The sequence below is a fragment of the Hippocampus zosterae genome, chromosome 14 (assembly GCF_025434085.1).
Source record: "Hippocampus zosterae strain Florida chromosome 14, ASM2543408v3, whole genome shotgun sequence".
NCBI classification, from domain to species: domain Eukaryota; kingdom Metazoa; phylum Chordata; class Actinopteri; order Syngnathiformes; family Syngnathidae; genus Hippocampus; species Hippocampus zosterae.
Window position 1 is genome coordinate 13,665,945 of NC_067464.1, and position 107,541 is coordinate 13,773,485.

The window sequence follows — 107,541 nt, forward strand, 5'->3', positions numbered from 1 at the left end:
CCTTGAAAAGGACGGTCATATGTCATGCAATGGGAAGTGGACTGTCGGGGGTCTGGGGCCATGTGAGATCTGTCAGCAGTGGCCTGTGTGCGTGTGTGTGTGTGTGTGTGGGGGGGTGCGGGGTGCATGTGTCGGACTCATTGAGGCATTGTTGGCAGAACAACAAAGCTTCAGGATGCACACACTGAGCCTTGATACACACTGTGTTCAATTTGCACAGTCAAAGCATCTCTGTGTATTCTGTGTATGTATCTATTACACATTCAAATACACACACACACACACTAAGTCTGTTCAAAAATGGCCCATGCTGAGTGGGAAGAAAAGACAGGGAATAAAAATCTGATATTAAGCTCCAACATTTTAATAACGATTAAAATAAAACTTTAAAACTTACTCTTATTACTGATGAACGTATTAATCTAAAATGTCTTACCATCCCCTCAAACATCTGAGCAGACTGACGCTAACTTGACTATCGCGCAGCAACAGGAATATTGACGAACGTCACATAAAACACTGAAACAAAATATTCAAAATATTGCGGTGAAAAAAGACGACGGCGAATCCGAATAATGTGTTTGCATGCATGTGAATTAGACTGGCATGTCAAGTGTGGGCTAAATCTTATGGATGAATGCAAGCGCATGTGTGGCAGTTTGCGAATGAGACAACCAAGGAGTTTTTAGTGCTTTACAATACTGCATTGGAGACTCATCATTCCCAGCATGCTTTGTTGCAGTTAGAAGTAACACTCGCCCACTGGGAGTTCTCCACAATGCTCCAGATTAGCCACTCCCTGTATATCATAATTTAGGGGGCATATCCATTAAAAAGCAGAATGCATTTCAGTGGATGTCAAGTGCATTTTACACAAAAAGGAAGCCTGACATTTTTTCTTGGTGTGAGTAATTGAGCAAACGCTAACCGGTACTTACTGTTCCAAAGGCAATCCTGCACAGTAAACACCAAGACCACAATGCAATTCCTGCATTTAATCCTAACCAGTTACCTGAAATATAAAATATGTATTAACCCTTTCATGCACCTGTAATATATTCCATGTAATATTTCATGTAACCTGATAACATGATAGGCTGTCCACTGTAGTAACTGCTGTCCCCGAAAGGATTACAATTGAAGAAACAAAATATCTGGTAGAGTATTATCACCCCCTCCCCCCCCCCCCCCGCCTCCACACACCCCATCTTGACCCAGAGCTGTAGTGTGAAATATTTTATTTTCTGACTCCACAAATGTTGCAGAGAAGTGCCGAGCTTCTACTTTATTATAGACCCCAAAAGCACATGGGTTGATGGACCAAGAACGTAGATGTCATTTTCCTTAACAAAAGCCTATATGGGGTATATGATTTTGAAGCTTTTCACATTTATCATAGGTTACAACATGTTGCTTGTGCTAGATGACTTATGTGCTCTCACTGAAGTTGTCAGGGTAGAATAAGGTTTGGCTGTTTGCGCTTTATTTATGCCCTTGGTGCCAGTGAGTTGACAGTCAAGACATTATATAATCGTGCTTAATTGTGTGTCTCACTAATAGAAAAGAGGAGGCTGACAATGAAAGAGGTTTGCCGGGAATGGTTTCACACGTTATGGAGGTGGAAGCATGCATGCAATGTGTGCAAATAAAGAAGATAAATGCTGTAGAATTAGCGTGCATTAGAATGTGCTGGCATGTAATTGTACCCGATTAACCTTAACCTTAATGATATTTTGGTTTATGCTCCGCCAACGTTATGGTGTCTGTTTTTGCACGAGAAGTCTACCCCCTGTCATCATGTTCAACATTTTTCCTTTAAACACCTTCCTGTGCTCAATTATATGCGGCCTCACAATCCAGACACGGCAGCATCGAGTTTCAATATTTGAGCCATACCTCGATGGTATTGTTTTAAGAGCTAAGAAAATAATATTGAAGAATGTGTCCATTAAAAGACTGATCCAAAAAACGAACTTGGGTGGGATTTCCCTCAAAGTGGGCCGTGACCACTTGTCATAATACTCCCGGACTTTCTTTGTACTATATGTCTATACACATATACAGTATATATATATATGTGTGTGTGTGTACAGTATTTCTGTATACTGTATATGCACTGTATGACACCAATACTGTATAGACTGATATATCTATCTATCTATCTATCTATCTATCTATCTATCTATCTATCTATCTATCTATCTATCTATCTATCTATCTATCTATCTATCTATCTATCTATATATATATATATATATTTATATATATATATATATGTATTGTGCGTGAATTCGATGAAGATGGTCCGAGAATGAAACTGTAACACATTTGTTTTAATTACAATTATTAAAAACTACATTATCTGCAAACTTTACAAGCACTCATATAGAAACATGAATGATATTAATACATAGAGGGATTCTTTAAATTAACATCAGATGTACATGCTTTGAGCATAAAAAGGAAGAAAGGAAGTTAAGGTTTTTTTTTTGGTACATTGAAAGAGAATTGGAATTCTATTGGAAACGAAACAAACAAGTCGGAATCGGTGAATCCGATATACATTAAAATACAATTCACTTGTACAATTTGCTTCCTAGTTTTGCATGAACAATGACAGAACCTTTACCACATATTTTTACACGTGTAAAAGCATCTTTGGTTTCTCTAGATGCATGATTGTTTTTGCGATAATAAAAAGTATTCAACCACATTGAAAAGGGGGAGTGGGGACGGTGCTGTTTGAAGCGCAAGGAGGGAGGAATGAGACACAATAAGGCAACCAATCCAGATGGGATAGTCTTCACCTCATCTGCGACCCTGAGGATGAGCGCTCTACAAATTGGATGGATGGTCGAGGAATTGACACATTTTTGATGAGTGCATAGATTGGAGCAAATGCTTTCCGTTTTTTTGGTCATGACGTATGCTATGGAAGAGCTTCTCTTAGCTAGGTACCCTGATACAAAGAACATGATCCTGTGTGGGCGTATGAATTGGTGCCAGAGTCAAGAATCCCCTGGCTCCGGTGATCTGTAAATTCGTCCAAAAGCAACACCGAGGGCCACAAGGGCTTCGAGGTTTTGACAGATTATCCAGAACAAAGGGCCTGTGACCAGTTAACAGCTTTCTTCTTTGGCGTAATTGCCTATGGTGTTGGTAAGCAGACACCACTGTGAACCCCTCGCCCCCCAGCAGCCATACCTTCTCTCTTCTTCCTCCTTCAGCGACTGAAGGATAAAAGGGTCATGACAGGGGAAGTGTGAACACACTCACACACATCTGTGATATCGGTATGTACATGGATGGTACATTAGGAGCTGTGCATGTGTGCATTCGGCAAATATCTACATGACAATGAACACAACAAACAGGTTTGTAGATGTCTGTGAATACGATGCGGGAGGTGCGGTGAGGGGAAGGGAATTCTAATTGGATAGTGCAAAAAATTAAGCAAATTGCTTATTAAGCGCAGGAAAGACAAATTTGCGCAATTTAAACGAGAAAAAGCTTTGGCTATCCATCTCACTAACAAAGTCTGTCGGGCGTGGTTCATAAAGAATAAAGATTCTTAGTGCATCAAAGCTACATCGGAAGACAAAATAATAAAATTAAAGCTGCGGTTTTTTTTCTCTCTCATAATTTAGTTGCAATATATTACACGAATTCCAGATGTATATTTAAAAACAAAAACATATGCATATACTGTTAAAAAAGTATACAGAGGAACGACGGATAGAAATGCTTTAAGGTTGTGGGGTTATACGCACACATTTCCTCGGAATTTGGCTCAAATAAATATCAAAAAAGTAAATTGTGTCATCCAGTTTCAAAACGCCAGACTTTTTTCTTTCATGGAAAAAAATGCCTGAATAATAGGCAAAGAGTCATGGGGTTATTCCTGCAACGACTTAATCAGAACAAACTCTCCTCTGTACATTTCTCCAAATATTGTCCACCATCTTGCTCCAACTTGATTCACTAGAGTCACAGCAGAGGACGTCCATTATGCTGAAGCCAACCCGCGTAGAGCATCACCAAGGCCGAGGTGTCCATTTGGATAATAAATTAGGACCAGTTGCGCATTTGAAGATGCAACCGGGGTTTTTTTTAGTTTTGTTTTTTTTTCAAGATATATTTGACCTCATATGTTTGTGCATTATTCCAAATGGAAGCTTAGAAAGACTGATTGCGACAGCAGTTCAGCCAAGCCTTGGAGGGATGTTTGAGTCACTCATGGGGCAAACATTCAGTCTGGTTGTTCTCCTCCACCCTCATGAGGGCTGACTCAGTCTGAAGAGTCCGTCCACCGCCTGCTGTTAACTGTATGGCTTCTCTCAGCTCATTTATGGCTTTTTATAGGCTTAAAGGGTACATATCTTAGCACAGTGCAAAAATTCACGCAGTTTATAAAATACGTGGACCTTTCGTCAGCGTCAAATGCGGAAAGTCTTAAGAAGCGAGTGCCATGGAAATAAAAGACAAACATGCATCATGTATCTCTTTTTTTTTTGGTTTCATTTTTTTTTCAGTGTTCAGGATTTTGTTCATCATTCTCTTCACTTTTCCACCCTTCCTGCATCATGGGATTCGAGACGTCTGCCAGTCAGTAGGGCCTCCAGACAGATTCATCCAGACGGCCCGAGGCACTCATGGCCGTGGGGGAGTTGCTGTGGCTGCCATCAGCCTCTACGCCGTCGCTTTGGGTGTTCAGGCCCGGATTCATGAGGCTGTTGGCGCCGCCGGTGCCCGAGGCCCCCGAGCAGGAGAGGAGACGAGTGGGGGAGCGCTCGCCCCCGGCGTTTGCCACCATGGAGAACTGATAGGACCCAGATCCTGTGCCGTAATATAAGTAGGAGTTGGATTGGAAGTTCTGGCTCTGGTTGTTTGAGTAAGGAGGCGGCAGGTAGGTGTGGTATCGAGATGGAGCAGACATGCTCAGGCCGCTGATGCCAGTGCTGGAAGTGTTGGTGGAGTAAGGGAAGGCCCCTGGGTAATGGATGCGGGGGTCTGAGAAGCGCGGGTCAGTCAGTGGAGACGGGAAAGTGGTCCTCTGCTGGAATAGATCAGTTGTCCCTGATGGCAGAAACGAACGTCGGAGGGTCAAAAAGCATTTAGAAAAGAGGGAAATGAGCTGTTTGCACAGCAATTTTACACAGCGGATTTTAAAAATCGATGTTCGCATTTTGTCATCGGTTCACAGAAAAAAGGACATTTTTGCGGAAAACTCTAGCCAGGTTTAAGACTGCACCTTCAGCTTTTGTTTTCATATGTTCTTTTAAACGGTGTGCAACCTTTAGTTCAACAATATATCCGGCAATGGAGGCATTTGGAATTGTAACCAGTTCAGTTTCTTATTCGGGCTTTTGCTCGAGTTAAAAGCACTTGAAAACCACCATAGAGACAGATTTTTTTTTCAACCATCCAAAATGAGTCAAATATATATATTTTTAATAATACGCATGTCCGCAGCCCACGTTTACTACATCTTTAACATCTAAACAGGTTGGGTTTCAGTTCAAAATGTTTTCTTAGCAATAGTCTTAATAGTAATACGTCATCTTCCCAGAGCCTCATAAAGATGACTGAACATACAAGACCCCCCTCACCGCAGCCCACCTATTGCTCTTCTAAAAACACGACAACATAAAAGATTCCGTCTTTGTCAGAGCAAAGAAAAGAAGCTTTGTGAGCCCCGATGGGTGCTTTGTGCAACCACAGACAACTTGCTGAACTGTTGTTGTGTAACTCATCATAAATTGTACTCAAAAGGCAGACATGAAGACAACAAAGACAAAGGAGAAGGGAAAGTCCGAGATCAAAGAAAGCATTTATGGCAATATCATATGAATTAACGTGTGTCACAGTAAAAGACCTGTGAGAAGTGTCCTGACTCAAACTCATGGGTAAATCCTGTGGTCTGACTTGACACATGGTAATATTTATTCAAGCGAAAACATGAAAAACAAGCAGAGCTGCAGGGATTGTTTTAGCTTCCACCGTAATCTCAGCTCCTATAGAGTAAGACCAGATCCACCTTCCGATCTGAGCTCAGGCGAGGTATCCCTCGAATCCAGAATACATACTGAAGCTTTGCCTGACTTGTTGAGTGTGTTTACTTGTCACGCTGCAGAACGTCGACATATTTTGGATGGAGTCAATAAGGCCAGAAGCAATAACCGTAAACGCCCTCAATCTAGTTGACGCTCATAATAGAGTTCCTCATACCTGGTGACACCTGCTGACTACACTCACACACACACACACACATGCACATGCACGCGCACACACACACACACACACACACACACACACAAGTCCATTTGTTTCACTGCTTGTGGCTTTCATGTGTCCAACATGCCCACATGACTGCAAGTGTAAAATATGGATTTGGATGGCAGAAAAAAGGGATCTTGTATCAGTGAAGCATGCAGTTGCATGCTATAGCCCTGAGGGGGGAAAATGCCAAACTTGCGTGCCACAGACTTGTTCAAATGTCTTTTCCCTGTGTCTAGAGAACTGGGCTCCGTTTTCAACGTAAAAAAAAAATATTCCTTTGCACTTTCCATTGGTCCTGCTGCGTGCTTTTTTTTTTGGTCTTCTTTTGGGGGTGACGGAGTCTAGTGGCGGTGGTGATGGTGGGGGCTGTTTCTTTTTCCAGAGTCTACCAGGCGCTGGAGTTCATATCTGATTTCACGCAAGGAAAATTCGAGCCTTCAGCTGCTGTTGATTCGGGTGAAGTGGAGTCGGCACACTAATTCCTGCCGGACTCCCCAAAGAACTCTGTCTGTCTTTCTCTCTCCCCGTCTGTCTCTCTTCTTCTTGTGTCCGTGCTATTTTTAGGTCTCGGGGTGCAGTACCGCCGAGAGGGGAGGGGTCCTGCGGGCTGTGGCGCGGTGTGGCGGCAGCGCGGGCCGCCTCACACATGCTCCCCACTTTATTGGAGTTGGTGGAAGCGTGTTGGCGAAACTGCGGTGGGGATGGACTCCTGCCTTCTTTCAGGGGAAACTCGACTGGACACATATCACAACATCGTAATGGGCTCGTGCAGTCTCAAAGGGCTTGGCCCGAGTCCAAGAAGCTGCTTACCACCCAAAACTCTCAGCGGTACAGTAGCTCCCTCTAGAGGAGAGGGCTACACAAACTGTTCTGTCATGGAGAAGTAAACGTTTGCAGTCTGTTTTCTCTCTCTCCTAACCACGGAGCATACTTTCCTGCCCCCACCCATCATAAGTACAGGCTTCACTGTTGTGGCTGTGGTAACTGTGGTGTATCGTTGGCAGAGAAAAGCTGAGACTAGTAGTAGCTGCTTGTAACCTCTGCATCCCCAAACCACACATGATCTCCATTAGGCTCATCTGAAATGTGTTTGCAAGGACAGGACAGGAGATGGACCCCAGAGGGCTCGCTTGGCACAGTCCAAAGTCTCTGATGTTCACAGGCTACAAAGCGAGTAACGGGGAACCAGAACTTTTTATAAGAACACAGTGTTCCGTTGCTCTCTTTCCTCCTCTCCCTCTGAAGCGTAGCGGCACACACTTATTTAATTCTGGGGTGGAGTCCTTCGCCTCCTTTTGGCTGAGCTCAAAAAGACCACTAGTCCACAGTGAAGCGTGTAACCCAGATTGGATAGGAGGTTTGACTCATTTGCTTATGGGGAAAACGGATTTTGCTTGTTAACAACGCGAGGGCAAGCTTGAAACGACCGTGTCTCCGTGTACGTGTGTACGTGTGTGTTTGACTGTGCATGCATGAGGTGGTTAGTAAAGCGCAGATGCAAATCCAGGTGCTCACCTGTGAAATGTTTACATAGGCTTAATGCAAACTGTGACGGCCAGCACACAGGCACTGTTGCCTCAGGCAAATGAGCAAAGGGAAAGAAAAGGGGTGGACGGCGTATCGTTTTCTGATCTTAACATACAGTGACAAACTGCACTGAGGTTTTATTCAAGTCGGCTAAACCTTAAAGTCGGCTAAACCTCCTGTGTGAGGTTGGCAGGTTCTCATTGAAGAACTGGTTTGGGTAATGAGAAACTTGAATGTCATAACGCATGCAATTAATGCTGATAACTGGGTGTGGACGACATAGTGCCGCCGCCGTCCCAAGTGAACATAGATGATCTTCAGTTGTGGAATCAAGTTGTTATGCTTACGGGACAATGCGTCACATTGAATGCAAATGACATTCAGCTCTCCTGCGTGCTACACGTTACTGCAAATATTTTTGTTTGTGCCCTTTTTTGTCGCATGCAATCAGAGCAAAACACCAAAAGTGGGTATTCATCAACCAGGCTTACAAACCCTTTTGTTGTCCCGGAATCGTAACTCATTCGTTTAGCCCTTTGGCTAATTGCACGCTTCCAACATTGATGGAATAGTTTGGCGACATGATTTTTATTTTTCTCAAACAACCCATGAACATTACACAAGTGTTAGTTAGACCTGAAAATATTCCATGTCTCTGTACTAACTGTTATTCTTTGTTGTCAACCCGTTTGTCAAAAATGGTCCTGTTTGTTCGTTAGAAAGTGATATAAAACAAAGCAACGTTACTGGGTCAATGTAAAAGTCATCGTGATCCTCGCTTTCGCTTTTTCATCATCGTATGCGTCGATGACTCACTGCTTGTTGTGTGGCGTGGTGGTTTGTGGTGGGTCGGGCACAAATAGGAGAATAAGAGAGCTGTTTGACAAGTCAGAGAACCGAAATTGCCGAGAAACAAATGAAAGAAAGAAGGAGTGGGAGGAAAAGATGAAGATGAAGAAAAGTCAAGCAGGGTGGTGGCGTCCTAGGAATGTTCTGGGCTGTTCAAGGGCCCTACGGGCAAAAATGAAACAGGCTCCAAAACTGTCAGAATGGCACACCCTGTGTTGTGCCCGCCTTTCCACAGTCTCTACTCTAATTTAGGATGACTATTTTGCCTCCTTTCAAGTCAGACAGAATACACATTTATTTTAAAATCTCTGCTTTGATAAGCAGTGCTCCTGGGCTGTGCAAACGGATCCGTTTCGAGGCACCTCACACTCAAGTGAACTCACCTTACCAGTTATTAGTTGCCCTTTTACCTTATGAGTAACAAATGAACCGCACGCGCGCACACGCTCAGACACTATTGTGTGTGTACAGTAGACAAAACACACGAGGCTCTTTAAATTCAAGTGAAAGCTTGCAGAGACATCCGTCTTGTGAGGACGATGGAAAAAGGTCTCGTAAAACCAATAGAGATGTCAGGTCTTGGCAAGGTCTTACCGGGCCACGGTCTGAGATCCTCCTCCACCTTGCATGTCTTCAGAGAAGGGGTGTCCATCTGATCTTGCCACAGGGCTGTTGAAAAACACAATTTGCATCCCCATTACACAACGGTAAATTCTACTTCCAGTATTTTGTGGCGAGTAGAGCAATGTGTAGGTGGTGCATGTGCAGGGTCAGGAAGTGCGCAATATAAATAAAGCTCAGTCCCCCCCCCCACAAAAAAAAACCTTCATAGCAGACCCGTCAAACTGTCTTGGCATGTGGAGGTTTGGAGGTGCGTCTTCCTGTCACAAGCTGGCCTCTGCTGACTGAGCAGTGGGCAGTGACGGCTGATTTTCTCACCAGAGTGAGAGCAGCCTTGGAGAAAACAGACCTGATGGGTCGCTTGCAGGCGAGACAATGGTGGGGCAGTGGAGACTTGTGAAAGACAGCTGCAACCCAGCCAGTAAAGCTGTCAAGAAGCAAGCGAAGGTCGCGGACCCGCTGGCCCAGCGCGTGGGACCCTGCTTCGCACTCAACGGCCACACCGCAAAAGGGCTGACACAAACGGGATCTGTTTGCGCTTGGTCTGAAATGATGCACTGGACTCAAGTCAGCTTGCACTGAGTTCGCTGAAAATCTTGACACATGGACGTACACGGGCCACTCAACATGTCCTCGACACCCAACCGATACACGACACGGACAAAAGTGTTAAGTTATTAAACGCCATAGGCAATGGAAAAGGTCAAGTCAAGTCAACAGTATTTATAGAGCACTTTCAAACAGCCATCGCTGCATACAAAGTGCTGTACATGGAGCAATTTAACATACACAATAAACAGTAAGACGAATCGGTAATAAAGGCGGTAGAAAGCACCAAGGAGTAAAATCAAGAACAAATCTAACTTTGACCAGATTTTTGAGCATGCAACTGAATTTTTTTTTTCGTCATTAATCCACAAGAACATTTGTGAGGTCAGAATCCCCTGAGGGTTGACTCAGACATCAACTTTGTTGTAGTCAATTCCCGAGCTGTTTGATGGTGTCGCGAGGAAGGATCCAAGTTTTTCCGCGCTCGGCCAAGCGAGCGTGCCTTTCGGGGATCTTTTATGTGCTGCGGCATGGTCATGCCGCAACGGAAAATGGCCTTTGCCAAACTGATCTACGTAGAATTGTCCGAAACATCTTGCTGAAATTATGCGTCTACTCTACAGAGTCGACTCCCATAGAGTCATGTCCTCTGCAGATCAACTACTGCAAGTGAGTAAACCCGATGTACATTTGGGCAAATGTAGATGCCAAAAGCAAGGAAGGGATGGAACCTGGTGTTCACCCATCGCCACACTGGGCTCAGCATGCGTAAGACCCACGCTTCCCCTTCATTTCCTCTGCAAAGGACCAAATCAGCACTCAGTCCCCGAGAGGTCCTGCACTATGGCTCACAATGGCAAATTCTTACATATAAATGGCCTTATTCAGGCTGACTTGCAAGCAGCTGGTGTGATTTGCTCAAGAAAATAAACATTTCCTTCAAATATTTTGATTGGCCAGCAGACAACATCAATACCAGAAGCACAGATTACCCCTGTTAATAAAAAGGCCCACCCCTGGGTGGAGTTGGGGGAGTGGGTGAGGCTGGGGGGCTGTAAATGGGAAATGCCGCTTTGGAGGCATGGGGGCGGGGGGGCGGGGGGGCGATTGGCTGTGCAGTATTGAGAAGGAAATAACTAAACCCAAGATACTTTTTTAAAAAAAAGTTTATGTGCAGTGGCCAGGAAGACCTTTGAGCCAAAATGGCGTCGGTCCTCGTGACTCCGGGTTCTCCGACGCCTCTCAGATGTGATGCGTTCGGCAAAATGAAGTGTGTCATTGAGAAACAGTCAAAGCGGGCCCTTGTGCCGGCTTCCTGTTTCACTTAGGCCTTAGGCACCGCAACAGGGAGAGAATGCAAGAGCACAAGCCAGCAAGAAAGAAAGACGCCAGCGAGAGGAGAGAGAGAATAGAGAGAGCGTGCGAGAGATGTGAGGAACATGGCCTTGGCTCAGTTATGTTGGACATTTGATATGTCTTTTGAGCCCTCACTTATAATGTGTGCAAAAACAAACACATGGGCTGAAAATTTTGAAGTTCTTTTCGAGGGCTTGTCACCCCCCCGCACTTCCTCTTTACCCCCAGACTCAATAGAGACTGTTCATGGTGCGCATGTAGTTTCTATAATTGCAGAAATGTAAAACTCAGCCGAACGCTGATGTGGAATTATAACGTCCACAAACAATAGAGGATGGTAAAATACAATTTGCTCTCACTTCCTCTTTTCGTTTTCATTTTGTTTGTTTGTTTGTTTTTTGTTTCGCTCAACACATTTTCAATCCAAAGTATTCTTTTCAGTGTCAAAAAGAGAGCGTAACCACAAGAGAAGATTACAGGAACCGTAACAAATAAACTTCATGGCGGCCATTGACACGTTGTATAAATAGTGTCGTGTTTTAAGGCCTAGTTTGGTTGCGTTGGCCTCAGAGGGCCAGCTTCCTTCTGAGGTTTGGCACCAATCTTGTTAGAAGGTGACGGCCACACTTTAACGTACCCCGCCGTAGCTACCTGGCGGTGCAAATTTCCTGTCTCGCTCATGCACCAAATTGGCTGATCATGTCACTCTGGATGTGCGAATTACTCAGATGCTCTTGGCTGTGTCGGTAGCAGAACGCCACCTCGAACTTGGGGGGCCAGTCGGCTTGTTTATGTGGAGTAAACACTGTGGTCACTGTGGACGAGGCGGGAGGGGCCCGGTTATGTTAGGCTGCTTCTCCATCAAACGGGATTTTCTCCAGCCCAGACCAGCGGAAAAGAAGGCACAGCTGCAGCAGATGTGTGCCGTGGAACAAGAGGAAGTTGGGGAAGTCTCGTTAATGGCGACAGTGCAAAAAGGATTTGGAACGTCAAGGTTGAGTACATGATCAGATTGAGCTTGATCATTTCTGCCTCATTTCAATCCTGATTTTATCGACATCATCATCCGGAGTGCTCGCTGAGACAAAAAAAAAAACAAATTTTAAAGTTCTTATCAAAACAAATGGCAGAATGTATCTGATACTCTACTTCAGAGACGAACACACACATACACGCACAGAGGTTGGACGGAAAACATGCAAAGTGATACGGCTGCAAAAGTGCCAGGATTTTCTTTTGGATGTGATATGCTGTAAAAAAAAAAAAGTCTTAAAAACTCCTTTCTGATCGTTTAGGGGCTGTGCCAAAGGTGTGTTGAGTTTTTCCTGGATTTAGCATGAAAGGCAAAACTGGAATCATTTACACCGTGACGAATATCACATTTTATATCTACTGTTTATGTTTATTTAAACATGCAGTAGTAGGGATTTTTGAGGGGGGGGGGGGTTGCACTGGTTAACTAAACAGTGAGAGAGACGCATTTGACGCGTGGCCTTCAAATCACACCTTTGCTCTTTGTGTTTTGTTTTTATTATTCCTATTATTATTGATAATTTTTTTCAAAGACTTCTATGACATTTACTGCTGTTAAAATACCGCTAAAAAAAGCCGGTTCTCCTCATCCGTCTCAGTTCCAAATCTCTAAAAGGCTTTTGAAGCTCAGAGTGAAATTAAATTAAAGTTGCTCTTTACGCGAGGCAAGTCTATATACGAAGGGGGAGGTCACGGTCAGATGGCAAAAGGATGAACACGTTCTATATCACAGGAAGACAGCCAGTTGCCACCCACAGACACATGCAGTGCACACACAGACAATCTAGAATAACAATTTAGAGATCTCGAGCGCCAGATCTGCCTGACTGCACGAGGCAAACCCTGAATTTTAAACCGCGCACACACAAACACTCCCTCCCTCCGCAGTTTGCTGGGAATGAGCTACATGTCTAGCAGGCTTACCTGTAACCGCAAAAGAACAAAAACAAGCAGTGAACGCAGTGTCTGCCAAAGCGCAGGAATCTTGTTAGTGCATGCACCGTAATGAGCTCTTAATTACCCTGTCTGTCTGGGACACTTGTGGTGAATGCGCCTTACTGGCTTGAAGCTGTGTGTGTATGTTTAGTATTTTTTTTTAAGTGTGCGCATGTGCGTGAAACCAGTGTGTTGAGGAGATGTCCACGATACTGTACGAGTCTGTTGGCAACAAAAAAGAGCCACTATTTCACAGCGGAGAAAAACAAAAAAACAACAACAAAACATTTCAGGCGAGGAAATGACACAAGGCGACTAGAGGTGTCTTATTTTGTCGCAAATCTTCAGGTGTTGTAATGGGGAAGTTTTGCCATGTGTCCAAGAGCGAGTAAGGATTCCAAGTACTGGATCTGCAAATTACGACAGTCTCTGGCTGGAGTTAAAGTCTGTTTATATGTAAACGTCTCGTTGAAATGGGTTTGATGAAAACAGCAGTTTTTTGTTTGAACTTGTAAAACCCTTGCCTGTGCACGACTCCTTCATGTCATAGTATGCGGGTGCCGAATGCTCATTTCCACTCCAAAGTTGTAAGCCTCTTTCGCAGTAAGGTTTCCCCATCTTTGTTTGTTTTTTTGCCAGACCACTGTCGCCATGCGGAATAGGTTGTTTATTTTTAATCAGGGCCTTCTGACCTTGTATCAGAGGTGTATCGAAGGAGAAATGCCAGCAGTCGTAAACCAACGTGTGAATTTCAACACCTGAGACCCATTGTCCACATTTCTTTTGATTGATAGCGCAACAGCACTTCTGTCACCACAACTCAAATAATGTTAATAAAGCAACCCACACTTAAGCATAAACATAGTTTCACCACAAACACACAGTGTAAGTGCTTACAGACAAGGTGGGAGGCCGCAGATCTGCAATTTAATTATTTTCGGCACTTTCCCTCTGGTACGCCATCGTGACGCTAATACCGCATATTAAGGTGTGTGGCTTTTGCAGCCGATCCCTTTTTCTGTCTTAATCACACACGCCGCTTGTAAAACGCCTCCGGCCATTGGCAGCGCACAGGCCTTTACCCAGGCTATTAGGTTCTAATGATGATAATGCCTTGGGTCTGCTCTAAGTACGTGTACAGTTGCAACTTCAGAATGGCAACAAGGCTCTTCACAAGACCCTGATGCTCCAATCCCTGAACTAATTCTGAATGAGGCTGATGTCAGGCGCTGTCTATCTCCGGGCCTTCAGTTTCTTAATCAACCTGAAAAATGTTAATGTACTTGCGTCTGATATCTTTACAGACAACGTGCAAATCTCATGCCCAACTGTACACTTAAATTGAGCATCGCATGGCCTCTACAGCACAAGTACATGCACATGTTGGTGATTACTGTCACAACTGTCTCTACCAGACCTTGAGCACTTCCTATGTTGTCACTGATTGTGAAGATTTAGAGAACTGGTTATTATCTTGGATAAGCTGTTGTGTGTGAGTTCTCAGGTCACATTTTGGATGCCTTTCCCCATTAGTGTGTAGAAATTGGGAAAGTTACTCATCAAACTCATGGTCACAATTACATTCATCGATTTGGTTTGAAATGAGGTAGAAAACTAAAACAACACCATTGACATAGAATAAGGTACATTTAAATATCAGTTGCTAAAACATAATTCTGTCTTAGTCCTCCAGGTGTGCGTATGACTTTTGGGGAGATGTGCCAATGAAAAAAAAAAGTCTTGTTTGTTTTCTTCGTAAGTGCCATTTATGTACTTAAGTTAAATGGAATTAATACTCTGGCACTTTGCGAATTGTAGATGTGGATCGATGTTTATTTTTACGGTACTGTAGTAGGTTCCTGTGTGTTTTCATGTTTTCTGTACAGTACAGACTGTGCAAAGGATGTGCATGACTATCAACAGTGAGTTCGAGACATGTGGGAGCTGGATAAAAGCCTTTGTGTGATCCTTAGTCAGCTGGTAGATACGATAGAGCCAACCGTGTAGGTCCATTCTGGTGACTCAGCGCTGGGTAAGCTGAACCCAAGGCCAAACAGTGGTGAATGGTTGTGATACACACTGATAATCCTGCACCCACTGCACCCACACACGATCCAGGGCTCACAAACAAGCACCCCCGAACACAGCAACAGGTTGATATGAAGGTAATGAGATTCATTAGCCATCATGAGAACTAAAGAGTGGGCGGGAAGAAGAGGGGAGCAAACTGTGTGTGTTTAGTCTGCGTGAGTCCAGACATGGAATCTTGTTAAAAAAAATAAAAAAGTCTCTGACATATGACAGCGAGTGAACACTCATCTTCACTCCAGCCATCACCCACGCAGCTGTTCACAGTGTATGCACACATCACACCACCTAAGTCTGAGTCCAAGCCCACTACCCCGCTGCCCCTTATACGCCCCCCCCCCAAGTATTCAGCCAGTCTGAGAGTGACGTGATTGCCAAGGTAGCGGGCAGCTGTTACATTCCTGAGGTTGTCGTGTGTGGAGCGCAGAGGCCAACTTCTGCACCCACGCCAAGTCGGGGGCTGGCAGCATCCGCCGCGGCACCTGGCCGCAGAGCTGCACGCTGTGGGGCCTTGGACCCACTCACGCGGGGCATGCGAGGACAGAGCTGACATGGACTTGCTTTCAGACAAACCGTGCTCGCAAAAGTTGGGTACACCTCAAACCCCTTTCCAATGCTCAGGCGTGGTGTTTTGTGCTAATTGCACCGCATACTGGCTTGACTTAAACTACAGCCCAACACTGCATTAAAAAATAAAATAAAATTACCGGGGCCCCCGAGTGACATGCAGTGCCAGGAAAACGCTTTTTGAAGGGACATTTCTCAGATAAAAGACTAGAACCGATATCAAGAGAAAATGGCATCATGGCTAGAAAATGAATGGGTGGGTAACATAAAATAAAATTCTAGCACTGTTCTGATACAACAAATGCTTGTTGCCGGGCAGAATTACTGGGGCTCAAGCATAAGCCATTCCACACCCACTTGGTTCCTTAAAAGGCAAACTACAACCTTGCCTTTGTCACATGGTGAGTTTGTTTCATGGGTAGATGTAACGGAACATGTCAAAAGTGCTCACCTGGTGTGGTGCTGAGGTGGCTTTGAGGAAGGGGCCGAGGATTATTGTTCACCGGACCGATTCGCATGGTTCGCTGGTAGCGCTCTATTTCTGACAGCCTGTCCGAAAACTGCTTTTGAGAGTCTTCCATTTTCACTCTGTGCCCTGAAAGATAAACAAGAGTGAAAGAACGTTATTGCAACAGCCGCATTTAGAAAAACGACACGGAGAAGATTATTGTCATCTTATGTCACAAAACATCATAAATGTAGAAAATAAATGTGCCTCTCTCAATGATTGGGACTACGAGGACCGTTGTTGCTTCACAGTTTCCCAATCAGTCACACTGGATGACGTTACCCAAGGGGCCAATGTAAGCCTGTTTTCAACCTCCAAGTGCAAAAATATTGTTCAGAATGTTCACAGACCTTGAAATCCATGGGCCAGACTCAAGCGATACCCAAGCTGCACCTGCTGTCGTGTCATCCACTGATAACAGCGGTAAAAGTGCTCAAAATTATTTCCTGAGAAATGTTATTTTCCTTGAATTGTCAGCCCAAGAAATATTGAACCGACCGACGCGGCACTTAGTCATCGGGAAACTCCCTATGGAGCCAGAAGAGCATGCAGTCATCAGAATTTTGTGTTTGTGTGAACATGAGCTCACTTTTAGCAACCTTCATTTCCATGTACACTCTCAGATGACAAACGCAACCCTTTAGCTTAATGTTAACAATTAAAAAAACAAAAACTCTGATCGTGGCTTTTATATGGACACTCACATGTCCGCTAACATGTAGACACATCACGCACTTTACATTTATCTGGACACACCTTAAACGTCCGCGTCCGGTTGAGGTTTATTCCCTCTAATGGGAGGAAGAGATTTTAATGTAACTATCAATGCACCAAAACCGTGCGTGTGAACCGGCATGTATACATTCTGTGGTTTTCTCATTGGCATCTCTGCAGACTACCCTAATGTGAAGTAATGGCTGGATTTGAATATTTTATCACTATATAAAGGGGGCAAGGCAGACGGACCAATATGGATTTTGCCCGTCCTTTCTCTCCCTGACCCATGGGCAATATATCTTCACTTGAAGGTTGACCCATGGGTAAAGTTTGCTCTCGTTTACCGCTCTGTCCATTTGGTTGTGCCCGCCGCCTCCCCTCCATCCCCTCTTTACCAACAATATAGAAATATCAACCTCTGTATCCGCCACCACCTCCAACACACGTATGTAAGATGACACACAAGGTCCAATGATGTGTGTGTGTGTGTGTGTGTGTGTGTGAGTGTGTGCTGACTTAACCCTTTAATGCCTGACCAATCAAGGAATAACCAGAAAAATCTGATTTCTGGGAACTGAGATGTTCTTTAATAACACTTATAATAAAATCCCCCCCAAATATTTTTTCTGTATCATGTTGTTTTAGATATTTGTCGTATCCCATTTATAAGCATTATGTAGATTACATCTGAAAAAGAACATTTGGGGAACATTTGGGGAAATCAAATTTGATACAGATAATTCACTGAAATATAAAGAATGAGTTACATAATGAAAATGCATGTATCAAATACGATACAAATGGCATTATAGGGATAATATTATCTGAAGTGCACGCTGGCAATCTTTTAAACATCACCTCTAGTGCCCAAGCAACAAAGAGTGCGTGTGTGGAAAAAAAAAGACGCTCTAATGACTAATCTGTCTGAGCAGACACAGCAGTTGTGTTTATTTTTTGGGATGTTATTCCGCCCACCAGGGCAGCCTGTGCCGTTCCCTTGGAACATGCTGTGAACACACACTGGGATACACTACATGGACAAAATTAATGGGACAACTGGCCCTTACATGTACCGGAAAGGAAATTTGGTTGTTGTTCTTGTCTTTGCAAGTACAACAGCTTCCATTCTCCTGGAAGTATTTAGCATAATTTCTTGGGCCATTTTTCCAGAAGAACATTGCATACTCAGCGGTCACCAATGTTGGACGAGGGTCAAGTAACTCTGCAGCAAAACACATCCAACCGTGCCTTTACTAGCCTTGCTTTATTCACTGTAGCACAGTCATGCTGGAAAAGAAAAGGGCCTTCTCCAAACAGTGCCAACAAAGCCGGAAGCAAAATGTTGTCAAAAACGGTCTTGGTGTGATGAAGAGATAAGGATTAGGATTCAAAGGAATTTCGGGGAGGACTCCATGACGGAATAATGGTTCGCACATCTGCCTCACAGTCGTAAGGGTTCGGATGTCAGATTGGGCCTCCCTGTGAGGATTTTGCAGTTTCTTCCTGAGCCTGAGTGATGTTTTTTTTAATTTTTTTGGGAGACACTAAATTGACCATTTGTGTGAATGGTTGTTTGGGTGCCGTGCAATTGACTGGCGTCCAAGGTGTGCCACAATCTCACTCACAATGAGCTGAAATAGGCTCCAGCCCACCTGCAACCTGAGTGAGGACAAATATTCTAGAAAATGGATGGATCAATAGATAGATGGACCAATAATAAGTTGGTCATGGGGGAAGGGACCAATGCAACTTTTTCGGTTATTCATTTATTTGTCCATGGAAAAAAATATGAGGCAACCCCCAAAATTGGGTTATTTCATGGTACTTTAACCTTTAGGGTTACATAAATAACCCACAAAGTTGTGATTCCCTTTTTGACTGATTAAGAAGAGCATATGACTGATTAAGAAATACTTTTTTTGACACTATTAGATTCACCTCTGATCTGTTTCTTCTTTAACCACAATGGAAGGAAGGAATGAAAGTCCGCTTCTCTCGCCCCCCCCCCCCACCCCCCCTTTTCCCTCTCACACACATTATGACACACATGCACACAGTCAGTCAGCCACACTGAGGCTACTGTCTGGTCTGGGGGCTGCCAGGGGGAGGAGAGCCTCCAAATATAGCCCCTATATATGTCCTTGTGTAGTTCTTAAGAGATTTACACCACCTCAAAAGGATCAGGTCAGGGAAATGATACATCCCACCGATCTCTGGTTGGAAAGAAAAAAAAGGTCGACAGGCAGGGAAAAAAATGATAATTGGCCAGTTTTTTGAAGGCCGCAAGAGGAATAGTGTGCCTCTTTACAGTGATTATTCAAGCTGGCCACAAGCACGCACACACTCTCTCACACACACACACACTTGAATCCTGCTTCCAGAGGAAGGTTAGAGTCGGGTGAGAAGGTTATTTTGAGGGGCAGCGGGGGGTTCATTAGAATGATGCCTGGAGCTCATGAACACCGGGCGCCGCCAATGCCGTTAACACCTCTAATCAAGCGGGAGGAAGCGTGAAGCGCTCTTCCTCACCTTTTCAAACGTTTGGTTGAAACTCTCTCGCCCAACCTGGATACTTGAGTATCCAGTTGAGTAAAGTTGAGGGCGGAGGACAGCACACTCATTTTCCGAAACACACTTGGCACTAATGATGATCAGTTCTTTTCTTCTCAGGTATAATGGACTTTTGGTTCTTGTGGTTACTTGCAACTAATGTAAGAATAATTGTTTCATCCTCTGTGGCTACCTCTGACGGGTTTCTATTTTCTATACATGTAGGAGGTCCCCAAGTTCCGAACAGATGAGTTGCGAGCATTCGTAAAATGCCGTCTTGTTAACCGTGCACCACATCATACTGATCGGTACTGTCTATTGTGAAATAACTGTTTTATCAGAAAATAATGCCTGCTATTGCTGCAAAAGACAACTTGATTCTCATTGCCGAAGAACCTGTTTAAAGTTCAAATCTACACTTGTACTCAAAGAGGTTGTACTGTTTTCATTGTTGGCTTTGAGTATGACAGCACGTTGTCCGCCCGTATCTCCCAGTTAACCTTCACGTTCATGTTAATCCTGCATCTTTGGCTCGTTGACCTCAGTTGTAGCAGCGCATCTGGAGCGACCGCCATCATTTGACTTCTACTGTGCAGGCCAGAGGGGTGCCGTAGATCCACTGCAGCCCCATTTCAGAGGGGTTTTTGTGGTCGGATGAATATTTTATGTGTCAGGGTGCACTTAGGAGAGAATGCCCTCTTTTTCTTGCTATGATATCATAACCACAAGATCGAGCTGGGAGACAGGGGCCGGTGCACACATGAGGCCTAAACAGCGGCGCTCAATATGCAGGCAAGTGGAAAAGGACGCTGTCGATTTACTAACCTCCTTTCTGAATCATCCGAAAGCATTATGGAAGTCTATGAAGAACAAATAAAATGCTTGATATAAAATGTCTGGTATTAATAATGTACCGAGAGGAATGGGCGTGTGTTGCGAGTGTTGTATTTCCTGACAGTGTTTTATCTTGACTGCAAAACAACTTCCCTTCGAGCGTGCACTTCTGCACTCTCACTGCATTTAGTGGCGTAGCTGTGAAAAGTTGTTTTTCACAAGATCGGCTCGCTGCAGTTTTTTGAAGGCACCTCGTATTCAACAGAAAACCCCAATTGAGTCGTGGCCAACTTTCCCTCCACAAAGCCTGTATCAGCCCGACATTCGCTCGCCGCGACCGCCCGGCCCTCAACGCAGTGAATGATCCGATACGATGACCTATTTCCTTCCTTCATTCTCCACTAGTTCCCTCTACGAGTGTTTGTCTGCCTTGAAAGAAGGAAACGTGTCCCCATCCAACGGGAGACACATTTAACACAAGCTCATTTTAGTAAAGGCCTTGGTGCTTTTTCAGGGGGCAATCTGAAACTCTATCTGGACAGCAAAGGACAATACGTGCTTTGGCCCGAACCCAAGGCTGCACCGAGTATATCTGAAGTGTAAATATTTGTATTTGCGATATAAATGGACTTGATAGGCTCCAGATAAAAGGCTACAATTGAAGTGAATCGCCCATTGAAATGAAAGCTATGTCGGAACCGTAAAGTCGGTGGCTGGCGTGATTAGAGCCTTAATGGGAACGACCTCAGCGCGCCATTTTGAAGAATGAAAGTCGGTGGCGAGCGTAGCACTGAAGCAAAAGCTCAGCTGTGGAACACGATGCAAAGTTTGTTAAATTGTTAAAGTGGAGCAACAGTTGGAGGGTGTGAGCAAACTTCCGTTTCTACAAGGTTTCAACATCTGTTGAGTAAAATCATGCACACCTGTCTTTCTCTTCCTCCTGAGCCACTAACAGCTTTGTTGCCACCCCGCCGTTTTTTTCTTCAGCTTCCCTTTTTCTTTGTTGTTTTTTTAGTTTTTGTTGTTTTGGGTATTTTTTTTTTTTTTAATTTGCACAAACACACCGCTCGGAGCGGGTCACCGCAGCGGTATCCAGCTTGGTGCTCCCAAGGCCGCCGATCACACGTTGAGGTCTCTCAACTGGGGCAAATCAAAGTTCTTGTTTTGAGGCTGACCCTGAAGGATGTGGTTTTTACCCTTGGTTGGTGATTGTGGCTGTCTCGTCTGGCCATAAATGAGTCCGGCGCTCGCCACACGCTGACGTTACACAACTGGAATCTCATTTCCATCAGCGTTTTGTAAGACTTTGAGAATAGAAACACACCTTTTGCACATACTAGAAAAGTAGGGCTGCAGGATATACGCAAGAAGGCCAACTTTTATCATTTCAAACATTGTGCTGTCTATTTTCATCGCTACCTCCTCCTTCCTTGCCGCAGAGCTCCAGTCCCTCGGGCAGATGCGCCATTCGTCTCGGGGGGGATGAGAGCAGTGTGAAAAATCCCCCCCCTCGCATCGACGGAAGTTGCTACACAAGACTGCTTGAGCAGAGAGCGCAGCCTTCCTTTTCTGATAAGATGATAACGCTTCTTGCGTGTGTCTGCTAAACGCGTATGTGTGTGTGTGTGTGTGCGAGGGGGGAGCGAGTGCCGGTGCCACACAAGGGCATGCCTACGAGGAGGCAAGTTGAGGCAAGGCAAAGAGAAGCAAGGGGGGTGCCAAATGCACCCGGATTCCCGCCCAACACAATAGGGCCTGTAGCATGCTTCGGAGCAATCAGCTTGCTTTTGTGCTGCTGCTCTGTTATATGTGTGTGTGAGTGTGTGTGTGTGTGTGCGCGTGGGCACGTTTGTGACACTGACTTCTGGAATACTCTTGAGGCATTTAGGAGGTTATTATAAGATGAGGATTTTTTTTTTGGCTTTCTCACTGGAGCTTGTGAAGCACAGTAGGCCCATTGGACTCGAGTGACACATTTTAGGAAAGCGGTATTACTTTTGGCTGTGGTATTGTATCGCTTTAAAATGTGGATCGTGTTTGTCCGTGCGTATACTGTACGCGGCAGTTCAGGTGTTGGGGCATCGGGCGGAAAGTGGGACCTCGCGGAGCTGCGGGAAAGGGGAAAGAGCTGCTGTTGCTGTCACATAAATGCGATGCTAGTAGACGTGGGAAACAGCTTCACGTTAGTGCATACTATCTCACGCCCAATATCGCGCATTCCCCCCCCCCCCCCCCACCACCACCCCTCTCACCCACCCCCTATGCTCATGACAATTGAGTCAAAGTAAAGTGTGACATTTAAAATGTGTGACTTTTTCCACCGTGCAAGCATTCAAACACACGACGTGTCATTTTCACACTGGCACTAGAGGCGTGGTTACAAAGAATGAGGCTCTCTTCTTCGGTGATATTTCCAGTATGGTTTCACATGCCAAGGCTTCCATGTGTGTTTACCTACAGGATTACAACCTTCTGTTCTCGTGGAATGACAAAAAAAAGACCTTGCTTCACCTATTATTTGCTCACTGTTCCTAACCAATAAAGCCCGAAGAAATAAACATCCAAACCACATGGTAGTGGTACACAAAGTCCTTTCCAGTAACCGGCAGGTGCTTACCCGCACCACACACACATAAACACGCTCGCACACACACACTCCACTTCACCCCTGTGCCTGATGCCTCGATGGGAGAAAATGGTTTATTGTCATAATGCAGCCGAGGAGAAAATATTCCCTCACTCATGGGCCATTTATTTTTGTAAATGCAGATCGGAACTTTTATTGAATTATGCCTGAAAGCTTGTAATGGGTCCCTCCTGTGTGGGTCCGAGTAAATATGGAAGAGCGAGGACACACAGAGCGAGCATTTTACTTCCCCTCGTAGGTAAGTAAACAGGAAAGACGTTTGGCTGGTGCATTTAGCGGCTCGAGGGGAGACGGAGGGAGGCCGGCGGCGGCATTGGCGGCTTGTTTCGGTCATTCTCTCACACTCACAAGCGTCTTCCTTGGCGGCATACTTGCAATGATCGCAATGAATTCATAGTGTTGTCTGGGGCCTCTGTAAATAATTTGGTAATTCATAATGTGTCTGGGTGTTCTATCTGGCGTCAGCAAATATAGGGTGGAAATTTTAGTCTGAGTGGAAAAAGAGAGGGCACTTGAGCCTCAGGCTATTGTGGCTTTCACAGAAATCAGCACAGAGCACATATTACACTCTGACTATCTTTCTTTCCCCCTTCTGGTCCAAAAAAAAAAACGTTGTCTCTGCGTTGCCACTTGCAAGTGCTCTGAACTCATTCACTCCCAAAGACGTTTTTAAACGTCTTTTCAGACTTGGTCCAAAGTTGGCTGGTAATGAATGAGTTAAAAGACAAATTAGTCTGTTTTCTGTTGAGATAACTGCTGCGGTGGAAGCATTTAGGCTGAATTATCCAACGAAAGTGACAACTGCTGTCTGTGCCGGGAAAAGACTCGGTCTCCCAATCGCTATGTGACACAAAAAACATACAAATGTAGGGCTAATAACAATTATTATGATGAATCTGTGGGTTAAGTTGCAGTGAAAATTTATTCCAATCGAACACAGGTGTCAAAGTCAAGGCCCCGGGGCCAGATCTGGCCCGCAACATCATTTTATATGGCCCGCGAAAGCAATTCAAACATGGCACATTCCATGAAGCTTGCTAAAATATGGACCAAAATGTCAAATTCTCATATGTCATAAATGACAGAGATGTCGGAAGCATTTTTTGTTGCCAAACACCCCATTACAATCACTTAAACAATAGTTTCATAAACTATTATTCTTGACTTCTTTATTTGAGTTCAATCATAATGGCCCTCGAAGTAAAATGGTACCTAAAATGTGGTCCGCGATGAAAATGACTTTGATACCCCTGCAATTGAAGGTGCTTTCGCACATGATTGAACAGGAATGAGATTTTGTTAAATTCTGTTGAACATATCCGACGACATTCCACTTGTTTTGCTTTGTTTCTTATTTGTCACTGAGGCCAAATAGTACACCCAACAATTAGAAAGAACTGGCCACCAGCTAAACGAACTGCATGATTGGGTTTCTGGATGAAAATCATCCTTTTATTTTTTTTTCTCCTCTCTGTGCATGAGTGAATGCTCGCTACAACAGACACAGAGAAGCCCGCAGCGTGTGCAGGCCACGATGTCTCCAGGTTATACAGTACATCAGCCAGTCACAGTGCAAGGCATTAGCAGTCGGGAAAACACCCAGCACACGCCCTCCCCTGGCACTAATACACCCGCAGGCCTGTCTTTCAAAGACACCCATCTCCATTTTCAAACATCAAAGTTGCCTTTGAGCGAGCAATTCGCACCGAGGCCGAGCCTTTCATGTGATTTGTGGAGCAGGGGCGTGGCCCACAGCGAGCAAACTTAAAGCGATGGAAGCACCTGGCAGGTGCATGAGTGGCACGCACGCACGCTCACACACATACGCACACACACACACACACACACATACACACACACACACATACGCACGGGGGAGCAACAACAACCATAGACCCTTTTGTGGACTTTATGGAAGGACTGCAATATCGTAGGAAAAAGAAGCAAATATCATTGTGTGTCTATTTGCATACTTTGTACAGTATGTGTGCCAAATGCAAATAGCCACACACACACACACACACACACACACGCGCACACACATTCAGTGGCGTTTTGTTGCCTGTATTTATTCGACTGGGTGTGTGCAGCTACCTACAACTCCAGGAGGCGGACTTGGGGTATGTGTATGTTTGCACGAGTGAGTGTGTATTCATTATGATTTCAAGTGTCACTGCTTGTTATGCCTCAGAAATGTTATCTCTTCAACTCAGTTACGATATAGATTTGTATTGAACAGCTCCAAAAGTTATTTGGATGTTCAGAGGATTGCGAGCTGGTCAGGGGAGCCCAGTCACTAGGAACTGTTTATTTTTCAACACTGACTTCACAGTGAAAGACGATTCACAGACCACTGACATTTTCCACTCACTTTTACGTTTCACGCTGCCTCTGAAGTTGACATACAAAGAAAATATTGCTGGCGCGAGAGAAAAACGGTACCATTACATTTCAATACGTTATTGCGGTTGGAGTTTTAGCGATGAATAATAGCACAGTATCATACTGAGGTGTGTTTGTAGTATTTTACCTCTCAAAGTTGACAATACACACGATTCGAAGTATTAATAAATGCCTCTCTGACACTGCCAAAACCGAACCTTCCATAAATATCTCATATAATATTTAACCGAGTGTCCGCATGCGACATTTGTTCTTATTTTAGGAGGTGATGTCAGTCGAGGGGCCATTTAAAAATCAAACTCAAGCGCGATGACTTCATGAAGGTTCTGATTCATCTGACAGCAAAGAGCGCTGCAGATACAGAAATACAAACAGCACAGCGCAGCGCAACACCAAAATCATGAGTGTATCGGGAGAGGCTGATCTCATGCATAAATAGGATGTTGAGAAGTGCATCCAAAATACAGTTGGAGGATTCATCGGTGAGAGGAAGCACTCTGGGGCGTGTGGTGTGAGGGAACTGATAGCAACGACAACCAACTTCTTGGAGCGTCTGTTGTTTTTTGGTCACAAACTGCTTCTGAGAAGTAGAAGAGGGGGAGCTTTCAGTTGCGACAGTTGAGCTTCCAGTTTGGCCTGGGCAGAAGTTTGATAATAATACGACAGATAGTTCGAGTCGGGTGACGCATGCCGGATGTGTGATGAGGAAATCGGCAGTGAGGGAGACAAAAATACTTGGCTGAACCTAGTCTATGTGAATTCACAGCATGGTAAAAAAAAATAAAAAATTAGCAGCATGCGCCTTACTTTCTACCTCAGAAAATTAAATATGATATTTTTTTTTGTGCATGGTGTGGAATGACTTGCTGAATCATCATTCGAATGAACATTCTCACACAACCCTTCGGTGCCATGCAAGCACGCACATTCAATGCCTGCGAACAGGTTAGCAAAGTCTAGCCGAGGCTGGTTTCCCTGAAGTGCAATGAGGAGCACACACAACACAATGGGCGAAGGCAAGAAAAGTTGGGAGGGAGGCAACCCTGGAAAAACGGTCCCTGGGGATCAGACTTGAAATAACAACATACCGTTTGTTTTATGCGTTGGCAAAAGCGCCTCTCTGTCTTCCTTGCTTGTAAAGGTTGCAGATGATTTCAAGTGGTGCCTTGTGGTTTGGAAAATAATCAGATAATTTTTATGGTTTGAATAATTTGTGAATGGCCGTGTGTATGTCATGTGCTTTGACATGACACGACCGTGATGACAATGTACGCCTTTTTTTTCTTCCCGTTGATAAAATAAAACATAAAACGAGGCCCCTTTATTTGGAATTGTATTTCTTTTTTGCAGTTCCAAGAGGTTCAGCAAGACCGAAGAGGGCATTTACTTGAAGTGATGAATAATTAAATATTCAATGAGTTTTTTTTATTAGAAATCTAATTAAATCCAACACAGGCGTTTTATTAAAACAATATTCATTTTCTCTTTTAATTTTTTTTTTTATTGACATTGTCAGGGAGGTGCGAATATGGTTTTTTTGTGGTTTTGTTTTGCACTGGCAGAAATTCAAAGCCTCATACGGAGAGGCGTTTCAAAAATTGATTCTTGATCTAAATGAAGCATTACTGTTATCTTTATAAACTCAAAGGTAGATGCAACTCCTGTACTGGATGGCATTCGATTGTGCCGTTGAACCTAATCTTTTGGGTGCTATTAACCCGGTCACCTAGCCTCCAAAAACATTTGAACATCTTATACTGTATTACATTGCGTGAGCCCCCGTGCATCAGCTTCGGCAAGGACCTAAATCAGTCCTGCCCTATATTAAACAGCGTCACCTTTTAGAACCGGGCCAGTGTAAAAGAAGCATGGCCATTCTGACGCCTCAGCTGGAGCAGTTACATTTTGACAGACAGACAGGAGACGTCCTCTATGCGCACGGTTATTTCAAGATGAGATGTTTGCAGATGCACATGTGAATGCACTCACACGCATACAAGCACACAATCAGATTGAAACCATCCACACGCATGTATTCACTGTTTATTATTATCTGGTCCCGCCCTACTGGCACTCACTGTTCTCTCATCGCTGCAAATAGCGTGCAACCTTGTCGGGGACTGGCGGGAGGGTTTGGGCAAAGGAGGAGGGGGGGTCGGGGGGGGGGGTATCACTGGGTGCTGAAGTGCCCCTCGGCCCCTCTGCCAGGCATACACCCCCTCATGTGGCACTTGATACCTCTCTCGCCGTGCTCTGTTTTGACTGAACTAAATCCCCCGCTGTCGCAAATATCTTTGTGCACAGACATGAGCACAAGCCTCAGCCATCTACCCGTTTGGACCGCTGGGAAACCCTGAACGCTAGAACGATTAAAAACTGGATCCCTCCGTTGGAATGGTCATGAAATCCTACCTATCGCATCTATCGCACTGTGAGCTCATGAAAAATGGCGCACATTGCATGTGGGGCATAGCTGCAGCCATCTAGGCCTGACTCATCGAACGGCCGCTCTGCTTTATCCATCGCAGCAGCCAGCAGCATTAAAGCACATGAGATTGTGAGATTTAAGTCACAGCTTCCCTACTGGAGATGACAGTCGCTGGGAATCAAGCTGTGTGTTAAGTCACCAATTTCTTGAAAGTGTATGACTCGTCAAATCTGACCCTTGGTCTGACCAAAAGGTAAAGATGGTCAAGGGAAGTTACCTAAAGCCACTTTTTCACCAAGCGGTAGAATTCAGTACAACATATGATAGTATTGTTTAGGCCGTAAAACTCTTAATTACGGAGAAAGAAGAAAATTAGCATTTCGAGGCAAAGCAACCCACGAGCGAATCGCACAAATTAGAGGAATCGCAGAAGAGCAAAAGTCTCAGCAAAAACGACTCAAGTGATTTGCATGAAAACTTGAATCGCGGTGCAAATCTGTGCAATCACTTTTGAGTACTATTGGGGCAAACCTCCTCCTCCGTAGAAACATGAAAACATTAAAACATGAATCAATCTTAAAAAGATCTCAGAATTTTGTGAGATTTTTCTTTTTATGTGGACCAAATTAAATTTTAAAATAAAAAAAATGCATCTAATAGTCTTCATATTCACTGATAAATGAAAACTAAAATATGTAACTCCACTTTTTTCTTATTAACAAGTGCTAAATTAATTTTAGCCTGTGCCTGTTTGATTAGAAAGGCCTTATTTAGTGTGCCCCCCCAACACACACACACACTCACACACACACAATCAAGTGCCACTCGGAAATGCAGATTCTCTGGTGACCAATCAACAGAGTGTGTTGTATCTACTTATAATGATGTCCGGACCACAGTAGGCCATACCCAGGATGTGTGGTGTGTGTGTGTGTGTGTGTGTGTGTACTCACTGCGTGGTTCACGCGGCCCATCCACGGTGACCTTGATGGCACGGTGGTAAGTGGCCACTTGAGGCGGTCCGGTGAAAACAGTGATGGTCAGAGTGAAGCTTTTTCCTGCAAAGCAGCATCGCGTGGCGCTTAGATGTCTGACTTTTATGTCGCTTATTAAAACGTATTCTTTGTTTTTCACAGTTGATTGTTTCCTGAAGCCTCGAAGCGTTGGCAGCTTTTGTGTCACTGAGGCCTTTGGCAATGAAAAATAATAAATAGAAGGGTGGGGAGGGAGAGCATTTGGGACCACCACAGTTGAGGGCCTGACAGCGGTTATATGATTCGGATTATTGAGAGAATGCGCTCCAGATTGCCTAAAAATGCTCACAGTGATCGTTTATTGTTCAACAAGGCGGGATCGTACTCCCATCTGCATCCAAATCATTGGAGGGGAGAAGTGGGGGGTCTCGTCCTATGCAGACACGAGAGAGAGACATCTCGTGTTAAAAAGAGAGTGTCGGATGAAGGGGGGGGGGTGCAGTGTTAATTTACTGCCTAAATCCTATGTATGGGCTACCTTATAATTCAAAGACAATAGACTGCTTCTATTGTTCATGCACATAAAATGCACAATAAAAGGCTCCTATAAAGGCCAGAAATACTTTTAGAGATAAAAAAAAAGATATATAGTAATATAGATGGACACTTCTCTAAAATGCAAACATTAAAACTATTTCAGCCTTTGATATGTTATTACAAAGGCATGGACGCCAGGAATTTAGGGCCACTTGGGGAAAAAAAGGTTCGGCCTCTTTACATAAATATCTACATTACAACATAAAGTATGTATTTATTTTATTTGACTTTTTGGGGCCTAAAGTCAGTGATGAACCTTTATTTAGCTTTAGCCCCTGACGGCGCCCCTCAACATAGAGCCATCCTCGTAAATATTTTCATTTTTTTTTTAAATGGCAAAAGAACAATGCAGCGCAAGCTCACGCATAAATATTGACAAAAAAGGGGGCCCGCGAAAACAAACTTAAAAGATGACGTGCGCCACCCCGACCCATCTCTCAGGATAGCATCATGTGGACAGTAAATTGCTCACCCCACAGATTCTGAAAATCTCTTGACACCCTCTTGCGACACACGCCAAACGCGGGGGCGCTCTGCGCCCCGAACCAAATTATTCCACATGATGAATTTTTCATCTTTAGAAAAAAGCAAGAGACATCGTGGAAAACATAAATAGTTACTTATGAAATTACACTTTTTTTCTCTTTATATTTGATAATATTTCTTCTATCAAATTCATGAGTTGTGACAGTATTCGTGTGCGCGCGCGTGTGTGTGTGTGTTCACCTCGTCCGCTCCTCCCAACGAAGCGCAGGTCGTTGAAGCGGGCCACTTGGTTCTTCATCACGGCAGACGCGTTCCTCAGCTCGGCCGAGTAGTTCTCGTCGTTCCCGGCCATGACGGTGACCAAAGTACCGTCAGGGACATCACCGAGGGCCACAACCTGTGCGGGAAAAAAATAAATAAATAAAAGCGGCTGGACCGTCACCGTGGAGCCCCAAAACCCATCTTCATTTGTAAATATTTTCCCCAGCATCATACATGTTTACACATGAATTATTTTCCTGAAAAGGCAGCTCCAATTCATTGTACTAACCTCAAATATGTGCGCGTCATGATTCTATGATGCTGATTTATGATTCTGGATGCAGATGTATGGCAATTTAATTTCTCTTTTACAGGCGACAATTCTACAAAAGGACATCCCGTTTTGCATCCATTTATTATTGCATCTTGCTTTTTAATATTTAAATGTGTGCCACAGTAGCCTCTGAATTGTTTAACTCTAATCCTTTTATATAAAAAAAAAGTTTTTGCATGCGTTCATTTCTTCAATGGCGCTTTTCGCGTCACGTTAACTCCGATATCACAACAATATCTTGCCTTAAAAGCGACGGGCAGGGTCTTGTTGCACCTCCAGTGAGAGGGTAGGACCGAGCAGAGGAAATTGGGGCTGTCGGTGCGGACCAGCTCGCCGGCGTGGTCCGCCAGGACGTCCACCACATTCCTGGTGTCGGGTCTCGCCCTGAGCGGGCCCGGGGTGGCCATGGCCCCGTTGCCGTCTACGAGTTTACTACAGGTGAAGGACGCGGAGGGCGGCGTGAACCGTCTGGTGGTGGGCGGCTCTACGGGAATATGCATCACAACAACAGCTCGGGTCAGTGTCAAGCTGACGGAGGGGTCGGTGCAGAAGTTTGCACGGCTCTTCAAAGTCTGCTGTCTTCTTTCTTGAGTGCTGAGGATGGAGGCAACGGAGCAACCGATGGGAAAGAGGGGGCTCTCAACCACAGATTATTTTAAAAAAAGGGATTATTGAGAGCTAGATCATCTGGTGTTGAATCACTAAGAATGTCTTGTGACACTCGTTAAATGCGTAATAGCAGTGAATGAAAACAGTTTTGTCAGCGACAAAGAAATCCAGTCGTGGGGGGGAAAACTGAAGAATAAAAAATCCAGCCGACTGACTTTCACGTCTAAATGAGAGCAAAATGTCTAAAATAACACTTAATACAAGTCACTATACAAATTGTCCTCCCGCGCGTAGAACGTGCGTCAAACTTTATCCAGGTCCTCGTCTCCCAAAAACCATAAAAAAAGCAAAACAACCCAATCGAGGGGCTGCCGGGTGCCTGCACGGATGTTTCAGTCCAAGTTATCCACCGCAGAGCAGATTAAGGACGCGCGAAGGCGTCGCGAGACTGAATGGAGAGCTCAAGAGTGCCGCGAATTATTTTACCCGAGTCATTTTAGCCTTTAGTGGTCGGGAGTGTGGAGATGCTTTCCACCAATGAATCTTCTGGGTTGGGCTTTCAGTAGACCAATCAAAGTCTCCGCCGCCGCTGCTTCTTCTGCCCCAAATTCAATTACTGAGCCATCTCTTCCCTTTCTGTAATGACCAGTGCTTATTCTCTTTTTTATGAAGAAAAAATACATAAAGAAAACCATTCCGTTTAAAATTCTATTACTTTGCATTCATACAATGAATTGTGACATCCGCACTTATTTATTTCAAATATAGCATCTGACATCACTTTTATATATGGCATTAGAGAATTTTTATGTTTCAAAGCAAAACATCTGCTGCGATATATTTAATTGTGAGCTAGCAATAATGGATTAAATTTATTCGTCCAATTTTCTCAGTGAGGCGAGTTCATCAATTTATAATCAATGTGTATATATATTGTTCATGAATAATAATGCTGAAAAAAATAAATAAAACAGAACCGTATTCATAAATACTTGATTACACTTGAAGCAATCAAGTGAATTGGACAAACGTGTTTGGTGGAATCAAAGGAAAAGTGGCTTGATTAGAGAGCAGCCGGCAAACCTGCGTGTGGTTCTTCCTGCACACGCTAGTTGGCGCATTTGCCTTTAAATTCAAGCGGCGTTTGCGCGGAGACGACACTTTCATCTCTTCTCTGAAATAGATCAATGGCCCAAGCTAATACCCGGCAATCTAAAGAAATTCAACGAAATGATGATTGGATTCCAAAATCTTTATCCCGCCAAATTGCATGATGTCATCTATTTTAAAATCAACCCACCGTGATATTGACAAGTAAAATGATCTGGAATTCTCTACACGGATTCGTTCAGTCGTTGCACATTACAGACAAAAAAAAAATATGTTTATGTTCACATTGCGACAATGACTATCTTATTAAATAACCACTTTGATCAAAGATTTTTTAAAGTGCACACCAAGCAATATTATATTAAAGCGGTCGTGTCATGACATACTGTACGTTTCCCGTGTTACATATTACAATTATTAATATGTAAAATGAACAACGGAATCTGATTTACCTAATACACAATATGGGACAATAGCTTACGATTTAAATGAACAAAATAGAAAATGCTGTATTTTACAAAATAAATCTGCTTCCGATGAGGCATTTGAAATCGACTCCTTTTATAGCATACAAATTAAACCGTTTTAATTATTTGACCATCTTTAAACTCGTTGATAAATATCGTCAGTGCTGTACGTTGTCCTCTTCACGAACTCGTCACAGCCACGCACCCCCCGCCCCCCTCACCCAAAAGAAATAAGTCTCAGCACATGCCAGTGACTTTTATCAGTGCATTGGAGATCGACATCGAGCAGCAATTGGCAAACTTCATTTTGGGTGTAGAAGCTACAAAAATAGAAACAATTACTGACGTTTATTTCAATGTTTTAATTTACAATTGTAATAGATGTAAATTAAATGCAATAAAATATATGCCAACAAAATATGTCTGCATGACATTTTTAATGCAAGTATCTCTCTACTCTGTATCTTTTTAAATTCATCTCCAGTTTTTGAGAGAACTGCAGTAGCTTGAGAAGAAATACAAATCCATAAACTATTCGATTTTTTGGATAAATTAATATATTTTATTCGATATATTTTTTTGTCCTTTTTTTGGAGTGCTTTGAAGTGTAAATTCAAAAAGGGTGCGTCGATGGAGAATATTACTTCATAAGGACCCTGGGGAAAAAGGTTTAAATGTCAATCTCTTCCCACTCACAACATAATGTTACCCGTTATTTCATTTTCGCTCGCGCGCACACACCCACGCACACACACACACACACACACACACACACACACACACACACACACACACACGCACACGCACACACACACGCACACACACACACACTCATACATGCCCTACGACTGACTGACTATATGTTTAATTCCTCCTGAAGAAATTCAATTGACACACTTCTGTATATTTTTGCTGCACACTGCACTGAGAAGCAGACCACACACACACACACACACACACACACACACACACACACACACACACACACGCACACACACACACACAAATATGCACGTGAAGGTGAACCAGGAGAGATGTCAGGAGGAAATGGACCTGCAAACAGAGCCCTGAGCTGAAACTTGGTTCAGTGCCTTGCTTAAGCGCACCTCGACAACAGTCAGATTGCAGATTCGCGGCTCTCTAACAATCACTGCTATTGTTTGGTTCACAGCAAGACTCAAACCTCTATTTTCAAAGCCCAAGTCCTCACAGACGAGCCAATGATCAACAACGATCCCACCCTACCCTGCCCCACCCCAACATGATATGACCACACAACCTCTATTTTAGTGATGCTCATTGGGGACAATGATGATACTTGTGATATGTTAGTCAATGAGGTGGTTCATTATTAAATCGTGACCACACACTCCAGTTATATGCCCCGGCCCGGATTTAATGTGCACTGTCACATTTAGAGCTCTGCATTTCACCATTCACTTTCTACAGTTTCAGCCAACATAGGATGGAGCTCGTCACGGCCCTGAATGCTTTTTAATGATTTAGGTGGGTCAGGCCTGAAATCAAGACAGAACTGTCGGAGGACATGCAAAACCTCAAACTCACCTCAGATAGACCCCAGCAATACACACACACACACACACACACACACCGAAGTTGGCCACTAGTTTTCCAAATGAAAAGTGAGTCGAAAGTTAAACACACTTAAACACACAATTTCTGAAAATTGTGCTCTTTCAGGACATCACTTATTTTTGGTGTGGGAGTATCCTCGTGAGCTCTAGAGTAGTGTAGACTGCGTGGAAATATGAGGACGCGAAAAATGTCCTCATTTTTCCACAGGTCCTCATTGTGAAGGTGTGTTATCATAAAATTGTCCTGAGATGTCATGAATACAAACGCACACACACACACACACACACACACACACACACACACACACACACACACACACTTGTGTGTTTATATATATATTCACTTTCAAAACACTTTCAAACAGCCATTGCTGCATACAATGTGCTGTACATGGAGCAATTTAACATGCACAATAAACAGTAACACAAATTGGTAATGAAGGCGGTAGAAAGCACCAAACAGTAAAACCAAGAACAAATCTAAGTCATGCTGAGTCAAATGCCAAAGAATATAAGTGGGTTTTGAGGAGGGCTTTGAAGATGGGCAGCGAGGAGGCTTGCCGAATGTTCAGTGGGAGGTCATTCCAGAGAGAGGGACCAGCAACAGAAAAGACTCGATCCCCTCTGAGCCTCAGTTTAGTTCTTGGTACTTCTAATAATGTCTGGTCCACAGACCTGGGGTGCCGGGCAGGTGTGTAGGGTGTAAGGTGGCGCGAGATTATTCAGAGATTTGAAAACAAAGAGGAGGATCTTGAAAATAACTCTAAAATGAATGGGGAGCCAGTGAAGGGATGCCAGAGTAGGTGTGTGCTCCCTCTTACGAGTACCAGTCAAGAGGCGAGCAGCGGCATTCTGGACCAGCTGAAGGCGCTTAATGGAGGACTGGCTGACTCCAAAGTAAAGGGCATTGCAGTAATCGAGCCGGGATGTGACAAAGGCATGAATTACTGTCTCAAAGTGTTCATGTGAGAGGAGAGGTTTTATTTTGGCCAGCTGTCTAAGGTGAAAGAAGCTGGATTTAACAACGGCACCAATTTGCCGACCGAGTTTGAAATCACTGTCCAGTTCAAGGCCCAAGTTTGAGACTGTTGACTTAAGATAAGGAGACGGGGCCCAAGTCTACAGGATGGAATGTACAAGGGCCACCGGGACCAAACAATATCACCTCTGTCTTCTTTTCGTTGAATTTCAAGGAATTTTGTGCCAACCAGGTTTTGATTTCTTCCAGGCAGGATAGGAGTGGCCTTAATGAGAAGGCGTCTTTCTTGCTCAGTGGGACATAGATCTGGCAGTCATCTGCATAGCAGTGGAAGGGAATACCATGTTTCCTTAAGATGGAACCCAATGGGAGCAGATACAGCGATAACAGCAGAGGCCCCAGTTAATCACTTTATAATCAATGTATGTGTATGTATATATATATATATATATACATATATATATTCATTCATTCATTCATCTTCCGAACCGCTTGATCCTCACTCGGGTTGCGGGGGGTGCTGGAGCCGATCCCAGCTGCCCGATCCGGGCAGTAGGCGGGGGACACCCTGAATCGGTTGCCAGCCAATCGCAGGGCACACAGAGACGAACAACCAACCACGCTCACACTCACACAATATATATATATATATATATATATATATATATATATATATATATATAGGGCGGCCCGGTAGTCCAGTGGTTTGCACGTCGGCTTCACAGTGGTACCGGGTTCGATTCCAGCTCCGGCCTCCCTGTGTGGAGTTTGCATGTTCTCCCCGGGCTTGCGTGGGTTTTCTCCGGGTGCTCCGGTTTCCTCCCACATTCCAAAAATATGCATGGCAGGCTGATTGAACACTCTAAATTGTCCCTAGGTGTGAGTGTGAGTGCGAATGGTTGTTCGTCTCTGTGTGCCCTGCGATTGGCTGGCAACCGATTCAGGGTGTCCCCCGCCTACTGCCCGGAGACAGCTGGGATAGGCTCCAGCACCCCCCGCGACCCTAGTGAGGATCAAGCGGTTAGGAAGATGAATATATATATATATATATATATATCTCCCTGAACCGGTTGCCAGCCAATCGCAGGGCACACAGAAACAACCATCCGCTCTGACACTCACACCTAGGGACAAGTTTTGAGTGTCCAATCAGCCTGCCACACATTTTTGGAATGTGGTAGGAAACCGGAGGACCCGTAGAAAATCCACGCAAGCACGGGGAGAACATGCAAACTCCACACAGGAAGGTCGGAGCTGAAATTGAACCCGGTACCTCTGCACTGTGAAGTCGACGTGCTAACCACTCGACTATTCAAACAAATCAGAAGTCAAACAACATCCCGCAATGGACTGTGTTCAACCATAGAGGTCAACTGCACTGTTGTTCTCACTTGGTGCTTAAAACCAAAAACAAACTTCATGTCCTTTGGCTGGGCATACGTCGAAGGTCCAGTCATGATTTACACGACTGAAGCCTGATTAACTTGGAAGACAAATACAGTTTGACGAAGACACTGGAATCATTTGGGTTCATGCATCTTTATATGCCACCCACTCTGCCTCAGAGCCACTTGAAAGTCACTTTGAAGATGGGTGAAACCTCAGCTATGGGAATCCTCTTCCAGTTTCACATTCATTTTTTTCTTTGGTGTGTTTTTTCTAGCTTGATAGAATCTATTCACCTATGTCAAATTTGGGGCTATTTTCAGACTAAGCCCTTGGAAGGGTAGCTATTCATTTGGAAAGGGGGGCTGTGGAGCCAATTAGACCTCGTTTGAGGTTGGGTGATGACCTAAGACAAAGATTCTATCTTTAGAGAAGCTGCGGCCATCACACATTTCTGTACATTCACAAATTACAGGGCAGGCTTTGGCCCTCAACCCACCGAATACATTCCTTCCCCAAAGTGTCCGCTCAAATTTCATCTGGAGGTTTATGCTCAGTGGAAATATGAGTGCTGTGAATGGACAACTATGAAATGGAGTTTTATTCCTCCGGATTAAATTAGGACCACTTCAGGGCTCTGGGTTGTTTTTGTATGAATGATGAATTCTGCGGTGATTTTGCTACATTGAGCTTGTTTACCCGTTCCTCCTCGTTGTGAGCCAGTATGCTATTGTATCAGATTTTTTTTTCTCCACTATGTGTCTGTGCTTAGATGATGGAATCATCTAAGCTAATTGCACCGGTTCTGTCGAAGCCACTTCATACATTTTAGACAGGAATGCCTAAGTTGTTGTTTTGGACTTCTGTTGCTCTGATCACTTCTGTGTTTTGATTCCACAACGGTGATTTTAACTATTGTTTAATAATTGTTTGCTTCTACTTCCTGGTTTAGTTTGAATCACAAGCCTGTTTTTGTTAATTCTATCGAGCAGACCTTGAAAAGCGGATACATTTTTAGTCCCGAACCTGCTTTTAAAAACGTTAGTTTGCCTTGTGTTCCAGACTTTTGACAGTATTTGGACTTGTATTCTTCAAAGTAAGTCCATTCTTGTACTCCTAATTTTCAGGACTCAATGAAAGAAATGGTACCTTCAAAGTAACTTACTGCCATTGTATCCTTGACATTTGGGAACACATGTAACTCTTTACACCCCGGAGGAAGTACAAATGCACCACTTGTGTTGGACTCCAGTGGAGCCCGATGCGGTACATTAATAATGATAATAATAACCTGGATTTATACCACACCATTAGGAGACAGAAATGGACCCTACTGTACATCTATTTCTGCCAAGCTTATTATAATTCCGTAGAGTTGGCAGACACGCAGGCTGGCAAGCAGCATACGCACATCGTCATTCCTGAGAACAGTCTGGCAAGATTGGTTCTGCCTTAAGTTTGGTGGAAGCGGCATTTTGTTTTTCAAAATTGTCATAAATGTGTCAAATACGAGTTGAGGCGACATGCTGCGGTCATGCGATCAAAGTCTGGAAATACAGGACGAAAATTGGACGGGCTGTCCACGCCTTTCTTTCTGAGCTTGTGAGCTCAGTAAATTCAGGTTTGTTCTTGGTTGATTTCAAAAACACTATTTGGATTAGTAATGGTGGGTTGTTACCGAGACAACGCTTTAGTTGCTGCTGCATGAGATGCAGCGCGAAGGAAAAAGAGAATCGAATTATGACCTGCTTCTACAGACGTGTGCAGAAGTTGAAAATAATCATGAAACCAAAAGTCTCGACCCAGAATGGGTGATAGATTATTTCTCAGCTGTGATAATATTTCTTGTCGTAGCATTTGAAAAATCTATTTATTTCCTCACATTTCTCTTTATTTCCACCTCCTCATGCTGGTCACCAGCTGAGTCAGACACTCCGGTGAGATGGTACACCACTTCTTAGCCAAGACATGGTTTAGATCAGGCAGAATGGTTGTGTTGGTCACTTCAGCACGAACATTGCGCACAAGCGGATTTCACAAGTGTGCACTTGGGTTGAGGTCAGGACTGTTGGCAGGCCGCTCTGTTCTTTGGAATCCCAAATTGTGGACAACGACAAGCCTCAGGAGATGCCGCCCTCACTGTCACAATTCCTCCACCGAATGGTGTTACCCAATCGATGCGGCAGACTCAATGGTATTCTCAGGGATTATAAATAAATGTAACAACGCTGTTAAGTTTGCTTTCTCGTGTGGGTGCTGACAGCGCAAACGGGCTTGGCGGGGAAAAGCCCAGTTGCTGTGGCAAGCCTACCGGGAGACCAATGGGAGTCTGTGTGTCCGCAAACCTTGAATAGATCCATCCATCCATCCATTTTCCGATCCGCTTATCCTCACAAGGGTCGCCGGGGGGTGCTGGAGCCTATGCCAGCTGTCTTCGGGCAGTAGGCGGGGGATACCCTGAACCAGTTTCCAGCCAATCGCAGGGCACACACAGACAAACAACCATCCGCGCTCACACTCACACCTAGAGACAATTTAAGTGTTTAATCAGCCTGCCAAGCATGTTTTTGGAATGTGGACGGAAACCGGAGTGCCCCGAGAAAACCCACGCTGGCCCGGGGAGAATATGTAAACTCCACACAGGGAGGCCGGAGCTGGAATTGAACTCTTGAATCTTCTTGAGTACTGGACTTTTTGGATGTCATTTCTGTCTGTTTTGAAGATGCTCCTTTTAATAAGTCTAGGTGAGATGACTCCGGTCCTAGAGAGCCTCATTCCTGCTTGTTTTTATAAGTTTCCATCTTCCAACACACTTGACTGTTTTGAAATTGCCCTGTTCCACAGGCCTTGTCAAGATCAGGTAAACAAGGCATATCGATGGACATATGAACACTTGATGCAAATTAATTTTTTTATTTGTTTCGATGTATATATTTTAGAGCTGTCAAACGATTATAATATTTAATCTAATTAAAAATGCAACTGTCATAATTAACTCTAATGGACTAAAAAATTAATCGTGATTACTCACACATTTTTTATCGTTTCTGAATTTCCTTTTAAATTTTTTGTCCTATTTTTCACCCATTTTAATGCTCTCATCAACATGGAATCATGAATCCGTTTTCTATGTCCCAAATGCAAATATTTACTGAAATAACAAATTTGATTTTCAATTTTACATTAACATTTTTCACTTGGAGCAGTTATTCACACATAATCTCTCACACAATATTACTGTCCATCAACAACAGTGAAAACAATATTTTGTCACACAAAAGCTGCTTTAACAGCTTTTTTTTATAAAATCAAAACAGAGCAATATAACATTATAAAGTGCACATCTAAGGTAAACTAGTACTCAGCCTATAGTAGATTTAAACCATGGTTACATACTTAGTTTTTCTCAAGTTTACTGTGAACACAGCAGTCTGTTTCTGTATGTTTGTTGAAGAATAACGAGACACCGGACACCAGTGTTCATTATGTGCCGCTGTATTCAAAACTGCCCGCCGTACAAAAAAGAGCACACACTTCTCCCGTGCTGCTGGGGCAAACCATTCTGAAAGGGGAGGGGGGGTCACTCCCCCTAACACAGTCAGGCTATGTTGATTGTGTTGGTCCTTCTTGTGCGGAAGTCTTCTCTACAGTTTTTGTGTAGACCTCATTTCGAATGACAACACTGGAGACGTTTTATTTTCGCTAGGTCGCTACCACTGTCAGACAAACACAGAGAAGCTCCACCCGCTCTATTTATATGGACGCAGAACACTGTAACCTTCCACACAAAATAGTTCCAAACAAGTAACATCCGCTTGTGCCGCGTGCCGCGTTAATCTCGCGAGAAAAAATTTAATCCCGTTAGAATTCATTTAAATTAATGCCAATAAAAACGCGCTAAACTGACAGCTCTAATATATTTATGTCTGTATGTCTTTTTATGCAGTTCAATTTTTCTGCGCTTCATTTTAGCTGTGTTCAATGCACTGCATATTTGCACTGTGGTTGAGAGGAAAGAAATTTCATCTGTGCTGTATGTTGCACATCGAGCATATTTGACAATAAAGCTGTCTTCACTTGACTTGATGCTGTACACACATATTCCGTATTCCGAGCTATCAGACATCTATTTGCTAAACACCGGCGCTAATCAGAAGCCAAAACCAGACACAACGGCAGCAACAAAATAAAAGATTTTGCCACATTTTAATGGCACCGTGTCTGTCAATGATGATGCAGTGACTTCTGTGCACGGTGTGGGTTTATTTCCCACTCAGTGTAGCATTCACACTCACATTTATGAGGGGAGATAAACAGGCTTCCGAACAGGGTGAATTTATTGGCAAGAGGCATTACTTAAAACAAATAAATATTCTACCATAGTTGAAATGACACAGGTTTTGTTGTAGAGTTTTAGATGCTATATCGCTGCCTTTACATTTTCCTCAATCACTATTCTTATTTTTTTGTAATTTTTTAAAGACTTAGATAACCTCCATCTCAATTTCACTGTACATTGCCATTGTCTGTTCACTCTGAAAGTGAAAAACTATCATGACACCATATTTGAAGAGTCTATCTGTACATCTAGAAACTATGTTGTTGACATCTCAAAGCCCGTCTGCCCAATGCACTGGAAGCCTGTCGAATTGGGATGAGACAAAACACTGGGGCAGACAATGAGCCCATCGGCCTCATGCATCTTTAATACTCTGCTTACATTCTATAAAAGGTGCAGAGTGGAGCCGAGGGCTTATTAAAGCCTCCTGAATCAATTGAGCAAAATAATGGCTGTTGGGGGACAACTCCACCTATGTTTATATTTCGCTCTTCAACGTAAATTGATTTTTAAGGGCTTAATTTTGAATGTGCAAAACATGCTGCTGCGTGTTGAACATGTTATTGTCTGAATGCTTGACTGCAATTTTGCTGTTATAGGGAGAAGGCCAATAACATTATAGCGAGGTCATTGCTATTTCTCTGAATACATCCCCGCCCCACACACACACCCACACACACATATGCACACACAAAATAAAGCAAAATCCGTTTGTTTAAAAAAAAAAAAAAGATTTTCTTTACCTGTAAAAGACTCGATTTTGAAACCACAGGAGATGTTCACCAATGACCCTGTACGCCTCACTGTGCTAAACTAAAAGACTAAACTTAAATATGTTTGCTGAAATGCTTCCTGTTATCAACAGTGCGAATAATAACTCTGTTATTGTACTGGAAATGTAACCCCAATCCCTCAATCACACACACACACACACACACACACACACACACACACACACACACACACACACACACACACACACGCACACGCACACGCACACGCACACGCACACGCACACACACACACACACACACACACACACAAAACAATAATAAATTGTTACTGTTCATCGAAAACGTCCAAATTTGGTATTTCATGATTCCCCCCCTCCAAAAAAAAATCATGTTTTCGGTCAGTCCCAATATGGGTCAATTAATTTACGAATTATTGACCAATTGAAATTTTCCTGATCTCTTTTTTTAACGTGCAACGTTGATAGCTCAAAAAACATGCTCTCGTTTTTGATTCCATGAAAAGTGAAGCTTTGGGGCATGTGGCGATTCTGTCCAATGCCACTGAAGTTCAAAGAGAATTGTTTTTCGCTGTCGTATGTTCCACAAATAGGCAATGATGCACAAATGATTATCGAGGCAGTTTTCCTAAAAAACTAACAAAACAAGACAAAACAAAAAAAATCCTTAGCATTTACACACAGTATTCAAAACCGGTGTAATTTAGCCATGTCTGAATTGAATCTGCAAAGTGAATGCATAGCTGGTAAATGACTATTTCAGAGAGAACAGTAGCATACTATCCTTCAGTGCAACAGTGATGACAGCATACTAAATCATAAAACAGCGGCAGACAGTGAACAAGGCAGCCCTGGCATGACGGTGCCTCATTTCTAAATGGGCATTTAGCGATGACATCATTGCTGTGTTTAGTGTAATGCGATTTTGTGTTCTCCACTGGTGTAGTGCAAGGACCCAAATTTTCCAAATCATACTTCTGAAAGTAAGAGCAGTTCACAAACATTGGAAAACGGGTTTGGATTACATCCGCACTAATGTTGAATAGTAAAAACAAAACTATTGACTCGGAGTGTCTGTTTCTCTTGAAAAATGACATTTGTCTGAATCCACAACAGATTGAATTTGAATTACAGTCTTTATAATGTAAACATATTCTTATACAGCACCGGATTCATTTACATCGTGCAGGCGTAGTGTTGTTAATCAGTGTTGGATCCAAGGACCGGCAACCCGAGGCCAAGGCCAAGGACTTGGAAAATTTTCCGAGGCAAGGTTGTTTTTGACGCCAAAAAAACGCCTTACTATACATGGTCATTTTTTTCGTCTAAAAATGCCTTACTATACATGGTCATTTTTTTCGTCTAAAAATGCCTTACTATACATGGTCGTTTTTTGGGGGTTAAACGCCTTACTATACATGGTCGTTTTTTTTCGGCTAAAAACGCCTTTCTATACATGGTCGTTTTTTTCCGGTTAAAACGCCTTACTACACACGGTCGTTTTTTGGGGGGCTAAAAACGCCTTACTATACATGGTCGTTTTTTTTGGGCTACAAACGCCTTACTAAACATGGTCATTTTTTTCGGCTAAAATCGGCTTACTATACATGCTAGTTTTTTGGGGTTCAAACGCCTTACTATTCATGGTCGTTTTTTTCGGCTAAAAACGCCTTACTACAAATGGTCATGATTTTTGGCTAAAAACACCTGACTAGGACAAGGACTTGACTCCAGAGGCCAAGGCCGAGGACCAAGGACCGCCCCTCGGTCCTCGAGCCGGTCCTCGAGGCCAAGGACCGGCTCGAGGAACACATCTCTGTTTTTAATACGTACAATGAAACCTGCAAATAAACAGCCATGACGTATGCCGTGAAATGCCCTCAGTTATCGGGTAGCCCTCATTAGCCCAAGCTCGCCTGCCCCCTCTCAAAACGCACTCGCTGTCAAGCCCGGTGTCATGGTGGCTCCACCCTCACATCATCCATCGGGTGCACTCACCCAATGATGACAGCTAGCAGTCTGTGATGTGGTTCCTGGGCCTGTTTATTCTTTGCAAACCCACTAAAAGTAGCACTTGAGTATAAGCTCACCAAAAGGCCCCCATGCTATTATAGGAGCACTTTGGGCAGACTTTTGATCTGGTGAGTTTTGTAAATAAGGCCCCGCCTTATTGCAGCCACTGCTTTTCCATATTGTTTCAAGCGAGGGCAACTATTTGGTATCAACGCTGGTTTGTAACCTGGCGCTAAATATTACAGTAAGTCAAAAAATTTGGAGTTTTGCACATCATAAGAACAAATGTTTGAAAATGAAAACAATCCCATTCCTTTTGGGAAGGACCGAATGTTTTTTTTTTCCTCCAGGATCTTTATTTACACTGTGAGAGTTCATATAGCTTTTACATTCAAATGGCAGACATAAATACATCAAGTCCCCCATTTTTTTCAGCTGTGGTTTTTCATGAAATCTATAATCACTTCTCATTTTTCTTTGTCCCTTTGTCTCTCTGTGTATTTGTGTGTGACAACACACACACACACACACACACACACACACACTAAGTGTTTCTCCTTTGCTGGCGAGAGCTTCTGATGCAAGGACGGCAATCTGTAATCTGTAGTAATTGCATGTTGCAGAAAAACATTTTTCCGCTGTGGTAATCGCTGCAATATGTGCAGTTGCGTTGCCAAAGTGACAGCGCCCCCCACCCCCCTTACACATAAACACACTCACGCCACACAGGATCCTGACTCACTCTGACTTTGCCGAATGTGTCCAATGAAAATTTTGGAGTCCATTTCTCAGGATGGCCGCAAGCCAGAGACACGAACAGAGACAAGTAACTGTTTTATTGTGACTATTGTTGGCTTGGTATGGGCACGCATACAGACACACAAACACACCTGCGACACTGCCGTGTTGCATTCACCTTCACCGAAAAGTCTCAAATTCCTGCCGGTGACAGTTTAACTGCCATACGGACTTAGTGCCAGCTCCCACACAAAGATCAGGGGATGGATGTTTGAATGGTGCTTCACACTTGCTTTCTCACTTTAACCTTTAAACAACTACGTCATGCCACAGGCAAATCTAGGATCAAAGGTTCTTGGGATGTGAAGCTCCTCGCCAGGGAAGATAAATGTCACTGTTTTGTACATTTGAACACAATTTCATGACCACAATGATGAAAGAGAAGCCTATCACCTGTTGGGGAAGTCTGTGATTAAACCATCAAATCAAGGCGATTTAGGTGTTGAACCGCAAAACAAGGACTGGGTAAGATTTAGAAAACAAACATTGTAAGCCGAGTAGTACCTCAGAGAAGACAACTCAATTTGAGACAGAAACTACACTTCACACACACATTGGCAGTATGCAGTTTTTTCTGGAGCAGCCCTCTTTCGTGAGTGTTAAAAACCTTGGACATATTTTTTTTTGAACAGGTTGCCAGCCAATCGCAGGGCACACACAGTCGAACAACCATCCGCGTTCACACTCACACCTCGGGAAATTTAGAGCGTTCCGTGAACCGGCCATGCATGGTTTTGGAATGTGGGAGGAAACCGGAGTACCCGGGGAAAACCCACACACGCACGGGGAGAACATGCAAACTCCACACAGGAAGGCCGCAGCCGGAATCGAACCCTGCACCTCTGCACTGTGAGGCCGACCACTAGAACAGATAGAGATTCAATTCCCTTGGAGAAGTGAGTCTTATTTGTCAAAGTTCCTCATGATTAGTCAAAGATGAAGCCAAATGAAATAGGACACATGCAGCGAAATTCTTTAAGACCGCTTTGACACATGTGAACGTGTTTTATATGTGAGGGCATTACTGACTTGAATATATGATTGCGTTCACTGGTGGCAAGGGGGACAAAAATGCGGGGCTGAAACCCACACAATAATATCACTCTGGAGGAACAACTGGTCATTACGTCATTACAAGATCAGGAAGTGGAACGCCAAGTAAATCTAGGGTTGTTACACATCTATCCAGAATAGTTGTAATTTTTCAAAGAACACTTTCGATAAGATTTTGGAGTTTATCAGTTGGACGAAAGAAAGGACTGGCTCAATGCCTCAATTATACAACCACCAGTCTCGTAGGATGTTCATTCAATTGTTTAATTTTGTAGAGTATGCAGATCACTGACATGACACAAAACTAGTGTCATTTCAAGTGTCAACTTTCTGGCATTAAGAAATACGAAAAGAAATCAAGAAAAAAATATTAACGTGGTCAGTCAATGTTAATTTTTTAGACCAAGCAGAGGGGAAAAAAATATGGAATCATGCAATTTTGAGGAAAAACTATAATCATGTAAAAACCATCAATAACAAAGTAACACTTCAACACACCACCTCTGGGTTTCTTAACAGCTCACAATCTCAAAGGCATGGACTTAACTGAGATGTCAACTCCAAATGTTTCTTTACAATGAATTGTCTAAACATGGCATTCTTGATATTACATTTGTGGAGTATGAATTTAGCAACAAAATCCAGCTCTGTTTAATCATCTCAGGAGGCGGCCATTTTGCCACTGTTACTCAGGGCTCAGTTATTTTTTTTTTTCCCAGGTGTTAATGAAGCCCTTTGTCATTGATGTTGGTTCCAGTTTCCTCCCATTTGTTCCTGTATTGGTTTTGCTGTGCAATTTCTGCTTTCAAGACACTTGAGGTTTACCGTATTGACGCTTTGATGTCTACCAGCATGCTTGCCTTTAACAACCTTCCCGCATTGTTTGTACTTGGGCCAGATTTTGGAGACAGCTGCTTGTAAACCAACATTGCGTGGTGATTTCCCTTCTTCATCAAGTTTCATCATTCTCTTTTGTTTCAATTGACATCTCTCGTGTTGGAGCCATGGTCTACTTGGTGCAACAGCTCTCCAAGGTGTGAACACTCTTGTTTAACTGCAGACTCGCAAGGAGATCTAATTTGATGCAAGTGTTGTTTTTGGGAATGTAAATTTATAAGAGGACTTTATATTTTTTCCTCCTCAGAAATGAGTGATTTTCGCACATTTTTATTTTAAATGTTTAGCCGGAAAGTTGCCATTTGACATGATTTTCGTTTTGTGTCATGTCTCTGATCTGCTGCATCCCACAAATTTAAAAAACTGAATGAAGATCCTCTGAGAGTGGTGATTCCATTGTTTTAACCAGGGCTTCTACTTCATCAAAAAGGTGATTGTTTCATCATTTTTATGTCATAACTGTCAAGTTCTACCGTACAACCATACCTTAGCTGACTACTAATGTCATGCTGGAGAAATGGGCCTTCATCAACTTTTCCCACAAAGCTGAAAGCACATAAAAGCTAATGTCCAAAATGTCATAGTTCTTCAATTAAGAGGAGTGTCTTGCCAATTTGTCCATAAACTATACTGTGTATGGGAATAAACTATAACTTTTATCAAGACACACACACACACACACACAACCTAGCCAACTGATCAGTAATGCTCAGTGACATTTATAGAAACACAGTCATAGACACCAAGATTGCAACCAGACTGTGTGTGAAAAGCTTTTCCTCTCTGGGCTGCTGTAGCCATCCAACCTCCCAGCAGTTGAACTTTCCTGTCTCTAATGGAGTCTTTCTGTCAGATCAAACAGCTCTCACTGACGAGGAGAGGAGACAGATCGCAGTGCTGGAAGCCATTCAGTCTGACAACCCAAACACATTTGACTGGCAACGCAGCCGGCCTCTACTCTGCTAACGCTCGAGATTCCACACAAATGTAGTTATGCCACTAGAAAGGAGAATATGGGGGTCGGGGAGGGGGCGGGGGAGTGGGGGCACAAAGACAAGGCCGTCACAACTCGGTCTTTCCTCGAATGAAATCGCATGTGAGCCAAATATTAGGAAGCGTGCTTGGCTTCCTGCAACCACCAAGTCATTAAAAGGGAGGCTGTAAACCACATTTCTACCAGCAGACAATGCCTTTTTGTGCTTGGCTCTCCCCTCTCGGTGGAGGAAAAGCTTTAATAAGTATCAAGATAAGAGAGGAAAGATGTACAGAGAAGTGAAAGGAAGATGGATGGTGTCGGATGAATGAAAATGAGTGGCGGTATTTAGTATGGGTCAATGGAGTGGATGTCAGTTGAGGCATCTTTGTACTGCATTTTCCTTTTGGCACTTGTGACTGCTCATGAAATTCCTCTTTGAGGAAAAAGTACAGTGCTTTTTGAGGTTGGCATGAAAAGTCGTGAAGGTCCACCTGCACCCTTTCATCTGTGCTGTATGTTACATGTTACACATACAGTACATTTGACAATAAAGTTTTATCCAATCCAATCCGAAATTCAGAACAAGATTTGTATTCAATGCTCCTTCAAAAATTGTTGATTTGGGTGATAGCAGAGACTTTGACATCAACGGTAAAATTATACAGAATAAATATACAGCTCATATAAGACATCCATCCATGTGCCATGTATATACATACAAGATCTATGACACATTTGAAGAACACGTAAATAAAAACATCATAATTCTCAGTTTTGATTGCCACTATCGAAGAGGTATTGAGTTGATTTTTGTTGTTGTTGTTGTTATGCTCCAGTATTTTGCCACTCTGGTAACCAAACCAGAAACTATTTTCAGTGTTATTTTTGTAGAGGAAGAATTAGATACTTTTCTTGTGTTGAATGTTTTTTTTAATTTCCCGCATTTCACCTATCGTCATCAGTGTTTGTCTCTTTCAGATCCTTACATTACTGTTCCAGGGTCATTCCAGGTTCTGTCACACTCATTGAAGTGCACAAGGACTTCAAAGGGCTCGCTAAATGTTGAATTAGCATTAATTTCCCGAGCTTCCCTAGCGCCATCGGACTCACCGCAGAATCCATCCAGATTTCAGCAGCAAGCCCGATGCTGGTTTCCTGACAAACGTCCATGCCACTTTTCTCTGCGGGCCCAAGACAACTCTTGGAAAGTACTTGGCAGGCCCTCTGGGCTTTTAATTGTAAGGAAACAAAGGCGTGGCGACTCTGAGCCTGCATGTCAAGGAGTTCCAGAGCCTACTCAAAACAGGATACTGTCATGCCTCGCAAATGCAATATTTGGCAGCAAATGATGATTGTCAGTTCTTCCAATCAACTTCTATATGAAATCTCATAAGGAAAATGAACCATCTCCACATGTCAGAGATTTTTTTTTCTGCAGTGAGAACAAAGAGCGACAGCCTATGATGCAGTAGTTAAATTTACAACTCTGGGCTCCATTCCCAAACCTGCACCCACCCAATGGAATACCTCCTTTTAAAACTGCAATAGCTTTGGACCGGACTTCATTGGATTCCAGGAAACCACCCATGTGTCCGAAGTGACTAAATGTTTCCCCTCATCATCTCTGTCGCTAATCAGCCGTGGCGTTCCCTGTGTACCGTTAGCACCCATGCCACATGGAGCTCGAACATGGTGAGGGCAGGACTTTCCCTCTTTGACTCAGAGCGTGAGGCGTCCACATGAGGCTTCTCTGTGACTGCTCACTAATCCTCTGATTGCAGTGTTTAGGCCCCACTCCCTCCTGCTCCACGTCAAGGCGGCCACAGCTAACGACAAGCTAATGACACGACGATGACAAGGAGCGTTTACAAAATCCAATCAGTAGCATGGAGGCTGACTGCCTGTTGATTAGGTTGATCAAACTCTGTCCTGACTGAACGACTGGTCCGCTATGCGCCTCTTATGTCATCACAGTGATTAAAGAGCCCGTCAGTCACGCTCACACAAACGTCTTTCTGCCAGCTTGGCAGTGTCCATGGATCACTGTCATGTTTCCAAGTATTAGAAAAATAGTACTTGTCATTCCCGTTTAAGGAACGATCCAGCAAAGATTTTCACTCCAAAGCCCCCTTTATGTATTTTTTGATCAGGAAAATGATAGTAGCTTGGATTTTCCATTTCATCAATTTATTTTGGAGAAATCAGTGAATAACCAACTAATCTCAAAATGCCCCTTTCTGCTCAGCAATATAGCCACGCCACCTTCCCTCTTCCCATATCTAGGTGAGAGTCAGCGGAGGAACCATTCAACATATATATCGCTAACAATATCCAAAATGGTGATCAATCGGCATCAAACTTTATGTGGACATCTCTACTTACATGAATGCCATTTACATATTTCTAAAATCTATCCATCCATCCATCCATCCACCCATCCATCCATTTTCTAATTCAGTTTGTCAAGAAGTCGTTTGTCAACTTTGGCGACTTCCATCCAATTTTAATACCACTTGAACTGGAGCCTCCTTGCTTACTCACCTACATGTGTACTTCAAAGGGTTAAAATTAAGAGACTTTTAAAATGATAATTTAACATGAAATGCCGTTAAATTTTTTTTTCAATCACAAAATAAAGCAACACGTCCAATGGGTATAAAAATGTATGGGTTCATGGTTAAATGAAGAGCGTGAAAACAATTTATTTTTTGACTGTAATCAGTTTTAGGCATGTTGAGTAAATTATAAAACAAACAATGACTCGGGAATTTTTGTTAGATTAAGAATACAAAAACCAAACAAAACAAAGCAACAAAAAAACCCCAGAACAACACATGTTTTGTGTTGTCCAATGTGTAATATAATTTTTGTTAGATTAAGAATACAAAAACCAAACAACACAAAGCAAAAAAAAAAAAAAAAAAAAAAAACAGAACAACACATGTTTTGTGTTGTCCAATGTGTAATACCCATTCAGGAAAAGAATGGCACATTCAACTGTCGCTACATACCGGAGTCAAGTCATTTGTCATTTTGATCAATGTGTTGACTGAGCATTGTTGAAATTACCATCTTAACTCCAAAGCAAATGAATAACTTGGGAACAAACAACCGAGAGCAGAAGTAATATTATGTTTAAAAATTGCTATCGGAGAGCGGATCTAGATTAGTCTTCATTGACAAGGAGTGAATTGTTGAACCTCCTGATGAACTCAGAACTTTTGTTTCTTGAAGAATGACTGCATACTGGACAGCAGTCATATACAGTAACTTGGATCAAAACTGAAGACTCAGATTTGTAACATTAAGAGGGAAGTCCCTCATAGTTTGGGGTAAAGACCTCTGATGTTTTTTTGTGGGTAATGCCGACGGACTGACACATGAGCAGACCATATGTTTGTCCTGACTAGCCATTACGATTTGGTCAGGCAGGATTTAGAAAGCTGCAAAAACGTCACAGTCATCATGTTGACATGCGTCTCCCTGAGTCAGCATGAGGGAAAATAAAAAAACTGATGGTGAAGCCATGTGTGGGTGTAACAATATTTTCAGTTTATGTGGACTTATAGCATAAATGTGCTTGTGACTACTCTGACCATGAGACGCGCACAGACAGCAGACGACGTGACCTCACACTACTAGACGTACATTGGAGTGGACAAGGAGGGAACACTTGGTCTGCACAGCCGACGGGAAGTCCCTTCCTAGTATCTTTGACTGAACAACAACGAATGAACAACAGAGAAAGTACCAGTAAGCTCGAGTTTACTTTGGGGCAAAACATCCAGGGCAAACCGAATACACTAGTTTAAAATAGATCAGATACGAACCTAAAAGATATCAAGTACAACACTGCAGCAAACTGCTAATCAGTGATGATAATGCGCTGACATAAAAATAAGAATAAATAAATAAAAACAACTGAAAAAACAAAACATACAATGAATTAATTCGGGACATTTTAAATTAATTAATTACAATTAATGTAAAAAAATGAAACACATTTACAAAAAATAAATGAATTAAATATTTTATTTATAACTTAATTTAACAATTAAGTTAACATGGCTTATGTTAATAACACACAATGCCCACAGAACACTAGCTGTAACTTCAATATTCACTCACACTTTCTCTCGACAGATGCGGTAAAGAGTAGAAGATGGAAATCGCCCGATGTGCACCCCTTTGATCACCCTGCAAATATCGATGCAACTGTCTGTCTCTGCTGATGATTATGCGTACTGCTTCAGTAGCACAAATTTTCAGCTCATCCAGGATTGCAGAAAGTGGAAATGAATACGCCTTGCTCTATATGTCTCAGTCGTCATGTTGCAGACCACTGGCAGAAACAGCTAACGGCAGATGCTCATCAAGAAATCCCCTGACAGCGAGATGCACTGTCTTGCTAAAAAAGGTAGTCACCACCATCAGCAGATAGTTGTGGAAACATTTAGTAGATGAGCATCTCCAGGAATTTTGAAAAATAAAGCTCAAATCCCAATGAGCAACAAAGGCCTATGGTAAGGTAGCGAATGTTGAGTTTTCTTCAAGGTTCATTCAAGGTCGCAAACAAAAATGTTTACCAGACATTCAGTTTTTCTTGTCATCAGGAAATTTGGAACATGTTCCCTTCATCCGTCAAAGAACAAAATCCATTCAGTGTATTAAATATGTCAGGCATGTTCAATATAATAATCTACAACACAGGTGTCAAATTTAAGGCCTGGGGGCAAGATCCGGCCCGCAAAAGCAATTCATGTGTCAACTTCCATGATCCTTGCTAAAGTCTGTACCGAAATGTCAAATTGTCAATGTGTAATAGATAATGTAGAAATTTTGCAATCATTTTGTTACACTGTTTACACTCACTGGAGCAATAATCGAACAAACAACAAACAAACAGCTGTTTTATAGTTAAGATGCGTCACAAGAAAGGAGTGACAGGATCAACAAAGGCTAAAGTGACAGCCGAAACTTTCATTTCACCTAACAAGACCAATGTCTTGAAAAAAAGAAACTTTAAACTTGATTTAACAAACAGACTGACTTGAGTGATTACAAAACCAGTAGTCCATCAATTTGTTGTGTACAAGTAAAAATGCAATGAGATGATTATGTAAACATTTTTTCACAACGGCCCTCCGAGGGAAGATGGAACTCTAAAGTGGCCCACGACAAAAATGAGTTTGACACCCCTGATCTACAAAGTAGAATAACCTATCCATCCACCCATCCATCCATGTTCTGTAGCGATTATCCTCATTACGGTCACAGCTGAGCTGGAAGCTGTAGCCTAACCCGGATGATTTTGGAAAAGAAGAAGGGTACACTCCGGACTGGTCGGCTGCCCTTAGCCATTGCTACCTTGGGCATTTTGTTTCGTGGTATTTTGATGATGATTGTCAATTGCGTTGTGGTGATGTAGTATTACAGATTATCCCTTAATGTATCCATCCATCCATTTTCTGAACCGCTTTATCCTGACAAGGGTCATGGTAGTGCTGGAATCTATCCCAGCTGTCTTCGGGCAGTAGGCGGAGGACACCCTGATCTGGTTGCCAGCCAATCGCTGGGCATACAAAGAAGGACAACCATCCACGCTCACACTCTCACCCAGAGACAATTTGGAGTGTTCAATCAACCCGCCATGCATGTTTTTGGAATGTGGGAGGAAACCCACACAGGCCTGGGTAGAACATACAAACTCCACACATGAAGTTTTGAGCCGGGATCAAACCCACAACCTCTGCATTGTGAGGTCAACGCGCTAACCATTGGACCACTGGGCCGCCCGTCCCTTAATGTAAAGGTCAAAAATGAGGACATTTCTAAAGAGCAACAAAAGAGTTACTGTGGAAGTATTGTGCATGAGGGGAAGAGTGCTGGAATCCCAAAACATTTTTATTGCAGAATAACAGTTAACACTGTGTAAACAAGTTGGGGAAAAACTGAGTGAAGAGTATGAAATGATTTCACAGTCTGCAGCTTTTCACATCCTATAATTATCTGCATTCTTCTGCAACTGTAATTACATTTTTTTTACTGGTTACAGGACCAACGCCTGCCTCTGATAGTGTTTTAGGCATAATTAAAGATTATAATTATGAAGTCATGATCAAGGGTGATAGAGACATTTTTGTCTGTGCAAAGGTTAATTGAATCCTCTGATGTGGTTCTTTTCAAATTTCCTCTTGTGAAAAAAAAACAATTGTTTCTTCCCTTCCCTGAATCGACTTGTTGGCATGACAACTACCATGGCGCAAAGACGGTTATATCTTGGAGTCGATAGTCACATGCTTTAGCATTTACAACACAGCCTTGCTGAAATCAACAGGTGGTCGGTCGGTCGTTGCAACATATTTGCAGAAATTCCTCACGGGTGTGGAAATATTTGACTAAAAATAAAACCGGTAGCTTTCGAATTATATGGGTCTTCTCAAATATGACAAAGCACAAGTGCACTGAAAAGGTATCCACTAACGCTAGTGAATTGACCAAAAATCCTCACGTCACAGAGAAAAGACAGACGATACTGCTTAGATGACAAAACGATGACAGTTCTGTGATAATGAACGGTAATTATCACGAACGAATTAGTTTTTCCATTCAAGCCTTGAATGCCAAACAAACACACACACACACTTCTTCCCACTTTAAGTTGGCCCACCTGCTGACTTAGGCATCCAATCAAAAATCACTCATAAGACACCTCCGAGGTCCCACAGACAGCTGAATCTTTAAAGATCCTGAAAAAACCCAAGTAAGACAACTGCAGGTTTGCTGAAATACAAAGTACATTATTGCAAAGCATATGCTGTTAGATATGATTTGTTAGTCACACGCAGGTTTTGCCTGTCCCACTCTTGAGGTTGTGTGTCATGATAAGGCCATTACTCAGAGGCCGTGCTTGGTGAAAATGTCCTCCGAAGCAAATCACCATTTCAGGTTGCATTTTCCATATAAAACGATAAGCGAGACTGTTAATGTACTTTAGTTAAGACGAACTACATTTTCATTTGAAATGGATGTTTCTTGACAATGTTTTGTCGAGATGTGTGACAGGGTTCAAAAACAAAAGGCTTCTCCTTGATTTGGTGCATTCGATTGCACAAGGAGCAAGTTCGAGAAAAGTCCTGACTACTTCATCATCTTGAGGGTTTAGGAAAGATTAACAACTTGTAAATGAGTCAAATCAACCACAAAGAGATGACTCATCTCGTCCAGTGGTTGTGCTTTACAAATCAAATGATGATGTGAGGATTTTCATATAGCAGTAGAATAATGCAATTCTGTTTTACAAGTCTCTGAATCTTTCATTTTAGAACAATTTTGAGACATTAAAAAGTCCCATATAAAACTCCAAATGTAAAAATGTGTTCTTCATTGGAAAATATAACAAACTCTGTCTCAGCACCATTTCCCTTCCCTTCAACATCCACCCATGGGGAATTTTGCACACAAAAAATACATAAATAAAATTTCACAACTATAACTTTCTTTACACTAATATATTCCAGTTAGTACAACCCCACATTCTGAAACAATGCCATGCTGCAAGACCCTCCACAAACATGACGATGTCGAAAGCACTTTACAGTATTAAGCAACGAACTCCCTTGAAAGGCATTGTATAAATCTATTATTAGTAGGAGTAGTGAACACACACCCCCAAAAAAAGAAAAAAGAAATGGTTCTGCTTGGTACTCAAATTATATCAGTTCACATCAGTGCAAAAAGAAACACCAAATCTTGTTACGTTTTGTCATATAATTAGTGTTCATTTTTTCCAATTTATCATTTATGTAGGGCTTAAATTTCAGTCAAACATTAAAGTTAAGATATAAGATTGAAATTATAAATCATTTAACTCGTGCAGCATAAGCATTGCTGCAATCAACAGTGAATCCGGCTGTAACTATTTGCGGGGGAAATGCTATGCTGATTTTTTTAAATTTCCAACCATCCATCCATTATCTGGTCCACTGCTTTTCCTTTATTTTGTTTTTATATTTTTTATAATAGGACTACCGTCAAATTCCCTCCGCCCCCATAGCTGGTTTCTGGTTCACGGTCCTGGTATTTTGTGCAAATTTTTTTTTTTTGGTAACTGTTATGAATTTATTATTTTAGTCGTTTACAGCAGCTTCTTCATCACCATTGTTGTGAGTATAAGTATGTATAATTTAAAGACATCACAAAAAATACATAGTAATAACTTGTAACACTTGTAATGTCGGGGGATTGACCTCCCATGCATTTGTTGTGAAAACACATTTTCTCAAAGTGGTCTTCACCTGTGCCTTAAATGAAAAATAATATTTATTTGAAAAAGTGAAGTGTTCAAAAATCCGACTAAATTCCTGCAATATAAGCAACATTATGTTGCACCACCTCCATCGACAATTAACTTTCTGAGCGTGACATCCGCCGTCTGCACCCATCGACAATTAATTCCCATAGGCGTCCGCCGCCCCATCCCACCTCCGGTCGACGATTACATTTCAGCATTCGATGACACCGTACTCCCATGATGTCTGACATCCACAAATATTCCCGGGCAGAATTTTGGTCCGAGTATGTCCGTGCACGAAGCTGTAGCAGTTTGACCCCTGACTAGATGTGGCACACTCCCATTAAAATGACCTTACCTACAGCTTTACACAACGCAGGAATGCCTAGTGATTTTCGCGTTTCCAAAAACACATTATTCTCATTTGGAAAAATCTTGAGAGCATAAATCTTTATCAGATTGGCATAAAGGAATTTTGCCCCGTGGTTGCTTTTCAGACCACCAGAAAATTGTATTTACTACTACACTTAGCACGACTCGAACCTTGACCCACTCGAGGCTCACCATGGTGGTTTGAGCCAAAAGTGTAGAGGGGTGGAGGCGGCTTTAACATTAGTCAACCACATAATCAGAGCGCCCCTCTGTACTCGCTACATAAAACCATCGTACGAGCAAACCTTAAAAGTGCTCCCCGTAAAGTTGTGTTGACAGACAGTGAAAACGGCGAGACAGACCAAAAAAAGTAAATAAGTACCTCCAAAACGTTTACAGACATAATCAAGTCCAGAATGTTTCTTCTATCCAATATGCCTTCAGAGTTTTATAAATAGATATTATACCCAGCTAAATTGGAGACAGAATTTTGCTTGTCTCGAGCTGACATGAGTTTTCTATTATTTGCTTTCACTTTAAAATATTGAAACTGTTAATATCTAGTTACAGATTTCGGCTTGCTCAGCTTGGCATCGAGCGGGGGCCTCACGCTCAGCAAGACTTTCAAGCACCTCCAATCAAGCCCATTTATTTATGTCAGATAAATAATCTTAATCAAATTGTTATTGTTTTTCTTTTGCCCATTTCCCAGCTATAACATGTTTAAAATGTAGTCCGTTTTTTTTTCTTCCATTACAGTTTCAATTTGTCACTGCTTTGTTTAGGTTTATGATTTGAAATGTTTCCACTGCTCATGATCGACATGCCTTTAAACTATCCTTTTATCGCACTGTATGTTTCTACTCGGTTTTAAACTCTCCAAAACTAACCGGGGCTCCTCTCACAATCATTTAAAAATAACCATTTTACACATTTAGTGAGGCGTGGTGCATTTCTCACTCTGCTATTCATACAGCGCAATAAGGTAAATGCACACAACTTTTACCACCCTTTCAACGTCCTTCTTTTTATCTGCCACAAAGAGAGCTGGCTCCCACGAGTGTCACACTCAACAGTGAACTTCTGGATGAAAAAAAAGGACAAATAATCTTCAAAAAAATATCAGAATGAAGGGCGATCCTAAAAGAAATCGGACTTGACCCGGGCACTGATTAGCACATTCGCCTCAAAGTACAGAGCAATAGGGATCGATTCCAGTCCCCAGCCTTCCTGTGCGGAGTTTGCATGTTCTCCCCGTGCCTGCGTGGGTTTTCTCCGGGTACTCCGGTTTCCTCCCACGTTCCAAAAGCATTCGTGGAAGGTTAATGGAACACTCAAAATCGTCCATCGGTGCGAGTGTGAGCACGGATTGTTGTTTGTCACCGTGTGCCTTGCGATTGGCTGGCAACCGGTTCAGGGAGTCCCCCGCCTACTGCCCGAAGATGGTTGGTATAGGCTACTACACGTGCTGCGACACTTGTGAGGATAAGTGGATTAGAAAATGGATGGATGGATATACAATGCTGGATATCAAAAGAGAGACGTAAGTAAGCCTCAGGTCCCTCTATACACAACAGCTCGAAATGAGCGATTTTGCATTTCTGTTTGAGACGTAATTTGTGGATATTGCCCCTCAAAAGATGCCATTGAAATGCAAAACTGCAATTTGGACGGCAATTTTAAGACAAAAACAAAACGTGCTGACAAATGCTACAGAATCACTGAGTGAACGATAAATTGTTACACACACTTTCACACATTCTGATTTTTCTCAACGTTCCACGTCAAGTTTCAATAAAACTGCTCTCTCGATTTTGGGGCCCTTCATTATTTGGTGAACACTTTTTGGGAAATCAGACCGGATTTTACTTAATCGGTTTAATTCGATTGTGCGGGGCCATCTCGAACTGTGATTGATGACTGGACTAATGACAATTCTACTGTTATGGTGAACAAAGGGAAAATGCGTCGAGTGTTTGCAACATTTTCTTTTTTAATTTTTGTTTTAATGAAATGTTGGGTACGCTTCATCATCGCAGATGTAACCTCATTGTGGTTATTATCAGTGAGCTGCAGCAGCAGCATTGGAAGACTGAATGAGATTAGCGCCCTGTTGGCTCAAATCTCTCCATCTCCTCATAACATCCCAACGGTTAGACTGGTCACTTTGTCTTGTGGCACAATGCCACGAGAACAACAGCTGCACTGTCTGGCTTGTGAGTGCCTTGATGCGCCCGTGTCATCTGTTTTACGTGCGCCAGTTAACGCGTAAAGGTCTGAGGTTTCTGAGGTGAGGCATCCTCTGGCTTCTCACGCAAAGCGCGTCTGATGTTGCCTATGACATGCAGGCAAGTCTGTTCTGTGAGATGTGCAATGGTTGCCGCCAATACTAGACGAGGTGGCATTACTTTGTCGAAACAGTCTTCATTAATAACTCGTGTCATGGCCCAAATCCGAGAAATGTTCCGTACCTCGGTATCTCCTGATGCCTTATTGGATGATGACTTGATTTCCATGCATGCTGCATGTTGGTCCTTATTAAAATCAAAGTTTAGGAGGCCAGGCATTTCTCTTACTTTCAGTTTAATTGAAGCCTTTAAACAGAGAACTTTTGCCAAATTGCACCGCCAGTGTAATGCAAGTTGTTAAGCTAACCACCAGAGTATTCTCCTTACACGAGGTCCCTCCCGTTTGAAATGGTTTCAGATTGAGCTGGAGGATTTAATCACTCTTGGCCTTTGTTCTCACACAGTTCAGTTTCAGACGACTGCCATTGTGAATTGTAAAAGGATATTGCATATTCGCTAATGATTTCCACTGGTGATTACAGTTTTACACGCACCGCTCATTCCCCGGCCACCATTTACTGTATTTACGGTCTCATATCCCGTCTGGAACGCCTGAAAATCAAAATCAGGCGCCAGCAGAGCACAATATTGTCAAAGTTACAACATCCTGATAGATTGTATGTGAAGCCTGAAGTCAGTGGGTAGAAAACAGTGTCAAGGAAGCACAGATGCATTGCTTTTAGATTACAAAGAGTGAAAATAGACAGGAACTTGTCATGAGGAGGTTCTAAAAGTTTCTGGAGAAACTTAAGCGAACATTAGAACATCATCCCTTGTCAGTGTGGTTCCACCGAGACTACACGGACTGATCTTCATCTGAGCCACAGATGTACCGTTTACTGATTTACAGACCGTGCGAGGCTCTGCAGATTTGAACATACACTCTGTAAACCATTAGGAGCTCTTGTGGCTGTCTGTAATTAACACTGCAGCGAGGCCTTAATTGGATGGTGATTTTGATTTCTCCTCCTGCCTCCATTTATCGACTTGACAAACTGGCTGAACCCTGTACCAGCGACACGTTGTTTAAAAAAAACAAATAACAACGTTTCATGAAACTGCATCTGTAAAAAAAATAAAATACTCACGTACTCTGAACCTCTTTGTTTTCGACTCACAATCAAATGCTGTCTTGTTTGTAAGTGATTGGGATTACCATGGCAACAAATGGTTTGTTCATTAAGCCAAGTGTAGTAGTGCACTCACCTCACCACACAGACCAAAAGTACCTCCTGGAAGTAAAGCAGCCCGCTGTCCCCCCCCCACTCTCTCTTTTATTGTATTGGTGTGTTCCGGTAAAGAGACCAATCGCACGGAGCTTGTATTTTCTGTGGCGAGAATACCATAATGGTGCTCCTCCATCAAGTGTACAGTAAAACTTAAGAAGGAGAGGCTCTGTCGCGACCACAGCTAGACGGGGCCAAGTGAGCAAATGATATTCTCGTATGCAACGGTGCACGAATGGACACAACTTTTGACTTTTGTATCTCGTGCATTCTTGTCAAAAAGAAATGCAACGATCAGAGCAAGAAGACAGTGAGGGGAATTCTTGCAGAGGAGGGGGTTTGAGGAGTTAGGGGTGGGGGTTTGCAGATTGGGGGCGGATCAGCACTCACCTCTGAGCAGACTGCTGCTGTAGTTGGAGAAGGAGTCAAAGATGCTGTTGGATGCCATGAGAGCGAATGTCTCTCAGCACTTGGCCACCACCAACCTTTGGGAAGAGCCCTGGAGGACAGCAGTCATTCAGCTCCTTTGCCTGTTTGCAAGCAAGAATTTGGGGGTTGTGACCACCGCAGGAATCTGAAAAGCCACAAGCCAGCACAGAGCAGCAGCATGTGTTTAGTACCAGCACACATTGGAGAAAGACGGTGGACGTCAGCGAAGGGAAAAGTTATGAAGAAAGTGAAAGAAATGTCAAGAAGCAGCAGAAACAATTTGAGGCCAAGTGTTCAGGTGGGCTCACCTGAGCTGGAGATGAAGGCAGGCCCTCCAAACGGACCTCAAGGGGAGGCGAGTGTTGGGTTTGTGGTCCTCTTTCAGACAACGCGCTGCGGAGTCTGAGGTTAGCAAGGAACCCTGATAGCGTGGTCCTTGTTTCTCTCGCCCGATGTTGGTATCCTGACAAAGGCGTCAGTGCTAGTAAAAAGCTAAAAGCCACAATGCTTCTGCATCCTTCTCGCCATCCTCCACACACACACACACACACACACACACACACACACACACACACACACAGGCACAAACTCTCCCCCTCTGTGAGTGGAGGAGCCCGCGTCACATGTGACGTGAGGTCATCGGGCATCTCCCTCCCCTTCTTCCCTCACTCGCTTCCTTTCCTATCATCTTTTGCTGGATTTTTTTTCTTCTCTCTCGTTTGTCATTTTCACTTCGGCCTTTGCATCATTCTTGCACCGTGCACCCTCACTTTTCATCCGCCATCCAAGTTTTTGGAAACATTCTAGTTTCTCTTCAGTACAAATCAGGCGGCCATTGTGGTTGCACTGAGGTTTGTCCAGAGCACCCTGATCAGTGCGCCACGGGTTGGGGGAACTTTGAAATGTTTGAGGATGAATGCACAACAAAAGCAAATGATAAAGTTAATAGGCTGAATGTTGCTCTTGGCTGCGCATATACTATCGCTCTTGAACAAGTTTTATGTGTTTCTGACTAACGGCGCAGCTGTGTTTGTAACATCCAGTGGTTTGGGGCCTGCAGAACCTCCACCCTCACTTACCACTTGTTGGTTTCGTAATTGTCAAATTAGAAGATACAGTAACCGTCAGATTATGACGCTTCACTCAGAATGAAAATATTTGAGTGTTCGCAAACATTCATCCATTACAGTATCTAATGTTCATTCTGTTCGTGGTCAAAGGTGACGAGGAGCCAGTTGACTTTGAGTCACATTCACACCTGTGGGCATTTTAAAGACTTTTGAGTTGAGGGGAAGGGTCACTCACACTGTGCCGACAGACACGAGGTAACTCTCAAGGACCACATGAGAGGCCTGCGGACCTTCTCTAAAAAATGGGATATTTCTCAAGACCGTTGTTGACGTGGTCAGTTCAAAATCTAAAAACTGTCCGAAACGTATCGAAATAAAGGATTTCATATTCATACTTGTGGGTTTTGTCATTCATACAGGCCATTTAATTGCGATGACATCCAATCAGTCGGAGTTGGGCAAGGCATCGGCCGGAGGTTGCCTGAACTGATGAAGCCTACTTGGATCTAAGACAAAACAGAGGAGTCCAATTGCGATCAATTTAATGCCGTGAGAACTTCATATTCTTTTTTATCTGTTCCCATTTTACATGTCACTTATCTTGAATAAAGTTGCGGATGTGTATCGTGAGCAGTGGTTCTTAACCTTGTGAGAGGTACTACTACTAACTAACCAAATAGTTCATATGCACATTCACCGAATAAAAATCGGACTCAAGAAGTGTTCCTTCTGTTTTGCCGGTGCGAGACTAGAGTTGCTCAACTCGGCATGACAAATCATGCAGATAGGATGCTGAGTCCCATCCTGTTCTGTGATGCATGTTGTACATATTTGTCTGACCATTCTTTTTTTGCTCGACATATTTGGCATGGATTAAAACATTTAAAAAAAACCTAAATTTCCCGCAGCTCTGATTGGACCGCCAATGTATTGTGATCATCTGCAGCCAGTGATGACCAAGCGGGCGTGTCATAACTAATTCCCACGTTGAGTCCGAACCCCTGAGACCGATTCACCGAACCCTTGCGGTTCGATCGAAACCAGGTTAAGAACCACTGATCGTGAGAAATCATGACATGATCAATGTCTTTACATGAACAGCAGCATTCATGAAGAAAAATAAGCTATCATAGTATGTTTATCAGATTTTAAGTTTAAAAAAATTGGCGACTATGGCCAAGTGTTTGTTTCTTGAAGAAGATACTGAGTCGATTTAATCTGTAAACTATGCATGTGTTTAATTCATTCAATGGCAAGCTACCATTTTTATTTAACATTATTTGAGGTTGGCAGATGTGGGTTTCCTTTGTCTTGGATGACCACGTATAGCGTGGAATTTCCAGGTCCAATTGAGTCTGGCAAACCAGTGACTTAAACCAAAGCCTTTAATAAAGGAGCGAACAAGGCTTGGTTTTTTTTTCCTTGCCGTCAATTTATTTTTTTATCTCCGTATCAATCTCACCACAGGTCAACGGTGGGCAACTAATTTTTAAAGGGGATACATGAGAAGCCGGAACACTTGCCGATGACCAAGAAGCCCACAAGCGAACTATTATTTTGAGCGTATTCAGAAAAAGAACATTGTCTTGTTTCATTGAATGGCTACCTTTCTAGATGTTATAAGGAAACACAATTACAAAACAACTTTCAAAATAAAAGCACTGCATATTTTACATTTCATTTTGACTAAATGGTCACTGGGAAGGCCGGAGAGAAGCTGTGGGCGGGCCTGATGTGGCCCCCGGGGCGTGCGCCGCTGAGATCTGCCAAAGGTTTATGTAACTACCGTACATATGGAGGTTCACATATTTATCATAATTAGTTAAGATGACAGATTGGAATGAACTGTGGTTTGTCTTGTTGGATGAGCGTTTGTGAGTAGCAAGTCGAAGAGGCTGCTCGGGAAACAGACAGCTGTTCAACTGCAACAAGTGCTGAACCCCGATGTAATTTGTTGCTGTTGTTTGATGGGCACATCATTTTAATATGTTAGAAAGTAGATTTTCAGTCAATGTACTTGGTTAATTTTGTCAACATTTTATTGCCATTTGCTTCAGTAAAACAGCACTCATCCATCTATTTATATTTATACTGTTCAGGGATCATGGGGCACATATAAACTCTCAATAATTCACGTTCACAACTCAAGGCCTCTGAGAGTATTTGACTAATTGAAAATGCCCGTTGGTTGAGTGGTTAGCACGTTGCGCTCACAGTGCAGAGGTGCAGGGTTCAATTCCGGCCCCGGGCTTCTTGTGTGAAGTTTGCATGTTCTCCCGTGCCTGCGTGGGTTTTCTCCGGGTGCTCTGGTTCCCTCCAACATTCCAAAAACATGCATGGCAGGTTAATGAAACACTCTTAATCACTGGTGTCAAACTCAAGGTCCGTGGGCCAGATCTGCCCTGACACATTATTTTATGTGGCCCACGAAAGCAAATCAAACATGTCAACTTCCATGATGCTTGCTAAAATTTTGACCAAAATTTAAAATTCTCATGTGTAATAAATAAGAGCCATTGTAAGCATTTTTCTTGTTACCAAACCCCCGATTACAGTGACTGAAACAGTAGTTGAATAAACTGTTATTAGTGAATTTTTTATATGGTTTCAGTCAAAACGGCCCTACAAGGGAAACGGTAGCTAAAATGTGGCCCACAACAAAAATGAGTTTGACACCAGTGCTCTAAATTGTCCCCAGGTGTGAGTGTGAGCACAGATGGTTGTTTATCTCTGTGCGCCCTACGATTGGCAGGTAACCATTTCAGGGTGTCCCCCACCTACTGCCCAATAACAGCCGGGATCCGCTCCAGCAGCACTGCGACCCTTGTGAGGATAAAGCGGATCAGAAAATGGATGGATGGATGGATAAAATGTATGAAAATGGAAAATAGGGAGAAAAAAAGAATAATAGACATTTATTTTGCTTCATTTTGACAAACAACACAAATGTCCCACAATATCCTAGTAGAATCTCAGGAGAAAGCAGTTACAGCGGTAAAGAGGAGATTTTGATAATGCCTTTTGTCCTCATGCATGTGCTGTTCATTCGCTTGAGGCATTTTTTTTTCTGTTATAAACCACACGTCAATGTTTTTCTATTGTATTGGAGTAGGACAAAATATAGATACGTATATGCATTTGTGGTCTTTTGCCGAATCTCTGACAAAGCACTAAGACGTTCAACCGTATTGTGGTTTGCAAACTTTTTGGGTTGATTTCCATAGAAACATTTTCACTGATGTTGCTCGAACGGTATCAGGGTGAATTTAGGACAATGCTGGGGTTTTTTTCTTCCTGTGTCATTCAAATAAAAGTGTCACAGGACTGAAATGATGAAATATGTAGTAAAGTGAGCGTGGTGACATCAATGCATGCATGTGTGCGAGCCTGTTAATGTGAATGCAAGCACAAATCACTGGCCTTTGCAAACGTGTGGTATCCTCACTTCCTCTGTCTGGTGTCTCCCAGCGACACAATGACCACGTCTGGCGATGGGAGAGCATAACCAAACCACCGTCTGGTCACTCATGTGACCCACTTTACTTCCTATGGTTTGTTTTTCACACTATCTTGTGTACAGATGCCAGCCCACGGTGTGTTCTGCTAATTGGTGGACACGAGTGCAGCGTGGACCACAGCATGTGTTTGTATGTGTATATACAGTACCATGTTCTGAATGAGTGTGTGTGTCAGAGAGCTCTTCCCGGTAGCCCGCACTGCCCCTTAAATGAGCAGTTGCCGTGGAGTTAGGCGGCAACGCAGGCTAAATGACACGGCGTGTCGGCAAGTGTGGCCGAATACAGAGGCCACAATCGTGGCCCCAGGGCTTTTATCAGAGCGTCCACACGGCCACTGTAGGCCTGCGACTTAACCTCACACATAGTTAGGCTTCCTCTTTCGACACCTCTCTTGCCTCCCGACATGGCCTCGGCCTCGGCCTGCCAGCGGAGCGACAGATTACAGCTCAGCGTCTGCTGCTGTCGCTGTTACCCACGCTGGCTGGTCAAATCACAGCTTGCCACCCAACTGGCACTCAGACCTTCCGTAAGTGGACTCGGGCAAAACATTCGGATGCCGCAAACAAGCAAACAAACAAATAAACACGCTGCCCGAGACACTTTCTTTCTCCAAAGGTTCAGTCAGCGTACAAGTCCTGGACATGGTCTCATCTGCACTTGTTTAGAAAGAGTGAACCTCAGGAACTCAGTCATTGGATCGTTGGTTTTACAGCCCACATTTAAAATAATGTATCCCACATGCATTGTACGAGGCTCAGGTAAAAATACACACTGTTAGTTATCCTTTCAACTGTTCATCACGTTTTAAAACGTTTTGTGGAAAGAAAAAAATATTGAATATGGGTTTCCACTTGAATGAAGAAAGGACCATCCTGCAGATTTGTGCAAGAAATCCGAGTTGGCACCATTGTAGCGTGGCCCAAAGTCATCATTTGAAGCAAAGGCTGCAGGCAAGGCCTTTTACTCAGTCTGCTGTGTTTTTCTACTTTGTCTAGGTAAACATCTGCTTCATGTTTTGAAATGAAATCTCATGGCTTTGCACTGCCCATGACTGTGAGGGGGGAAAATAGTCTGAAGATCATTGTGGCTGTCTTTCACTCAATTCTTTTTTTTTTCCCCCTCTGCCCGAGCCTTGTTTATCAAGCCCCTGTATTTAAGCTCAATATAACTCCTGTTTTGCTGAGAAAACTGTGGTGGTTTAATCACTGTCAGTGGTCCTACGCCTCTCGGGTGTGGCTCGCGACTCAAAAAGGACCCAGTGCGGTCGTGCGTCCAGCTGCAAAGGGGCTTATTTTGTGGTCTAAAAATTGCAGGCTTCCCCATATGTTCCCCATAAACGTGGAATGCAGCGTGGGACTTCAGGAGGCTTTTATAATGGAGTGGCCGTCATTGAATCAAACACCATGCCTCAGAGTTAGGCCTTGGGAACCCATTTTAGACAGCATGAACAGGTTCAATGCCCTAAATGTTAGTCGCACCTCATACTGGACCTTTGCCTCCATTAATCAAGGTCCGCGCTTGTTTTTCACGATGACCCACACATAGTCTATTCCAATAACTTTATACACAGACATATTGAAGAGGTGTACCTCCATATAACTTCGGTCACCACGAAATAGTTGTAACGCTTTAGCTTAAAAAAAGCTACTTCACAGGTTGATGTAAATATACCCTCACTACAGCGGTCCAGACTGCTCCTAAATCATTTGCCCCGTAAAATTTGAGACGGCGCACCCAGGATGTTCATCTACTCGCACCCGTGCAACCAGTAAATTTACTATTCTTGGATATTTTTTCTTGCTGACCATCTTCCTACTCCACACTTAAACCCATTTATTGGTAATAGAACGAAAATGCGTGGGATGAATATTTACTTTCCAAGTCAATTCATATTGTGAAACCATGAACCGATTGCCAGCCAATCGCAGGGCACACAGAGACGAACAACCATCCGCGCTCACACTCACACCTAGGCACAATTCAGAGTGTTCAATCAGCCTGCCATGCATGTTTTTGGAACTTGCCAAAATACCGGAGTACCCGGAGAAAACCCACGCAGGCCGGGGCAGAACATGCAAACTACACACAGGGAGGCCAGAGCTGGAATTTAACCCGGTACCTCTGCTCTGTGAGGTTGATGCGCTAACCACTGGAGAACTGGTTCGCACAGATATTAATGTACAATATTGTCATTATTTTATTTTTTCCATTTGCGTCTGATCTAATTCTAATCTGTCATTCACCAACCGACAAGTGTTTGGCTTTACATGCAGTGCTACTTGACTGCATGTGAAGACATAATGCGTTGAACCTATAAATGTTTGCCTTAATGTTCATAAGCACTCACCTGACACTTCATTAGGGACACCTGCATATTATAACATAACTCAACAGAAACATCCAGCACATTCAGAAAGTATGTGCAAACAACTTTCAGTACAGTTCTACTCCACAGGCAAACTTTTTCAGCTTTGGACTCCATTGGGACACAGGTATGCCTAATCAATTGTCTGTGGAGTCTTGCAAATTTCGAACAAGTGCGGCAAAGAAGCATCGGAGTTCTAACCGCTGTTGCAGCAGAACACGTACGGTGCACGCGTGCTACTTTTGTTGCAAGTGAGGCAGTCCCAGATGTGGCGGTTTTAGCATGCAGTATCACGGTTGGAAGTGATCACCAAACCCATTATTTATTTATTGGCTCCAGCAGACACGGAGACTGCGCTAACCACACAGAGAGGAGGGGAAGACAGAGGGTAGCGGGATTGCGTTTTGTCACATTGCACACAATGGATATCTGTGCAGGAGTCACAACTGTTGGGACAATGCACGAAGGAGCCCTCATTTGAAAGGACTTGCTGCACAGAGTTGTCACACGTGTAACTGAAATTTTACAGGTAAAAAAAGCATGCACCAATTGCTTCACTCAAGCGTTTCCTGTTATTTTATTGCAGTGCCAAAATAAATAGTCCTGGACATTCAGGTTTTTTTTTCCAGTAGGACTGTTCAGAACCTCTGCTACAAATGGCAATGGGCCGCAGTGCAAGCTAATTCGACAATTTATGTCTATGAAATAGATCATGGTTTCCTGAAGAAATGCAGAGCAGAATAATGTTTTTTTTTTGGTCACAGTGCCCAACTCTCAGCAGGCGTATTGAAGGTATAATATGAATTTATTAGAACTGACTGCTTGCAATAAAAAGCGGGGAAAATGAATTTGTTGCCTGATTTTCAAAAAAAGGGAGAGGAGATTTTGACCCAAACATGTACAGTACATATCACCAAAAAATATATCACCCACACACATACGACTACATACTACTTGTCAATACCATATTATGGTGTTTGAGGGTTTGTGTGTGTGTGTGTGTGTGTGTGTTTTCTGAACGACTTGTTTTCACCAAAGTGGTAAATTCACACTGCTTTGAGGCACCACATCATTGCAAGAAAGCAGTCAGAGGGTAAAGGGCGACGGCATGACATAAAAGCACCCATAAAGCAGAGACCTGTGTCACCCCGACTGCCCCGATGAGTTACCCACACCACACAAACATGCACACACAAACCGAACCAGAATAGAGCCGCCCATGGTCTTGCCACAAACCCCGAGTGATCCCAGTGACCTCAATGTATCGTCAGAAAAGTCTGCCGGAATGCTGAAATATTGCAATACTTTATTTTCCTCTTTGCTAGCCGATGGCCGATGCTAGAATAAAATGTAACTTGAAATGTAAATGGAGTTCACATCTTGCAGAATTGCAGGTGTGGTTTGCGCTTTCCGTACCTCTGCATGTGCACAATCCTCCGTGCTCTCGTAGGTACTTCCTGTGGTTCAGACGTGGCCTTTGGATGTGGCAGACAAGCAGGCTTGTCTGAGAGGGGGAGGATGTGACTCCACTGCAGATGCACAGCGGTTAACGAAGACACCCTGTGCTTGGGAGCGCACTACTTTTTCGAGAAACGTTCACGTTTACTGCATTTCATTTGGGATGACTCAAAGAACATATTGAAAGATGTTTGATTTTAATTCATTTAGGTAGATACTTTGAGATATTGTGTTCTCCAGTTCAAAATTATGACATTGTATTGTATTGATACAATACAATACAATACAATACAATACAATACAATACATGCTGATTTATATAGCGCTTTCACAACAGCGGCAGCTGTAACAAACACAAGGTCAATGTGTGTCTCTTTGAAACATCTTAATCAAGATAATTTGTATTAAATGAGGTTTTTTACTTTACATATTACATTGTAAACATAATTGCAATTTCATTGCTGTGAACAATATAACCAAATTCATCATTCAACAGTGATATCATTATGGACATGTCGTGCATCTTTACGCTTAAGGCAAAGATTGACCGTCTTTGGACGAATCAACAGGCATCGACCCTGACTAAAAAGATAATTATGCCTTCTCCCAGTGTTATTTTCTTTTAGTAATGTGCCCAATATTAAAATCATACCTCATCATAACTCTACCATCATGTGCAGACGTATTTCTGTGCGTGTGGCAGTGACCTGCTTTCATATCGCATGTTTCAGTACCTGACCTAGACCAAGCAAGAGAAGGCGGGGGGGGGGGGGGGGGGGGTGGGGGGGGGGGCTCTCAGGAAATCCCAGACCAAGCATATGTCTGTCAAACTATAAATGCAGGCATATGTACAAAAAGTATAAAGTCTTTTGAAAGCCACTAACATGATCGCAGGCACCATTTTTCTCCCAAATGTTGTTCTCACTTTCTGCTTCAGCCCTCCTTCATGCCGCCGCCCCGTTTTCATTTGTCTCCTTGTGACAAATACGAGCAATGTCTATTAGGATGCTTTATGAGGTGTTGGTGACGCAGGGTTCTCTTGACAACCATGCCCCAACTCCCCAAACACACACACACATACACACACACACACACACACACACACACACACACACACACACACACACACACACACACACACTCACACACAAACGCACCACTAATGTAATGATGCACCAAAATGAATGACAGAGAGCAATGAGTTCTGATATTAAAGTGCACAGAGGATTAACTGTGAGGCGTGCGTGCGTGCGTGCGTGCGTGCGTGCGCGTGTGTGTGTGTGTGTGTATGTGTGTGGGGGTGGGGGGTAGGTGGATGAGTATGTGTGCCTGCACGCATGCTCACTGGGAGCGACTGTAGCCAGGTGCATGCTGGGCCTTTGTGGTTGTGGTCTTGCTTCCCGTGCAGACAACCGAGAAGGAACTGTCTCTTTTTATTTAATATTTCTCTTTGCTGTTTGCAGATTTGTGTGTCTTTGTGTCTTCTCACAACCAATCTACCATTGACATGTGATTGCATCGTAATGCAGTGCTACTTGAGAGCAAATGAACCCTTCATGCATTTATCACAGGGAAGGACAACTGGCAGTCCGCGGGCCGCAGTGGAGATCCTTTGATCGATTTTCTGGAAAAAAAAAGAAAGAATAAATTAATACAAAAAAGGGTCGACTGATTGATTGATTGACTTGCCCGCCTCACAGTGCAGTGGTGAGGGGTTTGAGTCCAGCCCCAGCCTTCCTGTGTGGACTTTGCATGTTCTCCCCTTGACCGCGTGGGTTTTCTCTGGGTATTCCAGTTTCCTCCCACCTTCCAAAAACATGCATGGCAGATTAACGGAACACTCTAAATTGTCCCTGGGTGTGCGTGTGAGCGTGAATGCTTGCTTGTCTCTGTGTGCCCTGCGATTGGCTGGCAACCAGTCCAGGCTGTCCCCCCCACCTACTCTCCAAAGACAGCTGGAATGGGCCCTCGTGAGGATAAATCAGAAAATAGATGGCTGGATAATGTAGATATTTAGACATACATTATATTTCAAAATATATTTCAATTCAGCTATTGTTGAGTACATCCCACAAGATGGATCTTGCTAAGTAGAAAAACATGTTTTATCTCACGTTGAGCAAATACCTCTTTTTTTTCTTTACAGTGTGAGAGGACTCGTGGCGACCATGTATTCAATTGAGAGTCAGAATTTAAAGCTTGCCATCCTATAATACCAGAATTTGAAGCTTCCAGTGCACCCTACCCTTAAAAATGCACAACAAAGCATGTAACTATAGTGTTTACCTGAGGTTTAATATTATATGCTATTATTGTAATGTTACGAGAAATGTTGCTTTCTTATACAAGAAAACAAATCTTACAGCATTCTTTTATGAGGCTCCATTGTAACGAAAACAGACAGATTTTATTTGGATACAAGAATTTTAAAAACATTAAATTTTTTTAATTGGAAAATTTTGATCCACTTCCTGCTTTGTGGCGAACGTGTCATGTCTTGCATCCAAAATACATAGTTGTACCTGCATATCTGCAGAGACTTAAGTCACCAAGGTTGACGCTACCACATAGATTACCACATTCTCACGGTGGTTAATTAAATCCAACGCTCTACCCAGAAACCTTGGTTAGCTACTGCTAAACACAGTCATCACAAGGCCTCAATACCACCCACTCACGAACCATGTACATCAGGGGTGTCCAAACTTTTTGCCAAGGGGGCCAGATTTTATGTGGTAAAATGTCAGGGGGCCGACCTTGGCTGACATTCTTTACATTGAACAACAATATTGTTCAACAAATTTTAGTAAGCCAGTCTGTTTCACATTTCCATTTTTATTTTAATTTCAACAATCTTAAGAATTTCTTTTGGTTCATTTGAAACAGGAATTTGAAATATGACATCAGTCAATATAAACACGGAGTGATGTCTTGTTAACTCGTGAGTGATGCCCTCTAGTGTCTAAATGCTATTACTCATTTAGTGAATGCTATTACTCATTTAGCCACTAGAGGGAAGCAGTACTCAATGAAACATCACTCGCCAGTCTACGAGACCTCAGTCAATGCAACACGTGTTCCATTGCGCCCAACCTGCGGGCCAGACGGCACTGATTTTATGACGGGGGCCGAGGGCCGGAAGAAATTCGACCGCGGGCCGCATTTGGCCCGCGGGCCGGACTTTGGACATGGCTGATGTACATCCAAGTATTGCCTTTGTCACAGAAAAGATTAACCTCAACGTTTAAATTCATTTTAGGCATCGGAAATTGACCTCATCCTGCACCATGTGCGGATTATTTGGACTTTTCTCAGTTCTGTGCTGGGAACCAGAGACTCTAAAGAAGCGACCACAACAAAAATTTGCTTGGTAATTTGCATGCAAACGTAGTGGTTTCTAAAAACCCACAACGACACACACTTTTCCACTGACTTATGAAGCCGTTATATATCAGCGTCATTGTCTACAGCACTAGAACGATGCATGAAAGCAAGTATGAATGAGATGAAGAAATATTTCTGGACCCAGCAACACTGCAGTCCTAAACAGAGACAGAAAAACACCAGATGATCCCGAGTCCCTCCGTTTCTCATCTGATTACCCTGATATTTGAATCTTATTAATTGTCTTAAAATAAATTAGAGGTCTGATGTCCCACTGTTGACAATATCTACCAACATCCCTCTGAGCCATTTCACGAGTAGGAAAGCGCAATGAGTGGTGTGTTTGAGCAAGGACAGGATATCTCAGTTAGGCTCAATGGAGCCCGTTAAATAGCTATACCCGTCAGAACAAAATGTATAATCTCCTACATTGAAACTCCTCTACAACAAAATCATGTTTGCAGTAAATATTTTTTTCACAACGGGGGAGGGGGTTCACTGTAGCAAATTTGATCTAAATGTAAACACACACACACACACTTCCTTGTAGTGAATCTCGTTGCGAGGCAAGAGCATAGAAAAAAACATTTGTATAACGCCACAGGGTTTTTTTTTGTTGTATGGGGGGCAGTAGAGTAGGAATGGTGTGAATGCATGAAGATTTTTTTCACACTGCGGGTATTTTCGTCCATGTATGTTTCATTGAAGAGGAGTTTCACTGTACTTTACACTTTAATTCGGAAATTGTTGAACATCTAGAATTGGCTTGCGAGCAGTCCGGGGTGTACCCGCCTCTCGCCCAATGTCTCTGCATTCATAAGAACACGGCTCCGATGTAACTTTACTTGTAGTCGCGTATCATTGTTATTTGGTGATTATTCTGCTGTGGTTTGCATACTATATGCTTTTGTGTCTTTCTGTCCCTCCAATCAAATGCTTTTCTGTCTGATGGCATCATCACAAAAAAACAACCCCCCCCCCCAAAAAAAATCAGTGGGAGTATTTCAAGCTCCCCTGTTGCACAACAAAATCATTCCAGCATGATACGGCTTTCCCCGACTATGCAGGTGAAAATGACAGTTTGAAAAAAGAGATGTGCAATCACACTGAAAAAAATTCTCGAGGTGAAGAAAATAGTTTACCATGACATGATGGCATGATATGTATGTATTTTCTTTTGTTAAGTGTAGGACTCCCTTTGTCGAATGCATTGCTGTATGTACTGTGTGAATGCAATAGTGGTAAGATTTGGTTGGTTAAATGTAACACAATTTAAGGCCTGAATAAAATTTTAAGTTAAGTTTATTTGCTTAAATCTTTCACTTCATGGGGCGCGCTGGCGAATGATACAAGGAAGCCTTGACCCTTTTATGATAGCCCGGTTTGCGTTTTGTTTGGCCTTGTGCACATAAAGTACATTGGAATTTTACTTGATCTGAAAAAAAAAATGGAAACCACTTTCAAAGTAACGTAAACTGCTTGTGAAATAGAGTTAATGACTCTCCAAAATTTCATACGTGTGCAAGACGATGCTGTTGAAGGCATTAATTTATTCCCCAGAAGTTCTCTTAGGTTTTGCTGAAAGGCAAAGGTGTGCGTGCTGGGTTGTATTTTAGGTTTGTTTGTTAACAGCTTTGTTTGGACTGAAAAGCTGGCTCCAGCTGAGACGAATAAGACAGGTTGGCATGGAGCAAAATTGACTTGGCAGAGCTCAGTCGGCAAACGGGTCCTGGTATGGGGTTACATCGTAGTTTACTTGTCTGTGGCTTGACAACTCTATATACAGAGAGAAAAGTATCCATGCACACATATGACATGCATATCCCAACAGCTACTAAGCAGCTCAGGATACTTAAGATTCCATTTGCAGGTGGCTTCCCACTGGGCAACTTTATTTCTTGGACTGAAGGGCTCATTCAAATAGAGGTGGCTTATTCCTTACAGTTGTCCACCAGTGAGAATGAGTTGGTTGATGACTTTGACGCTCATCGGCATTTAGAAAAGTGGCACGCATGACTCAATTCAGCCACGACATTGCTGTCACAAATTGGGTTTCAGGCACTTGCTGGGCATTTCATTTTGAATGCCTTCCACGCCAATGATCACACTGTACAAGAGTTGAGTTTAAAAATATATATATATGTAAATATATATATTCCTAGTCCTTTAGTGGCCGGTGCACCAGTGGTTATCGTGTCAACCTCACAGTGCAGTGGTCGCGGCCTTCCTTTATGGAGTTTGCATGTACTCCCCATGCCTGTGTGGGTTTACTCCGGGTACTCTGGTTTCCTCCCACATCCCAAAAAACACTCTAAATTGTCCCTATGTGTGATGTGAGCTTGGATGGTTGTCCCTCTCTGTGTGCAGTTCAGGGTGTCCCCCGCCTACTTCCCAAAGACAACTGGGATAGGCTCCAGCAGCTCCCGCGACCCTTGTCAGTCTTTCAGTTTTCTAATCACGATTACCCCAATAATTTAATGATCTTCAATCATAAATACAAATACATATATGGATGCACCAGGATAAGGTTCTCATTGTAGGGGGACAAATCACCTGAGTCGTGTGGGGTCCATGCTTTGACAGTGTGGAAGAATGAAGAGTGTACCCTCTACAATGACTACTTCCAATTGTTCTCCGAAGGTTGGCTGACTGAACTCTAGGATCTTATTTATTCTCTTTAAATAGGTCTGAAGCCTGATGTCTCAAGTACTTTTTGGACACTTCTTTTCGTATGCCTTCCACTCCAATGATAAAACAAGAGCTGGATTTTAAAAAGTGCGTTCCCCTTTCATGCACCAATAACGATAACCCGTAACCTGATAACATGATAAGCTGTCCACTGTAGTAACCGCTGTCCCTGAAGGGGTTAAAAAGAGAATCATTGTCAATTTTTGTGGTTAACCATGGTGGTTATTTTGGTTGGAGCTTGACCAAACAATGTATTATAATATATATTATATTATATAATAATATTAAGAACGACATTACATGTTTGCTCAATCGTTTAATGTACTTTGTTTTTAAAACAACGATTTAACATACACGACACATTTTGTTCTTGTTGCCGTTTGTCACAATCGTGCAATTGAGGCGTGTAACTACCTTCACCTTTCTGACATTTCCATTTACGTGGTGACTTTTCTCTTCGGGAACAGGTCTTCACAATGCGTGTTGTGTTTTTGCGTCGCCTCCGCCTCCGCCTCTCTTAAATCAAGAAGACAGAAGTGAGAAACGGTTGAAAAGTGCGACAAGCGTCTTCCTGTTGTGCGTGTGCGAAACCCCAGACGACTGTCTAAGTTGCTCGCACGCAAACGCCGGCCTAGAAACCATGGCAACGGCAGGTCTCCACATACAGAAGACGGAAGTGAGCCGACACTGAGGAAGTTTTTGGTTTTTTGATGGCCATCGGCATGGTTTCATGAGAAAAACTTCGCTTCAGCCGGAGGCTGCACAGATACGCAGCCGGCGTGGGAATGTAATCATCATCATGATGTTGATAGTACGAGTGACAACATTGGTATTACTAAAGGTCACTCCTGTGGAGACGAACCATCAGAAGTATTCAGGCTGTGTACTGAAGTACATTACAGACTCAACACCCTAACAAAGTAAAAAGCTGTATACTTGGAAATCCGCTTAGATACAAAGGTAAAAAAAGAAAACATTTTTTTAAAATCAATTTTATACAATAACTCAGCACAGTGAGAAAAAAAAAATCTCTGTATACAAAATAGTCTCTCTCTTTTATTAACCTTCATATAACTCCTACTGAGAAAGTAAACAGCATTGGCTCAGGTTTTTATGGTATCAAAATAACACATTCACGTAGCTTTGCCAACCTTGTGACTGACTACAACATTGAACCAGTAACAGAAAAAAACCCCTCCAAAAATACACCTTTGGTACCTTGCTAATTATTCTTTGAGCTGACAACATTGAACATTTTTTTTCCAAACAAGGCAATCATCATGCACCTCCGAATCTGTGGCGATATCATCATTTGATCCAGTTTCCTCCATGACACTTCTGTCCTTGCTTTTTTTACCTCCGAACACACAAAAATCTCAATCAAGACCTCGATCAAATTCTTAACCATGAAAGACTTAACCTTGTTTGTCTCCTTTTTTTTAAACATTTTGAAAAAAGCAACAAGCCGCTTTTGACAAAGGAAAGAGTAGAACTATCTTCAAATATAGGCAGTGAAATAAATAGTCACCAGAAAAACGTAAACAGAGATACCTGAAAAATCTCCTTAACCCTTTCCTGCACCCTGTAACCTGATAAGCTGTCCACTGTAGTAACCGCTGGCCCTGGAATGGTTAAATACACTCATGAACTTCTTTGTACCGGTACTTCCTTACTTCCCACCACGTTCAATTTTTCTCTTTTAACAATGAGAAGCTATCGTGCCACGCAAATTCCGAATCACTAAATTTCAAATCCTTATTGCATGCAGGTGCTTCTCCGGCAGCTTCCCATGATGCACCTCAAGTTGTGCCGTTATAGTGTCACTGTTGTCATGGAAAGGGCTTGAGACCTGTTTTAGCAAACCACAGAAACATACTCATCTTTAACTTTGAACCATGTTGTTTTGTTTCACTTTGAATGTGTGAGTGCATGCGTCTGTGCCTTTGCGGGTGCGTGCCGAGAAGAAATGCATGTTGCCCTGGGACTTTTGTGATCCGCACGAATGTATGAACCAGCTCGGCCTCAGTTAATTTCTTTCTCACCTTATCTGAAGCCTGTCTGACACCCTTTTTTGAGGTAATCGCAATGTCCAAAAACCTCGAGGGAAGTGCCAACTCATGGGCTCATTGCTGTTTGTCCTCATGTGGGTGTCTGTCTCATGGTGGATGTATGTGAGACAGAGAATATTGCAACACAGTTGAAATTTCATATTCAACTCTGAGGTTCTCCTTTTCATGAGCAGATACGACTGACGTGTTCTTCCACATTATTTCAGCCATAGTCTACTCATAAACCAAGAGAACTTTGCCAAAGATTGAAACCAAATTCGTTGTTGATATTGTAGCAGGCGATGAATCACTATAATTCATCATCAAGTAAGTGAATTAATTGTCCCAATGGTCGATGAAGGAAATGTGAAATGTTAGCTTGAGCACACCTTTTTACTTTCCGTCATCCATGATTCAAAATCTGAGGTCAGGTTTTAGCATTTTCGCTATTCTGAGTCTGACTGATACGGACTTCACTAAAATTCACTATTTGGAAGAAATATGATGAGGCTATTCAAGCCTTGACATTTGATTTTTACTGTTTGGAGCTTTACTGTATTTGCCTGAGAAGGAAAAAAAAAGAAAAGTACTAACCTGTTGGTATTATTAAATCACTCCTCTTGTGTGTCCATCCATCCATCCATCCATACATCCATTTTCTGATCCGCTTATCCTCACAAGGGTCATGGAGGTGCTGGAGCCTATCACAGCCGTTCTCGGGCAGTAGGCGGGGGACACCCTGAACCGGTTACCAGCCAATTGCAAAGCACACAGAGACAAACAACCATCCGCGCTCACACTCACACCTTGGAACAATTAAGAGGGTTCCATTAACTTGCCATGCATGTTTTTGGAATGTGCGAGGAAACCGGAGTACCCGGAGAAAAGCCATGCAGACACTGGATGAACATGCAAATTCCATCTTGTGTATATGTATATTCATTTACAGTTACTTTTGAGGACAGAAATTGTTCGACTGCACCTTGATGTCTAACGATAAAACAGGGCTTGGTGAAAAACATCTTTCAGCATGTGGCAAACGTGGCTGAGTCAATCCATATCCCAAAGCCGCGCCTGCCACAGCCTCGGCCTCAAAAGTACTCTGAGCTGTGCCTGGGTTTCCCCAGCATGTCACCAAGCACCCATGGGTCCTCTGAGCAGGGTCCTCACAACACTAGAACTGATTCCCAGCCAAGGTACACTTCTGGGCCATGAGAATTCATCAGGGGTGCTCTGAGAAATGATCCAATCTCACCTGATTATTCTAAATATAGTTGAAATACTTTGTTCATCTACCTATGCCAGTGACGTATCATGACAACCAGAACCGTTATGTTCAAATTGCGTGCAAATGGTAATGAGATCCTTTTTTACTTTGTGTAACAGTTTGCACTTCTAACTGCGGTCAGACAGAGCAGCACCAGCTGGGGACAAAAGACAAAACTGGAAACAGATCATGTGGAAACAAGCACCTGTTCACAGCTCTGTGTGCGTGTGCGTGTCTGGCTACGAAGCGAATGAAAAATGGGGAAGAGGTTTATAGGCTGCTAAATGCCAGACTCACCACAGGTGAGAACTCCTCCGTCGACCCCATTAAAAGCTAACAAAATAGAGCGTCTGTTCAACTACTTTGTGATTTAAGATGCACAGCACAGAGCAGCGCTACAAAGATTTTCTTACTACAGTTTCTGCTGTGGGTTGGCACAGTTGTAAATGTCATGTGGTTTGGCTTGCGTATGGGGGCATGTAGCCCCCTAGGGTCTTTTGGAAAGTTCCCTGCTCGAAAAAATGCGAAAAACGTCAATGGCAGAATGTCAGCGGAATCTTCAAAATGCATTCGGAGAACCGGTGACTCCGTAAATTTAGGTAAAGTGGAAATGTGCTGTTTTTCTTAGAATGGGACACTCAAAAGAATATCACTGTGTCACCATTCAGTTTTTCATTCCACAAAAGCTACACAGCTGGAACCCACGACCAGAGACCAACCAACCAAACGCCAGCGAGCGTGAGGGAGCCGGTAAACCCACTTGCCACGTTAGAAACACCCAGCAGCAAGCCTACTGGACACGTCACAAACTAGCATACAACCGGCTAGCAACGAGACCCGACAAAATGCCACCCAAGCAGAAGCAAGACACGAAGCAGGAAGAGGATTCCCTGACCCTCACGCAAGTAAATGAATTACTCCAGCAACAAAAAGAACTTTTTACGGCGCTCTTGCAACAACAACAGGAACATTTCAAAGGATTTGTCAAGATGATAATAGACTCAACAAACTCACGACTTGACACTTTTACCAGGGAAGTCCAAGAAATAAAAACCAGCATCAACTTTACCCCAAAAGAGGTAGACGACATTAAAAAAAATCTAATCTGTCAAACTGGCCATTCCAAAGACATGCAAACGGAATTCTACAAAGTATGTGACGGCATGCTTGTATTAACGGACAAGGTGGACTACTTGGAAGGACAGTCAAGAAGAAACAATTTAGTAATTGATGGAATTGAGGAAAAACCGGGAGAAACGTGGACTGAAACAGAGGAAAAAGTTCAAAAAATCCTTTTCTCTCTCTCTGAACTCTGACCCTACTGAAGCAGGAAATTCACATACCAAAAAACATGGACTTCGAATCCTTTGATGACCCTTCCAACCCTTTGATGACTTCCAACCCTACTGACCACAAGACGTTTGACCCTGAGAACAACTTGGACCCGGACAATAACTTTTTCAAGACCGACCGACCGCGAGGCAGCCAGCGACGACCGACCGTGAGGGAGCCAGTGATGACCGCGAGGAAGCCAGCGACGACTGCAGGGAAGCCAGCGACCGTGAGGAAGCCTGGAGACAACCAGCCTGCGACCACCGTGAGGGAGCTAACGACGACCGCAAAGGAGCCAGAGACGACCGAGAGGGTTTTCCTAGATCTAAAAAAAGCTTTTGACACAATAGATCACAGTATATTATTGAAAAAACTAGAAAGATATGGCATTAGAGGTGTAGCTTATAAATGGATACAAAGTTATTTAGAAAACAGATATCAGTACGTGCAACTCAACAATAAAAAAACAAATCAACTGAAAATTGAAAGAACGAGATCCCGGATACAAGCGGCTGAAATGAGTTTTCTCCGCAGGGTGTCCGGGCTCTCCCTTAGAGATAAGGTTTCTCACCTTATCTCTCAGTCATCCGGGAGGGGCTCAGAGTTGAGCCGCTTCTCCTCCACATCGAGAGGAGCCAGATGAGGTGGCTTGGGCATCTGATTCGGATGCCTCCTGAGCGCCTCCCTGGTGAGGTGTTCCGGTCATGTCCCACCGGGAGGAGACCCCGAGGAAGACCCAGGACACGCTGGAGAGACTATGTCACCCAGCTTGCCTGGGAACGACTCGGGATCCCCCGGGGAGAGCTGGAAGAAGTAGCTAGGGAGAGGGAAGTCTGGGCTTCCCTGCTAAAGCTGTTGCCCCCGCGACCCGGCCCCGGATAAGCGGTAGATGATGGATGGATGGATGGATGGATGGATGGATCAACTGAAAATCACTCACGGAGTTCCTCAGGGGTCAGTGCTTGGTCCAAAACTATTCATCTTATATATAAATGATATCTGCAAGGTGTCAAAACTATTTAAATGTGTCCTATTTGCTGATGATACAACTTTCTACTGTTCTGGAATAAATCTGAAACAGCTCCTGATAACCGTAGAAAACGAATTAAACAAATTAAAAAACTAGTTCGACAGAAATAAATTGTCACTTAACCTGAAAAAATCGAAGTTGTTTTTGGCACAAGACCAATCAAACACCAAGCTAAAATTACGGTAAACTCAATTGAAATAGAAAGAGCGTATGAAACCAAGTTTCTCGGATTAGTAATAGACTCAAAACTATGTTGGAAACCACATATCGATAACGTAAAAAGAAAAATAGCCAAGACCGTAGGGATCCTCTACAAAACCAAGGAAGTGCTAAATAAGAGATATTTATACACATTATACACTTCATTATTATTACCATATATGACCTACTGTGTGGAAATATGGGGAAATGCCTGCAAAACAAACACACTCCCTATTCTCAAACTACAAAAAAAAGCAATTTGAATTATTAATAGATCAAAATATACGGAACCCACAAATCCACTATTTATCAAATTAAATACGATGAAATTTTATAACCTGGTTGACTTTAAAATCGCCCAATTAATGTACAAAGCACACAATAACCTGCTCTGCCAAAGCATTCAGAAGTTTTCTGAAATTCCAGAAAGCAACTATGAATTAAGAGGTACCAACTTATTCAAAAAACTCAAAACAAGAACAAACATCAAGCAAAGAAGTGTATCTAGCAAAGGTGTTAATATGTGGAATAATCTCGAAACTGACCTAAAAATGAGTAAATCGCTTGCTGATTTCAAAAACAAATTCAAAAAAATAGTACGAACAACATACATCAATCAGAGTTAAAATGATAAATTCTAAACATTAAATATAATGATACATCAGAACTAAGTTGATAAATAGAGAAAGGTATTGAAATATCCATTATGAATACAAGAGAAAATTGACACAAGAGTGCCGGGGTGAGGATGTATATAATCCCGATACAAACCAAAAGTTGTGAAAATATCACGGTTAAGGGTAAAGTATGAGCCTTAATGGAGACTTCTTCTTAATTTTTCTTTTCTGATTGATATAAAAATGATTTAGTAGATATAAATACATAACGGGGTAGGACTAGATAAGTTTTTTTACTTCATCCTACTCCCTTGAACATAATAACTGTGTTGAATGAAGACTGATTTCTTTCTTTTTACTTTTTTATCTACCTTATTTTCTGTCAAATTATTACTGTATATGTTTTATGTTCAATAAACAAACAAAACAAACAAACAATCAATTCATTTTATGTGTATATCTTTGTTTCATAGCTATATACAGTACTAGCTGGTTCGCCGCCCTCCGGGCGGCTCATCAGCTAGTTCCTGCGGAAGGCTGGTAAGCTGGTGGTTCGCCGCCCTCCGGGTGGCTCATCAGCTAGTTCCTGCGGAAGGCTGGTAAGGTGGGCCTTCGGCCCACAAAAGTGTTGTTGCTTGGTTCAACTTTTTGTTCATCTTCATTGCTTATCGCGAAAATAAAGAGATGTTTAGCTCTACTAAATAACTAACAATTTCATTGCAATGCTTGTGGGTAGACAACATTTTTTCGCTAAGATGCCCGCGCGATCGTAGTGAGCCACTGCCTGAGCGGCGCAGTGGCGGCGCGGTGAAGTAGGTACGTTTTGAAAAGGTACAGACGGAAGGACAGACCGCGTGCGGGACGACGCGCAATATATATATAGATAGATAGATGTACAGTGACTTAACATGAAGGAATGCTAATAAGTCATTTGTGTTCCTTAGCTTGTAAACTGTGCAGCCACGAAAAGCAAGACATTCAATATAGCTCACAATGGGCCTCATCTACGAGATGCATGGACATGTTAAATATCGTGCACACAGTGCCAGCGTATAAGCAACTTCACGACACATTGGCACCAGCCAATTTTCTTTTCAACACCTTATGTATGTTCTTTTGAATTTTCTTGATTACAAATCTCATGTCGTATGATTTGAATGGTTCTCCCCTGCGGCTGAGCCTCTCAATGCCTTTGAATTTGTGGTAATGCAGGCACATTCTATTGATGTCCATTATATTGTCCAGTAAAAGGCCACTCTTGTGCAGCCTGGTTTTAGGGCTCTGTTTAAAATATATATATATATATATATAAACAATTCAAGCTTTTAGGGTTGCTGCAGAGGAAAACCACCACTCCGCGACAATGAATATTTTACCTTGCTACCGGCAGTCGTGCAGCATTTAGTGACCACAGGCAGTGTTAAGTGTTCCTGACCAGAGGCGAAGGGGGCACTTAACAAATGATAATGCCCACTATCAGTCAGTTCTCTGGCCTGCCACTGTTGCCTGAGAGCTCCTTGGTGGCTGGAGCCAGACCACTCTAGGCCCACCACTGACCAACCAGTTAACCACACACTCCACAGCCTCCAGCGCAAACACACCTCTACTTCCTGGTTGAAAGAGGGAATCTGGTCATCAATGAAATCACAGAAATCACAGCTGCCATTCTGGAGGCCGATTGACCCTCTGCCCCCGCAAAAGCTGGGGAAATGGCCCCCACCTGGCCTCTTTAAAAGGCTATGGGGTAAGATAAAAGAAACGTCGAGTCGTTGTTGATTTGGGATGGCAGTAGATCAGATTTTAAAACAAATTAAAATTGCGGCAATTCTTTGCATTGCAGGGACACAAATCATTCCTGAGTCATTGCAAGTCTTGATGTACATGAGAGGAATTCAGATTCGAGCAAACAAGGCATGACAGATCAACAGATTAGATGGTCTCAGATTACTTTTTAACCTCACATCTACGTCTTCCTGATTGATTTCAACACCCAAGGGAATCCCCAAATGTGATGTTATATAATGTTGACCAGGAGGTGTGGTAGATGCCCACTTCGCAATCAGTTTCATATAACACGATAGAAATCCATGGTCTCTCGGTGGTCTGAGTTGAGAAAGGCCATCAGCAACAAAACATTAAGATCATATCACCATACTCCTGAAAATGATTCTAAAAAGTGAAAGGCCACATGATGAAGTGCACAAAATGTATCCATCCGTCCATTTTCTATACTGTTGGCCCTTATATAAAAAAATCTAAATGATAAAATATAAATATAAGCATATTAAAAATGGGTGAGTGGAGGTGAGTCCAGGTTTTCAGGTCCGTCTATTCAATAGCCTGACAGCAGTCGGCAGGAACAAGTGGCGGTACCTTTCCTTCTTGCAGCGCGGGTGTATCAGTCTCTCGCTGTATCAGGGTGTAACAGTCTCTGGTTGAACATACACATATATATATATATATATATATATATATATATATTAGTACCTGATGGTGGAGTGGTACACTTGCCTGTCTTGCATGCGGGCAGCGTGGGATCAGTTCCCACTCAGTTTCCACTCATCCATAGTGTGGATGTGAGCGTGAATGGTTGCTTGTCTCTAACCGTGCCCTACGACTGACTGGCAACCAGTTCAGGGTGCAGTCTGCCTTCCACCCAAAGTCAGCAGGGATAGGATCCTGCAACTCCCTGTGACCTTCTTTAGCATAGGTGTGAAACTCAGGTCCTGGAGTGCCGCTGTCCTGCATGTTTTCCAAGTCTCCCTGTTGCAACACACCTGATTCAAACGAACAGGTTCAATGTTATGCTTCCACAGAGCTTGCTGATGATCTGATCATTTGAATCAGGTGCATTGCAACAGGGAGACTTGGAAAACATGCAGGACAGCGGCCCTCCAGAAGCTGAGTTTGACACCCCTGCTCTTTAGGATAAGCGGCGTTGAAAATGGATGGATGGGTTCAGCATGGTGGTCAACTGGTTAGCACGTCTGCCTCACAGAGCAGAGGATGTTGGTGGAACACAGCCTTCCTGTGAGGAGTTTCCATGTTCTCCCCGTGCCCGTGTGGGTTTTCTCCAGGTACTCCAGTTTCCTCCCGCATTCCAAAATCATCCATGGTAAGTTGATTGAAATGCTCAAAATATTCCCTCAATGTGATTGGGAGTTTGAATGGTTGTTCGTCTATGTGCGTCCTGCATTTGGCTGGCAACCAGTTCAGGGTGTACCCCGCCTACTGCCTGATGACAACTTGGGTGTAAACACACAATCAGTCATTTACTGTACACTCACATTCACACCTACGGACAATTTAGAGTCCTCAATTAACCTTACATGCGCACAAACGCAAGCACAGCGAGAACATACAAATCTGACATCGGAGAATCCGGGTAGAAATTCAAACGAAAGCGCTCTCATCTCGAGTCAGATGTGCTTACGACAAGGGCATTGTGCCTCCTCCACAAAAATTCAAGAAAGGCGGAAAATTACGAGACAGTAAAGGGGCGAAATGATCACTTTTGCATGAATTTAGCACTACAAAGAACTGACTGACGTGACTTGGCGAAGAAGAGAAAAACTGGCAAAAAGGCAGAAAGCAAGAGTAGCCAGCAGTCCCTCTGTGTGGTCCTCTTTCTGGAGTGTGTGTTCTGTTTAACTCTCGCTTAAGTGTTTTAAAGTGTTACAAGTGCATTAGTGCTGTAGGTCACGCCTTTGCTTGGCTAACCTCTGACCCCCTATTCTCCCTCCCGCACCAACCTCATTCACTGCGACGGGTTGGAGAGTGAGCTCACGTCAAGGGGATAGGCTATAGCGTTTTGGAGAGGGAATTGCCTCGGGGGAAGTGAAGGGGCTGCAAAAGGAGAGGGTCCGTAATGACCTCCTCTCGGATCCTTTAATGGCTCCCCTCCGTTTTGTGTTCGCGTTCACACCGGGGGCGACACTGAATTATTTAGAAGTCTACAACTGTGATCACACAGATATGCTCACATATGACGACACACACAGTCACCCATAAACAAAACACTCATGCTACAAGTTGACGTGAATGGGGACCACTATTCTCCTCTATCACTCCTCCCGTTCGTGGCCACATATGACAGAAAAACAACATGTTTCTCATTCTCTGTGAATTGCTGACTGCGAAAGTCACCGTCACATGTTGTATGTAAGCTTAGACATAACATCCTGCGCCGATTACCGGTACATGGTTTTGCTGGTAGTAAAGACAAAAAGTTGATCGTCATCATGCAAACTTCATGCACTTTTCTTTGGAACTTTGAGTTCTGTGTTTTTAATGTTCCTGTGGGCATCAGCTCGTATTTAAAAGACTCAGCAAAGCATCAACAAGCTGTGTTGGAAAAGTGATGAGTCACAAATGAGTGTGTGCTTTTGATTGCCAAGTGTTCAAAGTTGGTTTAAAGTCACCATGCCATCTAGTGGTACTGCACACAGCCACAGGTCTTTCATAGCACGGGGTATGCTTACACTTACTTGGCCCTTAAATTGTCACGCAGTCCAAATTTGAAGATGAAAGTAAACGCTGCAGTAGGCCGTCGTTGATCTTGAGGTTCAAGGCTCTGTAGACGTTTACGGTCCGAGTGATCTAACCTGCGACTAACCCTCTGTTTCCTCCCCTACTCTTGATCCTTGAACTAAAACCTCTCTACATGTGAAAATACAGCCGAGAGCCACAGACCATAACCACGCTTGTAAAGCTCACAGTCTCTGACCTCTTTGTCATTCACAACAGTATATGGTGCAAGGTGTGTGAGTCTTCAGGTCTGCCTTTCCCACTTGAAAAGAGGAATGGATTTTTGAAACTCTCTCTGAGTCTCCCGACCTGCACCAGAGGCCTGAGCAAAATAATTCCGGCTGTAGCAGGCTTTAACTTTCACTAAAAAGAGGATGTGCATATTACTGAAGTTCTCCCCTCAAGATACAATGTCAGAAAAAGATACCGGTAAGTCCAATTGTACCCCATAGGGCAAATTATCGCGCTAACTCCTTGTGCTTTTACAAGGTTTAAACCACAAAGTCGAGGCCTACAGGCCACGTTCTGCCCGCCATGTCATTTTATGTTGCACAAGAAACCATGGGAGTATCGTGCATTGAGCCCATTGCACAACAGGCACATTGTGTATTGAAATGTCAAGACAGTGCATCCCGAATGAAATAAGTTTTGGATTTTGGAGCTTGTGAATGCGGTGAATTTCTTTTATATTCGGCATAAGACTTCTGCAGCCTTTTTCAGGAACTCTGGAGACAGTCACACTTTGGTGCATCTTCGCTGTGTGGTGGGGATGCCTTCCCAGTGTCGTCACAGCAGTCAAGACGTGGCGACGTCGACATGTGCATCAAAAAAAAATTCTGTGCGCTACAGAAATACACAAAACGGATTTATTATTATTTTTTTAATAGGCTTCAACCTGAAACTAGGGTTTTACACTTTTACAATGTAGCAGTGGCGTGCCGTCAGAAGCGCAGACGTATACTTAAAATTTAAATGAAGTGGTAACAATTCATTTCAAACAGGCTTTTTTGGGGGGTTTTTGGTCTTCATTTCATAGCGTATGTCCTGGTCGTGAGGCTTCTAGTCATTTGGGGGAGGGGGAGCAGTTTTACTTACTAAAAACTGGACAAGGCCAGTTCAACCAACAACGCTTTGCTGGGTGGCTTGTTTTCAATCCAGAATTTGGGGAGTGGCGGGGTGGAATTTTCAGAGCAGTTATGTAAAATTGTAATAGCTCGCATCCCCAGGCAGGATCCTTTGCATTAGCAACTGTGGTATGATGTCATTTATGTATTTAAAGATTTTATATTGATTAAAAAAATGATTGTGAAGTACTATATTGTACTGTAGAGGTTTAGAGTTGATGTACTGAAAGATAAAGGTAAATTAAAAACGTTTCTTTATCTTTATCGTCTATTTCATATGTATAAATCGGATAAGTATGCAATGGGTGCAGGTGAGAGTGCTTGGAAGGGAGATAAAAAGACAATGGGAGGTCAATCTGCAAAGTGTTTTTTTCGTAACGGTTTCGTCACATGCACTGCTGTGTGAATTTAGCCTTGGCTATTTAGCGTGTTCTTTTTTTGGGGGGGGCCTATTTTTCCAACATTATTTTGTGATTTTATAAAGATGATTTTATTGAGAGGTGGATTAGATCATTAAATAGCCACTGAAGGCCCAGGTCCCAAACTCACTGCCCGCCATTGCACTAAAACACTGGGAGAGATGACATTTTTGTGGCTACTTTACAGGGTTAAGTAGCTAAATTAAAATCATGCGGTTCCTTTTACAGGTACCCCATCATGCCATGTTTATATTGTTCTGCAATTGCATCTTTCATCACATTTAAGTTGTTGATATAAACATTTCACTTCCAGTTGCTGTGTCACGACTTACAATGTGTGTGTGTGTGTGTGTGTGTGTGTGTGTGTGTGTGTGTGTGTGTGTGTGTGTGTGTGTGTGTGCGTGCATAACACGATATGTCCTGATTGAACATGTCACTGATGGCTGATGGTGGGTCCCCGAGCGTCAAACGAACCTTTGCCTCTGAGTCCAAGCTGCATCTGTGTCTCTCGGTCCTGTTCCCTCCCAATTCACCTTCAGCCCCTTAAGAGGCTCGCCATAGTTTTCGCTGCAGACCCAGGGGTCAGATGGAAAACATACACTCATAAACAGCATCTATTATTCATTGCCTTACAGCCCGGTGATCCACACACATCACATGCATCGACGACAGCAGCTGTCCAGTCTTTGAAAATGATCTCAACTTCGTTCAAGTTCATAATCTCGTGGCAGACCTCACTTGGAACATGCGCATGATCTAACCTGATCCAGTCTAAAAATGGCATTCAAAATGTCAACTTCTACAAATGTAATAATGTAATGCTGAGTTTTGATTGATACTGTCAAAGTGATAGGGATTTATTATTTGAGTGAATGTTTGTTGTGTCATGCAAATGAACTGTATCACACTGATGCTTGTTATATTTTTCAACTATTAAGGGCTGGTTGAAAGTGGAATCTAAAAAAAAGTCACTTTTTTGATGTCATTTAGAGGTGCAATGATTAATTGCTTAATTCACCTAATCAATTATCAAATTAATCAATATTTATTTTTGACAATCGATTAATCCCTTAGATATTTTTTTAAACTGTCCAAACACTCAAAATTTCAGCTTCTGATTGAGAAAGTGTATCCATTTTCTGCAGTCCTCCATGAAAGCAGACTGATCGTCTTTGTGTTGAATCAAAGTAAAAAATGTGCTTTTACAGTTTTTTGATATTACCGGCCAAACATTAACTGAATCATCATTCATTTATGTCTCTGCATTTTGGCCTATTTTTGAAAAAAGGATCTCATTTAAATGTAATGAAATTATTATTATTGTGTTTTTTTTTAGCCAGTACATCAATGAGTTGACAAAATGATTGACAGCTCATTCGATGATTGAAATAAATGTGCACAGCCCTAATTTCATTAGCTTGTGAGGGTATTTGGTACATGACTGTGTTAGCCAAGTGCCTTGCGACTTACCGAGACACTCACATCTGTGCAGCATGTGTGTGCCCAAAAAAAACAAAAAAATGTTGGTCGGTCTTTTGACGGAAAGTCCTGTACATGTTGGTAAAACTGCCGCTGATCCCTTGTAAATATACTGCTTGTATTGTTGCCTTCTCTAATCAACGGGTACAAACATTGGGCTTGAAATGAGTCATTTGAGTATTATTAAGTTCTTTGTTGATGTCTAACAGGGGCAATTAGGACTTTTCCAACATAGTGTTTGTGTCATTTGAAAATGTTAGTCACTTTGTGTGAAAGAGTGGGCCCACAGTTGACAGGGTGTTAGTGGACTAATCCATTAGGGTCCCCTAAGGCCCCATGATTACACACACCGCTAATACACATGTTGGCACTTTTCTTTCAAGATGTTTTTTTTTTCAGATGACATCAGCTACAGATTGTTTGTTTGTTGGATGGGTGGAGTAGATGGCTATTTGCCCTTGAATTGGCAATTCAATTACAGGAGAGTGCTGCTCATCTCCCTTTTGACGCCCCAACCTCACCCATCTCCACGAACTCCTGCAACAGGACTGCCCACCCCCCTTTTAACTCCATTTTATCCACAATCCCACCCAAGCTTCACAGCGAGCTCAGCAGTAAGTGGCTCCCGCTAACGACCTCTAATGATTTTAATTGTCCGCAATCATGCACAGCAGTCATGAATCTCAGGGAGAAAGAGAGAGGTTGTCATATGGCGCGTATGATCCTGGAACAATTACCTCCAGATCTCCACGGGAACATGACTCCCAACTCCGAGGCCTTGGGAGACACTGAATAAGAGTGGCGCCCTGCGCGTTTGAGTTACTGGTTGCTTGAGGCGATATCTGTAAGAGGAGAATCTTAAAACTTTCTTCTGTAATGTGACAGCCAGATTCCAACTCAAACTTTGGAGATGATTCGCTTGATTTCAAGTTTTGGTTCCATGTTGTTGAGGAGAGAGAGACCGACATGAAAAGTGGCAGAGTTTAGTTGCTTTGATTGTGTGCTTACAGACTGAAATGACCCACGGAGGTGAACGTGACAAGAAGACATCTTTGCTTCCTTTCAATAAAATCCTGACTCAGTGGCAAACGTACAAAGTCAAATTGAAATGCAGACTAAATATAAACGCCCCTGTGTGCAGACATTCTTCTTCACTTCTGCACTTCTCCAAAACCCTCAAATATACAGTACATCCACATCCTCCCTTATGATAAAAATATAACTTGCAACATTGACTGATTCTCAGTGGAGCTCCACATTGGGAAACACAGTGAGGTTGTTTGCGGGAGCTCTTGAGGTGGGAGGGAGGGGGCGGGGGGCCATTGGTGCCGTGCTCCGCCAGAGCCGCATGAAGCAGGACCACCCAGGATGGCGTCAGGAGCTTGGCAGGGGTTCAGCGAGGTTGGCCGGCTGGCAGCCTGTGCCCTACGCTGAGGCGGAAGGCGGGAGCAGGCACTCTGAGGCCCTGCCAGAGTCGACGCGGATATTCAGCTCAGCCCACAAAGGCCACTTCAGCCTCCACAGCAGAGCCACAGTGATAGGGTGTGTGTGTGTGTGTGTGTGTGTGTGTGTGTGTGTGTGTGTGTGTGTGTGTGTGTGTGTGCATGCTGTAACGATTGTGTGCTCGTCCATCCATGTAGGTCTGGCGGAGAGCACAGGCACAGGGAGATATTTTTAGTATATGTACTTTTCTCCAGTGCGAGAGACCTCCCATATGGAAATGAAGAGGTTGAACCAGAAAATATTTATTCATGAGAAATCCATACCTCAGTGATATTCTTTCTCATAGAATAAGAACACACAGTGGCGCGTCTCGATGTCCAACCAAACTGTAAATTTTAAGCAGGCCCTCACCGCAGGCCTGTGATGGTTCAATGAGACTGCAAAACAAAGACTTTCTCCTTGTGTTTATGTCTTCCAATGGGGCCAGTCATTTCATCCCAGCACTTACAGCTTATAAACTCCTTGACAAATCACATTAGTATTTAGCTTCTCTCAGCAGTTTACGGCCTGACTGCCAAAGTATCGTTTATCACTCTCTAATTCACTTTGCTAGGTAAATTCACTTTGGCAGTTCTATTGGGTCTGTCTGCTGCAGAGGCCATTGTCGAGAAGGAAGACAATTTGAATTGTGAGCACCATTGGGGGGAAATATTAAAAATGTGAGTCATTTTGTGGGTTTCTTGTAATTCTTGAAAACAACAAAGGCCACCATGACTTTGTTGATCAGTTAAATCCTTCTTAAATATCTTGTGTTAAATATCTGTGTTTCCTTCCCAATAGAGCACAGATGGTTTTTACAAGGTTGCAAGGGGTGGCAGCTGCCTCCTTGACCAAATGTTTTGCCACCTGATGCCGGCTACGAATCTATGAATACTCAATTCAAAGTTGTACGTTAAATATTCTTCATATTGTCTCTACGGTGTGAATCAAAATCGATTTTCAGATTCAGATCCTTTTTCGTTACGTCCCTACTGTATATGATTTAATATATAGGATTTATTCTTTGAGTTTGGAGATTGTCCATACCTGATGGTAAATTCAAATGTACCCTGTATGTTCTTCAACCCTGGACTAAAATTGGATCACAAAGTTCGAGATTATTCAAAATTATGGCCTCAAAATTGATTCATGCATTTGGGGAATTTGCAAGACTCAACAGAGCTCTGAATGCAACCCTGCGAGTTCATATATCATGTTTCTCTCCGACAATTAGACACCAGCCTCTTGATTCTTTAGCCTTAAACTTTAAACTGCCAGATTTCATGTCCCGATTTTGTTCGAGTTGAGTTGATCTCCGACAAGGAAGGCCTGCTGTTTGACTGGTTTCTATAGTCTATTTCTTCAGACATTCATCACTCTCATAACCACAACCCAAAAAAAATGCACCTCCACCTCCTTGCCTTCCTGAGGGCAGCTTTCTTGAAGATTAACAGATCTGCCTCCGCTTTCAGACGCACTCAAATATAAATGCCCATGTAACAGCTTACTGATCCCTCCTTGACTTTGTACATTGTCTCCATCTATCACTTGATAGAATCAGTAGCATCAGCTTACTTGTCAAACTCTTCTCTGTCACTCAAAGTCAACGACCCCAATCCAGAAGTTAGTCATTACCAGATTCCATCAAATATTTATAATTGTGTTGAACTTGGTTATATGGCCATGTGCATCTGTTTCTTGATGCAAAATTAGGAGGGGTCTGGAAATGATTCACTTTTTCAAAGTGTGATCATTCCTATGAAAAAGGCAAGTAATACCCCCATAAAGCCACACCACACACCCATGCAGATGGGCAAGAAACGTAAATAACATCCCCACATGCCACCGAGCTGTGCCTGAGTGATGGAAGGGAGAAGTAAAGGATTTCTCCTAATTGAGGCGTAAGGGACCATGCAGAGAGGCCAGGATTACGGGGGGCTTCACCTTGATCCATAGAGATGCAGATGGGAATGCACGGGGGACATCCATATGTGTTCGATTCACCATTCGTTCACTCATACAGAACAGTGTCACCATGGGTGTAAACCATAAGTATAGGTCCAATCTTCTGGTGATTCTCTACATGTGTGTGTGTGTGTGTGGTTAAAGTCATGCTGTGCTTCTGTTTATCTTTGCCATTCTGTGCGCAGGCTGCACCCCAGATGACGCACTACCAATTTATTGGGTTAAATTTGTCTCCAATCAGATTCTTTGCTTCGATAAATGGTTTATGTTTGGATTATGCAGACCTTAGACAGTTGGCGCGTCCAAACAGACTCCAAATCTCTATAGATGGGGAAACTCCTATTAATATCTGAATTGTGTATCTTCAACCATGGTAAACCTAATACTGTCAGTGTGGCGCGAGATCTGGTATGACGAAAAACCTGCGTAGCTCGACATGATTTCCTGAAATGCGTAGCTGAAGAGGAAAAGTAATACATTTAACCTCCTCCAGGAGATGCTGCTCAGGATCAGTGACTCTATTTACATCTTTAAACGCTTCCGTCGGACAGCGGAGGGCTTCTACAGTATTGGGATCAATAAAGCATTCGTCTCAACTCAACTGTATTTATAGAGCACTTTCAAATAGCCATCGCTGCATACAAAGTGCTGTACATGGAGCGACTAACATATATAACAGTAAAGCAATAAATCAGTAACAAATATGGTAGAAAGATCTACCATAATCCTTAATACTTTACAAGACACTGACACTTTCTCCGAATACTTCGGGTCTCTTAACGTTAGTAGTATTTCTAGACAGCTGTTGGGGATCAATTTCATGAGTCTTTGCCTTACCAGATGATTTTTCTTGGATGTCCGACTCTCTGTGCCTGAGCTGAGTTGACTTACGGAGCTTGATTAGGAACAAGACACGGGTGCGCCACTGAAGAGGCGCGCCCGCCACTCCTGCTGGTGCTAAACTAAACCAAAACAAACAAACAAAAACCAGACAGAGCAAAACCATGACAGGTGTTTTTCAGCAGGGAGTGATGAAAAACATGCAGGACAGCACGGCCTGTGAGGACCAGAGCTTGACACGCCTACAGTCGGCGTATATGCACCAGTTATTTGTATTTGTCAACACATTATTCATTGTGAGGCACTGTTTTAACTGTGAATGAAGAACTGTGCCATTTGGTCAGTTTGTCATGTCATTTGAATTTATGTTTTGTATTTGTTGCAGTCCCACTTTCCATTTGACAATCAGTTGGTTTAGAGGTGCAGCCAGGGCCGCGCAGGCCATCGGGAATTCTGGGATAAAGTGTTGATTTTCCCAAACGGTCGCATGACGGACTTTCCTACTGTGACGTTGGCCGTATGAATCCACCCCCTTCAGTCGTCTACGAGGTTAGATGCGTCGGGGCTGCCGTTACCCCCTGGATTTTCCTCTTCCGGCATGGCTATGGACTATTTCTGCACAGTCAGGCCTCTTCAAAATTACACTGCAAGCCGCAGCCCTTTGGCTCCCATCTTAACAAAATCATGTCAAAAGCAATTAATATCTTTAATACCTCCATCAGCGCTGACCACCATACTGTCGATAGGCCGGCCTCTTTTTTTTTTCCACCTTGGTATTTGTAGCTCTTGCCTGGCCAGCGGTTTCCTCGGTTTCATTTCCTAGTGCCCTTTTGGTCAGCTGTGGTTTTCAAAGGGGCACGGGGCAGGGTGTTGTGGGCAGGTCGCTCTTCCACTAATCCCCCACCCCACCCCCCGACCCTATTAAGTACTTCTCTAGTGGTTGTAAAGCCTGCCGCATCTAATGCATCGGCCTGCGGATCAGACTCGACCAGAGACACTCGTCCATTAAGGACAAGCAGAAGATGGGTTGGATGTTGATCAGCTCCTGACGTTATTGTTGCAGTTTTGAGCAAACACGATATTGGCGTAAGCGTCTTCTCATTTATCTGAAAGTAATAACAAATTTTCAAGGCTTTGTCGAATTGCTCTGGTCACTTATTTTCCTCTCTTACAGGCATGTTGAAAAATGATGAACGGTGATGCTTTTTCTCTTCTCAAGCCACATAATTTTAAATTGCTGACGCAGCCTTTTGTTGTGTCTTTGAGTGTGATCGTATCCTGTTAAAGAAGTTGCCAGGTGACCTTTTACTCCTAAATTCTTCTTGCACCACCAGAACCGATTCAATTGTTCTTTGCTTCTCATCCCCACAATCTGCGAATCCAATACCCAAGCCTCACTCAGAGGTGTTTCTTTTATAGCTTAGATTTGCAAAAGGAAGAGGAAGATGAGTTTTGACTTGGGAGCCAGGGTTCCACAATATTTGGTTTCTCCACATTTTCATTCATTTCTCTTGGCAGACATGACCAGTAACTGAGTGGAAGGTCTTGGCAGAGCATGCGATAAAAGCTCATGATTAAAGGGGCTAAAATAAGTACTGTATATAGTCCATTTATCCATTAAACACTGGGAAAAGAAACAGAAAGGTTGAAAGAAAAAATGTTTTTCTTGTCAAAACTACCCTGGTCTATATTGTAATACATCAATGAGTAATGGATTTATTTTTAATGTACTTGTGGTTTTGGTTTTTATGAAGCATGCACTATTGGAATGGTACAGGTGAGGTTTGCTTTGCACAATCCACATAAAATACAAGTACATCTACACACCTACTGTCATGGTCATTCGATAGCATTCAGAAGGCCCACACACCTTGGCGGGGTGGGTGGTGTTGCCGGTGAGCACACTGTAGTGGTTTGGCGCCGGGACCGAGCCTGGCTCACCAAGTGTGCGTGTGTGCTTTTGCTCTTCGTGAGAGTTGGCATTCCTGTTGCTGTCAAAGATGGCCGTACGCTCTCGGCTTTACTTTTAAACAGCAGCTATACCGCAGCAGCAGTCCCAGAGAGCGGCAGAAAACAGAGACGGTTGGAAAGAAACGGTGAAAGGGTCTTCACGGGCGCCCCAACGACCACAACCGAGGTCAAGGGATAGGTGACAGGTGGGTGATACCGCAGCTGTGCAAACACATATACATTAAGACAGAATAAATGACTTTATGTTGGATGAGTGGTTCTGATGTTTTAGGACAGTTATTGTTGTAGCGGAGGTGGTCTTCTTCGTAATTATTGCTGATGTCGATGGACTCTTCTTATAACAGCACATAAGGGTAAGGAATGGAAGAACACCAGATGGGCTCATCGCAAGAAACGGATTTGAATTTTATTGCGTGGTAATGCACCAAATTAAGGTGTGACTTTTAGTTCATTTTCTTGATTTTAAAATCTCAAGTCTTTAAATCTTTAAGTCATGATGATCACATGATCAGAAAAAAATGCTCTTTGTTTTGATAGTTATTACACAGACAACTGTCTGGTCACTGTCCACTGTAAAACTGTAGTTCTCAACCTATTTCCCACCGCGGCCGGGTTCATAACTTTCGCCGACCAGAAACCGGTGGGGGAGCGGTTTGCTGTTTCATAAAATGCTTCAACAACCAAAGAGAATCGGCTGTGTATTTTTATGTACATTTACTAGCAGCACCGACAGCATACCATGAGTAACAACAACACTTTTATATGGCCACTATGGTAAAGCTTAAATATCTAACAGAAGAAATCTAAAGTGCATGACTGACTTTTTTTTGTAGACATAATAACTATGAAGCCACATTTTTTGTAACTATATTAGTAGCGTCCTCCTAAAATGCAACAATGTAAGGAACCACAGAACAAATATACAGTGCATGAAAATATATAACTTACCATAAAGCTAAATAAAGAGCCGCTCACCGCATATTGTGATGAGCTGGCTTGTGCGTGGTCTGTTTTATTTTTTTAAACTCATTTTGCTAGCTTGTGGGTTTAGTATAGCATTTTGACGTGCATCAAAAGTCTGAAAATTTTTCACCATAAAATATTTTACAACTGTACTGTAGGCTTTTAGTCTTTCATCTGCGTGGCCCAGTCCAAAGTGGCCGTGGTTGGGGACTACTGCTGTAAAATACTGTACGATACAGAATATTTTTACCGGTACATTGATTTTAATTGTTTTTTTTCTATCATAGTATTTGCAACACATTTTGATATAATTTATAGAGCCATCATACTGTGTATCAAAGAAGTACAGTATAGTTACTTAACCGGTAGAGTTTGACTCTGCATTGTGTGCTCAAGTATCAATGGCACACAACAGGATTGCTTTTGAGTTCTGTATTTCTTTATTTTTGCACACTGCTGTTATATTAATGAAATAGGATGACATCCAACGTACATGCGCCCGGAGCACAGAATTTTCCTGCCTGCACCATGATCCAATTCAACAAAATCACGTGAAATCCCTTGCGCCACAACTTGGTCTTGCTTCCAGCAGGCATAAAATACAAATCTTCTTTCAGCCACCAAAATGTCAATTGCGCCAGGGGCATGTAAAAGAAAATGTACACAGCCAGGTGCAGAGTAGGGCTGCCAAATTCCCAGACACACTAAACGAGGCTTGCACATCCACGAAATTCAAAGTGGGCCAGTTTTGACGCCCAACTGTATGTGCTTTGTGATTAATAACCAGTATATTGACACCAGAATGCAGTATAAAGTCAAAAACAACTACTTCATTAAATGAATTTACAGCACATTTTTATGCAAGCCAAGCACAAATGGTTCATACCAAATGTGCAGAAATGTGGAGTAAATTGGCTCTTGTGAGCGTATTGTTTTTTTTTTTTTTTTTTTTTTTTGCTGCTGTGGGCTTTTAATGCTGAATCTGTCTTTAAGACATTCCGGTTTCTTTTTGATGGATGAGAATAATAAGCCAATTGAACAGCTTTCACTGTTATTTTTGTTCACTTGGAACGCAATGAGGTTGAAAGAAACCAGCCCATGCAAGCATTGGTGCTAACTGTAGATAAGATTGATTTACTCTTTATCCCTCTGATAGCACACATATAGGGAAGAGTCATAATTCTGTACACTGGGGAGATTAAATTCCTGTATCGCTGTCAGCTACATTAACTGACTTCCTGGATCTCAATTCAATTAGCGCAGCAGCATTCTCTAGCATTAATAAATCAATAGTGACGGTCTGCTGATAGGCATGCTGCAACATGTCAAAGATCCTTTCGGTGTGCATGCATGCTTACTCAAAACACATACTCATCCCTTACAGAATGTCCCTCGGTCTTTAATGCTGTCCATCTGCTCACTTTCACAAGCACAACTAGGCACATTTTTTTGAAGACACATTTATTTTAGTATTCATGTGAGCATTTTATTATTAAGAACTACTGTACATCCATGCACATTTTAACACACACACACACACACATCAGATTTGCCTATTGATATAAATGAGCCAGCATGGAATCGTGCAACTGTACATTACAATTGATTATTTTGAGCAGCTTACTGCCGCTTCTACTATTGCTGTATGCAGTAATTAAAGGCCGATTGTCTCTTGGGGCCAGTAACTCTTTGCTCAATACTTTGTCAAGGACTCCAGCCAAGAAGTGTGTGCCCCTTGCAAGCTCGAGAAAAGACGAAAGCCATTATTTGCTAGTTATTAAACCCCCAAAGCTGTATGGAAATGTCCCTGACAGCCGAGCAAGTGGAGAAACGGAACCAGATCCTGTTGCCGCTGTTGAGAATGACAAGAAGGGGAAGACATTTCATGATATTAATGTACTGAAGCAGTGGGAAGCAAAGCTGATGCAGGCCTTCCCTGCACCGAGCGTCATGAATGCAGTGGTGATTCAAAACCTCTCAAACGCATGAAATCAACTCAGACAAGATATCCTGTGTCACTGAAGTGCCAAATTGTCAATTAACTTGCCAACTATCAATCATTTTCAGCTTGTTTGTTTTGATTTGTATTATTGACCTCATGACAAGCATCTTTGTCTACTTGTGAACATACGAGATTCTCATTTTGATTAACAAAGTTTTATCGTGTTCTTCATAAGATCCTGTCACTTGTCATTTGCCTTGTTAACTATCCTACTCGCCATTTTTCCAGCACACACTTGTGTCTCTCAGATGCTGATTTCTCCTTGATTGCACAAGCGATGCGTCATTCAGTGAATCGCCAGGACCTAATTCGGCCAGTCGGTGTGATGAGACAGTTGGTAAGGGCATTGATTGGTGCGGCTTCAGAAAAAGAGAAGGGTTTCTTTGGGACAAAGATACGGCGGTAACATCGCATCCAGTTTAGCAATCAGTCCCGTCTCTCCTCCTTCCTTTCCTTTCCCCATTTGCCCAAACTCTTCCCAGAAGTCTTTCAATATGGATTACACTACACGGCGCTTGCGGTAATTCAAGGTGAAATAAAACTCTTTAAGCCCTTCACTTTATACCCTATTGGTTGCGTCTGCGAGAGGATTGGAAAGTGTAGAAGGACAGACATCAAACTGGAGGTGATTATGTCATTCCTTTGATGCCCCTATCTGCCCATTTCTACTCCTGAAAGTTGATTTGGTAGTAACGGTCTAGTGAGCACGTCCTCGTTCAAGTCCCTGTCTCTCTAGATGTGAGCGCTGCTCCCCAAAAAAAAAAATCATAGGCCTTCATTATCTCCAGTCAGGCAATTTTGGAAACATAATACTGTCCTATGATTTGGGAGCTTGCCCCCATCAGGTTTGGGGCCTGATCAAACCATGCACATGGGGAAGGAGAGTTTAAGACAAGCTTACCCACCACTCGGTTCATTTCCCTTCAAAGGCATATGGTGCAAATTTGATCAAAAGTGGAAGGGAGGTGGAGTGGGGTGTAGGGGTGGAGGGACAGGGAACAAGTGTTGGATTCATGTTGCTGATCGAAAAAATAAGAGCCAGTCTGTAAAAAACAAATCAAACTTTGCTCGGCTTTCTGGGAGTGATTACAGCGAAAGAAGAACCAGCTGCCCTGGTGTCAGACGCATCTCAATCTCCACTACTGGCTTGAGACCACAGACATAGGAAAGAGACTAGTGCTCAACCCTTAATCTTCCATAAAAATATCATATAAAGACAATATGTTTGATATAAGGCTTGAAATTTTGGTCCAGAAAAGGAACAAAACAGTGAGGATGAGAAAAGACAAGTAGCGCAAAGGCATTAAGGTGATCAAGGTTAGGGTTCGGAGCCGCTGATTGTGGAGTCCACACGTTTCTTTCATGCAGCTGGCGCAGTATCAGTTCCCATTCAATGCTGTCTTCATAATTATTCTGTGATTGTCTGGCAACCAGTCCAAGGATTCAGCTGTCTCCCAAATTCTGATGAGAGACTCCCTGCTATGACACTGAACAGAATAAGGGTATTCGAATGTAGAAGTGAAGATAGAGAGATCTATTTCAACCGCCTCCGAGAAGTCAAATGAGTCCCAATGTGTCCGTAAATATTCATGTCGCGTGGTGATCCGAAGAGACCCTTGACCGATGAGCATGTTTAATTTCAGTTGCTGCTGCCTTGACTAGAAGTTCTAGTGAAATGTATGTTGTATTCACACAGATCGGAACTCGGGTCTCGACTGAAATTATTTTGTCCAATCACTCACTTAGCATGAATGGAATGTAGTTAGCAGCCTGATTTAAATGCTACAGAATAGGATTTTTAATGAGCCAATAAAAATCTGTCAACACCCAAAAACTAGTAAGGGCTTAGCAACGCATCTTCACAGAGGACGCTTTCATAATACAATTGTCCCATGGGCTCGAGCCTTAAAAAAAAAGTCAACCAACCATTTTCAACACCGCTTATTCCGAAAAGGGTCACGGGGAGTTGCTGGAGCCAATCCCAGCCGACTTCGGCCAGAAGGCAGACTACACCCTGAACTGATTTCCAGTGAGTCGGAGAGCACATACGGACAAACAACCATTCACATCCACATCCACACGGTCACTGAGTGGGAACCGATCCCTCACTGCCCGCACACAAGTAAGGCGAGTGTACCACTACATCATTAGCGACTAGAAAGTCAATACAAAATGTTTTTATCAAAGTATTAACATTTATGGTGTTCTTTACAGTTTTGTCAAATATCCCAATACTTGTGAGCACCCGAAATTAGACACATTCTATGTAGATTAAATGGCTGTAATTGCTGCTTACTCAGTGTCTATTCTTTTCGTGAACCCCCTTATTTTAAAACTGAACGTCTACACTGAAATGGATCCTGATTGTTCGGCTTCAATTCTATCCACCTCTTCAACAAACAACTTTATCAACACCAAACGAGTATGAAACAAGGCAAAAAGAAGAGGTGTTATGTTGTTTGTTGGTACGCAGTCAGAGGACATGAACGGCTTGCAGACGGCGAGATAGAATAACATTTAGTTCTCACAACGTATTTAAGATTGATCATTCCAGCACTCTATGCGATCATCGCATTTTGCTAGCCATTTGATAGTTGGTTGGTTAGTCAATCAACAGAACATTCCACCTCGAAACCTCAATGGCACCGTCCGTCTTTCATTCAGCGTTATTCCCGATGCACCACTAACAAGATTACAAACGACCAAACAGTGTGCCAAAGAGCATGATTTAGAATTTGAACAAAAAAGATCTCAGAGCAGAGCCATTTGGAATTTTTGTTTTGTATTAAACATCTTACTTTCTTGTGGCTTTAAAGAAGCATACCGTATCTACATGTTACACAACCGGGGGAGGAGGGGAGCACTTCCATTCCCAAAGGTTAAGAGAGAACATCAGTGGGGACTCCTCCTCGAAGTCATCTCGACACATAATTGACAGCAGTAAGTGAGATGAGATGGAGAGAATCCTCACCCCGTGACACTGACTGCATCCTCATCAGGGCCTTAAAAGCCCTTTTGTCTTCCACATGGGACAGGGTAGAGAGGGAGCTGAAAGAGTGCAGGGACCAAAGGGACTGTATACGTGGCATTTTATGCCTTAAGGTAGCCAGTATTTGTCATCAACATCAATCGTTCCAAATACTCAACAGTGTCATTCACCATCCATTTTGTCCCTGTAAATCAAAGCTACACCTTCATGTCATCTGCGATAAATCTTCACTGTAAATCAAAACCCTTCTTTCCAGAAGCAGTAATCAATGCCATTACTAATAGTAACAAGAAACAGGGCAAGGTACAGCCCCCTCCCAGTGCTCCAAAGCCATGGTCAGGTCCAGAGATGAAGGTCAAGTCACCCGAGTGAACTCCCCAGCTGTAATCTCAACCACAAAGCAGAAGGCTTACCGGTACTCTGAAGCCCCGTCTGTTTGTCCATTTGACTCTGACTTTGTCAAAGCAGCAGACCTCCAGTTTGTCACTCTATTGTGTGCAATTGGCCATTGTGGTTGCACTCATCTTTCTGTTAGATCATCACACATAGATGCGTCCCTCTTGCAAGAACACCTCATTCAAATGATCAGGATCGTTGTCAGGCTTCTTCCCAGCTTGCCAACGAGCTGATCAGTTGAATCAGGTGCGCTGCAGGTGGGAGATATCTAAAACAGGCAGAACAGCGCCCCCACAAGGACTGGAGCTGCATATGCCTGTGTTACACACAAGCATAAACAGAAAAAAGAAAAAGATTCTCCTATTTGCTATAGGGAATAAGAAATTCAGGTTTTGCTCAAGTGAAGTTTGCAAGCTGAGCAGTGATTGGTTGTTGTCTGATCTTAGAGTACTTGTGATGTCATTTTCAGTCAACAGCAAGTGGCAAAATGGGGTTTTAAAGTTGTCTATGAAAAATGAAGTACCGGTAATCAAATTCATTATCAACAAAATATGGTGGTGGCACGGTGGTTAGAACATCTGCTTCAAAGCGCAGAGTGCAGGGTTCAATCCCATTCTTCCTGTGTGGAATATGTGTGATCTCCACGTGCCTGCGTGGGTTTTGTCTGAGTACTCTGGTTTTCTCCCACATTCCAAAATCATGCATGATTGATTAATTGATCATTCTAAACTATCATTAGGTGTGAGTGTGAATGGCTTTTTGTCTATGTGTGCTGGCAATCAGTGAAGGGTGTCCTGCAAAAAGTCAGGTGGCATAGGCTCCAGCACGCCCGTGACACTTGCGAGGATAAAGCGGTTCAGATATGGATTGATACAATATATGTATAGTATTGCCCTTTGTAGTTAGTCAGCTCTACCACAAGGTTTTATATGTATGCATAGTCAGAGCTGTGCATACATTCACACATGTCCTCACACACAAGTCCAAATGAATAAATCCCATACTTTGCATTGGAATGTTCGTACACATGCTTTACACACATCTGGAGTCCCACCAAAGATCTGGAGAGAATATGCCATTAAAGTTGTAGTTTGTAATGTTGTCATACGTGGCATCACATAAAACGGGGGGTCTAGACTACGACACATTTGTGGCCCACCATCCATTTTTTCTGTGGCCCGCGAGATGACAAGAAATCAACAACTAAAACATGGGCCGCAAGACTAGTTAAAAAAGGTGAAAGTGGGATGTGAGAAGGGATGTCAGAAAAATAGGTGCCCTTACAATGAATACATTTGTTTATATACCGTAGAACTTTTCTCTATACAGTATTCGAAGATTGAATTCAACCATTTGTGATTAAAACAACAATTTATTGTCAAAATGCTGTAGTGAATAAAGATAATTCCTTTGTAGAGGGGAAAAATGGTTTCTTCCACTTTATGCTCTACGGCTGATTCATGAATACATAACATTAAAAATGCTCAAGAAACTGTATGAAAAATGGTCACTTTACTACAGTTTGTTCTTTTTCAGGTTCTGAATGTGGAAATGGGAATTGGTTGCTGTTTAGTGCAAAGCTGGATATACTCCGGGAGATCGACAGCTGTTGGCCACCTAAAAAATCTCAACTATTTGCCTTAACACCTTTATCAGAAAGCTGATGAAATCAACTCGACAATACAAACAATAAATGGTTGCTTTCTTGACTGACTTATAGTTGGTATCTTTCCATCAAAAATGAAAATTGCTAAACTTATTCCAATCTATAAAAGTGGAGAAAAACATCTGTTTACAAATTATAGACCAATATCACTACTACCACAATTTTCAAAAATATTAGAAAAACTATTTTCTCGCAGACTTGATAGCTTTATACAAAAGCATGCGCTGTTAAGTGAGAATCAATATGGCTTCAGGGAAAAACGGACCACCTCAATGGCAGTTATGGAGTTTGTGGAAGCAATAGCCACTAATATAGACAACAAAGAATTTACTGTTGGGGTTTTCCTAGATCTAAAAAAAGCTTTTGACACAATAGATCACAGTATTGAAAAAACTAGAAAGATATGGCATTAGAGGTGTAGCTTATAAATGGATACAAAGTTATTTAGAAAACAGATATCAGTACGTGCAACTCAACAATAAAAAAACAAATCAACTGAAAATCGAAAGAACGAGATCCCGGATACAAGCGGCTGAAATGAGTTTTCTCCGCAGGGTGTCCGGGCTCTCCCTTAGAGATAAGGTTTTTCACCTTATCTCTCAGTCATCCGGGAGGGGCTCAGAGTTGAGCCGCTTCTCCTCCACATCGAGAGGAGCCAGATGAGGTGGCTTGGGCATCTGATTCGGATGCCTCCTGAGCGCCTCCCTGGTGAGGTGTTCCGGTCATGTCCCACCGGGAGGAGACCACGAGGAAGACCCAGGACACGCTGGAGAGACTATGTCACCCAGCTTGCCTGGGAACGACTCGGGATCCCCCGGGGAGAGCTGGAAAAAGTAGCTAGGGAGAGGGAAGTCTGGGCTTCCCTGCTAAAGCTGTTGCCCCCGCGACCCGGCCCCGGATAAGCGGTAGATGATGGATGGATGGATGGATGGATGGATGGATGGATCAACTGAAAATCACTCACGGAGTTCCTCAGGGGTCAGTGCTTGGTCCAAAACTATTCATCTTATATATAAATGATATCTGCAAGATGTCAAAACTATTTAAATGTGTCCTATTTGCTGATGATACAACTTTCTACTGTTCTGGAATAAATCTGAAACAGCTCCTGATAACCGTAGAAAACGAATTAAACAAATTAAAAAACTGGTTCGACAGAAATAAATTGTCACTTAACCTGAAAAAATCGAAGTTGTTTTTGGTACAAGACCAATCAAACACCAAGCTAAAATTACGGTAAACTCAATTGAAATAGAAAGAGCGTATGAAACCAAGTTTCTCGGATTAGTAATAGACTCAAAACTATGTTGGAAACCACATATCGATAACGTAAAAAGAAAAATAGCCAAGACCGTAGGGATCCTCTACAAAACCAAGGAAGTGCTAAATAAGAGATATGTATACACATTATATACCGGTACTTCATTACTATTACCATATATGACCTACTGTGTGGAAATATGGGGAAATGCCTGCAAAACAAACACACTCCCTATTCTCAAACTACAAAAAAAAGCAATTCGAATTATTAATAGATCAAAATATACGGAACCCACAAATCCACTATTTATCAAATCAAATACGATGAAATTTTATGACCTGGTTGACTTTAAAATCGCCCAATTAATGTACAAAGCACACAATAACCTGCTCTGCCAAAACATTCAGAAGTTTTTCGAAATTCGAGTAAGCAACTATGAATTAAGAGGTACCAACTTATTCAAAAAAACTCAAAACAAGAAAAAACATCAAGCAAAGAAGTGTACCTAGCAAAGGTGTTAATCTGGGGAATAATCTCGAAACGGACCTAAAAATGAGTAAATCGCTTGCTGAGTTCAAAAACAAATTCAAAAAAATAGTACAAACAACCTACATCAATCAGAGTTAAAATGATAAATTCTAAACATTAAATATAATGATAAATCAGAACTAAGTTGATAAATAGAGAAAGGTATCGAAATATCCATTATGAATACAAGAGAAAATTGACACAAGAGTGCCAGGGTGAGGATGTATATAATCCCGATACAAACCAAAAGTTGTAAAAATATCACGGTTAAGGGTAAAGTATGAGCCTTAATGGAGACTTCTTCTTACTTTTTCTTTTCTGATTGATATAAAAATGATTTAGTAGATATAAACACATAACGGGGTAGGACTAGATAAGTTTTTTACTTCATCCTACTCCCTTGAACATAATAACTGTGTTGAATGAAGACTGATTTCTTTCTTTTTACTTTTTTTATCTACCTTATTTTCTGTCAAATTATCACTGTATATGTTTTATGTTCAATAAACAAACAAAACAAACAAACAAACAAACAAATAGTATGTTTCAAAAGTTGAAGAATTTAAAAGCGGCCTTTTCAAACTTCCATTTTTCTCTATGAGGCCCTCAAATGAAAAAAAAATAGGACACCCCTGATATAAAACCTCAGCATCAGGGGTGGAGCTACACAGTGGGCAGTAGGGTAGGGACACCCTGAACCGGTTGCCAGTCAATCGCAGGGCACACGGAGACGAACAAACATCTACGCTCACACCCACATGGGTTTGAGAGAGGACAAATGGGACAATTTAAGTGTTCAATCAGCCTGCCATGCATGTTTTTGGAATGTGGGAGGAAACCGGAGTACCCAGAGGAAACCCACGCATGCCCGGGGATAAAATGCAAACTCCACACAGGGAGCCCATAGCTGGACTTGAACCCCGTACCTCTGCACTGTGAGGTTGACGCGCGAACCAAGGGACCACAGGACTGCCCGCCCCTGTGACTAATTCAAATAGATTTTCTGCAAACAACAACTGCACATAATTTTTACGATTGACTAGGCAATATACCATTTTCAATATTGCCACAGACAAGACTGTTGGCCAAATAAAAGCACTCATTTATGATTGATTAGCAGGTTAAAAGTGTTTGACAGAGCAAGAACCCCTCTCCGGCCCTTTCTGTGGGTATTAATCATTTTTCTTCCATCCTCATGTATGTCTATATGGGTGCATTTAATCATTCCTACTGAAATATGCTATTGCTCAGCCAACGTAACCTTTATGTAACCACTAGTCAAGTGGGAAATTCATTTGATGGAGAGCCTTGCTTGATTTGTTTGTGGCTCCATGGAGGCTTACGGCACGCATGCTGCCCCTGTTTCATTCTGATAAATGTTCTGACGAGTGTGGGGTTTTGTGGGAGGGAAAACTGTGTGGAAGCTTGCCAAAGACTTTGGGGTATTTCACAGCTTAACTACATTAAGTGAAAACCCCACAGACACCCGCATGCATATTCGGCTATTAAATGTACATATAAATTCTTCACTAAGACTGGGTGGTATTCAAAATGATGAAGTGGGAAGTTTGTTTTGCTCCGATTCCAAAAGGAACAATACTCTCCTTCTTTTTTGACTCGATCTTCAACCTCACTCACTATATACTGTACATATGCGCATAGTATCTCCTTTTGTGCTCTTATGTTTTTGTCGCCATCATTAAATATGTCAGGGTGCAAAACACTGCCGCAGACAATTAGCTCACACGTAAACTTTGCTAATGATAATAATCCTTGAACACACAAGGTACACACAAGAGTATGTGCCCTTTACATTGCACATTTTCTTTGTGTCTAAGACTAATAACAAATGAGAGAGTATTATAAGTATTATTATAATGACCAGCTGCTGTCAAGCCATTCAAAACGGAACACGGTGTCTATACAGCTCCTCACTCCCCACTGCACATGGAACGTGCACCCACATACACATGCACACTCCTAATGTCAAGACTGGGCAGAGAGCGTGCCATTGGAACACACACTTATTCCGGATTGATGGCAAACCACAGTTGTGGAGTCTGTGGCAGCATGCATTTCCTTTAATATCCTGGATAATGTACAGAGAAAAGCCAGCGCCTCAGAAAGCCACTGGATCCCAGCCAGACTTCATAGCCCACCGCCACAGAAGTCTTATGTAATGTTTTGATCACGACAGTCTATTGTGTGGGAGATGTAAATTGGACTTATATCTGGACATGGCCAGGTCTCAACTCTTATTAAAGTGTTCCATTCATCTGCAATTTTCCTGACGCTTGCTGAGTTTCACGGTTCCTTTTCGTATTGCATTTTATTATTACTTTTTTTAGTTTCTGAGGCACTACTGGTACTGTACATTTTGAATAATTGAGTGAGGCTACATTCGAATCTTGCTAGCAGTTTTAAAACTGCAAACAAGCCTTTCAGTGTCAAGAGTCAAACTCCAGGCCTCGAGCGCTGTTGTCCTGCATATTTTCCATCTCTCCCTGCTGCAACACACCTCATTCAAATGATCAGGATCGAAGAGCTTGCTGATGAGCTGATTGTTTGAATCAGGTGTGTGCAGCAGGGAGAGATAGGAAAAAATACAGGACCGGAGTTTGACAAATATGCTTTCAGTTCTTAAATTTGCTGATTTTTCAGAGGCAACTGATGTTTTAGTCGTTTAATGTGTAATCGTTGTGACTTTAAGATAAAACACGATTGGCATTTTGAGCACTGACCTTCATAAAAACATTATTGTTTGTCA

The 107,541-nt window shown here is 42.8% G+C and overlaps 1 protein-coding gene and 1 long non-coding RNA gene across 3 annotated transcripts; both read right to left on the bottom strand.

The window, feature by feature from the left end:
• Window positions 1–2,312: 2,312 nt before the first annotated feature.
• On the bottom strand, window positions 2,313–60,671 carry runx3 (RUNX family transcription factor 3). Of its 2 annotated transcripts, XM_052087085.1 has the most exons (8): window positions 60,493–60,671; window positions 60,146–60,285; window positions 30,786–31,027; window positions 30,189–30,345; window positions 28,845–28,949; window positions 16,256–16,399; window positions 9,250–9,324; window positions 2,313–5,076 (listed from the first exon to the last, which is right to left on the bottom strand). In XM_052087085.1, exons 2-8 carry the CDS (start codon window positions 60,201–60,203, stop codon window positions 4,607–4,609), a joined length of 1,251 nt encoding a protein of 416 aa, XP_051943045.1. In that variant the 5' UTR covers window positions 60,204–60,285; window positions 60,493–60,671; the 3' UTR covers window positions 2,313–4,606. The 2 variants fall into 2 exon arrangements, with proteins under 2 accessions (XP_051943045.1, XP_051943044.1); XM_052087084.1 differs by lacking the exon at window positions 60,493–60,671 and having other exon boundaries at window positions 60,146–60,305.
• Window positions 60,672–69,851: 9,180 nt separating this feature from the next.
• Window positions 69,852–75,235, bottom strand: LOC127614587 (uncharacterized). Its single transcript, XR_007966631.1, has 3 exons — window positions 75,082–75,235; window positions 70,294–70,401; window positions 69,852–70,219 (listed from the first exon to the last, which is right to left on the bottom strand). It is a non-coding gene; the product is annotated as an uncharacterized LOC127614587 (long non-coding RNA).
• Window positions 75,236–107,541: the final 32,306 nt, after the last annotated feature.

Bases quoted from the DNA above. Each gene is read 5' to 3' on its own strand.
- runx3 (XM_052087085.1), bottom strand. From the start codon at position 60,203: ATGGCATCCAACAGCATCTTTGACTCCTTCTCCAACTACAGCAGCAGT. The intron at 16,400-28,844 runs GTGAGTACACAC...TTTATCTTTCAG, and splicing joins TGGGCCGCGTGAACCACGCA to GGCACAGAGTGAAAATGGAA. The intron at 5,077-9,249 runs GTAAGACCTTGC...TTCTGCCATCAG, and splicing joins GGATCTCAGACCGTGGCCCG to GGACAACTGATCTATTCCAG.